The sequence below is a fragment of the Ixodes scapularis genome, unplaced genomic scaffold (genome assembly GCF_016920785.2).
Source record: "Ixodes scapularis isolate PalLabHiFi unplaced genomic scaffold, ASM1692078v2 PGA_scaffold6__148_contigs__length_123643588, whole genome shotgun sequence".
In the NCBI taxonomy this organism is placed as follows: domain Eukaryota; kingdom Metazoa; phylum Arthropoda; class Arachnida; order Ixodida; family Ixodidae; genus Ixodes; species Ixodes scapularis.
The window spans coordinates 38,634,926-38,779,104 of NW_024609881.1; the positions used below are offsets into that span (position 1 = coordinate 38,634,926).

The 144,179-nt window shown below is 46.0% G+C and overlaps 5 protein-coding genes and 1 pseudogene across 5 annotated transcripts in view; 4 read left to right on the plus strand and 2 right to left on the minus strand.

The window, feature by feature from the left end:
* LOC115327454 overlaps positions 1-17,738 on the plus strand; it is a 20,971-nt gene extending 3,233 nt beyond the window's left edge. The window contains exons 2-3 of the mRNA XM_040210458.1: positions 16,526-16,804; positions 17,621-17,738. Of these exons, the coding sequence (XP_040066392.1) occupies positions 16,526-16,804; positions 17,621-17,738 (397 nt within the window). The remainder of the gene's footprint in view (positions 1-16,525; positions 16,805-17,620) is intronic.
* Positions 17,739-52,505: 34,767 nt separating this feature from the next.
* Positions 52,506-53,997, plus strand: LOC120840076. The gene is made up of 3 exons (XM_040210512.1): positions 52,506-52,517; positions 53,142-53,383; positions 53,880-53,997. The coding sequence occupies exons 1-3, from the start codon at positions 52,506-52,508 to the stop codon at positions 53,995-53,997; spliced, it is 372 nt and encodes a 123-aa protein (XP_040066446.1).
* Positions 53,998-59,386: 5,389 nt separating this feature from the next.
* On the plus strand, positions 59,387-60,328 carry LOC120840032. The gene has a single exon (XM_040210459.1). It carries the CDS (start codon positions 59,387-59,389, stop codon positions 60,326-60,328), a length of 942 nt encoding a protein of 313 aa, XP_040066393.1.
* Positions 60,329-80,947: 20,619 nt separating this feature from the next.
* Positions 80,948-83,549, minus strand: LOC115327456. Its single transcript, XM_029988469.3, has 3 exons — positions 83,538-83,549; positions 81,359-81,600; positions 80,948-81,151 (listed from the first exon to the last, which is right to left on the minus strand). The coding sequence occupies exons 1-3, from the start codon at positions 83,547-83,549 to the stop codon at positions 81,034-81,036; spliced, it is 372 nt and encodes a 123-aa protein (XP_029844329.2). The 3' UTR covers positions 80,948-81,033.
* A 10,601-nt stretch (positions 83,550-94,150) lies between these two features.
* LOC115327442 lies at positions 94,151-95,764 on the minus strand (annotated as a pseudogene).
* A 27,322-nt stretch (positions 95,765-123,086) lies between these two features.
* LOC120840033 (myocardin-related transcription factor A-like) lies at positions 123,087-123,521 on the plus strand. Its single transcript, XM_040210460.1, has one exon. The coding sequence runs from the start codon at positions 123,087-123,089 to the stop codon at positions 123,519-123,521; it is 435 nt and encodes a 144-aa protein (XP_040066394.1).
* Positions 123,522-144,179: the final 20,658 nt, after the last annotated feature.

A 144,179-nucleotide genomic window follows, 5' to 3' on the forward strand; every position in this document is an offset into this window, starting at 1 on the left:
CCGTTCAGTGTAACAGCGGAAACATAATGACGTAGCAGAGGTTATTACAAACAAAAATAAAACAATTATAAAACTACGAATCTCAAGTCAGTGGCATATCCCAAGAAGCACGCAATCAACACAAACTTCATCATTTCAATTATATCCAACCGTCAAAGCTCCAAGTGGCACAAAGCAAAAGAAATATCTCCATATACGTCCAACACAAATACATTTAAAAATATTAAACTATAAAACAAAATGAGGCAGACTAAAACAGGGTAAACAGGACTCCTCCTCTCAGGACGAAAAAGCATAAAAATATACGGAAACAGCTTCGATGGTTTGACTGCACCGAGTCCAGCAAAATTGAGAACACGATACAGCTGCACACCAATGTTCACCTGCAGTTTTTAATCTGAAAAACGAGGGGCTAGAATCAACATCAATATCGGGGCAATCTGGCATAGTGTAAATTGATCGTAGTATGTTCGAAAACTTGCTATTCTGCAGATAGGCTTGATGCGTTGGAAAAATATTTTATATAAAATGAGCCATGTCAAGATCCTTGAGATTGATCACTTAGACATGACCCTTCAACTTTTCGTTCCGATAGTAAGTTATCATGATTTTCTGATTTTAGGAAATCTAACATGTGTCCACTTATTAACATTAAAGTTCGCCTGTCCCTTTTCACAATATACAAAAATATTTTTATATAAATATAAAAAATGTTAATATTTTGGATTATGTAATCTATATTTAGAACAGTTATCTGAGAATAGTGTCTTATTTACCAGTAAAGAATTAGTGATAGTGTTTGTTATAAACAAAAGGAGTGAATAACTCAGAGTACAGCTCCAGATACGCGAAAAGTGACACTTAGATAATCAAACTACTTCAGAATTATTTCAACACAACGCCTTTAATTGTTTAAGTAGTTCATCGGATAAGCCAATATTTTGATGTCAAATAAGCGTGAGCTACTTTTATAAAACAAAAAGCCATGGTTCACAACATCATATGCTACCAGAATATCTAAAACCGACAGTCTCCATCGATTTTAATACCAAGAGCGCCGGTATAAAATTTAAAGAAAAGTCGACGGGAACACTCAGAAGACGCTCTAGAACAAAATTCGTGATGATTTCGAATAAGAAATCATTAAAATGTATGTGTGCTCTTGGTTTACTACTATAACATGCTATAACGGTAGAACTGGGACCAGAGGATATATAACAACAACGAGGAAGGTGTTGACGAGACAAGCGCTAGATTCGACTAAATATATTTATTAATTTATTTATTGAGGTTACCCGCATCGCCTTGGAGGCATTATCGCAGGGAGAGGTTTACAAAGAACATTTCAGCTGAAAACACAGATGGAAACACATTTCCATTAAGCATGTTCCATTCTAATGCAGTTCGAACAAAATATGATTTACAACAAGAGCTAAAGGTTGCAACTTTGTATTGGTGGTCCACTCTTTCCGACACGTAGAAAGGACATCGAATGTAATTTTCTTTACTGATGCAAGTTTTATCATTATAAAGACAGTAGAAAAATTTTAGTCTTAGATTTTTTCGTCTGTACGACAGCGATTACCAGTGTAACAGTGGCTTTATGGCCGTGACGCTCGCTTTGAACCTATAAATATTTGAGACAAATCTAGCGCCGCGATTTTGCACTTGTTCTAATTTATCTGATAGACGTTTAGTCTGGGGGTCCCAAACTATGCATGCATATTCCAGAACTGAACGTACAAAAGAGAAATATAAAGTTTCCTTCAATTCCTTCGGGCAATGGCAAAAATTGCGACGTAGAAATCCTAACATGCTGTTCGCCTTATTAGTAATGAAATTAATATGACTATTCCATAGTAAGTCACTTGAGAAAATAACACCAAGATAACGAATATTTTCTTTTCTTTCGAGTCGTTGAGTGTTAACCGTATAGCCCATATTTTCTCTGCCTTGCTTTTTCCTCGAAAATCTAACCATTTTGCTTTTTTTTTTGCATTAAGCTCCATTCGCCAATCGATACACCAGTTTGACACTCGGTCCAAGTCTAATTGAAGTTTGAAATAATCTTCGGCTTCCTCAATTACTTTATATATGACGCAATCGTCAGCAAAACGTTTGAAGCGCGAAGAAATGTTTGTACAGATGTCATTAATATATGTCAGAAAGAGCAGAGGTCCAACACCGAACCTTGGGGAACAGCAGATGTTACAGTAACGTTATTGGATGAACAACCCTTCAATAGTACACATTGTTTTCTATCATCAAAGTAGTTACAAATCCAGGCTAAAACATCGGAATGGATAGTCAAACACTCTAACTTTCTCAATAACAGAGAATGATCTACTTTGTATATTGCCCTGGACATATCCAGGAAAACACAATCAACCTCCTTTCCGGAGGTTGATTGTGTTTACTAATAAACGATCGTTAAAAAAGAAATCAGTTGAAGTCCGGCACTTGTCCTGTCAGCCCCTTCTTGTTTTTGTCATTGTACCAGTTGTATAATGAACCAACTTGCCCGTGTCGCCACCTTGCTCCAATCAGTCTTTTGCCTAGGCTTGTTAAAACGTTCGTTTGATTAAGGATTTGTCGAATGACAGAGAAATAATTTGCCTACTCGTCAAAATCGCTTTCAATAATATATGTGCTTTTTAAGAATGTGTGACGCGAAATGGTTTTATTTCCCAAATGTCAAACTTGAAAAATTTCCCGATCTTAAACTCTCTACTCTGGTCATTCCGTCTCAAAAACTTTTGGAAACAAATTGGTAAGCTACAAATAATTATGCAGGAACGCACTCAGTATTTTAACTCTAACGTGTTTACAATTAATATTCATTGACTTCTTAAGTTACTCGTAAATTAATTCCGGTTTTATTTATTTAATTTTTTTGGGGGGCGATCAATTGGTCGAGTGGAAGTACCCAAGAAACGTTCTGAATATGTCTACTCCTTGAGTTCAGCAGCAACTTTGTCAGTCCGTTTCATACATGAATGTTAGCTTGGAGGGCATTCAAACGGAATATTTAAAAACTCTTAGTGTGTTGATCGAAAACCAAAAAGGCGTATAAAGGGAGACCTGAAGCGCGCTTTCACGTTAACAATAAACGTTGCGTTGCTTCGGCAATTTTCGCGTGTTGCATCAAGCTGTAAGATTTATATTGGTGTGGATTCAGAGCGCGTCGCAGCTGCAATTTAAAGTCCTCCCTTCGATTCGGTTTTAGGCGGCGTCTCCAGATGAATACTTCATAAAGAGCTGCTTGTTGCCTGTCGCGGGTTCGGTTTCCCATGCTTCTTTAAAGAAGACATGCTTGGTAAGGTACGTTGTTGGGCTAGTTGGTTCATCTTAGTAAAACATATAAAATAGCGCAACAGAAACAAGGTCCTGTTTACTTCTTGTCCTTGTTTCTGTTGCGCTATTTTATATGTTTTACTAAGACATGCTTGCTTTTGAAGTATTTCTCTGAACGTGCTGCGTGCTGTATAACATGGCACTTTGGCTACGCGTGTATCTTAGACACAACTTCGTGATTAACAATAGTTTTGTACTTCAACTCCGGCAATGAGAGTTTTATGAGAGCGCCGAAGTGAACAGACCTGTGGTGTGGTTCTGAAGCCAGCGTTCGTCGAAGTCAGAACAGTGTGCTGATGGGAAAGCGCATGCGGTCGGAAGCCATGGCAAAGAGACACTTTTTTCTTTTCATTTTTTTTAAGTTGCGCAGTCTGGTGAGCGGAGGCTCTCTTGGTATTGGTTGCTCGGGAGGGTACCAATATGCCGTTATCTGGTGGATCCCGTCGCAGCGTTCGCCATGCTGTGTGTCATTGCCTACATATTACTTTACACCATGCCTTGCAGTTCGGTTTACCAGAAGAAGCAGACGCAGGTGTCTGTTTATATTGCCACCCTTTAGAATAATAGTACATTGTTTGGCGTCCATGCCATCCACAGCACAAAGAATATTCTTAATTTTGTCCTGTCCTTTCGCTTACTCATTATTTTAGTGCCGGTGACCAATATCTAATGTGTAATGTCTAATTTCAACGGGCTGTCAAATAACATTCGTTTTGATGAATAACATCGTGCGCTGCCAGAGTAGCATAAGTCTTTGAGCCATGTTTTCTTTTTCTTTTTTTTTTTGCCTGGCCGTTTATACGCCTCAAAACCTAAGAAAGCAAACGTATATATCTTAATTTTATAATCTTCGGCATGAGCCTGTGTTGTCTTGGACCTAACTTGCCCCAACATAAAAATAGTAAGGCTTAAGTGAGAGACAAGTAAAACTACTGGCTAGCTGGTAATTTGGAAGTATAAAACCTGAGACACCTGGAGAAGGAAAAAGAAGGAATTGCTGTCTACAAAGCCTGCAATTTGTCTGAAAGTGCAATTTGGCGATCGAAAACTTAAGAAAAACGAGCTATAACCCCACCTGATATTATATGGCCAGAGTCGGAGTATTTTGCGATCTAAGTTGCCCCAAAATACGAAGAGTTAGGCTTAACTCTCTGAATTTCCCGGGTGACGCCGGGATTTTTTGCACTTCATTTACCGAAGAGATCGAGGATTATTTTTCACTTGCGGGTGTACAGCGACTTTATATGTAACTAACAACGTCATGCCTAAATTACAAAAAAAAGGAGCTTCTTTGTTCAGTTATTTTTGCTGAATTCTCACTAGCCAACTTTATTGTGCTGTGCATCTGGGGGCTCTGAAGTGGGGGAGTGCTGAAGAGCACCCAAGCCCGCTCCGTAGCGCAGCATCGTGTCGTCAAGCGTCAAGCGGTACGTGGCCCTTGATGAAGGTCTAAAACCCGAATCAAATGTCCCCCGAATTACACGAGACAATGTGAGACCATCAGTTGGCGTAAGAAGAGACACCACCGTGCGCGTAATTTGTGTGTCGGTGTTGTGTTTCGGTGCGAGCGATAAGGACATCGGTCCCTAGCATCAGACTGCGCATGGCAAGAACGGCTACAGGTTGCATCATCTGCACGGTGCTAAAAGTACGGAGGGTGATTGCGTCAGCCGCACACTCGCCTAGAAGACCAACATTCGGAATCTGGGGAGGTCTCTTCTCTCCCCGCTGGCCTTGTCGCCCTCGAAGGGCTGTATAGCAAGTTTTCAAAGCTCGAAGATGCCGTATTTACTGTAAGGTGGGATAAAATGAGACGCGGGGCAAAATGCGACAGTTTAGGCTTCGAGCCATCCATCTCCTCGACAAGCAGACATACGATCTTCAAGCTTCACATAGAGGTGTCTCGACCTGTACAATTTGCATGTGCGACAATTGATAGCTAAGTGAAAACGTGTTCCGGAGAAAAGCAATGTGGAGTTGAGATAAACGTGTTTAACCCTGGCCAAAGAGGCGCAGAATTCCGCGCGAAGCTTCGCCACGAGACGTGCACCCTGGTTTGCTGTAACTATTCTGCCAAGGTAGTTTTCATTTTATTGATGCGCACCCAATTTGAGCAATTTATGGTTGCGTTTTTAACGAAATATATATATTTAGGTAACGGAATACGCACGTGCAAAACGCGACAACCTGGCAATCTCTAATACGCATGTCAACAGCACACGAGTCTCTTAATCCCTCCGGAGCTATACTCTTTTTCTACGACTGTCTAGGATAAAAAGAACGTATAAAAACACTTGACTTTATGAAGCGAGAGTGACAGAAACAAAGGTTTTGACAATGTCATGCAATAGCGTTACTCCCTTCTCAGAGCTGCCATAGCTTTGGTATACCGAAGCATGCACTTCAAAACAGAGCGCGTCCTTCCCGGCGTCTCAAGTTTCAAGAACATGTCTTCTTCACCTTACGAAGGACAGAAAAAGAGAACAAACAGGCCAGAGAGTAGCACTGTTCTAACATCACCTCCCCACAAGGCAAAGCTGGGGTTGCAAAAGCAGCCAGGAGCCAGTTTTCCACTGCCTGCCTTCCACCCTCCCCCCTCCCAAAAAAGTAAATAAATAAATAAAACATTCTTGATGAAATTTGAGAGAATGAATATGAGTGATTCCTCGAAGAACGGCACAGTGTGCGAGAGTTCTGCAGATAGTGCGAGGCTTATCGCAAGAGGTGCCCGGTATGTTGAGAACTCTGGAACCAAGCGGTCCCCTACTCAGTATGGGTCGAGTGCATGGAATGGAAGAAGTGGGCTTATGAAGAGTGCGTTGGAGGTCACACAGTGCATCCCAAGTGTTTATTGCTAGAACGGAACGCATAGCACATGTTAAAAGTGTGGCTCATGGTACCCCACTAGGTTGTCTCATTTTGCCGGCGTGGCAAGATGACACATCGTGCGACTTTCATATATTGTAGTTTTTTTAATGTCTCGCCTGCTACAGTTAGTTAATATTTACTGAAAATACAGTCAAGACATGTAAGAATATCGCCATGATGTGTTGTTATATATTGAATAAAAATTAAAAAAATGTAATTGAAATAAAAATGTTGTGTCTCATTTTGACCCACCTCACCCAAAACCTCCACCACGTACTTGTACACGTCGTTAAGCAACACGTGGGCAAGAAAGCGCTTACCTACGTAATTGTGCTCCGACGGGCCCAAATTGCCGCTTCGATGCTTACCTACTTATATATTCAATGAATACGCTACTCCCTTTTCCAGGTCTTCTTCGTCGGGGCTATGCGATCAGCTAGCCACAGCCCCGGCATTTTTTTCTGCGACTGAGATCGTTCCCTTCAAGTCGCGACAGGGCCTACATTAAAGAGCCAGTACAAGTCTTAGCCTTCACTGCTGGTTTTCTGCTTCATATCTGGCAATTTGTTTTATATCAGGCAGTTAATCACGTGTTGCCAACTAAAAATGAAACATTCATAAGCCCCCCCAAAAAACATTTGGCACTAACTAAAGCCTTGGAGCAAAACCTTATTGGGGCCAAGTTAGGCACCTAGGATTTCCAGGTTTGTGCCAAGTTTGGTGTTCCTCCGAAATGCTGTTTGGTGGCCTTGACCAGAATAATTATCCCTTCAGATAATAATTTATATCAGGATTTTGAAGAAAAAATAACAATCGCGCCTTAAAGTATAACTCGTTTGTTGTGCAGCCCATAAAAAACAAAACGAAATCGAGCAGGCTCATCCTAATTCCGAGAAAATATTTCAAATGCAGGGAAACAAAAAACCCGTCTAAGAAAATGCACGTAAATGCCTGAATTTATTGTTACTATTATGTTTTGAATTCGCTGAAGAATATAAGAAGAGTTGTTCAGCTAAGAACAAAACGAGCCTGTTGATAAGAATATCCACCATAAGGAAGGTAAGGCATAGAAGGAAAAGAACAACAGGCCAGAAAGCGGAGCCTGTGCAGCTACAATAATTTCAAAAATACAAAATTATTAAGGAGCACTCGCTATGCGCAAATGACTCGCTGGTAAACGCGATTGTTTGTAAAGAAAGTGTTTGGGTACAGAAGTTTAGGCGATTTTTGACGAGATATATACAGGGCCTTTTCTCTTTACTTTTGAAATACTGGCAACAGAAGAGATACAATGAATTGCTAAAATTACAAACAAGCTTCAACGCCTACACGACAAGGATAATGTTCCCTCAGCAAATGAAGTGGTGCACAGGAAAGCCATGGGTAGTATCCTTCGAGGCACACCCACCGCGGCTTGGAGTTGTCTCACGCGAAGCGAGTTCCGTGTTCCGCAACCTAATGAAACGCCGGTAGTCAGGCAGTCTCACTGCTCCCGGTAAACCGGAAAAATGCTGTGAAACTATTAATGGTGAGAACCACTGTACAGGTGTTTTACAATATGAAATGTACACCTCTCAGGCATCATGGTTCAAAACTTAGTCATTTTGTTTTCATTGAGCAGTGATATCTTTTTGGGAAGAATATCTAAGATGTTTTTCCACCTGCAGCACCTTCCACCAGGCCCACGTGCACTACGGTCCAGTGGCGACCGTCTCTCAAAGTCCCGTGCATCAAATCCGAGGTGGACAGTTTGTGCACCGCCCAGCTGGAACCGTCGTCTACTATGCTCTCTTTGGCCCCAAAGTCCCCTTTTGCTCGCCCCAATAACTGAAATAGTAAATGCAAGAGCCTCCTGCTGGGCAGGAGTGACGTACCCCTCTAATTTATTACCAATTGTATATTTTTAAGACTGTGCATGAGTTGAAGACTCGGTTAGTATATTTAACACCGTAATACAGTTTTCCTCAACTAAACATTGCGTAAGATTTGAATTTAAGTAAATCAAAAGATAGAGAGTAATATTACACGGGTCCCTTCTTTATCATGTTACCCCATGCTCAGCGAACATTAGATGACGTCATAAGCGCCACAGCAAGTTGGTTATTTACCCTTTTTTTTATTAAGTTTGATTATGTGTTTTCTTGGTCATGCTGTATTCCTAATATTGGCCGCATTTCTGATGAAAGTTTCATTCGAGTTAAAGTTTTCAAAACGCCAAAGGAACATCGAGATATTGATATATCAGTTTTCGTGTTTTTCTTATTTGATGCACAAACGGGATGCGCAAATGGCAACTCAACATCCGTCCATAAGGGGTGCATTAAGTAAAGGCTCGGAGACACTCCCTCTACTAAACGCGCTATTCACACTTCCGCTGCTCGTGACTCGAGTCAAACTCCAGAGCTCCGTCTTCGGACTTGGGGCTCGTGGGGTCAGAAGGTTACACTTCCTGAAGGGTGACGCAGTTTTTCCTGGTCCCAAGGAGAGCAGACACCGATCGCGGGTGGCTGGCACTTGTTTTGGTAGCCGATTCGCTACTGTTAGTTTGTGCGGCAAAGATATCTGATAAACCGACGAACTTCACGATGGATGAATAATCGCAGAAGCAACAAAATGTGATTGTTATCCTCGTGTGGCGTTGTGATTGAGGGGTAATGTATGGGTATTCTCGTGTAATGAGTTAAATAAATGGTCTGCGTCATTATAACGATCTTTTCGTTGGAGTTGCCACGCGTAAGTACGTACAGCTGAGTAAACGCTGATTATTTCTTGCCCCTGCTGGATGGTGTGAACCAGATGTTTCTTGTGTAGTCTCAAACTCATTTGTGTGATGCACGTTTATGAGAAACATAATTTTGAGAACGCAGCCGCTCTTTTTAGAGCGCAGCTCTTAGGGGCCTATTTCCGGCTTGAGCGGCGTCGCCGTCGGCGTAACCGCGCGGTGCATCATGGCAAATGTCCCATAATGCACCGCGCGAGCCCCCCACCGGGGTCACGTGACCTCGTGGGAAACATGTGACACCCCGAGGTCACGTGACCCCCCGAAGTCACGCGACTCCCCTGAGGTCACGTGACCCCCTCCTCGAGGTCACGTGACCCCCGCCGATGTCGCGTGACCCCCCGATGACGTCATCGTCACTGATGACGTCACCGGCATCCACATTGTCATCGTCATCATCACTGATGACGTCACCGGCATCCACATCGTCATCGTCATCATCACTGATGACGTCACCGGCATCCGCATCGTCATCGTCATCATCACAGATGACGTCACCGGCATCCACATCGTCATCGTCATCACTGATGACGTCACCGGCATTTACATCGTCATCGTCATCATCATTGATGACGTCACCGGCATCCGCATCGTCATCGTCATCATCACTGATGACGTCACCGGCATCCACATCGTCATCGTCATCATCACTGATGACGTCACCGGCATCCACATCGTCATCGTCATCATCACTGATGACGTCACCGGCATCCACATCGTCATCGTCATCATCACTGATGACGTCACCGGCATCCGCATCGTCATCGTCATCATCACTGATGACGTTACCGACATCCGCATTGTCATCGTCATTATCACTGATGACGTCATCAGTGACGTCACTGATGTCGTCACCGGCATCCGCATCGTCATCGTCATCATCACTGATGACGTCATCAGCGACGTCACTGATGACGTCACCAACATTCGCATCGTCATCGTCATCATCACTGGTGAAGTCATCAGTGACGTCACTAATGACGTCATCGGTACCCGTATCGTCATCGTCACTGATGACGTCATCAGTGACGTCAGTGATGACATCATCGGCACTGGGGGTCACGTGACCCTCAAGGTCACGTGACTTCCCCCCCTGGTTAGTTTAACCCCCCCCCCCCCAGTGCCCTTCCCTCCTCCTCCTCAAGAGCTGCGCTCTAATTCGGCGTTACAGGGAGTTGTAAGCGGCTTTCATTTTTTGCACCGTACATTGTCTTCGTTCTTTTTTGCTGAGTCACTTTCACTTTCACTTAACTCTTTCTGGGCCGAATAACTTCAGAAAACAGTGCAGCTTCTGTGTTCCCATACGGTGCGCACTTCATGTACATATCTTCACGATTCAAGTCTACTTACTTTTTTTTTTTTACAAAGTGACGACGAAGCCAAATAAAGCTCAGAACGTTACCTTTATTGACAATGGATATAGTCAAACGAATTTTGACGTCCTTGCAAGAAGTTGCTTTTGCTTCAGTTTCATTTTCAAGCGCTAGAAAGAGCTAAAAAACACAAGCTTACGCTTGAACAGCTGCAGAATCAGATTAGCGCCTTCTATGTTAAGGTGTGTCGGCCTGCCGGCCATCTTGAAATGTTCTTCGAGGGAAAAAAAATAGCACAACTCAAAATTCACATCAATCGAGCGAACTGTATCCGTAGATGCTCTAAAAGTCCATTTAGTGGAGACTCCGATGGAGTGGTTCAAGTCGAATTCGTGGAGTCTCCCCTTAACGCACCAAATGATGAATACAAATGTGACACAGTTGCTTGGTGTATCTTGTCCTTATCTTGACAGCGGGTCATTTTTTGGTGCCCGACGTCACGCCTTCGAGATAATGATGGAGGGCGGGAGACGAGCCTCCTATATCAGTTGTCGTTGTTCTCATATCTAAGTGGACTCTCCCGTTTAGTCAAGCAGCGGTGGTATACATAGTTTACCTTGAGTTTAAGATGCTTCATTTGCGAAACCTTAGTGGCTGAGATAAATTTCATGGATACCAAATACTTTATATTCAAATTAAAGCAGCGTAATCACCTTACACCCTGTCGGGTTTCTATGCTTTATTTAAGGAAATTGTTATTAAATACGGTAACCGATTTCCGTCAATGATGTCCCTGGCTGAAAGCATATTCAAGAGCGACAAATCTTTGGAACGGCGTCAGGATTGACAGGGTTAGTCACAGCGAAGCTTCAACGGAGTGTTGCGAGTTGTCTGAATGTCGCTGCAAGGTGGTCAGCAATTTGCCGATTAGCTACAGTGCAGGTGCAATCTTGGCGTAGCTTTTTTCATGTGGCAATGTAATATTTTACTCCCTTCCCTCTAACTTGGGGGGGGGGGGGGGGCGTAAAATAGTGCGTATGAAGCATAACCGATGTGACAATCTGCCCTGTTTTCGGGGCAAGGGGGGGGGGGGGGCTGTGGTTTTAACGCGTTTTGCGCATTTTTGATTTCTTAGTATCGCGTCCGCACTGCCGAAGTTTCCGAAATTAGTCACGTCATAGCTAGAAGTATTTTTTTTTTCAGAAACCAAACAACTCATGTGACATATGTAAATAACGGGCTGCGAAACTCCAAATAGAATATGCAAATTGAAAGAGTAGTTAAGAAATGTTTTGTTAATTAAGCTACCGATAGATTCGTGATACTCAACCCTGACGTCCGACAATTAGATAACGCTATTCTCAAAAAAAAATATTTTTTTAAATCTTATTTTATTGTTTTTTTTTTTAATATTTTCTGGCCTAGAGAAAACACCACGTATATATATTTATCAGGATTGCGGGGCATTTTTACAAACTTATGAGGTCTCCAAAAATATAATTTAAAATTGCATGTTTTTTAATCCCCCGGATCCTGTAATCTTTTATTTCGCCAGCCTTTAGACGTCTCGTCTTGTAATTAGTGGTCTGCATCGCACTGCAATGTATTTTAGGCGCTTTCTATCTCTGTCATGCCTGCACCGAAGCAAAATGTATTCGAAACTTCAGCCATGTATAGTATCAAGTTATTGCAGTATGTCTCCCCAAATAATAAAAAAATATATCTTAATTTTACCATAAAACATATTGAAAAAGCGAGGAAAGTAATCTGCCAGATGATTTAACTCATAATCTAGCTGCAGTTTAGTGAATATGCCAGCTGGCATCATATATTCAAACACGAGAAGTTCAAAAATACTTACTGTGCCTGAGCAAACGGAAAGACTCGTATACTTCTAGCACAAAGAAAATAAGAGGAAGAACAGGAGACAGAGGCTGGAACAATATTTGTCGAAATGTGCGCGTTTGTGTCTTGTCCTATTTCTGTTTTATTATTTCTACGGAAAGTATACATTGAAGCCAAGACGCTCGTGACGAATATAAGTAAGCGGGTAGACGCTCATTTTTAATTCATACATAATAATCTATCTTAATGAGACAAAAAGTAAAGATGACTCAAAAGACGCAACGTGCTATAAATTAAATATAACTTTTCTTGTCCTCAACATGTTGCTTCATTACTCGCACAATTAAATCCCGGCTGCTTGGTGTGCCCAACAGCTATCTTGACGCCATAGCGACGAAACCTATCCGGGTAGGCGGGGAGCATTAGAAGACATCTAAATGCCAATTAAACAATTGATTTTGGTGGGGTTAGGATGTCTAGTTTTAAAATTATACAAGTAATAAAAAGGGAGGCAGGACTCGCCATGATAAATTGTAGGGAAATCGACAATTCTAAATAAAAGTGCCAGTATTTATTCACCGGATAAATGGTACCTATTCGTCGAGCATGTCAGTTATCTCTCCGGTTGCGGACGTACATGTTAATTTCCTGCAGAATAAAAATCATTTTGAAGGGAAAATTAAAAAAGAAAAAAGAAGAATCTCCAACAAGCAGTTTATGAGTCGATGCGCCGTTATCTGCCGGAGAGCGTACAAAACAAGCTCCGAGAACAAAACACTAGCCACGCCAGTGATCACTAACCGAGGGTTTAAGAGGAATTTCAGATGCAAAATGTGTATGATGTTTTGATCGTACGCTAATATGACACTTTTAAATAAACTTGATTTAAAACACGTGTTTACAGGAGTTATTAAAGAGAATAATTTTATATGCAATTGAGCTCTCATGTATACTCCACTTTAATGCAACTATATTCTCAAAACAGCCATGATTGCACACGAAAGGAAATGATAACACATTTCAAGGCGCACCTTCCGCGGCATTCAGTCGTAGCGCACGAAGCGAATTCCGTGCCCCGCACGCTGATGAGATGCCGGTAGTACGCGAATCTCGACAATATCGGTAAACCTCCCTCATGTCGCTGACCGCTGCCAAGGCGGATAACGCGAGGCGTAGCTTCGGCGGTGTCGCCACAATAATATGGGTGGGGCACACTGCACTCTTCGAGCAGACGTGTTTGTGACACATTTCAGTATTTCCCCATAGCATTCCATAAAAGACGCTTCCGATAACCCTGTCAGCGCAGTCTTCAATCTAGCAAGTAATCTGAGGCACCTCCGTACAGATACAGCATGAACGCCTTTGTGAGTACACTACGTGCGCGTTGTCGTTTCAAGGCTTTAAACCAGTGTCCGTCGAGTACTCAGTTAATGCAAAGCAAAAATGTAAATGTGTTACGCAAAATGGACTTAAAGGGCAACTCCGGCCAAAACTCAAAATGAATTAAATTACTGGTGTCGCTTTAGTGACACAAAATACGATCCCAGCCAAAATTTCACGTCTGTGGGACGCCGCGTTCTCAATTAATGCCGATAATAACAACGCGACCCGCCGCGAGCCGCTGCTCCTTAGCGGGCGGCCAGCGGGTTGCCGATCGCTAAAGCAACAATGGGCCGTGATGTCAACATCGTCCTCTTTTTTTCCTACGTTCCGGACGGGCGCACGGCACAGCCGTCGCGCGCGCTTCTTTGTGCCGTTATCACCGCTACTTCGGCTTGTAATTGCGTGTTTAGCCGTTGCTTTTACCTGTAGCCCGTGTAGCTTCGGTATAGCTTTTTGTTTATTTGCTTGTGAGGAATCCAAGACTCGTTTTAGCGAGCAACTCGGTGCGTCCAAGACTGCCTAGCTGTTCCTCGAAAGATGCCGAGTACAACTTAAAGCGCTGTGGGCTGCTCAAACAAGTCGCTTCGCAACCCGGAGGCGCTTTTTCACAAGTTTCCAACGGATCGGAAATTGGAGAAGGTGTGGGTGAACGCTGTTCGACGAGTAGACTTTGGAAAGCCTTGGACGTCGACCCCCAGATCGAAGCTTTGCTCCGATCATTTTTCGCCGGAGAGTTACGAACGAAACCTACAGGTGTTGGTTGCTTGTGGCTTGTCAGCGAAGGGGTCGAGGCTTAAAGGGAAACTCCGGTCCATACTTTTGATTTTGGGATTATGGCTGTTTTTAGTGCAGTTAGCGCCCCTGAATTGCAAGGTGTAATTTTTTTCTCGTTATTGTGCGTATTGCCCATCGTACATGTACAGAAAAGGTAAACATGATAAAAGCTGATCAATAAATAAAACAGTCATTGTCAAGTGCAGCGTTGAAGATTGAGCATTCACGCTCCATTGAATGTCTGTTGAATGGGGAATGGTGGGCATGTAGAGTACAACTACTAACTAGCTCCAAACAGTGAAGTTTGTAATGAAAATGAAAATAATGTCCTGCTTTGCGTCACTGCTTGTTTACTACTCCATCTCGTGCGTAGTATTCAGGTCCGTAACGACTACTAGCGAACAGGCGGCGCGTGAAGCTCATCCGATATAAACATTCGCCTCCCAATCGTTCGAACCCGTTACGCAGCAGTATTAATTAAACATTGCGCTTGTGAATACCACAAGGGACTTTAAAGAAATCGCGAAAGTTCGGATTTGTAAGTTATAACTCTCTAATTTGCCCGAGTTCGGCTGGAGGTAATTATAATATTTAAAAATGCAAAAAAAAAAAAAAAACACTCGCCTTAGTCAAAAGTTACGAAGGAAAACTTAAAATCCTATGTATTCTAATAAAAAAAATTTGTTGTGGGTGGGGGTGGGAATGCGGAAGGGAAAGAAAGTGTTCTCACCTTGCTAACGTTCTCTGTTTTCCTTTATCACCCACAAAAACTTTTGCTAGCTTTGAGAAGAAAATGACTGCCCAAAGAACTTTTCTTTTTTAGTGCGGCAAGTTTTTTTTTATTTGTACAAAGATTCACTACCTGGACGAACTTATGTGGTGAATTAGTGTCGTAGCTTAAAAATTCGGCATTTACGCGCCTGAGGAAAAAATAACAAAAAAACAGAAGTCTACAGCTTGACACACGTCTGTGTGTCAAGCTTCGTGTCTTGGACTGACCCGCCGCGCGAAAGCACCAGCACTGTACGTCACTGGCAGCGCGGCGTAGAGCAACGCCGCTCCATCCACGGAGCCCCGATGACAACTTAGGCCTAGCTACGAGTGCGGGAGACCGCATGCACGCCGACAGCTGCCGAGTACGGCACCGAACGAGTTCACTCGTTTTCCAGTCGCTAGCTTTTGGGTATACAAGCAACGAGTACGGCATGGCATAGCGCACGCGCGGCGGCGGCGGCCGCCGAGTACGCCACCGAACGAGTTGACGGGTTTTCCAGTCGCTAGCTTTTGGGTATACGCACTAACTCTTGCTACATATGCTGGATAACTACCACGTATACAGTATTAAAACAAAATCAGCTTACCTTCTATCTTTAGACGGCTAGCGCAACAGAGGTAGGTGCCGCTTGGACTGCGTACTCGCTGAACGAGAACGATCTTGGCGTCACGTCCACATAGCGGCTGATTTCCAGTGTTGCCGGAACCTCGAGCGGCTAGTTTCGGTTTTGTCGGCCGCGCCCCAAACAAAACTTTGAGACGTCGATATCTTTAAAACTAAGTACAATAACGAGAAAAAAATTACACCTTGCAATTCAGGGGCGCTAACTGCACTAAAAACAGCCATAATCCCAAAATCGAAAGTATGGACCGGAGTTGCCCTTTAAATTATTTTTTAAACAGGCGCGGATTTGCGCAAACTTAAAGGCGAGTTTACGGCATATATTACAGTACTCTGGTTGCATGTTAAAATAAAATATATTAGTAAATATTATTAGTCCATCGCATCGCAAAGCCATCGATCAAGAAGAATGACACAGCAAATTTTTACCCGTTATTCGGAGTCAGTGGAGGTTTTTAATCCAAGCCATGCTGTTCTTTTAAAGCGTCCTAAAGTCGCCTCTAAAACCTTCGAGAGACTTTCGTAAATCAGTAGTTCTTCAGAATTGATGGAATAGAGGCTTTTTGTGTGAAATAATGACTTGTATTTCTTTCGTTCATTCCCTTAAATAGGTGTTATTTTCTATCGTCCATTGCAGAGTGCGCCTCTGCCGGCGGCATTTTGAACGTAGGCTTGCTTTCGCAGCACTTCTGTAGAGTGCACTCCGCACCAGAAAAGCGTTTTTATTCTCGCAGACGACGAGCAAAAGGCCCGTTTGCACATGCTTGCTGAGCAGTGCGCTGAAGCACGGCGTCCGCACATTTACACTTAAAGTATCAGAACTAAAACCCCGTTCACCTTGTCCTTGAAGGCCAACCTCGTGCCCTGTCTGCTTCTGCTGGCCACCTGTTGCCAGGCCGGCTACGTGGCCCCACACGTCTACCACGCCGCCGCCGTCCACGTCCCCGTGGCCACCACGGTGGTGCGTCAGCCGGTGGTGGAGCACCACAGCGAGGTGGCCTACGTGCCACCCCACGCTCATGGGTACACCATCAGCCAGCAGAAACTCGTTCACCCCAAGACCACGGTTACCAAGCATGATCCCATCTTTGGGTGAGTTCTCGTCGCTACCTCAGAATTCAAGAACTGGCATTTTCGATTGCTTGTTAAATCAATAAGATATAGACCTCACTTTCACGCAACCTTATAACCTGCGAACACACTTCTTTGTTTGCGATATTGTCACGCGGAGAAGCCGCAGAAACCATTTGCATTGATGCGGTTGATGGGTGGTTTTATTTGGGCGAACTTGTGCCCCACGAAAATAACACGAGGAACACGGCAACAGCAAGGCAGGCGAGGGTCGAGAGACGCAGAGGGTCGGCGACAAAAAGGATGACGGATCGTCTCCCGGCCCTTATACTTTCATCAACTCGTCTATCTTTCTAGAGCCGACCTTGAGCGGCGGCTCGATTCGCGGGCGAATGCAGTGTGCGCAGTCATGCTTTAGTCGTAAATGAAGATCGATAATCCTGAGCAGTCAGGAGTAGACGCAACACGACGCTTGACAATATCACTGTATTACTCACGACATTAATGCATAAACTCCGCAATCATGACCTATTACGAAGTTGATGCGCAGCAGCTACCATAGAAACGCGTTGTTGTAAACCTACGTCTTTCCGAAGTGGCATAACCTAAAAGGCTTTGTGCTCACTTTCCGGTTTTTGAGGGAGGCACGAAAAAAAATTATTATAGCCTGGTTAAAAATGTATGTTATAATAAATTTCGAACATAATCGTGGTTTTATAACTTGAACCTCACCAAGCTTCCCATGTCCGACTTACACCTCATGACATCGGACAGTTCTCATCGATGACTTTTTTTTCCGTTGAAACTAAGACTTATAAATGTCTTTTTTATTCACAGCACCTACCACCAGGCCGAGGTGCACCACGTTCCAGTGGTGACCGGCTCTCACAGTTCTGTGCACCAGAGCCGAGGTGGACATTTCGTGCACCGCCCAGTCGGCACCGTCGTGTACTAAGCAGCCTTCACTTTCAAAATCACCCACTCCAATCCCTACTGACCCTCTTTAAAGCACGATAAATTCCACTAATCCTTGTAGTGCAGGGTGACGTATTTTTGAGACACATAGCTGATCATGTTCTTCGTGACAAGCAGAAGCATTAGTCGGTTATTGACCAAAACAGTAAAATTCAGTTGGTGTTTCACCGAAATGTAGGCAATGAAGTGCGGCCGACCTATTTGGAAATGGGGAGGAGGAGCGCACACTGTCGATGAAACGCAATGTATTGCTTTTTATTTGGAAATAAACGAGCGATCTGATGATACAATAAGTTTTTTTGCAAAAAAGATTAATCAAACAAAACTTGAAGTCTCAATATGTGTGAAACGCAACTAGTGTGAAACGAATTTTTTTGTGCTAAATAGCTCGAGTATAATAAACATTATCTATGAAACAATGAAACAACGCGGTTTGCGTCAAACAACTGCAATATTGATGGCAGTAACTACAAAACATATCTTTAGAATAGAAAGCTACGTCTTTCAAACACAAACTACAAAAAACCTATCACTTAAACGCAATTTTTCAGGTCGAATATATCCTTAGAATACCAATTTGTTATTTTTTTTTGTTTGTTTTTGTCGAAGGAAACGAAGACATTAGATTTATATAAACAGCGTCGAACTTTCCTTGTATTGTACGCTCTTCCTCTGACATACCAAACACTTTCTTCTTATAAAACGTAAATAAAACTTTGAGCCTAGACCCTGTTCCTTCATCATTTTGTAACTCTCATTATCGGACCTCTTTTATGCTGAGGACACTCTATCGGAACTCATAGATTAAATTTTCGTCGTCTTCGTCCCAGACAGAAAAAAAAAAGAAAATGCGTATTCAACGTTTTGAACATAAATAAAAAATACCAAGTTTTCATAACGTTTTTTTTTTTTTTTTCCTGCGCCGATGTTTTTTTGCAAGGGAGGAAGAGACAAGGGCATTACGCGTGATAAAACCTCTTTCCCGTTCAGCTCAACAGCCGTAAAATAATGACGTAGAAAACATCATGCAAAAGCATGATAAACAAGAATGGTCCTCTGACGACGAGAAATTATAAAAAATACGCGCGAACAGCTTCGATAATTTGTCAACACCATGTCTTGCATACATGATACTACGACGCAGCCGTACACCAGGGGTGAACTGTACTTGTTTGTACCCTTCAGTGCGGGGTGCTGGAATAAACATCAATAGCTTTTACACTGATATTTTGTAATTTGGTCGTAGTAGGTTAGAGCGCTTGGGATTCTGCAAATAGGCTGGATGCGTTTGCAAAATATTTTTACAAAATTAGATATGTCAAGAACTTTCAGATTTATCACTTGAACATGTCCCTTACACTTTACGTGTCGACAGTAACACATACACACACAAATTGTTTGCACATGAAGCTAACCTTAGTTATTTATCACGCACTTTCGTGGACATTGTTAGCTATAACAGGGCAGTGGCGGCCGTCCCGTACTCCCAGCGCCGCCTAGCTGGCGCCGTCCAAACCTCCACGCGTGCGCCCTGTGGCGGACTCGTTCTCCCCGACTGCGAGCACACCCTCGCTTTGTCGTCTGCTAGGCGCGGAGCAGACGACGCCACAGCGATTGCCAATCTTCGCTGAACACGGTTCAGCGAACCACCGCGTAAGAGGTGCCCACGGTTGATTATCTGACTCATGAATATGTGACCGCTGGCTATGGATAATCATCATCACTAAATGCAATATCAAGGTAGATTACATTTTTTTTATGGGACAAACTTGCAGTTACACTCCATTTTACTTTAGGTCCGAGAGAGCAGCGGACGCTACGAGACGATAGAACCAACCAAGCAGCGACAAAAGCGTACTTTTTGCACCTGATTGAGTTCCCCGGTGATGCACTCCGTGACGCTGCACCTTTGCCGCTATTTGATTGGCTCTGTCGTCTCGTAGCGTACGTTGCGCTCTAACTTAAGGTAAAAGGGATTATAAAAATATATTTCTTTATCACACCAGCGTGTGCTGATACCGGTTAGCAAACGCATGTTATTAAAGATGCATTGTGCATCTTTAATAAAAAGCAAAAAAGCAAAAAAAAAAAATACGTGGACAGGGCTTGTGCTTTAATGATACCGCAATCTTCCCCAGTAAAACTCTCCGGTTGAAAATGAGTTCGAGGACAGTTTGCTATGGCGAGGGTATCAGACGAGCAAAGACGGCTGATAATCGATCTGTGTCTAAACTAGTATTCTCAGCGAGCGATCGCGGAAATGACTGGAAGGCCGCTGCCTAGAGTCAACCGAATTATCCAAGCGTACCTTGACGATAGGCCTATAAGCGACGCCGCACGTAAGCCACATTCTCGATCTACGACGCTTGAAGAGGACCGGCAGCTAGTTGCTGCTCTGGCAGCAAATCCTTTCCAGTCTGCCTCTGACGTTCGCGAAGCAGCAGGCGTAGTCGTAAGCGACCGCACGGTGAGGTGGAAGTTTGCAGAGGCTGGGCTGTCAAGCCGATCTGCGGCCCAAAAGCCTCGTGTCACCGACAACAAGAGGCGTGATCGCCTCCGATTTGCTGCCGACCACGTGATGTGGACCACGGACGACTAGGGACAAGTGCTCTTCACCGCGAGTCTACCTTCACGACGCAGTGGGACCAGCGGCCACGACTATGGCGACCCGGCTACTGCCGGTAAGGGTTTATTAGAGTCGAATGCCATTTATCTTGCCCCTAAGCGGCATACTGTTGCGTTGTTTCTCCAATTAAGTAGTTTAAAATTTGTTTTTTACAGATACTACCCCAACTTTGTACAACAAGTCGCCGCTAGTGGCCGGAGCGCCGTTAATGTCTGGGGGGCCATTTCCCGAAACAGACTCGGGCCACTCTTCAGGATCGAAGAAAGATTGACATGTAAATGTTACTGCGATATACTCAGCCACGTTTTGCATCCCTATGTCCTGGACGGCCCATTGCGTGACGGCGACTTCGTGCTCCAGCAGGTCTTGTCCCCAGTCCACACGGCCCACAAATTCCGCGACCTTCTGCAAGAACGCTGCGTCAACCTGCGTCCATGGCCACCCAATGGTGCGGACTTCAACAGTATTGAACTCGTTTGGGGGGGGCGCGGCGCCCACTCCACAGCCCCACTGCCGACGACCTGTGGCGCTTCGTCCAGAAGAGTGGGAGAGGCTCCGCAACGAAAGGTACTTCGTTCCCCAGCTCTATGATTTCCTACCATCATGGATGAGAGCTGTGGTCGACGGCAACGGAGTGATGACACGACATTATAGATGTCGCCACGAATCACACCGCGCCATTTGACTTACTATTGCTTGCACCGGCTGGAAAAATATAAACGGGTCTTGCAACGTACTTGAAAGTCCTTTTTTTCGATATGTCGTGTCGAATCTAAATATGATATGATACGAATCTAAAAAGTCAGTTATGTTTGTTATGTCGTTTAAACCGTTATTCATTAGTTGTGAAATTATTATTTTTATGTGCGAAATATATTTGTATATTTCATAACACGTCTCGTTTAGTCATATGTAACGATGTTTTAGATAGACTCCTATAAGTACCATCTCTTTGTTGACTGGAAGAAATGGCAGTAAAGGAATAAATTGCTTGATCTAACGCAGCGCGAAAACTTACTTCTATATTCCGCGTTTTTAAACCCGATTAAAAAGCATTAAAAAAAAGCATCAACAGCCGTGAGTATATGAAAGCGTTTAGGCTGCCGTCATGCCTAGCTGACATTTTCCGTAGCCCGGAAGATTACGGTCACGGGTTGTTTGGCACTGGCAGACACGTTTTCGTGAGTCCCGGAATCATCCGCAGCACAAGATGCGCCACAAAACCTGTGTTCAGCGAAGATTGGCAATCGCTGTGCCGTCGTCTGCTCTGCACCTAGCAGACGAAAAAGCGAGGGTGTGCTCGCAGCAGAGTGTCGAACCGGGACCGAACCAAACCGAAATCGGGAACCGAACCGCTATTTTTAGCCGAACCGGAGCTGAACCGAACCAAACTTTTCGACGCGATCTTGGAACTGAACCGGAAAAAATATAACGGTAACCGGTTCAAAATGGTTCACGGTAATTTTTTTATTACAAAATGAGTGTCCGAGAAGTAAAAACGATTGACAGCTGTATTTCTATGTAGTGATCAAATTGTCTTTGCCGAATTTCAATGTATAAAAAATTGTGGGTTTTCGTGGCGCTTTTGTAATGGCACTACGATTCATCATGTGTCATGTGATCACGTGACATCATGGTGCCAAGATATGCTGTCAAATAATGTCACGTCACGTAGCCCTCTGACGTAGTCGTGTGACTCATCGCGTTAAGTCGACTTAAATTGTGTACACCACTATGGTAGTCCGTTGCAACTCAAGAAAGTAGGGCGAGGGGAAAGGAGGTCCGGGGAGAAGAAAGCAGGCGGAACGCTGGAGAGAGGAGGAAGTCTCCCTCTTTCTTCTCTAGGGTTCCGTGCTCTCCCTCCTCCACGGCGTTCCTTTCCCTCACCCTTTTTTCTTGAGTTGCAACAGACTATAGATGCATTAGAGTTGTTGACACCGTGACGACAGATGCCATCACGACTTCTCACCGCGAGTTACGCGACATCGTGACATACTCGATCGTCATGAGCCCGAGTCGACTGCTCGGGTTCTTGACAATGGGCATCGCCACACGTTCGTGTTGGCTCGTGTTCAATCAAAGATGATAGTAGCTGAACTCTAACACCGGTGGTGTACAACTAGCCTCAGATCACATCGCCGCTTGTTCTAATAGAGAGTTGAGGAGGGAAAAGGTATTTTTTTCTTTCTGTTTCTCTGCGTCTGCCATTGAGCGCAGAGAAAACTAATGGGTGTTTTTGCGAGCTATCAACATCAAGGATTAGCTCTTAGTGGTGCTCACTGAAAGTGCAAAAATTGTTACATGAACCATTGTACATGTCCACATCATTGAGGCAGCCAAACATGTGTCCCTTGCTGCTGAACTGCCTCATGAAAGTTGTCCCCGAAAATACAAGCACTGGAAAGACTAAATATGGCTTACTAATCAGACGATAAATAAAACTACAAGTGTGTATGGCCGGGATACCTGAAAAAAAGTATTCAAGTGGCCTTAGACGGAGCCACTCAAATTCTCGCAGTTTTGTTTAGACTTCACAGTTTTGAAGTACAACAATAAAAGAAATTGAGGATTACTGTTAACAAATGACAAAAATATAATTGTCCAATCGGCACCCCCAGAGGAGGGAGTCCCTCAGAAATAAAAAAAAAAAAAACATTCAAAGGACTAGTATCGTCAAATGAAAAGGGGGTGGGAGCGGGAGTTTTAAAAACATACTGTGTTGTAAAGGTTCCTCTGCTCCGCATAATCAGCGCAGACCAGACAGCGTGATCCCGCAAAAATACTTCGCTTGCAAAATCACTCCTGCCAGAAAGTGCGTTTTCGTGGTGCCAGACGCCCGCGCCGTTCGTCACGAAGGTGCACCAAGAAAGAATAATTTGTAGGGCTGGGCAAATGATTGATTAACCTACCAATTAATCGATTAATGCTTTAATCGCGATTAATTGTTTTAACCGGTTAATTGGTAAAACTTTGACGAAACAAAATAAAATAAAAATTGAGTGCTATCGCCACGTAGACTTGGTCGAGCACACCCATATGAATGGAAAACTTTAGGTGAAGTTTTAACCTAATGTAAACTGTAAGGGTGAAATTTGTAACTCCAGACAAGTGCAGAACGCTACACGTGTCCCCACAACTTCAACGCCGTGCGAATGTCCGTTTAGCGCAGCAAATACTACGGCGAGCAATTAAAGGAGGCCGCACCTGCAGGAGAATATCAACGTACTTCTTTTCCTCATACAGCTGAAGTAATTATCTGTGCGTGTGAGTGCTTTTAACTGTTCTCAACGACGTATAGAAGTCGATCCATAACGGCAATTATTGCGACGCTTAACATGCACATTCAGTATAAAAAACACGTAATTTCTAATTTTAAGAAATATTATGCATGGAAATGAACCAGACCGGTTAATCGATAATTAATCGACTAAAGCGTTGTGATTAACCGGGTTAACATTTTTAATCGACTCACAGCCCTAATAATTTTTGTTTCTGAATACATGAGTTTCACCGAGAGCGAACCTTCTGCAGTGTCCATTGTGCACCACGGTATTTGATTTTCTCAGCAAAAATAAATCTCTGACCACTAGCATATGCTGCGATGATGTCACGTGTAAACCATGGTAAGCAGTTCAGTTTTCTGGTTAAATGCGATGTTCTCAACACAATACTCGGTTTCGCTTTAAGTGTGAGCGTAGCAGAAGCTTAAAGAGCAAGCTCCGGGCTTTCAGATTTCTTGCCAGGCACGCGCGCTCGTGCAGTGCAAGCACTGGTCAGGACCACATGCTCGAGCTTCTAGAATCGGCTGCGTCTCGACTTGAAGGGACCCTGCAAAGCGTTTCTGGCCATTTTTTCATTTGCATCACGTTCGCTCTAACAACTGAGTGTGACTCTAGTACCCCCCCCCCCCCCCTTATATAAACATAAAATAAAGAAACAATGGGACGTATATTTTGACCATAAGAGGTGAATTAAGTTCAGAATTTTGACCGCATATTTAGTTGATGACGTACATGCGTGGTCTGAGTCAATAGAGAACCTAAACGACAAGACCGTGCAAAAATCATGCGGGATTTTTTTAAATGGTGGAAATTAACATCCAGTTATGAAGATGTGAGAGCCCCACAAATTTATTCGTATTCCAAGCAAACATTTGAGAGAGAGAGTCACGTGCTTGAAGGAATTAGAAGGCGTCACTTGCGCCTAATCAGCCAGTCCTTCCTTTAGAATTTTAAGTCGTCATTATATGACGGTCTCGACCAATGTCGTCACTGAACGCTCTTGTATGACTCTGATAGGCACGCCTTTCGAAGCATCATTCGGTTTTCTTCGTCTTTTTGCAATGCCCCTTGAAACTGAAACGAACTATAGCAAAGGGGATGTCCAAATTGTAAAGTTGTGCAGTATATATAGCAGTTTCGCGATGATATGCGGCAGACTAATAAAATGTTAGAGCGTTCATGACTCATAAACCACAGAGTTGTAAACTGATTCCCCAAAATAAGTGCACGTTAAACCGAATATAACTTTAGCCTCCCGAGACACTATTTTGCGAAGTTTCGAGCTCGTGCAGTCCGATGTAGAAGTGTGACTAAAATTAAAAATATATTGTCCGTTCTTGAAAGAATAGAGGTAGCAGTTTCAGGTCAACGGTATACAGCTATAAGGGCCTAACTAGGCTTTTTGCTCTGGAACTAGACAAAGTTAAGAGAAAATGAAAGGGGAAGGAAGGACGCAGACCAAAGAGCTGGTGGGACAAAGAAGTCAAGCGAGCGATACAAAAACGTCAGGAAGCCTCTAGAGCAGGCGTCTCCAAACCCCGGCCCGCGGAGGTCTTTCGACCGGCCCGTGGCTGGCTGCAGTCCTCGCAATGGAGACCGGCCCATGGCCCGCTTCCAGCACGCCCGCTGCTACTGGCGAAAAAAATAGACGGATGTAAAACGGCGCCGCGGCGCGCACCAACCGCGTAAGCGAAGTTACCAGAAGAAAAACGAGAGAAAACTGCCTACCGTAAGGCGTTTCCTCTGGTCATATTAGTAATTGCACATGTCATTATCAGAATTCACACTCCTAGTCCACTGTTCCATATCTGGGTAACTAAGTACATTAAAGTTAATTTACGTCCCTATGTATATTGTGCTTGATGTACTGTGCCGTAGCTAATAAATATTATCAGCATAATTTCTATCGTTCTCACTAGTCTTCTGGCCAGTGTGAACGTGCCAAAGTTCCTACGCGCTCTGGTTTATGCTGTTATGTTTTCTGGGCTCCAATTATAATGTGATGTCATAAGCAGCTCAATGATTAAATTTCATAACAAAGTGAATGCATTTATCCACCTTCGAATCTTGTTGTTTCGTGTTTACTCTAACTTTAAATATTATATATTTAAATGCCTAAATATCTACGATTATTTGTTTAGATTTCCCTCATTTACATCTTCCCATTTATATTTCCGGCCCTCGAGATACGGAGAGAGCCTCCATCCGGCCCCTTAGCCAAAATGTTTGGAGACTCCTGCTCTAGAGAACACAGGTATTCTAAGCGTAGTGGGGAGTGAGAAACGGAAGTAAAAAGAAAATTAGACACTTTTACAACATGTCGCCGAGAGGCATCCAGTTTGATAAATGCAAAAAACTCTATTGTAAAGGGCTTCACCCTATGCCTACCGAAGACAACATAGATTTATAAAGTCATTGGGTTTTAGAGACAGCGAAGGAAGAGTGTATTTCAAGACAGTAGAGATTACCAAGCAAAGATTATGTGAATGGTGGCAGAAAGCGAGAGAAAGCTAGGTATTTTCCTATTAACTGATGGCAAGGGGGTTTTATAGCCTTACTTTCTTTGCAGTGCGGAGTGAATATAGTTTTCACATATAAATATTCTAAGCTTAAATGGTAAAACAAAATGGTTAGGTGGGTTAAGCTAACACGCGATCCAAAGGGCGCAGTCGGATTCATACAACCATCAATCCAGCGCACGCAGCGGTTCGTCCGGCGGTAAGAGATGCGGAAGTGCGGGCCTGCCCGCACTGCCCGCTCGGGCAAACTTCAAAGATGTTGCGCGGCCGAGCTCAGCGCGGCGGGGCCACTTCACGAGAAAGTGCGCTCGGCCGTAGGCCAACGAAACGGGGCCGTACACGCCACTACGCCGCAGACGAACTAAGGGAGCACAAGAACGACATTCATGATTTCGCGTTCACAACTCATAAGAAGTGCTTAGGTGTCCTCGGAGTTCTTTGTTCTTCAAGTGCCCTAGTCCGTTGACGTACACCGAGGGTAAAGTGGCTGTCGACCTATTGAGCCCGACCTATTGGAACGCCGGGCTTTTAAATATTTAGGACTCGGTTGGTGAAGGTCTGTATCTTTCAGAATTTTTACCCAGGGAGACGGAGTTCCGTCAAACGCGCTTACGCTTAATACCTGCATATCTATACATTTATTTTTTGCTGTAATGCGTCCTGTATGGGATTATTTAGAAAAATGCATTTATTACCTCTCTTTCTGCACATTTCGTGTATTTCTCTTCAGGCCTATAACGTGAGCACACAGTACTTTTTGACGTACCCCGCGACCCGGTGTTTCACACTGCCGAACAGCGAACAAGAAAGCCCGTTCCGCAGACTCAACTGATGGCGTATTCTCGAGTATCATGCTTCCGTGTCGGTCTCAAGCGGTTATGTAAACTTCATACAGCCAAATTTATTGATGACCATAAAAAATATTTTATTACTGCCTGAAGACTTGAGAACATTAATAAAAGGCCGATCAACCTAAAGATATACATAATAAGTAAATACACCCCAAAATTATTTGAAATATGCTCTGCAAATCTTTCCCGGCGTTTTTATCCCCGATAGGCACGTCTATAGGTGATTTGGGAGAACCTTAACCAAATGTTTTATTTTGATGCTGATTTAAATAACATATGTGTTCCTGACGCATATTCAACTTCTCAAACATATAGAAGTATGTTGCTCCTTTCATGTGATGAACAAGATTTTGATGTGTCTGTGGGCTGGACGAAAACAAAGTACACACTGGCGCGTGGCGGAACTACGACGATTACGCATGCAGGCCGACAGAAAGTGACCAATTAAGTAGCTGTAATGTTGAGCAGAGAATGAAATACTATAGTTATATTTAACAAAAAATATAAAGAAAGCAATGTGATGTTTATTTGCAAATTGAATTGACCCGCATCTTGACAAGAACAAACATCAAACGCCAATCTATATCGAAAATGTTCACTTCGGTACGCGCTATTTTAGGCCAGGTCCGACCTGAGTACGAAGATCACTCTTTTCTCCATGAATTCGCCTGTAATGGTCAGGAAAGCAAGTGTTTTGATTGCCGCTCTGCGTTTCTATAAAAGGTAGTCTGAAAGGGTGTGTCCCAAAACATTCCTGGCACTTTCAAAAATATTATTGCTTTTCGCTCAGTTGCGTCGCCATCATATATAATTATATATTGTAAAACGCGTTTGTAAGCTAGATTTCAAGATATATATGATGAGGATGGTGCTTATTTCATGATTTTATGCAGTGTAATGAATTCCTAAGTTCAAGCTAAGTTCAGAGGCACACCCAGGTAGCACCGAGTTCTGGGCCAAAACTTAGCTTGAGTCTGGGAGTTTAGGGCATTGAAAAGCCCGAAGAAGCCAAAGTACAGCCAAACCTGACCTCCCTTGGCAACAATCTGGGTATTTTGGCCCTAATTCGCCGAACTATTGCCAAACTTAGGCTTCACTACCTGGTAGTTCGGCTGTCATCTGGCAAATTGGGGCCTAAATTGCCTAACAAATGCCAGATTTAGGCTTACTACCCGGTGGTTCGGCAGATCTTTGGCATTTTTGGGCCAAAATCACCAAACTAATGCCAAAGTTAGGCGTCACTTTTTGATCGTTCGGCTGTCATATGGCACATTCGGGCCAAAATCGCCACAGATGTGCCAGAGTTAGGCTTTCTACATTGTAGTTCGATTGACATCTGACATCTTTGGGCCCAAGTCGCCAAACGAGTGCCCAAGTTAGGCTTCGCTTCCCGAGACTTCGGCTGTTATCTGGCAGCTACGGGCCAAAGTCGCCAAACAAGTTCCAAAGTTAGGCTTCGCTTTCCGATAGTTCGGCTGTCATCTGGCAGGTACGGGCGAAAGTCGCCAAACAAGTGCCAAAGTTAGGCTTCGCTTCCCGATAGTTCGTCTGTCATTTGGCAGCTACGGGCTAAAATCGCCAAACAAATGCCAAAGTTAGGCTTCGCTTCCCGATAGTTCGTCTGTCATTTGGCAGCTACGGGCCAAAATCGCCAAAAAAAGTGCCAAAGTTAGGATTCGCTTCCCGATAGTTCGGCTGTCATCTGGCAGGTACGGGCCAAAGTCGCCAAACAAGTTCCAAAGTTAGGCTTCGCTTTCCGATAGTTCGGCTGTCATCTGGCAGGTACGGGACAAAGTCGCCAAACAAGTGCCAAAGTTAGGCTTCGCTTCCCGATAGTTCGTCTATCATTTGGCAGCTACGGGCTAAAATCGCACAACAAGTGCCAAAGTTAGGCTTCGCTTCCCGATAGTTCGTCTGTCATTTGGCAGCTACGGGCCAAAATCGCCAAAAAAAGTGCCAAAGTTAGGATTCGCTTCCCGATAGTTCGGCTGTCATCTGGCAGGTACGGGCCAAAGTCGCCAAACAAGTTCCAAAGTTAGGCTTCGCTTTCCGATAGTTCGGCTGTCATCTGGCAGGTACGGGACAAAGTCGCCAAACAAGTGCCAAAGTTAGGCTTCGCTTCCCGATAGTTCGTCTATCATTTGGCAGCTACGGGCTAAAATCGCCAAACAAGTGCCAAAGTTAGGCTTCGCTTCCCGATAGTTCGTCTGTCATTTGGCAGCTACGGGCCAAAATCGCCAAAAAAAGTGCCAAAGTTAGGATTCGCTTCCCGATAGTTCGGCTGTCATCTGGCAGGTACGGGCCAAAGTCGCCAAACAAGTTCCAAAGTTAGGCTTCGCTTTCCGATAGTTCGGCTGTCATCTGGCAGGTACGGGCCAAAGTCGCCAAACAAGTGCCAAAGTTAGGCTTCGCTTTCCGATAGTTCGGCTGTCATCTGGCAGGTACGGGCCAAAGTCGCCAAACAAGTGCCAAAGTTAGGCTTCGCTTCCCGATAGTTCGTCTGTCATTTGGCAGCTACGGGCTAAAATCGCCAAACAAGTTCCAAAGTTAGGCTTCGCTTCCCGATAGTTCGTCTGTCATTTGGCAGCTACGGGCTAAAATCGCCAAAAAGGTGCCAAAGTTAGGCTTCGCTTCCCGATAGTTCGTCTGTCATTTGGCAGCTACGGGCCAAAGTCGCCAAACAAGTGCCAAAGTTAGGCTTCGCTTTCCGATAGTTCTGCTGTCATCTGGCAGGTACGGACAAAAGTCGCCAAACAAGCTCCAAAGTTAGGCTTCGCTTTCCGATAGTTCGGCTGTCATCTGGCAGGTACGGGCCAAAGTCGCCAAACAAGTTCCAAAGTTAGGCTTCGCTTTCCGATAGTTCGGCTGTCATCTGGCTGGTACGGGCCAAAGTCGCCAAACAAGTGCCAAAGTTAGGCTTCGCTTTCCGATAGTTTGGCTGTCGTCTGGCAGGTACGGGCCAAAGTCGCCAAACAAGTTCCAAAGTTAGGCTTCGCTTTCCAATAGTTCGGATGTCATCTGGCAGGTACGGGCCAAAGTCGCCAAACAAGTTCCAAAGTTAGGCTTCGCTTTCCGATAGTTCGGCTGTCATCTGGCAGGTACGGGCCAAAGTCGCCAAACAAGTGCCAAAGTTAGGCTTCGCTTCCCGATAGTTTGTCTGTCATTTGGCAGCTACGGGCTAAAATTGCCAAACAAGTTCCAAAGTTAGGCTTCGCTTCCCGATAGTTCGTCTGTCATTTGGCAGCTACGGGCTAAAATCGCCAAACAAGTGCCAAAGTTAGGCTTCGCTTCCCGATAGTTCGTCTGTCATTTGGCAGCTACGGGCCAAAGTCGCCAAACAAGTGCCAAAGTTAGGCTTCGCTTTCCGATAGTTCGGCTGTCATCTGGCAGGTACGGGCCAAAGTCGCCAAACAAGTGCCAAAGTTAGGCTTCGCTTCCCGATAGTTCGTCTGTCATTTGGCAGCTACGGGCTAAAATCGCCAAACAAGTGCCAAAGTTAGGCTTCGCTTCCCGATAGTTCGTCTGTCATTTGGCAGCTACGGGCCAAAGTCGCCAAACAAGTGCCAAAGTTAGGCTTCGCTTTCCGATAGTTCGGCTGTCATCTGGCAGGTACGGGCCAAAGTCGCCAAACAAGTTCCAAAGTTAGGCTTCGCTTTCCGATAGTTCGGCTGTCATCTGGCAGGTTCGGGCCAAAGTGGCCAAACAAGTTCCAAAGTTAGGCTTCGCTTCCCGATAGTTCGGCTGTCATCTGGCAGGTACGGGCCAAAGTCGCCAAACAAGTGCCAAAGTTAGGCTTCGCTTCCCGATAGTTCGCCTGTCATTAGGCAGCTACGGGCTAAAATCGCCAAACAAGTTCCAAAGTTAGGCTTCGCTTCCCGATAGTTCGTCTGTCATTTGGCAGCCACGGGCTAAAATCGCCAAACAAGTGCCAAAGTTAGGCTTCGCTTCCCGATAGTTCGTCTGTCATTTGGCAGCTACGGGCCAAAGTCGCCAAACAAGTGCCAAAGTTAGGCTTCGCTTTCCGATAGTTCGGCTGTCATCTGGCAGGTACGGCAAAGTCGCCAAACAAGTTCCAAAGTTAGGCTTCGCTTCCCGATAGTTCGGCTGTCATCTGGCAGGTACGGACCAAAGTCGCCAAACAAGTGCCAAAGTTAGGCTTCGCTTTCCGATAGTTTGGCTGTCGTCTGGCAGGTACGGGCCAAAGTCGCCAAACAAGTTCCAAAGTTAGGCTCCGCTTTCCGATAGCTCGGATGTCATCTGGCCGGTACGGGCCAAAGTTGCCAAACAAGTTCCAAAGTTAGGCTTCGCTTTCCGATAGTTCGGCTGTCATCTGGCAGGTACGGGCCAAAGTCGCCAAACAAGTGCCAAAGTTAGGCTTCGCTTCCCGATAGTTCGTCTGTCATTTGGCAGCTACGGGCTAAAATCGCCAAACAAGTTCCAAAGTTAGCTTCGCTTCCCGATAGTTCGTCTGTCATTTGGCAGCTACGGGCTAAAATCGTCAAACAAGTGCCAAAGTTAGGCTTCGCTTCCCGATAGTTCGTCTGTCATTTGGCAGCTACGGGCTAAAATCGTCAAACAAGTGCCAAAGTTAGGCTTCGCTTCCCGATAGTTCGTCTGTCATTTGGCAGCTACGGGCCAAAGTCGCCAAACAAGTGCCAAAGTTAGGCTTCGCTTTCCGATAGTTCGGCTGTCATCTGGCAGGTACGGGCCAAAGTCGCCAAACAAGTGCCGAAGTTAGGCTTCGCTTCCCGATAGTTCGTCTGTCATTTGGCAGCTACGGGCTAAAATCGCCAAACAAGTGCCAAAGTTAGGCTTCGCTTCCCGATAGTTCGTCTGTCATTTGGCAGCTACGGGCCAAAGTCGCCAAACAAGTACCAAAGTTAGGCTTCGCTTTCCGATAGTTCGGCTGTCATCTGGCAGGTACGGGCCAAAGTCGCCAAACAAGTTCCAAAGTTAGGCTTCGCTTTCCGATAGTTCGGCTGTCATCTGGCAGGTACGGGCCAAAGTCGCCAAACAAGTTCCAAAGTTAGGCTTCGCTTCCCGATAGTTCGGCTGTCATCTGGCAGGTACGGGCCAAAGTCGCCAAACAAGTGCCAAAGTTAGGCTTCGCTTTCCGATAGTTCGGCTGTCACCTGGCAGGTACGGGCCAAAGTCGCCAAACAAGTTCCAAAGTTAGGCTTCGCTTCCCGATAGTTGGGCTGTCATCTGGCAGGTACGGGCCAAAGTCGCCAAACAAGTGCCAAAGTTACGCTTCGCTTTCCGATAGTTCGGCTGTCATCTGGCAGGTACGGGCCAAAGTCGCCAAACAAGTTCCAAAGTTAGGCTTCGCTTTCCGATAGTTCGGCTGTCATCTGGCAGGTACGGGCCAAAGTCGCCAAACAAGTTCCAAAGTTAGGCTTCGCTTCCCGATAGTTCGGCTGTCATCTGGCAGGTACGGGCCAAAGTCGCCAAACAAGTGCCACAGTTAGACTTCGCTTTCCGATAGTTCGGCTGTCATCTGGCAGGTACGGGCCAAAGTCGCCAAACAAGTTCCAAAGTTAGGCTTCGGTTTCCGATAGTTCGGCTGTCATCTGGCAGGTACGGGCCAAAGTCGCCAAACAAGTTCCAAAGTTAGGCTTCGCTTTCCGATAGTTCGGCTGTCATCTGGCAGGTACGGGCCAAAGTCGCCAAACAAGTGCCAAAGTTAGGCTTCGCTTCCCGATAGTTCGTCTGTCATTTGGCAGCTACGGGCTAAAATCGCCAAGCAAGTTCCAAAAATAGGCTTCGGTTCCCGATAGTTCGTCTGTCATTTGGCAGCTACGGGCTGAAATCGCCAAACAAGTGCCAAAGTTAGGCTTCGCTTCCCGATAGTTCGTCAGTCATTTGGCAGCTACGGGCCAAAGTCGCCAAACAAGTGCCACAGTTAGACTTCGCTTTCCGATAGTTCGGCTGTCATCTGGCAGGTACGGGCCAAAGTCGCCAAACAAGTTCCAAAGTTAGGCTTCGCCTTCCGATAGTTCGGCTGTCATCTGGCAGGTACGGGCCAAAGTCGCCAAACAAGTTCCAAAGTTAGGCTTCGCTTTCCGATAGTTCGGCTGTCATCTGGCAGGTACGGGCTAAAATCGCCAAACAAGTGCCAAAGTTAGGCTTCGCTTCCCGATAGTTCGTCTGTCATTTGGCAGCTACGGGCTAAAATCGCCAAACAAGTGCCAAAGTTAGGCTTCGCTTCCCGATAAATCGTCTGTCATTTGTCAGCTACGGGCCAAAGTTGCCAAACAAGTTCCAAAGTTAGGCTTCGCTTTCCGATAGTTCGTCTGTCATTTGGCAGCTACGGGCCAAAGTCGCCAAACAAGTGCCAAAGTTAGGCTTCGCTTCCCGATAGTTCGTCTGTCATTTGGCAGCTACGGGCCAAAGTCGCCAAACAAGTGCCAAAGTTAGGCTTCGCTTCCCGATAGTTCGTCTGTCATTTGGCAGCTACGGGCCAAAGTCGCCAAACAAGTTCCAAAGTTAGGCTTCGCTTCCCGATAGTTCGTCTGTCATTTGGCAGCTACGGGCCAAAGTCGCCAAACAAGTGCCAAAGCTAGGCTTCGCTTCCCGATAGTTCGTCTGTCATTTGGCAGCTACGGGCCAAAGTCGCCAAACAAGTGCCAAAGTTAGGCTTCGCTTTCCGATAGTTCGGCTGTCATCTGGCAGGTACGGGCCAAAGTCGCCAAACAAGTTCCAAAGTTAGGCTTCGCTTTCCGATAGTTCGGCTGTCATCTGGCACGTACGGGCCAAAGTCGCCAAACAAGTTCCAAAGTTTGGCTTCGCTTTCCGATAGTTCGGCTGTCATCTGGCAGGTACGGGCTAAAATCGCCAAACAAGTTCCAAAGTTAGGCTTCGCTTCCCGATAGTTCGTCTGTCATTTGGCAGCTACGGGCTAAAATCGCCAAACAAGTGCCAAAGTTAGGCTTCGCTTCCCGATAGTTCGTCTGTCATTTGGCAGCTACGGGCCAAAGTCGCCAAACAAGTGCCAAATTTAGGCTTCGCTTTCCGATAGTTCGGCTGTCATCTGGCAGGTACGGGCCAAAGTCGCCAAACAAGTTCCAAAGTTAGGCTTCGTTTTCCGATAGTTCGGCTGTCATCTGGCAGGTACGGGCCAAAGTCGCCAAACAAGTTCCAAAGTTAGGCTTCGCTTCCCGATAGTTCGGCTGTCATCTGGCAGGTACGGGCCAAAGTCGCCAAACAAGTGCCAAAGTTAGGCTTCGCTTTCCGATAGTTCGGCTGTCGTCTGGCAGGTACGGGCCAAAGTCGCCAAACAAGTTCCAAAGTTAGGCTTCGCTTCCCGATAGTTCGGCTGTCATCTGGCAGGTACGGGCCAAAGTCGCCAAACAAGTGCCAAAGTTAGGCTTCGCTTTCCGATAGTTCGGCTGTCATCTGGCAGGTACGGGCCAAAGTCGCCAAACAAGTTCCAAAGTTAGGCTTCGCTTTCCGATAGTTCGGCTGTCATCTGGCAGGTACGGGCCAAAGTCGCCAAACAAGTTCCAAAGTTAGGCTTCGCTTCCCGATAGTTCGGCTGTCATCTGGCAGGTACGGGCCAAAGTCGCCAAACAAGTGCCAAAGTTAGGCTTCGCTTTCCGATAGTTCGGCTGTCATCTGGCAGGTACGGGCCAAAGTCGCCAAACAAGTTCCAAAGTTAGGCTTCGCTTTCCGATAGTTCGGCTATCATCTGGCAGGTACGGGCCAAAGTCGCCAAACAAGTTCCAAAGTTAGGCTTCGCTTTCCGATAGTTCGGCTGTCATCTGGCAGGTATGGGCCACAGTCGCCAAACAAGTGCCAAAGTTAGGCTTCGCTTCCCGATAGTTCGTCTGTCATTTGGCAGCTATGGGCTAAAATCGCCAAACAAGTTCCAAAGTTAGGCTTCGCTTCCCGATAGTTCGTCTGTCATTTGGCAGCTACGGGCTGAAATCGCCAAACAAGTGCCAAAGTTAGGCTTCGCTTCCCAATAGTTCGTCTGTCATTTGGCAGCTACGGGCCAAAGTCGCCAAACAAGTGCCAAAGTTAGGCTTCGCTTTCCGATAGTTCGGCTGTCATCTAGCAGGTACGGGCCAAAGTCGCCAAACAAGTTCCAAAGTTAGGCTTCGCTTTCCGACAGTTCGGCTGTCATCTGGCAGGTACGGGCCAAAGTCGCCAAACAAGTTCCAAAGTTAGGCTTCGCTTTCCGATAGTTCGGCTGTCATCTGGCAGGTACGGGCTAAAATCGCCAAACAAGTGCCAAAGTTAGGCTTCGCTTCCCGATAGTTCGTCTGTCATTTGGCAGCTACGGGCTAAAATCGCCAAACAATTGCCAAAGTTAGGCTTCGCTTCCCCATAGTTCGTCTGTCATTTGTCAGCTATGGGCCAAAGTCGCCAAACAAGTTCCAAAGTTAGGCTTCGCTTTCCGATAGTTCGTCTGTCATTTGGCAGCTTCGGGCCAAAGTCGCCAAACAAGTGCCAAAGTTAGGCTTCGCTCCCCGATAGTTCGTCTGTCATTTGGCAGCTACGGGCCAAAGTCGCCAAACAAGTGCCAAAGTTAGGCTTCGCTTCCCGATAGTTCGTCTGTCATTTGGCAGCTACAGGCCAAAGTCGCCAAACAAGTTCCAAAGTTAGGCTTCGCTTCCCGATAGTTGGTCTGTCATTTGGCAGCTACGGGCCAAAGTCGCCAAACAAGTGCCAAAGTTAGGCTTCGCTTCCCGATAGTTCGTCTGTCATTTGGCAGCTACGGGCCAAAGTCGCCAAACAAGTGCCAAAGTTAGGCTTCGCTTTCCGATAGTTCGGCTGTCATCTGGCAGGTACGGGCCAAAGTCGCCAAACAAGTTCCAATGTTAGGCTTCGCTTTCCGATAGTTCGGCTGTCATCTGGCAGGTACTGGCCAAAGTCGCCAAACAAGTTCCAAAGTTAGGCTTCGCTTTCCGATAGTTCGTCTGTCATTTGGCAGCAACGGGCTAAAATCGCCAAACAAGTGCCAAAGTTAGGCTTCGCTTCCCGATAGTTCGTCTGTCATTTGGCAGCTACGGGCCAAAGTCGCCAAACAAGTTCCAAAGTTAGGCTTCGCTTCCCGATAGTTCGGCTGTCATCTGGCAGGTACGGGCCAAAGTCGCCAAACAAGTGCCAAAGTTAGGCTTCGCTTCCCGATAGTTCGGCTGTCATCTGGCAGGTACGGGCCAAAGTCGCCAAACAAGTGCCAAAGTTAGGCTTCGCTTTCCGATAGTTCGGCTGTCATCTGGCAGGTACGGGCCAAAGTCGCCAAACAAGTTCCAAAGTTAGGCTTTGCTTTTCGATAGTTCGGCTGTCATCTGGCAGGTACGGGCCAAAGTCGCCAAACAAGTTCCAAAGTTAGGCTTCCCTTTCCGATAGTTCGGCTGTCATCTGGCAGGTACGGGCCAAAGTCGCCAAACAAGTGCCAAAGTTAGGCTTCGCTTCCCGATAGTTCGTCTGTCATTTGGCAGCTACGGGCTAAAATCGCCAAACAAGTCCCAAAGTTAGGCTTCGCTTCCCGATAGTTCGTCTGTCATTTGGCAGCTACGGGCCAAAGTCGCCAAACAAGTGCCAAAGTTAGGCTTCGCTTCCCGATAGTTCGGCTCTCATCTGGCAGGTACGGGCCAAAGTCGCCAAACAGGTTCCAAAGTTAGGCTTCGCTTTCCGATAGTTCGGCTGTCATCTGGCAGGTACGGGCCAAAGTCGCCAAACAAGTTCCAAAGTTAGGCTTCGCTTTCCGATAGTTCGGCTGTCATCTGGCAGGTACGGGCCAAAGTCGCCAAACAAGTGCCAAAGTTAGGCTTCGCTTCCCGATAGTTCGTCTGTCATTTGGCAGCTACGGGCTATAATCGCCAAACAAGTGCCAAAGTTAGGCTTCGCTTCCCGATAGTTCGTCTGTCATTTGGCAGCTACGGACCAAAATCGACAAAAAAAGTGCCAAAGTTAGGCTTCGCTTCCCGATAGTTCAGCTGTCATCTGGCAGCTAAGGGCTAAAGTTGCCAAACAAGTGCCAGAAGTATGTTTACTGCCTTGGAGTTCGGCTGATGAGGTATTTGCTATACGCGGGTGGTCTTCATCTCAATTAAATACAAGTCAAGTTTTATTCGGCTGGTAGCCTTATCTTATTTTGGATGTCTCTTGATTTCTCCAGTCCAAAGGTTGGCTGAATGTTTTGATGCGGCTGGACCAGGCTTTGCAAACGCAAATCGTGCCGGATGTTGTACTCGCGCGTAGGTAGACACGTCAGTATCGGGACGCGCCGTGAGACTGGTTCGACATTAAGGCGCGTTCAAACCGGTGATGCGATCTAATCGTGCGATAACTTTCATCACAAAAGCGACGAGATTTGAGCAGTCGTTTGCTGATCCGACGTTTTGCGATGCGATCTAGTCGCGGAGAGGCTCAGTCAATCAGCGGCCTTCGGAGCGATAGTTTTTGAGAAGCGACTCGTCAACGAAGGCGTTGGACTCGCTCATCGCGCGCGCCAGATTGACCATCTAATTACTTTTTTTGATTTGCGATGGGATTTTATCGGATCGCGTGACTGCATACATTTCCGGTGTCAATCCGCCTTTACAGAAAGTGCTGCCATTGAGCTAGCACTGCGCGAGACTGATGTGTGCACGTCTCCACAAGAGATATCATTATTAGGCGGCGCGTTGCAAAAGCGAGCGTGGCTCTCTGCGTGTCTTGCATTGTGATTGAGCGCTGTCACATTCTAGCGATAACAAAGAGCGGAAACAACAGGGGAATCACTTGGGAAATGAAAATGAGATCGGGGAACTTGTACTATTTTAGCGTGTTGGTGCTTTTTAAACATTTAGAAAGTGGTGACACAAAAGGAATGGTACAGACAAGACAATCGTTCAACTTTAACAACATTTATATTCGGCTTCAAGCTCAAAGCCCGCCCGCTCCGTCGGAGTACCCAAAAAGGAAAATCTTGGGGGAATTAGAGGAAGCGGAGGAAGCCTACGCGATCCCCTTGTCCTGCGGGGCCAGGTAGATCGGGCGAACGGGGCGATGCGTCAACGACCGACTCCGAGAACATCAAATGGACGCCGAAAGAGCTGCTTCGGATTCTAAGCACCCGATCGTCATACACGGGAGAAAATGTCCCGGCTGCGCTACTAATTTCACCGGCACGACAGCCATGGGAGGCCACTGCGAGCGAGTAAGGAGATCAATAATTGAGACCTATCGGATGACGACAAGCCCGCAAAACATAAGCACCCCTTCCATTTCGCTCTCAAGAAAGGAGATTATCTTTCTGAGGCCCACAATGGAAGCCGAACGCTGACAGACTAGGCAAGCGACAAGGTCACCGGCAGAAGCGGCCTTTCCTTTTATGCGTTGTTGTTTCCCCTTCGACCTCGCCTTTTGCGAATCCTCCCCACCTGCTTTTGTGTCTTCGTGTGGATGTCATCGAGCGCGACAGTCGCTTTAAGCAAACCAAAAGGGTGGAGCGAAACGCGTGACCCGGCGTGACCTCTCTACGCAGGACGCGTAGGACAAAAACGTTTGGACGAAAATTTGTCACGTGACTTTCTCTGTCACCCTGATGGGATCTCTGGATCTGTTGTTCTCGCCGTTTGCCTAGTTATAGAAATAGGCGGGCCACGTAGGTCCAGTTTTCGAACTGCGGTCTTCAGTGTCCTGTTGGTTTCATACGTTGCAGACGCGGCCGTTTTTTTTTTCGTCGTAAATGGTCGGAATACGTCCATGCCAATCTTTCGGTAAGAGACTTTTTTTTTTTCATCGGAGTTCGTGGAATTCTTGTGATGTGTTTGTTCGACACGCTTCGAGAAAAACTGCTCTTCGCCACCGACGAGACGTCAGTTCAATGTGCGCAACCTTCTTTCTCGGGTGTGTTTGTGGGGTGCCTGAGTTGGACTATGCATCTATAAAGGATTATATGATAACGCTCTTTTATTAATAAGTACACTGCAAGCTTGCTTCTGATAGTAGTCCTGCTTTCCTCTCAATCTCCGCGGTTTTTTGTGTGATGAGTTTTGCTTGGCATGAGGACAGGGTTAATTCTATTTTATAGTTTGCTTTTGGTTTTACAAAGAAGTGTGACCTTTGTAAATATGTCGAGAATAGACTGTGTGTAATGATAGTGGTTTAATAAACTTCTGGGAGCGATCGAAAAAAAATTTGTTTGTCTGTATATGTGATTTAATATTCAACAAATGATATGCAACATACACATACTTCCGCGACGTTCGGCCAATACGGAGCAGACGCATCGTGGAGCATTTGCACAATATTGCACGGACGCTAGGCCGGGGCGAAACAGCTGTACGGCAATACCTGCCGGATATCAAACGGTGGTGCAAAACTGGACAGTTGAGCGATATTGGAACCGACTTTCGGCCGGCACTGGCAGGATGCTGCAAAATATTGCCGTGCTGCTTGGGAACGGAGGGGATGACATCTTACCATCGTGTTCCAACGCTTATTTAATTTAATTCCCTTTTCGGACGCGACAAAGAGCACTTCTGTGACACACCAGAGATATTCAAAACTTGGGCAGGCCTCTCGGCTTTCTATGCCACTTTTGGCACTTATTTTGCACTTCAGTGGATAGCCAGGGAAGAGCCAAACTTCGTCATGTCCTGAATCGCCAAATTAAGATTTACTGCGGCAGTTACGGCTTAAGTCTGGCACTTACTTTGGCACAACTGTGGCGGACCAGAAAAAATCCGAACTCGGCGTTGCCGAAATACCGAAATTAGGTGTTGCTTTGGTAGTTATGGCTCAAGTATGGCACTACTTCGGCACTCCTGTGGTATACCAGAGAAACGCCCAACTTTGGCGTGTCCAAAATACCCAAATTAGGCGTTGCTCTGGTAGTTATGGCTCAAGTATGGCACTACTTCGACACTTCTGTGGCGGACCAGAGAAAAGCCAAACTTTTGCACGTCCGAAATACCGAAATTAGGCATTGCTCTGGCTTTTATGTGTGAATTATGGCACCAACTTTGGCACTCCTCTGGCGGACCAGAGAAATGCCAAACCTTGGCATGCCCCGAATTCCCAGATTATGATTTACTACGGCAGTTATGGCTCAAGTATGGCACCAACTTTGGCGCTCCTCTGGCGAACCAGAGCAGCGCCAAACTTTATCATGTCCGAAATACCCAAATTAGACATTGCTCTGGCAGTTGTGGCTCAAGTATGGCACTACTTTGCCACTGCTGTGGCGGACCCGAGAAAAGCCAAACTTTGGCATGTCCCAAATACCCAAATTAGGCGTTGTTTTGGCAGTTATGGCTCTACCATGGCACTACTTCGGCACTCCTGTGGCGCACCAGAGAATAGCCAAACTTTGGCACGTCCCAGATACCAAAATTAGGCGTTGCTGTGGCAGTTATGGCTGAAATATAGCACCAACTTTGGCGCTCCTCTGGCGGACCAGAGAAACGGCAAACCTTGGCATGCCCCGAATTCTCAGAATAGGATTTGCTATGACAGTTATGGCTCAAGTATGGCACCAACTTTGGCGCTCTTGTGGCGGACCAGAGAAACGCCAAACCTTGGTATGCCCCGAATTCCCAGATTAGGATTTACTATGGCAGTTATGGGGCTTAAGTATTTATTTATTTATTTCAAGATATTATTAACCCCTCTTGGGGTCATTACAGAAGAGGGTAAAAAAATGTACGGTAATAAACAACAGCAGCAAAACAAGAACACCGCATACATTACAGGAGAGTGTAGAAATGCGCAGAAATAAACAGCAGCATCAAAACGAAAAGCACCGCATCAACAAGTATAATTTGCGATCATATTACGAAGACAACATTATTAAACTAGCAAACGGCATGCACCACTCAATAGTAGCAATGAACAAAGTAGTTCTGCAAGCGCTTCAAAATATTTAAAAACTCTGTAGGGGAACTTGAGTTTACAATTTCCTGTGGTAGAAGATTCCATTCATTTATTATTTTAGGAAAGAGAGAACAGTGAGATACATTAACCTTGCTTTGAAAAGGCTGGATCATTTTAGAATGGCTATTTCTTAGAATGCAAGTTATACGGGGTTTCAAATACAGGGTGTAGTCAATGTTTAAAAAACCATGATACACCATAAAAATATACTTTAGTCTAGCATTCCTGCGCCGCTCGGAAAGAGGTGCAAGGTCAAGTTGTTTTAACATGCCAGTGACAATGTCGGTTCGTCTATATCTGGAGAGTATATACCGAGGTGAAAGTCTTTGCACGTTCCCAAATTTCTGAATGTTATTCTGTTATGGGGGTCCCATATTACATTTGCGTACTCTAATACTGGTCGTATGACTGTTTTGTAGACCATCAGCTTGGCACTCATAGTCGCATATCTAAAATACTTTAAAGTATCCTAATGTACGCTTAGCTGAATAGCAGATGTTGTTAACGTGGCTCCCCCATTTTAAGTTATTTTCGATAGTTACACCCAAATATTTATAGCTATTCACTTCTCTTAAAGGAGACCCGCTAACTGTATATACATAAGGTAGAATGTATTCGTTTTATTTGATATCCTTAGAAGTACAGTTTTGTCAATATTAATTACCATCCCCATTCTTGACACCACGACCGAATTTTCTGTAGAGCTCTGTCCAGATTAGTTTGATCCTTGCTAGTTTTGATATATGTGTAAACAAGACAGTCATCGGCAAATAATCCTGGCACCAACTTTAGCACTCCTCTGGCGTAACAGAGAAGAGCCAAACTTTGGCATGCCCTAGGATCGCCCAACTAAGGCTATGGTTAGGCACCGTACTTTGGCACTGATGAGTGCCATGGTGCAAAAACCTAACTGCGCCAAAGTTGGGCCCTTATGTTTGCCAGACCTTTGCCCAAGTTGGGCATTCCTCTAGCGTGCTACCTGGGCGGCAAGATTCGACTTTTAATACTCCGAAACAAAGTTGTAGCTTTAACGAGTTTTTTAGGTGACCTACCCAACTGATAACCTTTACGCTCAGGTAAAATGTACGCGACTGTTGGTAAAAAAAATAAACGTTGAGTCATAAATATTCATATACATTTTCTTACACTGTTTTATTGAAATTAAATAACACAATATATTTTTTTACCTGGAAGTTTAAGGGGATTTTACAAATGATAAAAGAGCTATATAGATACTGTTTCACTTTGAAATAGTGCCTATTGCCAAAAAAAAAAACAAAAAAAACGCACAAAAATATATTCACAATTTTGCGGTTAAAACCGATTCGAACCTTTTCGAACCGGTTCGAACCGTTATTTTTTGCTCCCCTGAACTCAATCGGAGCTGAACCGAAAGCCGTGAACCCGAGCGGAACCGAACCTATAAACTCTTCGGTTAGACACCCTGGCTCGCAGGCGGGAGAGCGAGTCCGCCACGCGGCGGAAGCCCGGAGTTTTGGACGGTGCCTGCGTGGCGGCGCTGGGGGTACGGGACGGCCCCCGCCGCCGTGTTACAGCTAACAGTGCCCATGATAGTACAAGTACGAACGTGAACTTTTGATTCTCGAAAATTGTATATGTAAACACCAATTAACATTAAAGTTCATCCCCTTTCAGTTATGCCATTAAACAAAAAACTTGTTAATATCAATACGCGAATTGTTAAAATTCCTGAATATTTCTTCTGTAATTAATACATTTATCTGAAAAGGGCGTCATAAAATGATGTAATTATGATATTGTGTACATAAACAAGCACAGAACAAAACAAACAAAAAAAACGAACCGAGAACGGAGCCCCGGGAACACGAGAAGTGACACTTGCAAAACAAATGCTTTGCCATTTATTACAACACATTGCTGTCGCTTGCTTAAATATAGTCTCTTCGCTAAGCCATTCTTTCACTGTCAAGTAAACGTGACCAAAGTTTATGAAATAAGAAGTCATAGTTCACAGCATCAACTATTCCCGAGAAATCTAAAACAAACTGTCCACCTCATTTTCAATATCGCTAGCGCCAGTTTAAATAAGAAAGAACGTCGACATGTACAGTCATTGGACACACTAGAACACAATTCGTGAGAATTTCATATAAAACAAAAAAGTTGTTAAAATGAAAATCTGTGCTCTGTTTACTATAATAACGTGCTCCAACGATACACATAGGAACAGCGCACTGATAACAAAGATGAGTGTGATGCAGAGCAGAGATGCGCTGGACTTTAACTGAATATGCAATGAACAACGATAATAATAAAATATTCAGTTGACGTGCACTGCATGTTCCGTCTGCACCTTCCCAGTCATTGTAACTTGTACACTGTTCACAGCTGTATCATGAACCGAGTTGGAAGTCATCACAACTTCGATAAAGTTATTCTGGTGCATAAGTACATTAATGAAATGCATCTAAAATTTCTGACATGTTCATTGGTTCCTAATCTGTGTAGATTCTATCTTTTTTTTTTTAATTCGGTGAAATATTTTTTTGGTTTCATAAGGATTTGTTAAACGAAACAGTGAAATTGTTTGCCAAGTAGTCAGAACAGTGTTACATATACTTGGTTTTCGAAGAATGTGTGACACCAAACGGTTTTATTTCTCAAATGTCAAACTAAAAATATACACCACCCTTATTGAAACTTCAACATACCTTCAACCCTCTACTCCTATTACTCCATCTGAAATAATTTTGGGGGCAAACTGTTAGCATATAAACACTTTCACAAGAGCGCGCACGGTATTTCAGCTTAAACGTTCTTGCAGTTAACATTTATTGACTTCTGAAGTTCACCCTAAATTAATTCCACTGTTATTTTTGGGTGTGGGAGCATCAACCGGTCACGTTCAAATGCGCAAGAAACTTTCTTAAAATATCTAATTCTAGTGTTAGAAAGCTACTTTATCCTCCCGTTTCATCCGTCGAAGTCACGATTTAGAGCTCTAAAGGGGAACATTTTACAAACTCAGTATGTTGACCGTAAACAATAACGCGTATAAGGGGGTCATGAAACGCGCTTTCATCTGAACAATAAACGGCGCGCTGCGTGGGCTATTTCCTCACGCTACATTGGTGTAAGATCGATCATAGCCTCCTCTATATTCACAAATCATGGCAGTTCGACGACGAAGCCATAGAGTGCCCGGTTGTAGATTTCGAACGTGAGGATATGGTAGCAGAGAGCATTTCACGGGGAAGCTCGACGTCAGCGCGCAGCTTTTGCAGAGGCCAGGACCCGAAACATGCTTTTTCAATCCGGACGAAAAAAGAAGCTTTAGGGCAAAAAAAAAAAAAAAAAAATTGGGTTGTGTGTGTGTTTATACAGCCTAGAACTTAGTCTGCCTCACAGGGGCGACGAGTCTCCCAGCTGTAGATAAAAAATTTAGCCAGTGCGGTACAGCCGCTAGCCTGGGCTCTTTAACGTGCATCACGCAGTAGTGATACACGACCGCACGCCGGTACGATGCTCATCCAGATTGAAACGGGCAGGGGTGGGGCTCGAACCCAGGATCCCTGAGTTCTGCAGCGCGAGCTTTAGCTCCACGTGCTCCGAGCTGGTGTGCGCTAGACCTTTTTTTTTTTTTTTTTTAGAGCGCAGCTTTTAGGGGCCCGTTTCCGGTTTGAGCGCTGTCGGCGTCGCCGTCGCCGTCGGCGTAACCGCGCGGTGCATTATGGGTAAATTTCCCCGCTAAATCTAGCAGAAAAATTTCCCCGCTAGACTTAGAGGAAAATTTTTTCTGCTAAATCTAGCGTAAAAATTTTCTCCGCTAGATTTAGCGGAAAAAATTCCCCGCTAAATCTAGCGAAAAAATTTCCCGCTAAATCTAGCCGGAAAAATTCCCCGCTAAATGTAGCGAAAAAATTTCCCCGCTAAATCTAGCGGAAAAATTTCTCCGCTAAATCTATCGGAAAAATCTAACGGGAACAATTCCCCGCTAAATCTAGCGGAAAATATTCCCCGCTCAATCTAGCAGAAAAATTTTCCCGCTAAATCTAGCGGAACAATTTCCCCGCTAAATCTAGCGGAAAAATTTCCCCGCTAGATTTAGCGGAAAAATTTCCCCGCTAGATTTAGCAGAAAACATTCCCCGCTATATCTAGCGGAAAAATTTCCCCGCTAAATTTAGCGGGAAAAATTCCCCGCTAAATGTAGCGGAAAAATTTCCCCGCTAAATCTTGCGGAAAAATTTCTCCGCTAAATCTAGCGGAAAAATCTAGCGGGAAAAATTCCCCGCTAAATCTAGCGGTAAATATTCCCCGCTAAATCTAGCGGAAAAATTTCCCCGCTAAATCTAGCGGAAAAATTTCCCCGCTAGATTTAGCGGAAAATGCCCCTCTAAGTAGCGGAAAAATTATCCCGCTAAATCTAGCGGAAAAATTTCCCCGCTTGATTTAGCGTAAAAAATTCCGCGCTAAATCTAGCGGAAAAGTTTCCCCGCTAGATTTAGCGGAAAAAATTCCATCTAGCGGAAAAGTTTTTGTGGGGGTTACGTGACCCCCCAAGGTCCCATGACCCCCCCCCCCCCCCCCCCGCCCCGAGAACAGGTAACCCTCAGTACCCTTCCCTCCTCCTCCTCAAGAGCTGCGCTCCCATTCGGTGTTACAGGGAGTTGTAAACGGCTTTCATTTTTTTTTATTGGACACAATGTGTAGCATACAAATGCGATGTCAATATTCATACAAACCGCCCAAAAACTCATGGGCTAACTAAAAGTCCTTCATATTTTTACACAATTCAAACAAGTGTGCCCAGTCAGGCGCTGTGTCAGGAGTCCTGCAGTACACAGACTGGACCTGAGTTACCACATCAATATAATGAAAACGTGCCTGTTTAACGTGCAGGTCTGCATGACGCAGTTCCATTCGGGTTTTCCATAGACTAAACAGACCCAGGACTATAAACATATCATAGGGGACCTTGTCCCCTTTATCGACTGGAAGGAAACGAATTGTTTCGTGCGTTATAAACAAGTCCTTTTTCAACGTTCTCTGTAGTATGTCCCAAAAGAAGACCGCATGCCAACAATAAATGAAAATGTGCTCTATTGTTTCTGGCGTCTTGTACAGGAGACAATCAATCGACCAAGGAACAAAAATACCCTTTTCCTCCAACCATGGTTTGACAGGCAATGTACCGCTATGAGGTTTAAAGAAAAGTGATTTGACAACGGGCGGGACAGCCATCTTTTTGGCGGGACACAACACATCTTGTCCAGGACAATGGCTATAAACTGAGCAATACAGGGGCGTGGGAAAAATAATTTCAACTAAATCCCTTGACAACTTCTTTTTTTTTTTGACGCTGTTAAGGTATTCCAGAGAAAATCGCGATTGTAAAATTAAGGCAGCATCATTCACTTCTTTCAAAAATCTGACCAGACTCAGAGGTTTACCACAATGACTGGTGACTAACATGGCGGGCTGAGAATTAGCTAGTTTCATCTGGATAACAGTGCGCAGAAACAGGTGGTTCTGATCACGCAGAAAACAGAAACGTGAAACCAGTTTTCTAACGTACAAGTGCGTGAGTCCCAGTCCCCCGGTCTTGACGCGGCGAAAGAGGTTGTCTCTTCGCATCCTCTCCCAGCTGGATTTCCATATAAAAGTGGCAAAAAGTCTGAAACTTTTGGATGCTTATGCGTTTACATGCCAGAACCTGTAAAACGTACCATAGCTTCGCGATGAGGAAGATGTTGCATACCGTGGCAGGGGTGAAAATAGATATATCCCGAGTAACCCACGTGGCGGTCTTTGATTTTAAATTTTCCAAAACTTCGGTCCAATAGGGTGTGCTGTCCTTGTAGTGTTGTAACGGCACCCCGAGATAGGTGGTTGGAGTGCTTGTCCAGTCAATTCTTGCAAGAGACAATGGCTTTGAGGTCCATTTACCGTGCCAGAACCCGCAACACTTCCCCCAGTTGACCGCGGCTCCTGTGGCATCACAATACTCATTTGTGATCTTCACAGTTTCCTCTATGCTTTCTTAATCACTGCAAAAATCGGCAACATCGTCCGCGTATGCTGATTCTTTAACTTCCACCGTGTTTAAGGTGAAGCCTCGAATACTTTTGCAGGCTGCAATTTTCAGGCAAAATGGTTCTAAGTATAGTGAGAAAAGCAGAGGCGACAAAGGACAGCCCTGTCGCACCGATGTCTTGACTTCTATGCGTCTTGATAAAGAATTGTTCATTACCAGTCTTGTACCACAGTTATCATAAGCCATGGTCACGCCTTCCAAAATTACATCCGCGACATTTACGTGTGATAAAATCCGCTTCAGCACGTCGTGCCGAACCCTATCGAAAGCTTTTTCGAAATCCAACTGAATCTTGGCCACGCGGATACCCCCAACTGTTTCTAAAATACTCCTTGCTACGTGTATGTTCGTTTGCATAGACCTCCCTTGTATGCCACAAGTTTGGTGATCTCCAATAAGGTCAACGATGACTTTCTGAAGGCGGCGCGTGAGGACTTTTGTAAATATTTTATAGTCTGTGTTGCACAACGAAATAGGCCTATAGCCTGTTACACTGCGTTTTTTGACTTCGACGTCCGACTTCGGTATAAAAATTGTATGGGTCTCAGAAAATGAACGTGGCAATTTATGCTTCATGTAGGCTTCTTGAAATACCGAAAGAAGTAAGGGGCTGACAGATTTTCTGAAACATTGATAAAATTCCGCGCACAGGCCATCGGGCACCGGCGTTTTCTGTCGCGCTAACGAATCAATGACTAGCTCGATCTCTCCTACGGTTATGTCTCCTTCTAGCCATGTTTTCGCGTCCTCACTTAGTTGGGGCATGACAGCAAGGAAGTCATCTAGATATTGAAAACCTTTAGGAGGCGACCATTCGCCAAAGAGCTCATTATAATAGTCGACAAAGCCTTGCTGAATGACCTCTTTATCCCTGCTTATTGCCCCATTAACCTCAATTTCACGAATTTCCTTAAACAACGCATATTTCTTTTCATCGGACAAAGCTCGCTTGGTGGGCTGCTCCTCCAATAGGTACTTCTCAGACCGTGAACGTATTACTGCCCCATTGTACTTCTCTTGGTATATTTTGTCTAGCTCTGCTTTAATGTTTCGTATATCTTCCATGCTTGTTCCTGGTTTTGGCTCTCTAAGCGGTGAAGTGCTTGCAGGTTCCGTTTTAGTTGTTTTTCGCGCTTCCTGCGTTGAAAAAGAATGTTGCTCGATCTTTCGATCGCTACCAATTTCACTTCCTCTTTTAATACTTCCCACATTTCGCCTAATTCGCCGCCCCTTTTGCTAACGTCACGCAGTAGTCCGTCTACAGTATCAACGAACTTTTCGTCCTCAAGTAGTGTTCTGTTGATCTTTCAGAGGCTCCAATTGAACTTTGAGGCTGCGCTTTCTTTTTTTCCTATCTTAAAGCTTACGAGGCAATGGTCCGAGAAAAAAACTGGTTGGACGCTATGCTCACGCACTTGTTGTAATAGGTCACACGAGAAATAAATACGGTCAAGACGAGCGTGGGAAGAAGCTTGAAAATGGGTGTAGCGCAGACTATCCGTTGGTGCGCACGATCCGCCTACGTCATCCAGGCCACAAGAGATTACCATGTCTCTCAAAACGCTCACGCTGCTATTGCTTATCGCTGTCTGCAAGGACTTATCGTTCTCATCGCAAACACAGTTAAAATCACCCATCAGAACAACTGTTCTGTCACAGTATACGTAACTGTGTAGAAACCGAAAAAACTGTTCTCTGTCTCCCGCATTATTCGGTGCGTATACATATATAACCCGCCATTGAACACTTGCCAAATTAAAATTGCATAAAATAAAACGTCCGCGATCATCTGTAGTCACATGTAAGTTCGAAAGGTTGATGGATTTTTTCAGAAAAAGGAAACATCCCGCCGAAAAACCAACCGCCTGACTCACGCACACTTCATATTTGAAAAGAAAAGGCTTTAGCGCAATCGCAATGTCATTATCACTTTCCATTTTAGTTTCTTGCACTGCAAGAAAATCCGGATTCGCGTCAGATAACAAGCGTTGCAACTGGTACTGCTTCTTCCTCGAATTTAAACTACGTATATTGAGGGTGGCAAATATGAGGGCTATATTAAAATTTGCGGAGATTAAAGCAAAAACCGTGCAACTACACTGTCACTCTGACAAAGAAAAAACCCACTCACAACCCTAGTGTTCTTTTTTCCGGACGCCTCACCGCGGTTCTTCCCGAGGCTTGACCTCCACCGAGGTTCGAGGCCTTCCTCCTTGGTGTTTGCCCCTCTTGGACATGACCGTTCTCCACCTTTCGAGCACCGTGTTCTGGAGCCCCGCTGGGTGCTCGTCGTCCGGTGTAGCTGATGGCGGGAGAGGCCGCTTGGCAGAGCCGTCCACGGCCTCCATTTGGACGCCGTCGTCCTCGCGGTCCGCCTTTTGGGCGGGGGCTACTGACGCCCGGTGTGCCCGGTGTTCGTCTTCTTTGCGTCGGGTTCTCGGGGCGGCAGAGGGTGAGTAGGCCCGCTGCCTGCCGTTTCTTGCGTTGCAGTGACGTTCGCTTGGGTTTTCACCTCAGCTGGGGGTATCTGGGGTTGGGCTGAAGAAGTACTTGCGGATGTTCCACCCTGACCCCGAGGTTCGGGGTTGATGGTGGTCCCTCCGGCTTCTGCCGTCGCCGCTTCCGCCTCGACCTGGTCCATGATGTGTTCCGCGAGGTCTTCTTCCGCCCCCGCGTGAGCCACGTCGGCGTATGTCCTGATACACTCGCTTCTAGTGTGCCCGAAGCGTCGGCAGCCTTCATATCGGGGCACACGACACTCCTTCCGTATGTGGCCGGTCTTGCGGCACCGAAGGCAGAGCGGCGCCCGTCCTGGCGCCAGGACCAGCGCAGTGCAGCCAACGAGCCGGAGCTGATGCGGCAGGTGCTCAATGGTGACGCCCTCTTTTAGGGTTAGTCTCGCCGTCCTCGTGGTCGACTGGACTCCCTCGAATCCGCCGACGCGCCAGGTCTCTCGGGAAACTTCCTTGACTTTGCCGAAAGGTTCCAGGGCTCGCTTTACGCAGTCGTTGGGCAGGTAAAACGGAATCCAATGCAACTTGATTCGCACTTCCGCCCGGTCGGGGTCGAGGATGATGCACTGCCTCCTTTTAACTTCGAAGGCTTTAACGTCAGCCAACTTCTTGTGGGCAGCGGGTGTCTTCAGGGTCGCCAGCCATACGTGGTTCATCTGAAATGAACCAAACGCAGCTATGTCCTTGAGCACTCCTGCGTTCTGCAGCCCGGCCTTGAAATCTTCGATCCGGTACGGCCTTGCTCCGATATCGGCGTGCAAAAAGACAGAATTAGCAGATGCTCGCCCGCCGGGATCGGGGGCATGATAATCCTGTAGTACTCGCTGCTGCGTTCGCCCTTGAAACCACGGCTATTAGCGGCCGTTGATACCGCTCCGACGGAGCTCATTGCGATACGTCTGCTCGCCTCGAAAGCCTAACGACGTATCCCCGGTGTGCGCTAGACCACTCGGCCACCGATCCCCCAAGCTTTAGGGCAAGGAACGCGAGGACCAGCGGACATTCCATCTCTCGGTAGAAGAATGTTTCGGCGTCTCGCCGCAGTGGGGCGCCCGTCACGTGGCTCTCCTCTCATCCTTTGTCTGCCGCTCTCCTTTTTCAATTTCCGCAGCCGCTTTTTGTGGCGATCGCCCAGGCTTTGTCAGTATAGAGGATGCTATAGATAGATATATGTGGACACCATGCGCGTCGTAGCTGCCAGGTAGATTCTCTCTTCTCCTTGGTTGCAAGCGGCGCCTCCAGATATATTTTTCGTAAACAGCTGGTTGTATCCTGTAGCTGGCCCGGTTTTCCATGCTTCTTTGTAAGAGACATGCTTGCTTTTGAAGCCGTTTTTTGTATGCGCTGCATCATGTATAACTTGGCACTTCCGCTATACGTGTTACTTAGAAACAACCTTGTGATTGAATGTAGCTTTGTACCTCAGCGTTGTGAATGCAGTTTGCCCAACAGAAAGAACATGGTGTGGGGAGGGGGGGGGGGGTGAGAAAAAAATGGGCACGTTTTTCTTTCTTGTATAATTACAAGACAATGAAGGAACACTCAATTTGAGCTCCAATGTCTTGTTTCTGAGGTCGCAGCACACTGGGCAACCAGCATATATCTGCAGATCACATTCATTCAATGGGGCACGACTTGCGGGGTAGAACTTTTTAGTCGAAGCAGACTAAAATCACAGGTTAAAAATTTAGTGCCTCGGGTACAAATGTAACGTATATGCTTCCAGTTTCAGTAACCCAAATGCAAGGGCTCGACATTTAGCCTCAAGGGTCTAAATAATCTGGCGCGTCATTTTGTTCCATGAATCTAAATGCAAAGGCGCAATATTTGGTCCCAGGTATCTAAATGTAAGGCCGAAATATTTAGTCCTAGTGGTCTAAATGCAAGGGTGCAAATGTTAGTCCTGGAGTTTAACTCCAGAATTAAATGCTAACGGCAGTGGTATTTAGTCCCGGAGGGACCAAATACTACTGCCCTTTTTATTGCAGTGTACTGGCGCCTTGGAGCAAATTTTCACTAGGCACAAGTTAGGCCAATATGGTTACCATATTTGTACCAAGTTAGGTGTTTCTCTAGAGTGAGGTCTGGAGACCTTGATCAAAATCATGGTCGCTTCAGTAAATATTGTGTATTACGATTAAACAAAAAAAAAATTAAGCAGTATGTTAAAGAGATCAGCATTTTAAAGTGTATACCCCAATGATCAAGAACGAATCCTGCAGGCTCTTGCTAACAGGAAAATATGAAAAATTCAGGGAAACAAAGGCGCATAAGAAAACACGCATAATATGGGGTATTCATTCCTCTGATCAAAAATTATACAAATAGTTCTTCACTTAAATGCTTCAGATTGTGTCTGTAAGGTCATGCAGACAACAGAACGAAGGATGTGCAGCTGAAATAGCTTTTGAACTGCACAACTATTCAAGAGCACGCCCTGTCCGCAACAATAGCGAGCAAGCGCGTTTGCGTGTAAATCAGAATTTGTCTGAAGACTGAGAGCTGGTTTTCTGATGACATACACACAAAATCGTTCCTCCATTTTTTTAACATTGCTTACACAATAGACACAGTAGAATTGCTTTTATTGCAAACAAGCTTTAACCCCTCCAGAACAGAGGAATTTTCCCTAAACAAAGGAAGCGGTGCACAGGAAAGGCATGGGTTTTCCTTCGAGGCGCACCCGTCGCGGCTTGCAGTCGTCTCACGCAAAGCAAGTTCCGTGTTCTACACCCTGATGTGGCGCCTTGGACAAACAGACTCAGTGCTATCAGTAAACGCCGCTTTAGCAGCTGACCGCTTTCAAGGACATCACCGGGAAACACGATGAGTGCTTTCGCGGCACCGTGACAGAAATGTGGGCTGGACAATTTGCGATATAAGACCACACCTGTTTACGACAGGGGTTCCGTTTTTCCGATCTGACACCAATAAAAGGACTCCCGCTCCCAGGACGTAGCAAAATCTTCACTCGAGAGAGTCACTAGAAGCATCTCCGCCCACAGACAGCATGAACACCTTCGTGAGTACGCAGTTTGCACGCTGCGATTTCAGGGATTAAAAAAAAAGTGTATTCAGTCACCAAGCGCTCTGATTAGCGCGGAAAGCATAGTTTTATGTGTAACGCAATACAACTTAAAAAAAATAGTTAAAAAAAAGTACCTTCGCTTAAAAAACAGGAGTGCTCTGGTTTAATTTAAGTCTTCCCCTTTGTGTGAATAATTTTGAGGCACGTCTGCGAGACCACTTACGGAGAGGTACTGTACTGCTCTTCGCTGCCAGTTATTCCACTCGTTTTCGGCTCCAGCCCGGTTACTACCTGCTGGTGAACTAAAGATTGTTAATTATAATTATGATGATACATGTTTCTCAGCATAAATACAGTGCCCTCGATTCCACGCAAGTTTGCGTTGGTTACCTCCGAATTATAGATGATATTAACTAACAGCAATAGCTATGGCCTCTGATGGTGATCGAGGTCTGAACGCATTTGTCTACTCCGCACCACCAAGCCATGGTCGTTCTTGGCAGATAGGACGCGGGAGCTAAGCTTCGGTATGCGCTCCAAACAAGGCTCTCAAATTTGGCGTCCACATATTTCTACGTATTGCCTCAAACTAAAGCTTGTTTCATCCGGTCCTTGCAGGCCGCCCTCGTGCCCTGCCTCGTCCTACTGGCGGCGTGCTGCAAGGCGGGCTACGTGGCACCCTATGCTTACCACGCCGCCGCCGTCCACGTCCCCGTGGCCACCACCGTGGTGCGTCAGCCGGTTCTGGAGCACCACAGTGAGCTGGCCTACGTGCCACCCCACGCCCATGGTTACACCATCAGCCAGCAGAAGCTTGTTCACCCTAAGACCACCGTCACCAAGCACGACCCCTTCTTCGGGTGAGTTCCCCTTGTTCTCTTGGAAAACAGGGACCGCATCCGAATAAGTGCTTTTGGGACAATTACTCCATAGGGTATTAAAATAGACCTAAATTTCAAGTACAATTGTGGCCTGCTATCACAATTTTATTCGTGAAATTACTGTGGTAAAAAAGCAGCGTTTAAATTGCGCAATACTGGTGTCTTGAAAAGTTATTGAGCAGCAGACAGCAGAAAAGTGCTGTTGTGCAAACCTACGTCGGTCCAAGGCTGCATCGAGCGCTCTATTCGCTCATTTTGAAAATTGAAAGGTCGAAACGAAAGACAATTATAGCCGGAAAACAGTAATTGATATGTTCACAATAATGCAGCATTTGCCAGATTAGAGCTTCAAAAATATTAAACTTTCACAATTCCAGACGTCCGACATAATAGCGCATGATATGAGGCTAAGTTTCTAAACGAAGACTGATTAATTTCTAAGACCTATACATTTAAATGTCTTTTTTATCCACAGCACCTACCACCAATCCGAGGTGCACCACGCCCCAGTTGTGACCGGCTCTCACAGTTCCGTGCACCAGAGTCGAGGGGGACACTTCGTGCACCGCCCGGTCGGCACCGTCGTCTACTAGGCACTTTCAACTTCTGAAATCACCCTTGTCATACCACGCCAATTCACATTTGAAGGACAATAAATGCAACTTAATTTTGGAGTGTACGTTTGATATACCAGTCAAACACGTTCTTCTTGAGATGCCACTGCGTTCGGCGGCTATGAAACAAAATTATGGAAGTCGCTATTAACTCAGGAAAATATGAAGAAAGTACATCGCCTTATATTTTCAGAAATGCATTAAAGTAAGAACCACTTTCAACAGACCCGAAGTTCTGGCTATTTATTTAGAAAGAAAGTTACGTCGCCATAGGTTAACATGCAGCCGTAATCTTCACGAAAAGCATATATGAGACACCACTAAAGCAATATTTATTGATCCAAAATAACTAGAATCAAAAGGAATTTTAGTTGTGGAATGTGAAGGGCAGTATCTATAAAGCAAATAAAATTTAAATGACAGCACATATAACAAACCTGTAGTGTAAGATGCGCTATCAAGAAAACAGAAACGGTAATATCAAAGACGCTACCTCTCAAACACAAATCACAAATAATATATAGCGAGAAGAATTTTTAAACTTTGTCAGGCACGTATCCTTTAAGCAACCAATTCCACTCCTTCACCTGTTCCAGATAAAATGCCAAGCAACTTGTGGGAGAAGAAGGGGCACATTTTGCTGGAATAGTACAATTTTCTGATTAAATTAAACGATTTCAGTAGGAACGAATTACCCTCATGGTTTATTAATTATTATAAATAATACCTACAACCATTCACAGAAGAAAACTGTTGGGTTCACTCCGTTATTTCCCTTGCTTTGCGTATTCAATGCACGTGGGAAAAACAGTGAGTTGAATTTAGTCTTGAAACTATAAAAATTGTGGTGATATAAAATTAGGCATGTGTATAGCCTTTTGGTTCATCGATTTGCCATTGCCCTTCCATCTAAAATCGCGAGCGAAAACATCCAACTAATGATGAATTCCGCTCGCAGATCTCGAGCGCTCCAAAAGCTCTTCATTTGGAGCGCGCATATTCCGCTCGCAGATCTGGCTCGAGCTGGTCATCTTCCGTTTGGAGATCTCTGGCAACGCCCGCTCCACGGAGCGCCTCAAACCCCGCCGAACTTGCTTTGCGGGATTTCACAGATCTTTCTGGAAGTTGACAGAGCGGCCCACGTGATTTCCTTCTAAATCGGCAGTGCACATGCGCGGCGAGGTTGGCGAGGTCGGCGGACCGGTCGGGCCACGATCGGGTCGTCGAGTTGGATTTTTTCGGGTGCGTCGGTTGTTTACGCGGAATTCTGGCGGCTCGAACGTTTCTACCTCGCGTAGATCAGGGATACAAAGCTGGATCTGTGGAGCGTGGTAAATCGTAAGCGCTGACATCTGTGATCGTGAGAGGAATAGCAAGAAAGAGAACGACAGAAACACTGGAGGCAGACGCAAGCATTGGCCTGTTCATTCTGCAGCCAATGATTGTTTACCTTTTTACACTGCATTCCCGCGGCGTTTTCCCGTGAAATAAAGCAAGAGATTAGGCGACGACCGTGCAAGGCATGGTTTGGTACCTCTGTGTTTATTAAAGTCGTACCAGAAATCTGAACTCCACCGCTGGCAATTGCTGTCCGTGCCCCGCCGATTCGAGGTGGCCGGAAGGTATGTGACGGTGCCGAACGCGGACGTCTCCGTTATTTGTGAGATGGGCGCCGTCGTCGGTATAATTTCGCCCGGCCTGTGCTCGGGCGTTATTGCTCCAGCTAGCCAGTGACAGTTGTCACTTTTCGTCGGAAAGATCAGTCAGCTGAGGCGTTGGTGGGCTTGTCAAGTTCGAGCAGCGGCCATTTTGAACGGCGGAGGGGGAAGCCGTAGGAAGGGCTGTGGGGGAGGTCGCTCCAAAAATGCAAGCTGATTTTCCCTTAGTCGAATCGGAGTGGGTCCCACGGAGCGAAATCTCGTCATGCGAATCAGGCTTTAGCATACATACTACGGCGTCCACCCTAAAGGAATCGCCACATGTCACATTACTCACGCGAAGTTCTGCGGTGCAACGAGCCTCGGTAATTTTTCTGACGCCACTCAAGATAGTCAGACATTGCCAGGAAGGCGTAGAATCAACAATTCGAACGCGTAAAAGGGCAGGGGGACTCACATCGACGCCAACAATATCGCATTTCAGTGGTTTGTCTACGGGCGACGGCGAGCTTTTTGGTCACACCCCCATCGCGCGTGCGCGGCGCCGGTGGCGTCCGCTAGGGGCGCTCCGGTTTGTTTGTAAACATGAATTGAAGTATACAGTAACACCCGTTACCTTCGCGGCCCATATTTCTTGTTGAATTGGTCGCAAAGGACATAATCGCGGCCACTAAATATGGCAAATTTAAAGGCCGCATTGAAGCTCTTAGGGACCAAAATTTTCTCTCGCCCTTTTATTTCGCGAACTTCACAATTAGACCGGATAGAAACTCTTAGGAACCGACATTTTCCCGCTGCGTTTTATTTCGCGAAGTTCACAATTCGCGATTATAAATTGCTCGCAAACAATAAGGGGTTTACAATACTTTTGTTTGCCGCATGTTGTTAACATTTCAAGGAGGCTGAAGGTATTGGTGCAAGAAACCATTGGCCTACGTAAGACAACGCCCTTCTCTAGGTTATGTACGCGAAGTTCTTTCGCACTACCTATAAGGTGGCAGATTTGTTTTGGCAGAGCTTCTGGGTAAAACAGAGTATCACTCGGCCTATATTCGGCGTCAACTATTTTGTACTGCAATGTAAAGGCTGAAGGTTTTTTCGCAGTGCTTCAGCCCAGCACTGTTACGAGAAGATGTGGTTTAGTCAGGGTGTCTAGCAATTTATTATTTTGACATTCCCTAACTTTTCCAGGTTTTCCCTGACACTTTAAGGTGAAAATTCCTGACCACTGTAAAGGCGGTTAAATATATAGACCATTACAACACAAGGCGTTGAGCACTGTGAGGATCATTTTGCACTTTCTTGCCGCCGACATCGTCAGTGAAAAGGCCAATTTAGAAAACATGATTGAAACACGACGTTCAACCACCCACGTCCATGACAGAATGGCAGCATGGCCGCCAGATGCCCACTTTTGGATACTTTCGGCTTAAGGCTTAGATTGAATTGGGGTTCGCTACTAAATCTAGTAGCTCTAACTAGATCTAGTCTAGTGTCGCGCTCTCAATCCAATCCAATGCAGGGCTTTGACTGGATTTGTCGGCTGTTCCCTTTGCATTTGGATAGCACATTCTACATCGAATCAGCAGAGACCGTGCTCAGCTCGCATAATTTATTGCCTACTTTTCTGCCTTTAAGGGCTGGTTGCACCAATGTCGCTTATCTTAACCCAAAGCGGCTCTTTCTTAAGTCGGCTTAGCGTGCTAAACCGAGCTCGGAAAAGCACGCGTTTAAATTCCGGTTGCACCAACGTAAACCCGGCTTTACAGACGCGCTCCTAGCTAAACGCTAGATTTGCCTAGAGAATGTAGGGACAAACAGAGCGAACTAGGGAACGCCCAGAGGTACGAATACGATTGGCGGAAAGATGTAAACGTGATGTAAAAAAAAAAAAAAAAACAAAAAAAAACTGCGGTAGTAGTTGTTGTCGGTGTCTGCTTTTCGCTGTATTTCATCGGTGAGTAACAAATTAAAGGTCTTCAAATTCAATCATTTTTTCACTTAACTTTCAAAAACAGAAGTCAAAGCTTTAAATAAACACGAATGCTCTTTACATTTGTGATTGTGTGTTTAATATCAATTTATAACAGTATATTTTGACAGTGGCAGTAGTCTTCGTGCTCACATTTTGAGGTGAAGGAGCCATCGGGGGCCCCAAATCTCACCGAACGCGAGAAGGACACTGTTAAGTTTGTAGCAATCTTGCTTATTAGTTAAGGTGATTTTTGTTAGGAAAGTTTGTCTTTCCAGAGTTGCGTCGGCATTGTTTTTTTTTTTTTTTTAGCTTTCTATGTTTGTGTCGGCGGGGCCAGAGCGTCTGCGATGCGGGAGCGGTTCCCCCCGCGGTCATTAAGAGGCGTCTCGGGTTTCGGCAGCCTGCTCGGACCGGGAGCGGGACAGCCCGCGCTTGGAGAGGCTTGTAGCTTTTAGCCGAATGTGCCTGTACATAGAGGTTTTTGCCGCTTAGTATCAAATTGTCGCCTTTTACCCGTTGTAATAATTTAGCTGTTGGCGCCAGTCCGTCTGCGTAAAATGCAGGGGTTGATTCTAGAAAGAATTTGGATTTGGCCGTTGGAAGTGCTAGGCTGACAGCTTGTCGACCATTGGAGAACAGTGTACCACGTGGGAGTGGTGAAATTTGAAGGGATTGGTTGGACCCTGAGGGGAAAGGAGGCCCCTACGAGGCTACAAAAGGATCCCCGAGAGGGATTCTGGAGAATTGGCTTCGATTCGATTTTGGGAGACTGGGAACAAAAGTACGGGGTTTAATTTTTGGATTTTAACTCACTGTTGAGTTGTTTGTTTCATAATAAACGTGGCCACACTGGCCACCGTAAAGTCAACCAACGTCGCAATGTGTTCAGCGGGATCGAACAACTTTTAGTTTTTTTTTTTATTATCAACTTCCTGGGGGGCTGTCATCGGGCGAGCACCATCATCGGTCGTCACCATCCGGACCAGGACGCGCCCATCCCCATACCACCAGGTCCAGGCCATCCCCACGGAAAGTTGACTGGCGCAGTCGACAGGATCCCGCTGACTTCCTGCGACGGGTTGCGAGAAGAACGCCACAACGTCAGCTGACGGTGAGCCCCGCCAACATCTGAGTGAGAAGACGGAGGCAATAGCCTGTTGCGTTGTGTGCGGCGGACGGAGCGGCATCCCAGCGAGAGGCTCCGGGAGTCAAGGGACTCAAGAACGCCACGACGTCAGCTGATGGTGAGCCCCGTCAATATCTGCGCGAGAAGGCGGCTGCAATAGCCTGTTGCGTCGTGTGCGGCGGACGGAGCGGCATCCCAGCGAGAGGCTCCGGGAGTCATAGTACTCAAGAACACCGCGACGTCAGCTGAGGGTGAGCCCCGCCAATATCTGCGTGAGAAGACGGCGGCAATAGCCTGCTGCGTTGTGTGCGGCGGACGGAGCGACATCCAAGTGAGAGGCTCCGGGAGTCAAAGGACTCAAGAACACCACGACGTCAGCTGAAGGTGAGCCCCGCCAATATCTGCGTGAGAAGACGGCGGCAATAGCCTGCTTCGTTGTGTGCGGCGGACGGAGCGACATCCAAGCGAGAGGCTCCGGGAGTCAAGGACTCGAGACAGACGGAAGGAAACATCGCGGCGGAGCCACAGGGACGCCCCGGGAAACTGCGACGCCACGGCGAGACCCTCGTTGCCAGGTAAGACCCAGGGTTGTTTTCTCCGAGGCTCACAATGTCCGTGGTCACTAGGTCTAAAGCGAAGAGCGGCTCTTCGGGTGCAGACAGTAATGAGGACGAAAGTGGCGAAGAGTTAACTTCGGGAACAGCTGACGAGGCAGTGGGCATTGGCCCATCAGATAGGACCCTCGAAATACTGAAACTCCAACTGGAGATTGAAAGGGTAAAGCTGGCGCAGGTTCAGAGCAGGAGTGAAAGGGGTTCGAGGGACTCGACAAAAATGGGGGAGCTCGCGAAAGAACTCCGCGCCGTCCTCGCGCCGATGCCGGAGTCTGGAGCCCTCGCTCCGGCATGGTTTAAGAGCGCTGAGACGATGATGAATAGCTGTGAGACACCCGAGGAAGCGCGAGGAGCGATCATTTTGCCGTTTCTCGGAGAAAATACCAGAGCAATGGTCGCTAGTCGAGCCGGCGGTAGAGTGCTCTCTTTCATGGAGCTGCGTGAGCTGGTCCTTTCGGAGCTAAAAATGACTCCGGAAGAGTACAAGCGGATATTCTACAAAACACGCAAGGAGAGCGCGGAGTCGTGGTCTCAGTTTGCAACCCAGCTCGACATTATGTTCGGCTATTACTTAGAAAGCAGGGAGGTTGAGACAGTTGATGAACTGCGGAAATTGATAATTTCAGACCGAATGAAGCATCTCATGGCGGAGGACGCGCGCATGTATGTCCTGCGAAATGAGACTAAGGACTGGCTAAGGCCAAAGGAGCTCGCGCAGCTGGCTGAAAGGTTCGGGGAAAGTAAACGGGGGACTCGTGGAGGCCTCGAGAAACGTGAGAGCACTGGGAAACAATTTGTTCCAAAACAAGACCAGAGGTCCAGTAAGGGGACAGCTGCAGGAAGAGGAACATGGGATCGATCGAGCGCTGTCAGGTGCCATACATGTGGGAGGCAAGGACACTATCGCAACGAGTGCCCGCAGAGCAGGCCCGTCTGAGATAAAGGGCATGCCGAGGCCGGGCGGTCGGGCGCGCCGAAGCTTGCGGCGAGAGCGGCGGTGGGGCCGGTGGGTCGACCGACAGAAGCACCTGTCGCAGTTGAAGCTGACGAGGAGACAACGGGGCTGACGTGGTTGACTCTTAAAACCGGAAACGTGTCGTTCCAGGCTTTGTTATATTCGGGCGCGGACATAACGGTACTGAGGTCAAGTATTGAAACTAAACATTTGAGAGAAATCTCTCTGGTTGGGGAATACAATAATTAAAATATGGCAACCAACCAATTCCTAAACATGTAGGAGCCCTACGTTTCGAACCGACTCGGTTCTTCGTCAGGGGCGACTGTGGCCGTTGAGGAGCGGCGTTTTTCGATCTTCTTTTTCTTTTCTCAGGGATGTGGCGCATTTCTCGATCTTCTTCTTTCATGAATATGGCGAAGCCCGTTCACATACACTGTTGGTAAAGCACCAAGGCACCTATTTATGTTGCCTGGCGTCGTTTGAATATGCCAGGACTCGACGAAAAGCCTATGTCGGTTGTTAGTCTCTGCGTCGATAATGCCGGTGTTGTCGAAGTCAATCCGGTGGTCTTTGACTTCGCAGTGCTCGGCGACTGCGCTGCGCTCGTGGTCGAGCTTGCGAACGTCGTTTTTGTGTTGGCGTATTCTTTCATTGAAATTCTTTGTCTCGCCGATGTAAGTGGCTGGACAATCTGCACAAGGGATCTTATAAACCACGCCCTGCGTTTTTTCTTTCGGAGGGCGATCTTTTGGACGGGGCATGAGTAATCCAAGCGTGGACATCGGCTTGTGGGCTACGCGGATTCCTTCTTTGGCTAGCACGCGTGCAAGCGCCTCGCTTGTTCCTCTGATGTAGGGTACGCAGATGCGCGAGGTTGGGCGTGGCTGCGTACAGGCTTGTGGTTGCTGTTGTCTTTGACCTCGAGCTTGACGACGGGCAACGCGTTGGATGAAGGTGCTCGTGTATCCATTCTTTTTCAGATCAGCACGGACGGTTTTTTCTTCCTTTCTTCTGTCATCTTCAGAGGAGCATATAGCCTTCGCCCTAGACAGCAGTGTCCTAACCACCGATGCTTTGTGGCAGGCTGGGTGATAGGAATCAAACTGGAGATAACGTCCAGTGTGCGTGGGCTTCCTGTAGACTGAAAACTTCAAATTTTCTTTTTCTCTTCTCACGAGCACGTCCAAAAAAGGCAATGAATTGTCTTTTTCAAGTTCCGCTGTAAATTGGATAGCCGGTTCGATGGAGTTGAGGTGTGAGAGGAATCTGTCCACTTCAGATCTTTGAAGGATGCAGAAGCAGTCGTCCACATACCGCACAAATATCTTGGGCGCAGTGGCGGATGACTGCAGGGCCTCTTCCTCAATGGCTTCCATGCACAGGTTAGCCGTGGTAACGGAGACAGATGCGCCCATGGCGGTTCCGCTGGCTTGTTTAAAATACTCTCCCTTGACGCTAAAGTAGGTGTTGCTGAGGCAGAACTCAAGGAGGCGGCACAGTTCCTCCACACTAAGGGCGGTCCTGTTGTGCAGGTCTTTGTCTTTTTCGAGAGCCTTCCTGGCAGCTGTAACTGCCAGGGGAACCGGCACACTTGTGAAAAGTGAGATGACGTCAAAAGAGACTAGGCTTTCCTCAGTGCTCACCTTCAATTTCGAGATGCGCTCCACGAAGTCGCTGGAGTTGCTGATATAAGTCGTCGTTTTTCCGACGAGAGGAGAGAGGGTGTGGTGAAGATAGTTCGACACGGCTCGAAGTGGTGAGGTTCTAAAGTCCACAATGGGCCGGAGAGCAAGGCTAGGCTTGTGGATCTTGGGAAGGCCGTAAAAACCAGGCGCAGATCCATTCCTACAAAGGAGGTGCAGGTGGAGGCTTCTCGAGTCTGGATGTTTCTTGAAAATTTCAGTTAGGATCTTGCTCAGCGTTGCCTGGATTCGCGGTGTCGGATCCTTTTTTAGTCTTTCATAAGCAGAGGTGTCAAGCAGGTCGTGTATCTTCCGGTCGTAGACATCCCGGTCGAGGACAACGGTCGAATTGCCCTTATCTGCTGGAAGAAGCACAATCTTTTCATCATTGTGAAGCGCCCGGAGCGCACTTCCTTCTTCTCTTGAGAGATTGTGTCGTTGATGCTGCGGGATGTTTGATAAAATACCGATCACCTTCTGTCGCACCCGCTCACGATCGCTAGGATTCAGGTGCGTGATGCCGTCCTCCAGGGCTGCGACCATTTTCGGCAGAGGCGGTCTCGTGGTAGTCATGTTAAATCCGTGGCCTTTGGCTAAAACCTTGGTCTCGCAAGAAGAGAGATTCCTGGACGAGAGGTTTATGACAAACCTGGTGGTATCGGTTTCGTGTTTAGTATTTTCTCTCTCCATCAGCTTCGAGAATTTCTTACTCTGAGAAACTCTTTGCTTTTCTGCAGAGGTGGAGGCAATGCTTTCAGCAAAAGAGTGTAAGTGAGGGAGCATAGCTGGCATGCGGTGTTCTAGTTGCCTGCGGATGAAATACAGATCCAGTTCTTTTTTCTTAATGGTGGTCTGGCACTGGTGAATGCGGGCTTTGACCAAACGGTGCTCCGCTTGCTCGAAGATCTTGTGTCCCTCCGGCGTATGAACGAGCCGTTTAAGACGAAGGCTTTGGGGAACCAGGTGGTGGTCCCGGCAGGCTTTCGTAAAGTCCAGGTGTGCCTTGAACGTGGAGATACTTCGAGTGGCATTCACATACCTTTTTGAGAGTTGTACGGTCTCCTCTCCGAAGTCATCGCGTAAAGACTTGAAACTAAACATTTGAGAGAAATCTCTCTGGTTGGGGAATACAATAATTAAAATATGGCAACCAACCAATTCCTAAACATGTAGGAGCCCTACGTTTCGAACCGACTCGGTTCTTCGTCAGGGGCGACTGTGGCCGTTGAGGAGCGGCGTTTTTCGATCTTCTTTTTCTTTTCTCAGGGATGTGGCGCATTTCTCGATCTTCTTCTTTCATGAATATGGCGAAGCCCGTTCACATACACTGTTGGTAAAGCACCAAGGCACCTATTTATGTTGCCTGGCGTCGTTTGAATATGCCAGGACTCGACGAAAAGCCTATGTCGGTTGTTAGTCTCTGCGTCGATAATGCCGGTGTTGTCGAAGTCAATCCGGTGGTCTTTGACTTCGCAGTGCTCGGCGACTGCGCTGCGCTCGTGGTCGAGCTTGCGAACGTCGTTTTTGTGTTGGCGTATTCTTTCATTGAAATTCTTTGTCTCGCCGATGTAAGTGGCTGGACAATCTGCACAAGGGATCTTATAAACCACGCCCTGCGTTTTTTCTTTCGGAGGGCGATCTTTTGGACGGGGCATGAGTAATCCAAGCGTGGACATCGGCTTGTGGGCTACGCGGATTCCTTCTTTTTTTGGACGTGCTCGTGAGAAGAGAAAAAGAAAATTTGAAGTTTTCAGTCTACAGGAAGCCCACGCACACTGGACGTTATCTCCAGTTTGATTCCTATCACCCAGCCTGCCACAAAGCATCGGTGGTTAGGACACTGCTGTCTAGGGCGAAGGCTATATGCTCCTCTGAAGATGACAGAAGAAAGGAAGAAAAAACCGTCCGTGCTGATCTGAAAAAGAATGGATACACGAGCACCTTCATCCAACGCGTTGCCCGTCGTCAAGCTCGAGGTCAAAGACAACAGCAACCACAAGCCTGTACGCAGCCACGCCCAACCTCGCGCATCTGCGTACCCTACATCAGAGGAACAAGCGAGGCGCTTGCACGCGCGCTAGCCAAAGAAGGAATCCGCGTAGCCCACAAGCCGATGTCCACGCTTGGATTACTCATGCCCCGTCCAAAAGATCGCCCTCCGAAAGAAAAAACGCAGGGCGTGGTTTATAAGATCCCTTGTGCAGATTGTCCAGCCACTTACATCGGCGAGACAAAGAATTTCAATGAAAGAATACGCCAACACAAAAACGACGTTCGCAAGCTCGACCACGAGCGCAGCGCAGTCGCCGAGCACTGCGAAGTCAAAGACCACCGGATTGACTTCGACAACACCGGCATTATCGACGCAGAGACTAACAACCGACATAGGCTTTTCGTCGAGTCCTGGCATATTCAAACGACGCCAGGCAACATAAATAGGTGCCTTGGTGCTTTACCAACAGTGTATGTGAACGGGCTTCGCCATATTCATGAAAGAAGAAGATCGAGAAATGCGCCACATCCCTGAGAAAAGAAAAAGAAGATCGAAAAACGCCGCTCCTCAACGGCCACAGTCGCCCCTGACGAAGAACCGAGTCGGTTCGAAACGTAGGGCTCCTACATGTTTAGGAATTGGTTGGTTGCCATATTTTAATTATTGTATTCCCCAACCAGAGAGATTTCTCTCAAATGTTTAGTTTCAAGTCTTTACGCGATGACTTCGGAGAGGAGACCGTACAACTCTCAAAAAGGTATGTGAATGCCACTCGAAGTATCTCCACGTTCAAGGCACACCTCGACTTTACGAAAGCCTGCCGGGACCACCACCTGGTTCCCCAAAGCCTTCGTCTTAAACGGCTCGTTCATACGCCGGAGGGACACAAGATCTTCGAGCAAGCGGAGCACCGTTTGGTCAAAGCCCGCATTCACCAGTGCCAGACCACCATTAAGAAAAAAGAACTGGATCTGTATTTCATCCGCAGGCAACTAGAACACCGCATGCCAGCTATGCTCCCTCACTTACACTCTTTTGCTGAAAGCATTGCCTCCACCTCTGCAGAAAAGCAAAGAGTTTCTCAGAGTAAGAAATTCTCGAAGCTGATGGAGAGAGAAAATACTAAACACGAAACCGATACCACCAGGTTTGTCATAAACCTCTCGTCCAGGAATCTCTCTTCTTGCGAGACCAAGGTTTTAGCCAAAGGCCACGGATTTAACATGACTACCACGAGACCGCCTCTGCCGAAAATGGTCGCAGCCCTGGAGGACGGCATCGCGCACCTGAATCCTAGCGATCGTGAGCGGGTGCGACAGAAGGTGATCGGTATTTTATCAAACATCCCGCAGCATCACCGACACAATCTCTCAAGAGAAGAAGGAAGTGCGCTCCGGGCGCTTCACAATGATGAAAAGATTGTGCTTCTTCCAGCAGATAAGGGCAATTCGACCGTTGTCCTCGACCGGGATGTCTACGACCGGAAGATACACGACCTGCTTGACACCTCTGCTTATGAAAGACTAAAAAAGGATCCGACACCGCGAATCCAGGCAACGCTGAGCAAGATCCTAACTGAAATTTTCAAGAAACATCCAGATTCGAGAAGCCTCCACCTGCACCTCCTTTGTAGGAATGGATCTGCGCCTGGTTTTTACGGCCTTCCCAAGATCCACAAGCCTAGCCTTGCTCTCCGGCCCATTGTGGACTTTAGAACCTCACCACTTCGAGCCGTGTCGAACTATCTTCACCAAACCCTCTCTCCTCTCGTCGGAAAAACGACGACTTATATCAGCAACTCCAGCGACTTCGTGGAGCGCATCTCGAAATTGAAGGTGAGCACTGAGGAAAGCCTAGTCTCTTTTGACGTCATCTCACTTTTCACAAGTGTGCCGGTTCCCCTGGCAGTTACAGCTGCCAGGAAGGCTCTCGAAAAAGACAAAGACCTGCACAACAGGACCGCCCTTAGTGTGGAGGAACTGTGCCGCCTCCTTGAGTTCTGCCTCAGCAACACCTACTTTAGCGTCAAGGGAGAGTATTTTAAACAAGCCAGCGGAAACGCCATGGGCGCATCTGTCTCCGTTACCACGGCTAACCTGTGCATGGAAGCCATTGAGGAAGAGGCCCTGCAGTCATCCGCCACTGCGCCCAAGATATTTGTGCGGTATGTGGACGACTGCTTCTGCATCCTTCAAAGATCTGAAGTGGACAGATTCCTCTCACACCTCAACTCCATCGAACCGGCTATCCAATTTACAGCGGAACTTGAAAAAGACAATTCATTGCCTTTTTTGGACGTGCTCGTGAGAAGAGAAAAAGAAAATTTGAAGTTTTCAGTCTACAGGAAGCCCACGCACACTGGACGTTATCTCCAGTTTGATTCCTATCACCCAGCCTGCCACAAAGCATCGGTGGTTAGGACACTGCTGTCTAGGGCGAAGGCTATATGCTCCTCTGAAGATGACAGAAGAAAGGAAGAAAAAACCGTCCGTGCTGATCTGAAAAAGAATGGATACACGAGCACCTTCATCCAACGCGTTGCCCGTCGTCAAGCTCGAGGTCAAAGACAACAGCAACCACAAGCCTGTACGCAGCCACGCCCAACCTCGCGCATCTGCGTACCCTACATCAGAGGAACAAGCGAGGCGCTTGCACGCGTGCTAGCCAAAGAAGGAATCCGCGTAGCCCACAAGCCGATGTCCACGCTTGGATTACTCATGCCCCGTCCAAAAGATCGCCCTCCGAAAGAAAAAAACGCAGGGCGTGGTTTATAAGATCCCTTGTGCAGATTGTCCAGCCACTTACATCGGCGAGACAAAGAATTTCAATGAAAGAATACGCCAACACAAAAACGACGTTCGCAAGCTCGACCACGAGCGCAGCGCAGTCGCCGAGCACTGCGAAGTCAAAGACCACCGGATTGACTTCGACAACACCGGCATTATCGACGCAGAGACTAACAACCGACATAGGCTTTTCGTCGAGTCCTGGCATATTCAAACGACGCCAGGCAACATAAATAGGTGCCTTGGTGCTTTACCAACAGTGTATGTGAACGGGCTTCGCCATATTCATGAAAGAAGAAGATCGAGAAATGCGCCACATCCCTGAGAAAAGAAAAAGAAGATCGAAAAACGCCGCTCCTCAACGGCCACAGTCGCCCCTGACGAAGAACCGAGTCGGTTCGAAACGTAGGGCTCCTACATGTTTAGGAATTGGTTGGTTGCCATATTTTAATTATTGTATTCCCCAACCAGAGAGATTTCTCTCAAATGTTTAGTTTCAAGTCTTTACGCGATGACTTCGGAGAGGAGACCGTACAACTCTCAAAAAGGTATGTGAATGCCACTCGAAGTATCTCCACGTTCAAGGCACACCTGGACTTTACGAAAGCCTGCCGGGACCACCACCTGGTTCCCCAAAGCCTTCGTCTTAAACGGCTCGTTCATACGCCGGAGGGACACAAGATCTTCGAGCAAGCGGAGCACCGTTTGGTCAAAGCCCGCATTCACCAGTGCCAGAGCACCATTAAGGAAAAAGAACTGGATCTGTATTTCATCCGCAGGCAACTAGAACACCGCATGCCAGCTATGCTCCCTCACTTACACTCTTTTGCTGAAAGCATTGCCTCCACCTCTGCAGAAAAGCAAAGAGTTTCTCAGAGTAAGAAATTCTCGAAGCTGATGGAGAGAGAAAATACTAAACACGAAACCGATACCACCAGGTTTGTCATAAACCTCTCGTCCAGGAATCTCTCTTCTTGCGAGACCAAGGTTTTAGCCAAAGGCCACGGATTTAACATGACTACCACGAGACCGCCTCTGCCGAAAATGGTCGCAGCCCTGGAGGACGGCATCGCGCACCTGAATCCTAGCGATCGTGAGCGGGTGCGACAGAAGGTGATCGGTATTTTATCAAACATCCCGCAGCATCAACGACACAATCTCTCAAGAGAAGAAGGAAGTGCGCTCCGGGCGCTTCACAATGATGAAAAGATTGTGCTTCTTCCAGCAGATAAGGGCAATTCGACCGTTGTCCTCGACCGGGATGTCTACGACCGGAAGATACACGACCTGCTTGACACCTCTGCTTATGAAAGACTAAAAAAGGATCCGACACCGCGAATCCAGGCAACGCTGAGCAAGATCCTAACTGAAATTTTCAAGAAACATCCAGACTCGAGAAGCCTCCACCTGCACCTCCTTTGTAGGAATGGATCTGCGCCTGGTTTTTACGGCCTTCCCAAGATCCACAAGCCTAGCCTTGCTCTCCGGCCCATTGTGGACTTTAGAACCTCACCACTTCGAGCCGTGTCGAACTATCTTCACCACACCCTCTTTCCTCTCGTCGGAAAAACGACGACTTATATCAGCAACTCCAGCGACTTCGTGGAGCGCATCTCGAAATTGAAGGTGAGCACTGAGGAAAGCCTAGTCTCTTTTGACGTCATCTCACTTTTCACAAGTGTGCCGGTTCCCCTGGCAGTTACAGCTGCCAGGAAGGCTCTCGAAAAAGACAAAGACCTGCACAACAGGACCGCCCTTAGTGTGGAGGAACTGTGCCGCCTCCTTGAGTTCTGCCTCAGCAACACCTACTTTAGCGTCAAGGGAGAGTATTTTAAACAAGCCAGCGGAACCGCCATGGGCGCATCTGTCTCCGTTACCACGGCTAACCTGTGCATGGAAGCCATTGAGGAAGAGGCCCTGCAGTCATCCGCCACTGCGCCCAAGATATTTGTGCGGTATGTGGACGACTGCTTCTGCATCCTTCAAAGATCTGAAGTGGACAGATTCCTCTCACACCTCAACTCCATCGAACCGGCTATCCAATTTACAGCGGAACTTGAAAAAGACAATTCATTGCCTTTTTTGGACGTGCTCGTGAGAAGAGAAAAAGAAAATTTGAAGTTTTCAGTCTACAGGAAGCCCACGCACACTGGACGTTATCTCCAGTTTGATTCCTATCACCCAGCCTGCCACAAAGCATCGGTGGTTAGGACACTGCTGTCTAGGGCGAAGGCTATATGCTCCTCTGAAGATGACAGAAGAAAGGAAGAAAAAACCGTCCGTGCTGATCTGAAAAAGAATGGATACACGAGCACCTTCATCCAACGCGTTGCCCGTCGTCAAGCTCGAGGTCAAAGACAACAGCAACCACAAGCCTGTACGCAGCCACGCCCAACCTCGCGCATCTGCGTACCCTACATCAGAGGAACAAGCGAGGCGCTTGCACGCGTGCTAGCCAAAGAAGGAATCCGCGTAGCCCACAAGCCGATGTCCACGCTTGGATTACTCATGCCCCGTCCAAAAGATCGCCCTCCGAAAGAAAAAACGCAGGGCGTGGTTTATAAGATCCCTTGTGCAGATTGTCCAGCCACTTACATCGGCGAGACAAAGAATTTCAATGAAAGAATACGCCAACACAAAAACGACGTTCGCAAGCTCGACCACGAGCGCAGCGCAGTCGCCGAGCACTGCGAAGTCAAAGACCACCGGATTGACTTCGACAACACCGGCATTATCGACGCAGAGACTAACAACCGACATAGGCTTTTCGTCGAGTCCTGGCATATTCAAACGACGCCAGGCAACATAAATAGGTGCCTTGGTGCTTTACCAACAGTGTATGTGAACGGGCTTCGCCATATTCATGAAAGAAGAAGATCGAGAAATGCGCCACATCCCTGAGAAAAGAAAAAGAAGATCGAAAAACGCCGCTCCTCAACGGCCACAGTCGCCCCTGACGAAGAACCGAGTCGGTTCGAAACGTAGGGCTCCTACATGTTTAGGAATTGGTTGGTTGCCATATTTTAATTATTGAGGTCAAGTATTGTGATTGATCAGGTACGCGGCCAGGGGAAAGACAAGGTCAGTCTGAGGGGGGCGTTCGGACACAAGGTGTCCGCCGACCTAATGTACGTGCCGTTGGGCCTAGAACTAGCTGGTAAAGATATGAGTCCGCAGGTGACAATCTTGTGTGCTGTAACTGATGAACTAGCTGAAGGGGTTGATGCGCTACTCACGCCGGACGCGCTAGAGGAGCTAGAACGGGCGCAGAAACTGCTCAGTGAGGAGGCAAAAGAGATTATCGCGATCGAGGAAGCACGGACAAAATCAGAACAGTCGAGAAAGCAAATCACTCCGCTAAATTTTGAAAGTGAAGCAGACGCGGAAGAAGCCACTGAGGCCAGCGCCGTAAATTTGGTGACCGGCAGTGTCACCCCAGAAGCAGCTGATCCGACTTTTGCCGAGGAGCATAAGATGGATAGTACGCTGGAATCCTTGTGGGAACAGGCGCGTTGCGGAACGCATGGCATGGTAATCCGGAATGGACTTTTGTTTCATGAACAGGAGGTTGAAGTGAAAAAAGAGATGCAACTGGTGCTGCCGAAGTCTCGTCATGCCGAGGTATTACGGCTGGCACACGACACCCCGTGTGGGGGGCATTTCTCGCAAAAGAAAACTAAACAGCGGATTAGAAGTGCTTTCTTTTGGCCAACGATGGCCGCTGACGTGAAACGGCATTGCCAGGCTTGTCACGAGTGTCAGGTATGCTCCCGAGGGAAAGTTACAGACCGGGTCCCGATAACTCCGTTGACGAGGCCCGAGCGACCCTTTGAGACGGTCTACATGGACTGTATCGGTCCGCTCGAGCCGAGCTCGGCCCGTGGCCACAAATATGCATTAACTGTAGTGGATCTGTGTACGCGATGGCCCGAGGTCATACCCCTGCGCTCACTTACGGCAAAAGCCACGTGTCAGGCGCTGGTGGACGTGTTTTCGCGTTATGGGGTGCCTGAGCTGATTTGCTGCGATCAGGGAACCAATTTCACCTCCCAACTCACGAAAGAGCTCCTTGACCGCCTCGGTGTGCAGATCAGGTTCTCAGCACCAGACGACCCCCAGAGTAACGGAATTGTTGAACGCTGGAACGGCACATTTAAAGCTATGCTTCGACACGTGGTGAGCGAGAAAGGAGGGCAGTGGGATCTTTATGTGCCTTGCCTTCTCTGGGCGTATCGGGAAGTCCCCAACGAAATTACGGGGAGCTCCCCGTTCGAACTGATGTATGGCAGGGAGCCACAGGGCCCGTTAACGATACTGAGAAAGACATGGACGGGAGAGTGGACGCCGCCATTGGGCTTAAACAAACCGACAGCTGAGTATCTCAGAAGTTTAAGGGACAGAATGGCAGAAGCGGCGCGAGTGGTGAACGAGCACTCCGAAGCTCTGCAAAGTGCCTATGCGCAGAAGTATAACTTGAGAGCGCGTCCGAAGAGCTTTGAAGTAGGGGAACAAGTGCTTGTGCTCGAAACGGGTATGGCGAACAAGTTGCAACCTAAGTGGTTGGGACCTGCCGTGGTCACAGAGCAAAAACGCTCGGACAGTTACATTGTCCGCTTTGCTGAGGGGAACGAGCGCTGGGTGCATGCGAACAAGTTGAGGAGATACATAGTGCACGCGAACAATGTCGGCGTGATCTTCGAGTCGGATGACGACTTTGGACCCGTGGAAAGCGTGCCAAGCGGACATACACATGACGTTAGTGTCGAGGAAATCCTCGCGGGCTCTGAGAACCTGACCGAGAGTCAGACAATGGGCCTAAAACAGCTGTTGATGGGGTTCCCGTCGGTGTTTTCTGAGCGACCTGGACGATGTGAGGTAGGGGTCCATCGGGTAACTCTCGTACCTGGAGCGAAAGCGACTAAGTCGTATCCGTACAAGGTACCGCTCGCTCTTAGAGCCGAGGTCGAGCGACAGATTGCTCAACTGCTTGATTGGGATTTTATCTACACCATCGAGAGCAGCTTCGTGCACCCAATTGTGTGCGTTGCAAAAAAGGATGGAACGGTGCGCATGTGCATAGATTACCGACAGCTAAACGCCATGTCAGAAACCGACAGCTTCCCGATGGGAAATGTGACAGAGTTGTTGTATGATGTAGCCAAGGCTCGCTATATTTCGCTCCTAGATATGACAAGGGGTTATTGGCAGATCCCAGTTGAGGAGGAGTCGCAGCGTTATACTTCTTTTGCGACACCTAGTGGCCTTTGTGCGTGGAAGGTAATGCCTTATGGTCTAAAGAACTCTGCGGCCACCTTTCAACGGGTGATGAATGAGCTACTGAGAGAGCACAGGAGCTATGCATCCGCATACATTGATGATGTAGCAATATACTCAGAGACGTGGGAGCAACATTTAGAACACCTTCAGAAGGTACTCGCCACCATCGCAGAGGTGGGATTGACGGTCGATCCTAAAAAGTGCAAGTTTGCCCAACCAAAGGTAAGGTACCTGGGGCATGTAGTGGGTTCATTGGGCCACTCCCCCGACCCTGAGAGGACGGGCGCAATATCGGGACTGAAGGCACCTAGGACGAAAAAAGATCTCAGAAGCGTCCTGGGTCTCTTCAATTATTATCGAGACCATGTTCCGGGGTATTCCGACGTAGTGCGCCCGTTGACGGATCTCACGAATCGTCGGGTGCCGAACAACATTCCGTGGAGCATGGAGGCGGAGCGGGCATTCTGCTCGGTAAAGGCGACACTCGCTAAGGTGCCGACGCTGGCAGCCCCGGATCCCAATAGGGAGTTTGTCTTGACCACCGATGCATCGGAGCGGGCGATTGGGGCGTGCCTATCCCAGGACTTTGAGGGGGTGCAGAGGCCGATTGCGTTTCTAAGCAAAAAACTGACGGCCGCTCAGACCAAATGGTCAGCGATTGAGAGGGAGGCGTTCGCTGTTGTTTGGGCTTTGGGGCGCTTGGACACCTGGCTGTATGGCACAAAAATCAGGGTCGTAACCGACCATAATCCACTTACGTACCTGACACGCTCGACGTCCTCCAGTGCTCCCTTAACGAGGTGGTCGTTGGCGTTGCAAAAGTATGACATAGAGATATCGCACATAAAGGGCGCACTTAATTCCTGCGCAGATGCACTGTCGAGGCTCGACAGAGATTAGAGGAAGCGCTGGCGGAGGGAGACGCTGAGAGGTGTCTGTAGTTTCCTTTCTTGGAACATTTTGCATTTGTTTTCAAATCGCATAGTTTTAGTTTTATTTTGAATTTTTGTTTCTCCTAGTGCGAACTCTATTAGCAGTGGAGTGTCTGGTAGTGTTTGCACCCGTACAGTAGAGCTTTCCGATTTCCGGGTTTCTATATATACACGGACATTGTGGAATATGGAATGTACGGCTTTGGGTCTTGCTCTGTGCTGTGTGTCTCCGAAGTGACTTACAGTGGGACTGATGTTGCGCGAACAACAAGTGTACTTGCAACATTCTTGGTGGGGAGGTGTTAAGTTTGTAGCAATCTTGCTTATTAGTTAAGGTGATTTTTGTTAGGAAAGTTTGTCTTTCCAGAGTAGCGTCGGCATTGTTTTTTTTTTTTTTTAGCTTTCTATGTTTGTGTCGGCGGGGCCAGAGCGTCTGCGATGCGGGAGCGGTTCCCCCCGCGGTCGTTAAGAGGCGTCTCGGGTTTCGGCAGCCTGCTCGGACCGGGAGCGGGACAGCCCGCGCTTGGAGAGGCTTGTTGCTTTTAGCCGAATGTGCCTGTACATAGAGGTTTTTGCCGCTTAGTATCAAATTGTCGCCTTTTACCCGTTGTAATAATTTAGCTGTTGGCGCCAGTCCGTCTGCGTAAAATGCAGGGGTTGATTCTAGAAAGAATTTGGATTTGGCCGTTGAAAGTGCTAGGCTGACAGCTTGTCGACCATTGGAGAACAGTGTACCACGTGGGAGTGGTGAAATTTGAAGGGATTGGTTGGACCCTGAGGGGAAAGGAGGCCCCTACGAGGCTACAAAAGGATCCCCGAGAGGGATTCTGGAGAATTGGCTTCGATTCGATTTTGGGAGACTGGGAACAAAAGTACGGGGTTTAATTTTTGGATTTTAACTCACTGTTGAGTTGTTTGTTTCATAATAAACGTGGCCACACTGGCCACCGTAAAGTCAACCAACGTCGCAATGTGTTCAGCGGGATCGAACAACTTTTAGTTTTTTTTTTATTATCAACTTCCTGGGGGGCTGTCATCGGGCGAGCACCATCATCGGTCGTCACCATCCGGACCAGGACGCGCCCATCCCCATACCACCAGGTCCAGGCCATCCCCACGGAAAGTTGACTGACACTCTACTCGCTACATCGCTGAAGACAAAACAACATCGAGAATAAGTATAGGCAGGTAAGATGACTACTAAAATCAAGTCATGCCTGAGACAGATGAAGTTCAAAACAGGGACGAACTCGCCCCGGCAGCTGCGAAAATGCGCGGAAATCGTCGAATAGAAGTCGTCGAGAGGTCAGGTCACAAGATCTTGCATCGACGGTACTCGTTGCTACCAGCAAGGTGACAGAACTGCTTTGTACCGTCGTTGAACATCCGCTGCAGCCTCAAACGGACTTCAGTTTCACACTGTCGAGTACTGAAAAAAAACAAAAAAAGCTCCCACTAGTACATCACATCGTGCCAATAAGAACGGTCGTCTTTTCGCATCACCTGCCCCAGCCTACCCCGATACAGCAATGAACGAATCTAGCATAGTAGTCGTTACGATTTGTCGTCGCCACGAATGAAAGATATAAAGCAAAATATTCCTAAAAAATCGCGATCACCAAAAAAGTTACGGTTATGGAACGATACAGTTGTCTGAAGCCAAGATTCTACTCGCGAGATTAGGAAAATTCACTGAAGATTATCTCTAAACTCAGAAAACAAAAAAAAAATTAAATTTTCGCTGTTTTATTTCTTAACAGCGCCGCAATCTAATGCAAACGGCAGAGGTGTCGACAATCAGCTGATCGCCGAGATCATGTACTGCCACTATTCAACACTCTGATCGGATTGAAGGATACGCGCTGCAAGTGTAAATAAATAAGGTGGTAAATAACAATTCGTTACAGTTATGCAAAAATTAGTAAGTACATACGAATAAGCTCGTTGACAGAAGAACCAACGGGAAGACAGACGTGAGCCCCACAGCTCCGTACGTATCTCGGTTAGGGCTAACAAGCCCTGAGAGTGGAGCGCCAACTTGAAAACAGGGGTCGATAAACACTTCACGCGACAATATTTTGCATTCTTGTCGCAATCGAAGGTCATTCTGTCGAGACTTTCACGCTGATGTAGCCTAAAACACTTTGCACAACCAATTTCGTCAACCGCGACGACCACGACAAAGCAGCCGCCATGTTTTTAATCCAGGATTAAGAAACAACCAAAAGCAAAGCGCCCAATGGTGAACGCTCAAGTCAAGCGTAGTTTAGTGCTAGGTTTAGCGATAAGCGATTTTGGTGCAACCGAACGAAACCGAAACTAAGCTTTGGTTCCCGGGTAAGTTCCGCTTTGCGCTAAGCGGCGTTGGTGCAACCGACCCTTAGTCCTTAAGTCTTTGCTCAGGGCACTCCATGGCGTTTACGCATCATTTTCCCTGACTGCAGTCGATTTTAAGAATATCCCTGACAATTCCCTGATTTTTTCCTGTAGTTATAATTTCCCTGACAATTCCCGGTTTTCTCCGTTTTCGTGGTCACTAGACACCCTTTTTTGTGTTGCATCTCATTTTTATGGTCTGGAGAAACATGCGTTGACAGAGTTAGAGCACTAGGGAATAATATCACGCCGACTATAGAAGCCTCGAGGAGTGCGCACATGCAAACTATGCATTTCTTATAAAAGGTGGATTCGAGCAAAATTGAAAACGATATGTGGACTCATGGCGGCCATACTTGCCTTTCTCAAGCATGATCACTTGTCTCTCGGTAGCACCATTCGGTAAGAAGCACCAGCAACACGCTATCGAGACACAGTCGATTCCTGGACTGAATGACGACCCACCTCAGGTCATATTGAATGGGTTAAAACAGCGCAGAAAGACGAAGGACCAGTAAAAGAAACCACACAGACACAGCGCTGACTTACAACTGAAATATTTACTGCTGAACCATTCAGCAAGTAAACTTGAAGGAATACAAACATAAAAGCAATCGCCCCGAAAACACGTCATCCTCCACTCAAGCCGACACGTGGCTACACGTATTTCCCCGCCCTTCTGATAAAATTCATTTCATCACTAACTAGAGCAAGTGATGGAACACTAATACACTTGCCTGCGTCATGGTTGGCAATAAAAAAAGCTTCGTCAATCTCCCGAGCATACCTATTTTTATGTCGGGCTAAAATCTTAATTTCATTAAACACTGGAGAGCACGCACATCTGTCACAGTGGACCGCTAGGTTGCCAGACGGGGAGGAGCGTAAGGACAGAGAATGTTCTCTCGCCCGGTCGTTAACACATCTCCCCGTCTGCCCAATGTACACTTTTCCACAGGACAATGGAATAAGGTACACCACCCCACACGCGCAGGCGACAAATGGGTTGCGGTGCTTTACTTGACACTGTGTACCCACGCGGCCGCCTCGATTCACGGCTGCACACAGCCGCCCCAACTTAGCTGGAGCCGAAAACACAACTGGCACGTTGTACCTACTGGCAACCTTCTTGACACCATGGGACACCTTGTGCATATACGGCAAGACCACAGGTCTTACCGTTGGTTTTTGTCTTGCCTCAGTACTAGCAGGGCCTCTAAACACCTTAACCAAGGATTCCACGACGCCCATCACAACTCCCAAAGGGAACCCGGCATTTGACAACCTCGTGACTTGCAACAAAAAACTATCACCACACCTATGGTGGCATGACTTAAACAAGGAGGTACGGAGACTGGACAGTGCAATGGCTCTCTTCACTGTCTTAGAGTGCGCGGATTCATAAACTAAAAGCCCCTTTTTAGACCTAGGCTCATAGGCCCAACACAAATGCGAGGGCTCACATCGAAGATTGAAATCTAAAAATTGTAGGGCACCCTCAGAAGTGGTCTCAGCCTTAAAGTTTAGTCCGGGACTAAACTTTAAGGCTGAGACCACTTCTGAGGGTGCCCTACAATTTTTAGATATCAATCTTCGATGTGAGCCCTCGCATTTGTGTTGGGCCTATGAGCCTAGGTCTAAAAAGGGGCTTTTAGTTTATGAATCCGCGCACTCTAAGACAGTGAAGAGAGCCATTGCACTGTCCAGTCTCCGTACCTCCTTGTTTAAGTCATGCCACCATAGGTGTGGTGATAGTTTTTTGTTGCAAGTCACGAGGTTGTCAAATGCCGGGTTCCCTTTGGGAGTTGTGATGGGCGTCGTGGAATCCTTGGTTAAGGTGTTTAGAGGCCCTGCTAGTACTGAGGCAAGACAAAAACCAACGGTAAGACCTGTGGTCTTGCCGTATATGCACAAGGTGTCCCATGGTGTCAAGAAGGTTGCCAGTAGGTACAACGTGCCAGTTGTGTTTTCGGCTCCAGCTAAGTTGGGGCGGCTGTGTGCAGCCGTGAATCGAGGCGGCCGCGTGGGTACACAGTGTCAAGTAAAGCACCGCAACCCATTTGTCGCCTGCGCGTGTGGGGTGGTGTACCTTATTCCATTGTCCTGTGGAAAAGTGTACATTGGGCAGACGGGGAGATGTGTTAACGACCGGGCGAGAGAACATTCTCTGTCCTTACGCTCCTCCCCGTCTGGCAACCTAGCGGTCCACTGTGACAGATGTGCGTGCTCTCCAGTGTTTAATGAAATTAAGATTTTAGCCCGACATAAAAATAAGTATGCTCGGGAGATTGACGAAGCTTTTTTTATTGCCAACCATGACGCAGGCAAGTGTATTAGTGTTCCATCACTTGCTCTAGTTAGTGATGAAATGAATTTTATCAGAAGGGCGGGGAAATACGTGTAGCCACGTGTCGGCTTGAGTGGAGGATGACGTGTTTTCGGGGCGATTGCTTTTATGTTTGTATTCCTTCAAGTTTACTGGCTGAATGGTTCAGCAGTAAATATTTCAGTTGTAAGTCAGCGCTGTGTCTGTGTGGTTTCTTTTACTGGTCCTTCGTCTTTCTGCGCTGTTTTAACCCATTCAATATGACCATCAACCAACTCGCCCAACTTTCCACCTTGTTCCACCTCAGGTCTTGGAAAGAGATCCGAAAGACTGCGTTATGCCACATGTTGTATCTACCGGGGCAGGGGCGAAAAGTAGAAATTAATAAATTTATCAGAAGTATCCAGCCGTCCGCGCCGCGCTGAGCGAGGCTGACCACGCCTGGTTGAACTAGGAGAGTCGCCGTCGAATTGAGGGCTAAAGTCGCGGTAGACCCGGAGCGCCACACATCTGTCTCGTAAAACGTAGAACGAGCGTCTCCGCCGTCCCCGCGACGATGGAAGCCGCGGCAGCGGAAGACGGGACGCCACGGGACACCGGCGGCGGTTGCGGGGTTGCAGCGGCGAGAGGCGCTCCTCCGGTCTTGGTAGCACGGTGATGTTGGAAAGAAAGGTACGATCGGTCCTTCAAAGCTGGCGGTGTTCGCAGCGTCACCCGTGTAGCCATGAGGCGAGCACAGCCGACGATTTACGAGAGCATGGATGGCACGGCGAAATCCGATATCGCCATGCCGAAGACGGAGCCAACGTTGGCCGAGTGCGAGCCACGGACAACGGTGCGAGTTCGCCGCTGTCGACCGGTGATGTGGTATCCTCGGCTTGGTGTCACGATCGGTTTGTTGCCGTGCACGTTGGCTTTGCTATGCGGTACGGATGTCGAATACTTGTGATGCACATTATTCGAGACAGTCACCCAAAAACGTTGCCGTGAAAAGTTGACCGAGGAATTCATGTCAGCTCAACGTCAGTCCAGGTTCCTTCTCGACATGTATGGTATATGTAACGATACCGGAGGTAGATGATAGGCCTTTTTTTGAAAGATGACGGTCACCTTTCTACATGTATGATTTGCTGAAACCGGTGGTCCTGTTGTATAAGCGTTTTGATGGAAAGACGGCGGTCGCTGTGTCATCGGACGCAAAATCATATCAGCCACATCGTATCATGCGGCAAGCAAACTGGATGCCAGTAAAGTCAGACGCGGAGCCATGGCGGTACCGGTATCTCCAGTTATGCAGAACGCCCAACCAAACTAGCTGCACGCATAATGACAAGAAATTATGGTGGTATCATACCAGAACTACACAAGCCGCAGGTATGTTTCTTCTACGTTTTTGCAACACTAAGTTTCTACATTCAGCCTTACGCGATCGTATGAGATGAAAAAAGGAGACATACTCCACGGTCGCCCAGCAAACGCGCGAAGATTTGGCTCCACGCTTTTCTTTCCTTTTCTTTCTTCCTGATGTCCCAATAAGAAACCAGTTGTTAGTCAGCGCTTGTCTTCGTTTCGATTCATCTGTTTGTCCTTGTTCCAGTCGCCCTCTTTTTCAACATGAACTCTTACCAACTTGCCCAGTTATCTGTTCTAATGCGGTGCCTCCAATAAAAAAAAGTACCGAAACAACGATATAAAATACCAACTCTTACGTCTGCGAAGAAATGCAGTGCTTGTTTTTGCCGCTATGGGCCTTACATGGCAGGGGAGCTCATGGAACGCTGACTGATTTATGCGAACAGCGCAGTTCTATTGGTCCGGTTATTGTATCTGTCTTATTATCTCTGTCTTATATCTACCTTTGTGTCTTATATTTCATAAAAGTAAAACGTTCATTTTAAGCAAAAAGAAAGCGACGCATTTCAAATTAAAACAGAGAATGGTTAAAAAAAATAACCGAGCTTGGAAGGAGGTGTACAGTAGTCCGAAGTTATACTGCTGCCTTCAGTTTGCAGGGCGCAACAGCCTGTGCTTTCCCAGAGCATAGACAGAAACCTACTGAAAATATAATAATTTTTGAGGCGTGAGTAACTTAAAGGTAATTCGATGACTCCTTGTTTTACGTCGACAAGTGTTTGCGCTCTATTTAAATTCATAGCTTGCACGTGTCGCCCTTCTTGGGTACTGCCGGTTATCTCTACTTACTGGTTTCTTCGAAATACAACCAGTGCGCTGTGAAACTAACAGGGCAAAGGAAACGCTCGCCGCGCGTAAAATACTGGCATGGCCGAGAATGACTTCCCATGCAAGTTATGTAGTCTTGGAAGCCATGGACTCTTGCGTGAAACAAGGCTGCAGATGTGTGGCATAGTTATAGCTTTTCGCAGCACCGCTGGCTTTGAACTCGGCCATAACGACTCTATGCATAACTCGGCATTTGTTCGCTCGTGTATGCCACGTTTTACTGAAATGCGAAGTAGGCGCAGAGTGAAACTGCCAACGCTAGAAATCGCCGACTACGTCTCGCTCCCGATTCAGTCTCCATCAAGCCGATTAATTGGGAATGAGCATGTACAATTATAAAAGTTTCCTTGGGAATATAAAAGCATAAGACGAGTCGGAAACGCGTTTAGAAGCTGGTTTGTGGGTATAAATGACGGGAAGGGATTGATGGTGGTTAATTAGCACGGCAATAATACATTCGTTTATTTTTACTTTACAGCTATCCTGCAAAACAAAGTTATATTTTACTGTGGCTGATAAGACAGCATTCTGCATTGACACGCCTTACACACATCGTGCGCGGCAACACGCCTCAATGTAGAACCATCAGGCTCGCCTGGGGACGGGCCAGAGAGAAGAACAAATGAGCTCATTGAGAAAAATATAGGTTTTGTATCAAAACAGCTGTTTCGCTTATTTTAGTAAACACAGCAATATCAGGTGATCGGAAATACATAAAGGCGGTACTTACTTCCATTGCAAACTACGACAACGCCTAACGTTCAGCTTCTTATCAGCTAATGTGTAATATAATTGTAAAGAAAATTCAAGTTCTACGAAAATTCTACCATTCCGGCTTTTTGAAAAGAAACAAATGTGGTCCGTTTAGATTCTTTTAACTAATATAAAATGAACTTCATTTCCATAATTAAATATCCAGTCCTACAGAAAGGTTTTTGGTATCTCAAGAACAAGGATCTGACCATAGACACAATTGGCACCACCATCCTGCACAGCAAGAGAGAGTTGCATTTATTGTTGGCCAAATTAACTGGGGCAGTTGAAAGGGGATGATTTCGTGAAGAAGGCTGTCTAGTACACGACGGTGCCGACCGGGCGGTGCACGAAGTGTCCACCTCTGCTCTGGTGTACGGAACTGTGGGAGCCGGTCACCACTGGAGCGTGATGAACTTCGGCCTGGTGGTAGGTTCTGCAGTTGGCGAGAAAAACATTGGCGAGACTAAGCACATAACGACATAGTGCGTCATTATACAAGAAAGTCAAAATGCATAAGAAGCTGTGCAATATCACTAGGATACAAACCGCGCTTTTTTAAATGATAATGTCACATAATCTGCCTCCAGGACAAAACTTATATCTCTTTCTCCTCCTGAATTCTGATGACAGCGATTCTCACCCGAAGAAAGGGTCGTGCTTCGTGACGGTGGTCTTGGGTTGGACGACCTTCTGCTGGCTGATGGTGTATCCGTGTGCGTGGGGTGGCACGTAGGCCACCTCGCTGTGGTGTTCTACCACTGGGTGACGCACCACCGTGGTGGCCACGGGGACGTGGACGGCGGCAGCGTGGTAGACATGTGGCGCCACGTAGCCGGCCTGGCAGCAGGTGGCAAGCAAGACGAGGCAGGGCACGAGGGCGGTCTGGAAGGAGAGGAAAAAGGAAGTGGTAAATAAAAAAAAAAAGACGAATAGCAAATCGCTGGCCAATTGAGTTGCGTGCGTGAAACGTTCTAGCATCACGTGATATGCTGCAACGTGAAATCAATTTCCATGCTAAATTTGGCGGGGAAAATGAATTGATGTGTAGGTAACAAAGCAATAATTTTATCGTTAAATACAGCGAGGATATTGACGTCATGTGATCTTGTGTCACTTGACCTATAAACCTATTCAACTTTCCCGCTAAATTTAGCGGAGAAATTGAATCACTGTTTAGGCCCGCGACGTCTCATAACGCAACACTGCGCCCACAGCATTATGGGAGGCCACAGGCTACGGCTTCATGAAATGCGGCTTCACAAAATCCGGAGCAACTAGCGGTACAATGCTTAACTATAAAAGCTGGGAGCTGGCAACGACTTTGCATGTATGTACATACATAGGGGTGTCACTGTACGCCGTTGAATTGTCGTTTCGGGCTTTTACCACGGAACATCGAAACCGTGTCTTCGACGGTAGAATAAAGTACAGTGTTTGAGAAAATAAGATATTATTCATATGTCGGAGGAAACAGGAAATCCTGAAATACGTTCCAAGACCGTGAACTATTGAGCTTAATAATGACAGTAACGTATTTCTGTTAACATTTTTTTTATGAGTAAGCGTATCAATCAGCGACATTTTTTGCTATCCTGTATATTTGGATTGTTCTCTGTGTACCTGTAGCCTTCGATTATATTCTTATATTCAGCTTTTTTGTCATTTACGGAAAATGTAAAGACAGAGTGCGGGATTGCCAGCCTTTTGCACTAAGACCGTCCTTGGGTAATGTTTAAATGAGAGTGAATAGGAAAAAAAAGTGACGTCTCTGTCTACCTTAAAAAATGTTTTCTTATGTGGACGGCAGAACTCAGCTCCTTAGGCAATAACAATTTATTAAAAAATACACTGTAATGTGACAATTCATAAAAAAAAATACGTTTGACCGTTCATAAAAAATATTAATGACTATGCGAGACATGCACTTTTATTTGAAACACAATGTAAACGTTTTGTTTTCTTCCACATGCAACTTGTTTGTGCATCTTGCGTTTCGGGGGTTGCCTACTTGTGAGCATATGTAATTTAGTATGCCCGAATACGTGTTTTTTCAGCTAAATTGTGCCAGTAGCTCTAAAAAGAAGGCTGGCTCATGCTACGCCTGTCGAACAAATGGAGTAATGTTCACCGCCCTATTAAGAAAGCCAATATAGTTTTTGCGATGTCTCAAGCTGGCTAGTGAACGCAAATTATTTAATCAAGGTTTTTTATATCAGTTTGCACCGAAACCCTCACATACACCAAATGTAGAGGGTGTTGAGAAATATTCCACTTTGTCGTCTAATTATTATGACTCCTCTATATGCCTATGTCTATTACATCTGTTCATTACGCGATAATAGTTATAAATATATCTATGAAGTTATATAATATTTGACTGGCACAATAGACATAATTATGTGCATTACGTATATCTGATTTTATTTATTTTATAAAGTAAGCGACAGAGGTTTAGCAATACCTCAAGTGACTAAGGGTTCAACAGCCAAATATGGCTAGAGCGTACTCAGGCGCTTATTTTTTATGTTAAATGTCACGCTCTAAGCTAAAAAAAGAAAACAATAAACACAGAAAGTCTTCCCTTAAAAAAAAAAACCGTTACGATGGGATGTTTGCCAACACTTTCTATATATTATGTGTTTGAGGGTTTGTTCACCAAAGTATTTATGAGGTTAACTACTAGTCGCTGTGAATTGGCCAGTTTGTGGCATATCGTACAAAAATATATTGACTTGCTCACTAGGACTGTAAACAGTACTGAGCTATCATTTTTATGTCTTTACGCCAGTTAGCGGGAAAAACATGCAGTGTGTACTCACGAAGGTGTTCATGATGTCTCTGGACGGAGTTGCTTTCAGTAACTCGTTGGAGTGTAGACTGTGCTTCGATCCGGACTAGCAAGGCTCTTTTATGGGCCACTTCGGGGAAACACTCGCACGTGCCGCCAGCAGAAGTGCTTCCAGACTGCAAGGGGCCACGCCCATGTACTGGGTGCAATACTGCAGTCACTGCGCTGGATGTTTATTCTGGTGTGGCCTTCGCATCGGTCAACAGCCGACTCGAAGCCTACCGGTAGCACTTTAATCCTTAATCCTTTGTCCTGCAGAATTTATCAAGATAATTCACAAATTTTATCAAAACTCGCGAGCGCTTAGATTATATTGTTATCACAAGCGGTTTCGTGTCTCCGTAAATTGTTTTCCTTTGAATTCGGGGTTTAATATTTCCCACTGATTCGGTTTTTTATGGTGATAAATTACGCTGTCAGACAAAGAAAGAGCGGTTCATCGAAGCTTATGTTCACAAAAACATGAAACGAAAATGGGTTTGCCCAACATCCCAGAAAACATCCACGTGACCTAAATATATTTTTTTGAAAAAATCGGGGTACACATTTGAAAAGGAATCGAGACCAAGAATGTCCTTCACAAGGTAAAAAACAACCTAGCGAACAGTTCAGTGAAGGGACATGTTCTGGGTCAATAAATTCAAATGTAAACAATTATTCTTCCCGTGAAGCATGTGCTTACTTTTCTTGTTCATTTTTGGAGGTTTACTAATTCAGAGTTTTTCGATTTTCTGAATTTTCATGTAACCGACCCGGGGTCAGTTTTTGGGGTTATTGGTACGTACTGAAAACACGAAACCGAGGTTATACTACAGTTTCGAGTTTTCAAATAAATCCGTAAAAAAAAAACCCGCTGGGACAATATTTGTTAATTCGCGTTTATCTGATAAACCACAATTTTCAACGCCAGAATTTAAGGACAAAAACAACAACAACCGGATCTCTACAACTAAGCTTGGTCAAAGTCTCGGAACCCCAGGTCACGGCCGTCATTTTCCACGATCAATATTTTCGAGGAAATTTATGGAGGGACAGAAAGCGGCACAGATTTGCCGGAATTTTGTGGTTTCCTGAAATATTAATTTATGCTTTAGTACACGACCAGTTTCATTATTTCGCACGTCTCAAGACGTTAACATCCCAAGACAGGAGAAGGGGAACCTCGGTCAATTTCGAAACTATCAAGATAGTGATAACCGAATTCGAAAAGCACCCATGAGCGGCATTAGTTTCAGAAATTGTAAAATATTTTCCGTGCAATTGCGATATAACCTTGATTGCAAGGGCGAAACCGAAACCTCGGCGAAGGCGGGCAATACTCTCCACCGAACGTCAGAAGGCGGGAAGGGGGGGGGGGGGGGGGGGGGGACCCCCACGTGGGCAACAAGCAAATACTTACACAACATGGAGGGATCATCACGTCCAGAGTCGTTTATAGAAAGATTTCGGTCAATGGGAGGAGCCGGCGGCAGCCGGGATGAAGCGGCAAAAGCTGCGCCGCTGCCAGCACCGCATATTTTTCCCGCGACGACGCTGTGAAGTAAAAATGTCTGAGTTAACCTTGAAGGTGTCACGTACCGCGGCACACTTGGTTTTTGTTTCTGGATGAGGCTGGAAGACTATGAATGGTTAATTGTAAAAGATTGACGGAAATTGAGAGCTTCGAGGTGTTGAGCGCCTTTATTGAGCCAGAAAAGGTGACATTGAAGAAATGTTTCCTGACACGTGAGGCGAAGCTGCGAACGTCGGGTGCGCGTTAGGTGCTGGTGTCAAAATTCCCCATGGAGCCGTGTCCATGGTTTCCACCGTCCACCCGGTCGTTGCCGCGGCCGCAGCAGCGGCTGCGACTGCATCAAAAGGAAGATGGAGTTCATTCTGAATGTCGCCGAGACGACAACGTGACGTGGGTTGCCCTTTCAGTTGCGAAGTGTTGCAAACTTTAACTATAGAGTCCTGAAATGAAATACTTGAATACATCATTACCTAGAAAGTAATTTTAAGATGTAAGTTAAAATCATTGCTTCGTTAGGGGAATATTCGTGGTTAGTGGTTGGTCAGAAGGGCTGTCAATCAACGCACATAAGATAATTGAAAAAATTTCGGCCGAAGACAAGCCCATATTTTTGCCCTGTCCTTACCTATTATTGACCGAACGCTACATATACGGCTCTGATGACGTCAGCCCCGCTGCTTCAGCTACCCCTGCCAGCCAAGCCTCTGAGTTTCAGATCACATTACTCTGCACAGAGTGCGCTGCTCGCGCCACCTGTAGGCTTTTGCCCGAAAAATAAAATACGAAGAAAAAAACCGCTCTTCAGCTCAAGACGTCACCAAAACGGTAGTACAGCATTGGCTCGCCGCAAGTCACCCGCTGAATCAGCTTTTATTTTTTTTATTTTTGCTCGGAGAACCGAAAATTTTGTGGGACAATTTATTTCAACCAGTAGGTGGTATAAGGGTATAACATTAGACGTACGGTCGTACCAGATGATCCAAGAAAAAAACTGCATTGTTTTCTCACTACCGAGAATAAAGCGGAGTTTCCCTTGAAGTTTCGCACATTTGACGACCGATAACCTTAAAATGAAAATAACACAACAAAAATTCAATAGACGGAATAATACAACCCACATACACCAACACGAACAGGGCCAGATCTCATTCAAGCGTATAGTATAGACCGTGTTACTGAAAGAGGGCAAGAGAGAAGAGGGAAAGGGCTTCTGGCGCTTTCCTCTTTTCCTGAGTGGTTAGGAAAGAACAAATGACCCGGATAGACTCCTTGGACGCCTATGTTTCTGCAAGTTCGGCTCTTAGCTTCGCGGTTCCCTGTGTTTTATTTTATTTCCTGATATAATTAGAATTAGCGAAATCGATGACGATAGTCCCCTGGTAATCGGTACATCATTTTTCGGTACTAAGCCTCACGAATAGCAATCTAAATCGCATTATATTATTAGATGACATCTGTATCGTACACGGGATCCGACAAGGCAAGTGCGGCTGCAGCGTCTTTAAACTCCATTGCTTTCCAAAAGATAAAAAAAAAACCTCCGGAGGCAGTGGCTTCCGTCAGTAATCAAAACAATACTTTTTCCCAACGCTACCCTCTCGAGTGTGCTCAAAATCTTTCGTGAATAGAGCGCGCACCGAACTTACCGCTGTACCCTAGATGAACATCGGCTACGCATGCAAGGTGGACGCAAGGTTTCTCGTGAGAATCGATGTTTGAAGTTGTAAATTTTCGTTACTTTAATTTACCTAAAACTTATATCTTTATATCTTGACGTGGTAAAACTGACTTGATTTTAAGATGTACACGCTTAGTTGAAGGCTCATTTCCGCCGGCGGGTGTTGCTGGTAATTCTCGAAAAGTTAGATTTATCGGTTTTTCTTAATTGCGATCTCTATCGCAATAACCGAGAGCCGTGAACGTACGTTGGCCGTTACAACGCCGACTGGGTTTTCTTATTTTCCAAATTGGTACATAACGTAGCTGAAAAGAAAACTTCAATTTTTATCGCTGAAACATGTTCATGCATCGATATCAATCGTTTAATCCTCGATCGACTCGCTCCTACAAAGGGCGCATCTCGACTTCGAAGTTTTCAGTTCTAGACAAAGGATACGCTCGTCGTGTCCTTTGTGATAAGCATCTGGAACTAGGAGGGAGGTGTCTTTATCATTCCCTGCAATACTCTTATTTCGCACGTCTTTGTTTACATTAAATACAAGAAAGAATAAAACCTGAAGGGCGAGTCAAACAACTCATGTCTCCGTTAGTCAGGTTTTATTTCCTTGTATTCACCTTTATTACCAACCTGTTCAAATAAAGTGCATTGTTCACATTATATTTCTTATTGTGGACGTCTCAAGAAGCAAAATATATTCTCGGTATACTGCATCTAAAGCGACAAAAAACCAGAAGGAAAATTTAATCGTTGTTAACAGACACCATTTGAGTGCGCTTCTCCCATTTTTATCGGTGGCGCGTTTAGTGTCGCGTTCAATGCCGCTCTTCTCGGGATCGTCGTACTGACGCATGTCATAATGCGGGGCAAAAAATGTTTCAACTGAGTTGACAAACTTAATCCATGGCACACAAGAACACACGACACGCCCAAAGCCAGATACCCAGCACCTTGAAGCAGTAAACTAGCACACTCAACGCCGGAGCGGCGCCCGAAGGGCACTTTCGACGTTTCTAGCCACTCAGCATGGCCGCGGATCCTGAAGCTCGCTAGATGGCGCTACAGTATTCAAAATGGCACTGCCCAAGATAAAACAATCTATAAGAGCCTAAAGAACACCTCCTGATCACAAGGCCGTAGAGTGCTGGACTTTCTACGCTGTCTTTCGGAGGCCATGGCGCTGAAAACATAATACACGCGAATGCTGTGTCGCGGTAGGCCGGAACTCGTGTCTCAAAGACAGTCAAACGATGACCCTTTGTGCCTTCCGCTGGCCCACGTTGAGTGACGTCACAAACCCTGTACAACGATTTCGCTCTCTAGCAGGTGTTTATTGAATTCCTAATGAGGGAAGAATCTGAAAAAGAGAAAAATAACGATCTAGCGGCAACCGGCAAAACAAGGAAACCACTATTATCCACTACTGCAATTCCAGATCTCAAGGGATTTCCTCTATTTTTTTTTATTTATCCAGCTTAAACAAATAAATGCAAATTGAAACCTAAAAATTATTACGCAGCGCAGAAAGATTAAACTCCGTGAGAACATGGCGCTGTTGTGAAAACAAAATGTGAATGTTTTAGAAAACGACTTTAGCTGGATCAAAAGATACAATACCAAAACACAAGTTTGATATCAGCTGACGTTCTCCTAAGCCTTATATTTATCGAGCCAGGAATTACATTGTGGTTGCCTGTAGGATTTACTGTAGTGAAAAAAATGGTCAGCGAGAAAGACTGCATGGTTTTCTATATTTCTAACAAGTGTCTTTCACGAAGATATCTGCTATCGGCGCCAATATTTTCATCTCCTGGTTATTGAATATTAGGCTTAGGCGAACCGCAATTCATAATGAACATGTGTTTTCCTCTCTTATTTTTATATTCAGGTAGTATAGTGTCCTGAAACTTTCGCATTTTTACACCACCTCTAACGTCGGCTTTTCACGGAGTTCCCGATTTCTAGGATGCCTAGTTTAGTTTGGCGGGCCGAAAAACCCCGTTTCATGTGATCAATGGACACCTGAATATATCTCTTCTGAAAGTTGCATCACGCAAGCAAAAATAAAGATGTCCAGTTATAATATACTTATCAACGACATTTGAAGTAGTGACTTAAATGAAATCACTCCCGAAAACGAAAAGTATGAAGACAGGTCTTTGCCACCTACGTCGTCGGCCGAGGTACGCGTGTTATTTTAGACGATAAATTTAGCAAGGAAAAGAATAAAAAGACAAGAAGAGGGCCAGACTTGCTGAGATTAGATGGTTCTCTGAAATATAATTTAATGATTTATTACCGGACCGGTTTCATTATTTCGGACGTCCCAAGACGTTACCCTTCATAATTAGCAGGCCTTCATATTCCCCACTGTTCATTTTAACTGACTGAAGAACGCGCATGAGAGCAATAGTTGTTCAAGGCGACACGATCACATATTTGGCACTGCCTGGAGACCCGATTTTTTTTAGTATGCCCAATTACAGCGAAGAGCACTTTATTTAGTACCTTGAGAAGGAAAATGAACCTGCACTGATATTTTATTTGACGAAAGGATATACAGAAGCGCGAGTGTTTTTTTTCTTTCTAATGTGCATACAAAATGCCACAAAGCGTAGAGAGAGAGAGAGAGAAAGAGGGGGATGAACATAAACACTGTATATATATATATTTTTTTTGTATATGCTTAATATTTTTTGTAGCAACAAAATTATTCATTATTTTATGCTAACAACGCAATAAATGTCAAATCAGCGAGTTGAGAATATAAAATCTATCAAATTCTTTAAAAAAGCTCCGCTTACTTCGTTAAACTTGATCGGCAAATAAGCAAAAAAAAAAACAGTATATATATAAATGAAGACTACAAAGTAATGAAGTTGCACCTCGAAACGTTGTTGGAGTTTTAAAGCCTTTAGTGAGTCCACGTTTCAGCCTGAGACAGGCCTTCTTCAAGACTGGTTGCCAAAATCGGTTACAGAGTTGTTTTCGGTTTCCACACCTTGGTGGCGCCACTTGTCAGATCACGTGCAAAATCCCCCCCTACCCCCCCCCCCCCCCCAAAAAAAAAAAAAATAAATAAACGCTTCTATAATTTGTCCCACTCCACGCCCGACCGCATCAGACGCCGCCAGCCATCCGAGCCAACCAAAGGCCGCGTCAGATTTCGCGGGGACTACCGGACCACAAATCGGTAAGTCCAGTTGCCCCGCTCAGAATTACAGTGCCTTAGTTCTAAAAGTACGAAAGTGATCCGATAAGCTAATCAGGCACGAGCTTCATCAATCAACGCTGCAGGTGTACCTAAAGGCAGGAATCTCACCAACAGGATTAACGCTCTCCCTCCCTCCGGCTACGACAAACCTTGATCAACACGACCGTGCGGCTTAACAAAACATTCTCCTGTAGCCCTCTCTTAATCTAGTACAAATTTCGATCAATCATAGCGAAAAAGAGATAAATCAATTAACTACTGCTACCACCGCCCGTCCGCTCAAATGACCCCCTGTCAACACAGGAAATAAGAACCCTAAACGCGTTTGAGGAAATGAAGTACCGAAGTGTCAGAACCACCAAACTACGTAAGCTCGAACGAGACGGGGTTCCCAACCCCACTATACCTGCGCTGACGCCATATAAAAATAGTAGCAATATTCAACCGCCCAGACAGCAAACAGCTGATGAACACATCACCGAACCTTGTGACACCGTGATTGTTAACTTATCTGATATCACCTTATCATCTGACGAAGAAAGATTGCTCATAAAAGGGCTAAACTTCTGCCCATCAACAGGCTTCTTTGACGAATTCCAGTTACTCCGAGACCTTGATAATTTTGAAATAAATTTAAGACTACGGGAGTGCTTCTTTGGCAGGCCTTCACACTCTCAGAACACGCAACAACATCCAAAGAGCAATTGGACGCCGAAACTTCATCGCAATGGCTGCCTCAATCTTTACATAGCCGCTGTACAAAGAGACATAATGCGAGAATACCGTAAGGGTAAAGGAAAACGGTACAACTTAACAAAATTGGAAAGGGAATGCCTGAAAACTCTGGGAACCAGGGCCGATATAACGATAAAGCCAACTGATAAAGGGGAAGCAGTTGTGATCCTCAACACAGTCGACTACACTCTAGAAGGACACCACCAACTTAATAATCCAAACTTTTATAAGCATCTTGAGGGGGATCCAACGATTCGCTACTCACGCATTGTAACGTCGAAACTGAAAGATCTCTTGAACACAGGAAACATAGCCCTTAACGAATATAATGTGATGAAACCACTAAATCCAAGACGAGGTCGCTTCTTCATGCTTCCAAAAATTCATAAAACTGGTAACCCTGGGCGCCCAATTTTATCAGGCATAGGTACAATAACCGAACCTATCTCCGGATTTATAGACAAATTAATAAGCAATATTCCTCCAACTCTCGATTCATATATCATGCAAAGACACCACTCAGGTTCTAGGAAAAATCTCGGATTTGTGCGTACCTAAGGGCGCAAATCTGGTCACTCTCGATGTTTTATCTCTATACACAAACATTCCCCACGACGACAGAATAGCTGCTATGATTGAGATGTACGAATTTCATCAGAAACCAGATACCCCGGATTGTCACGTCATTTCCTGTTTAACGAGGCTGGTCCGAGCACTTAATGCATTTGAATTTAATAATAAATATTTTAGGCAAGTCAGCGGAAGCGCTATGGGCACTAAAATGGCCGCCAATTATGCAAACTTATTTATGGGAAAGGTAGAGTGGCATTTTTTTTTTGTGAATTCCCCCTAACGCCAACTTTCTACAAGAGATGCATAGACGTTATCTTTCTTATTTCGACACACAGCGAGGAAGAACTGCTGGATTTCGTAGACTGTTACCATTCCGTACTCCCGAAAGTTAACTTCACTTACGCCTACTTTCAAAGGGATATCAACTTCTTAGATGTAACTGTAAAAATTGAAAGTGGTAAACTCTCCACAAATCTCTACCGTACACCGACAGATCGATAACATTATCTTCATTAGCAGAGAGACCACCCTTGCCATTCTAAACACAGCGTCCCCTACAGCCAATCCCACTGTTTCAAACGGATTTGCACGAAAGAGGAAGATTTTGATGCGAGTGCCCAGAACCTAAAGACCACGCTGGGAAAACAAAAATGTGCATTACGTGTAATTTATGACGCAATTCAAAAAGCTGAAAAATTGAACCGCGAGGACTTAATTGCAAACCGCCCCCCCAACCCCCCCCCCCCAAAAAAAAAAAAAAAAAAAAAGAAAAACCCGATTTACAATGCACGAATCTATGTCTAACTTACAGCATGAACTTTCCTAATGTAAACGGTAAACTGAGACGGCACTCTAATATTCTAGAACAAGGTAAACGTATTAAACGTGCGTTTCCGTCCGCCCCCGGTGTGGTCTACAGACGGTCACGTAACCTAAGAAACTCACTTTAAAACTCTCGACTGAATTCGTCATTATCAAATGACGAATGCAAGCCGTGCACGAAACCGGGACGTCTGGTCTGCAAACAAATGCAGCATACTAGCAGCGCTTGCAGCACACAATCGCCATTCTCCTTAAAACTACGAGAGAACCTGACGTGTAACTCTTCAAATGTGGTTTATTTGCTTGAGTGCAGTGTCTGCAAAGTGAAATATATAGGGCAAACGTAGAGAGCATTCAGGGAACGCTTTAATAATCACAAATCTCATTCAAGATTGCTCCCAAGCCTATCTTTTTCAAAACACCTTAGCCTCCTACATCATTCGTTTGGGAAATGTTCAGTAACGATCCTTGAAACCGAATTTAAGTCAGACTGCGAACGGGAGCAGCGCGAATCGTATCTCATATACCGGTTCAACACAATCGATAAAGGAACAAAATGAAAGTCCAGTACCACCTGCAGCGATTAAAACGTTTTCTAAGAATTAACAAGAAACACCAATACTTACCCTAACCAAGTGGCACTGCATTTGCTGTTGGAACTGAAACATTAATGTGTGTGTGTGTGTGCGCGTGTGTGCGTGCGTGTGTGCGTGCGTCTGTGTGTGTGTGTGTGCAAAACAGTGAGCCTCCTACACGCGCTTCTTTACACGCTGCGTCCTTTTTCGTCAGTTTACCCACTCATATGCGCGATCCGTTAATATTCAATTTTCTTTTCATTGAAAGGCGAAGCAACTCTGCGCCTTTCGCGCAATGCAGTCCTGCTGCGCACAATGTTACTCGGTCTTGACCCTAGGAATGCATATTTATTTGTATTTATTTTAATTTTGGTTTCAATGTTTTATCTTTTCAATTTGTATTTTTAATTCACTGTACGGTACGACGACGTCTTTGCAACTATCCGGGGGCATCCCCCCTCTCCCCTGCGCCCGCCTCCCCCGCGATCTGCTCCTTGCTCCCCTTAATTCACAATTTTAAGTTTCAAGCCCGCCCTCAACGAATTGATGTAACCAAGTAGAACCAGTAAGTTAACTACGCGTAGAGTATAGGTCCTCCGTTCCCCGATCTGCGAGTGGGGGTCGCCATCTTGGTACTTAGTGCAGAGTAAACCAACTGTCCAGTGTAAAAGTAAAAAACGTGACTTAGTCAGCTTTAGGTACGGCGTTCGGAAGTTCAGTGATATTGTTTTTGCTGACTCACGAACTGTTTTAACAATTCTGGAGGATGAAAGAGTTTTTCTTGCGATTGTAGACAAAGCTTTAGATAACTGGCAACCATGAATTTCAGCACCAGGATGGCAGAAGTGTCGTTATTCTTAAGCGTAGCTTATATCTAGTGGCTCTAGAGCCAGACACGCAGTCTTAAAACTGCGTCGTCTCTGCGCAAAACGCCCTTGCGCGTTAGCCATCACCGACTGTAGTCGGCGACAACTCAAGAAGGCAGGACGAGGGAAAGACAGGTGCGAAAGGAGGAAGCGGATGCAACGCTAGCGAAAGAGGGAGAAAACCCCTCCCCTCACCAGCGTTGCGTCTCCTTCCTCTTTTCCTCTCTTCCTTTCCCTCGCACTGCTTTCTTAACCTGCAGCACACTATAAACATAACGCGCTCAGCGATCATGCACCGATCCTGCGCGCTTTTATTTATGTGTGCGATTAGCTCAGCCGGAAACCCGAAATATATGAAGACAAATAGCCATGACAATGCTCTTTTGGGGCTGCTTGATTGGCTACATTGATTTGTGGCTCCGGCTGCGGTCTAACTTAAAGTGAAAAACGGAGTTATGAAGTCTAACCACGGCCAAATATTCTAACAGTGTCCAAGGACGGAGGCAGCAGTCTCTCGAGAACAATCGCATCAACCATAGATGAGAACAATAAGAAGAACCGTAGATGGTAGACGACCATCACTCCTGCATCGCAAGAATGAGTGGCATTTATTGTGTTTCGAATCTCACTGGGTAGAAAATTTTGACTTCGGGAAGGGGGAGGAGGGTGGGGAGAGGGGGTGGGGGTGCCTAGTAGACGACGGTGCCGACTGGGCGGTGCACGAAGTGTCCACCTCGGCTCTGGTGTACGTAGCTGTGAGAGCCGGTCACCAGTGGAGTGTGGTGCACCTCGGACTGATGGGTACTGCGAACAAGAAGCACATGAGGATATTGAATAAAATATCGATTATACGACAAACGCTCGAAATGAAAAGATATTCATTCGCGTTAATAGTTCCTATCCGTGCCCGTATTCAGAGAATTTCCTACAGAAAGAAGACGGTGACGCAGAAGTGGGTTCTTAAATATGCAAGTTTCTGACTATAGAAACGTCAAAATATGGCTTATATTTGTCGGAATAAAATCCGGTCACACGACAGGTAGGACGACAACTACACGCTAATAGCGTTCAATGCACAATAACTCTCTGTACATAGTGCTGTAACAGATAGCTAATTTCAGATTTTTATCTGCAAATAAAACGTGTCTCCGTAAGTATTTGTCACGAACAAAACCATCGAAACGTTTTACGTAAAATGTAAGAACTTTACATATGTCTAAGCTTAATTTTCAATGACGCGGTACATTGTAAACCAGTGTTTATTAGGACAACAATATCGCACTCGCTTTGGTTGTTCATTTCTCCGCTGTTATTTGTATATACTTTTAAGAGTAGATTTGTTTTAGTGGAAAACCAGCGCTAATTCACGGGGCCCAACTTACCCAAAGAATGGGTCGTGCTTGGTGATGGTGGTCTTTGGGTGGACGACCTTCTTCTCGCTGATGGCGTATCCATGGGCGTGTGGTGGCACGTAGGCCACCTCGCTGTGGTGCTCCACGACTGGCCGACGAACCACTGTGGTGGCGACGGGGACGTGGACGGCGGCAGCGTGGTAGGCATAGGGTGCCACGTAACCGGCCTGGCAGCACGCGGCCAGCAGAACAAGGCAGGGAACAAGGGCGACCTAGAAAACAAAAAGTGTGAGTGCTTCTTTACGTACAAGCTCTGCAACAGATCGCAGTTTTCGAAAATTCGAAGATACGGCACTAAATCATATTTACTCCCAATGTAACTCACATGGCTATTATCCCTGACAGCCTCAGAAACGTAGCGCGTGGCGACACGCGGATGTGTTAATATTATTACCAGGCAAAGGAGATTGCCACTTTAACTGACAAGAGCGTCAAAAATTATCAATAAGCAAGAGCCGTATTTTTTTAGACGTCCCTGACCATGCGAGACAATATAAATGTGCCCAATCAAATATTTTATCTGATATTGAAATGCAATATTTATGATAGAGTTTCAATATACTTGTAGAGTTTGTTTCTGCAGTAAGACAAGTCTATCTTCGCGTAACAAATGAAGCCGCAGGACGCTGCATAAATGTTACAAATTCTGCAAACGAAGTGTTTTCTGCGTCGCTTTTTTTTCTACCAAACGCTTGTCGTAAACGATAAATGTGGTCTTAGAAGGAGATGATGTTTGCGGGATCAAGGCTTCGCCGATTTCACAAGCTCCATACACCACGTAGGCAAGAAAAGACTCACGAAGCTGTTCATGGTGTTCCTATAGGATGGCTAGCGACCAAAGATGAAATGTGACTCGAGTGGTTTGCTCGAATGCGACTGTGCTTCTGCATTGAGCCGGATGCCCTTTTTATAGGCGACCAGTGGAAAGCTGCAGGCCGCAGTCGCTACACTGTGAGCCTACGTGTCAAAGCGACCTTCAAAGCCAGCTGGATGTACCACTCAGCGCTTCTTCCAGGGCGTTGTCGGTTGTCCTTGGGCGCGGTCGGCGGTCGGGAGTAGCGGACCTCAGGAACGATGTCCGCTAGAGGCAGCGTCCGTGCGTTACCGAGTAACTTTCGAGGGGATGCGCTATCTCCGTCGAAGATCGATTGCCCGCTGTTTGTCGTGTAGTATTCGTCAAACTCAGGAATGCCCGTCCACTCGAGCGCGCTTCTGGTATCGAGTTGCATAGTTTCCTTTTTTATGTTGATCTGTTGGCACTCAGAGGGTTTATGGTGCATGCGGCGCCTGAGTCCACTTTCACAGCATTGAACCGACGATCGTGGCATGAATGTATGATTTGGTGATGCGGCCTCTGGGAGAGTGCTCCCCGATGTGCTCTTGAACGTTGCCGCCGCGCCTCAGAAAGCATACGACTGCTGGCAGAGCCGAGAACGATAAACAATATTCCATCACGCGTAGATGAAGTTAATATTTTTGAACGCGCGTACTGCTGACAACTTACTAGAGATAAAACAGGGGCATGATCGATGGTGGTAACATAGGGTGTTGTTGTTTGTGTGATATTGGTGGTCGTTCTCAGAACCGTTAGAACCGGTCTGTCCGCTCGATCCGTTGAACCTTCCGAGGGACCCGAAGATCGGAGCAACCAGTCTAGTGAATAGAAGAAAAAATACCTGGAAAGCGAATGCGGTACAAGAATAATGTTTTTCTCTAATATTAAATGATGCACAACTAAAAAAAAAACAAAAACATATACACATATATGACCCAAACCCCATAGTACTGCACGGAAAACGAATTTAAAAAAAAAAGATAAAGTCGCTTTTGTAGCCAAGAGCATATTTTAAGTAATTCAAGACAGCCTCCCCTTAGGGTTTGCGCATATTACACACATAAAACTCAACTTATTTTTGTGCTGTGCGCCACATTTATTTAACTGAAATATCGCTAAATATAATAATATTGTACACAGGTGAAAGAAACCAGTGAACGTTCTGTGCCATCCGATTGGAACATTAATGTAGACAACCACTAGCAAAACATTACATTATCTTCTCAGTTTTAGATTAAAGAAAGACTGCATGTAACATTTCATATTAAGGTGGCGATGCAGGTGAGTTTGTTTATGGCTAAACCAACCCAAGAGCGCAACAAACACAAACACGAGTAGTTTTGCTGTTTCCTTGACTTAACATTTCATATGTTTTTATATATATTGTGGACACAAATGTTGTTGTTTTTTTCAGCTGGGTACCTATTCACCTAATTAATCTTAGTGATTTGCTTTTCATCAAGATTTTTAAAGATGTGAATAAACCTATTCGACAAGCCAATTAATATGTTATAGTACATTTTGTCGCTTGACTTCTTGTTAGCATTTTTGAATTGTAATATATTCGTTTAAAAAGGTATTTATCACATTTAGCCGATTTCTGTTTTCGGATCAGCTACTTTATATTTTTTATTAGATATGCGTGTTTGTTGAATTACTTCATAATGAATCTAAACTTACATAATTTACATATATAGGGCCGTATCTTAGTTGGGTAGTCACAGATTCCCGAGACAAAATGTTAGAACTTTACATCATACGCGATCAAGGAAACCGAAAATCGGGGAGCGCAAATAGAAACGCTTTTGGTAAAGATATTCAGCTCCTATTATTTCAAATATTATAATATCGTACACTTATAATTTTATTTATTGATAAAAATATTTTAATTAGCTGGGGTCAATATCAATGCTTCGTCGGCTTAATATTTGCACTTGACTCCAATACGTAGGTATATGAAAGAGCATAAAAATTAACATATTGCTCTCTTTAGATTAGAGCATACACGCCAACCTGGACTTTCTATATATATATTACTCCTCAACATGTGTAGGGAACGTAATATAAGCTATTTGTAAAGAAAATAAATATTTTAAGTGAAGAACAAGTTTAAGTGCGCAAGATCAGCAACTTTATTTTTGAAGTTCTTGTTTTTATCATGTTTGGTGACACCCGTTGCGCAACAACAGATATCAGAAGCAAACCATTTCTGTTTTGTATTTCCGAAAGATCACGGGAACTATGTTAGTAGATATGTACAACTTTGCGGAGGTTAAGTACCTAACGTCAAAGATGCGCCAACTTGGCTAATTTGAAGTTTTGTCACTAGATTTTTCAGCCGTTATCTAAAGAAATGTAATAGCTACAATATTATTGTTTTGCGTGAAATATCCTTATTGAGACATCATTTCGAAGAAAATGTAAATCCTTGTTTAATTAAAAAAAGTGCATATTTTTATTGAGTTCAAAACTTGTCCGAAAGTACGAGGGTAAGGGTGTTGCAGTATAGAAGTTTTTGCGCTACACAAGGGACATTGACAAGGGAGTAGAGATGAACAAACATGTCCGTGTCTTCTCCATTGTAAGATTGTTCAAGTGGCAATAGGAATGTTCAAGAAGAAATCAAAGAAAACACAATCTTCATTTTTTTTTAATTTTATAAAAATCGTTTTTACAATACTACTATGTTTATTCCTAAAAAAAACACGTTGCGTCATTTTGTTTGCTTTAAATTTACGAAGGTGCAAAGCGTACCTTCTACGCCGGCAGTTTCGCCCAAGGCCAGAGGCGAGATGATGTTTGCAATCCGTGAATTTTATGACCAGATAAAGTTTTGTGTTATATTTCAATATTGGGCTTAAGTTCAAATATTCTATTAACTAAAATAGAGCAATTAAACTTTGTAAATTGTTCTTTGTATTTATCTAACAAATCAGCTTCTTTTGCCCTCTAACGTAACAAGTTCTAGGAGCTTGAGCTGAACTTTTTCCAGATAAGCGGGACGAAAACTTGCAATGGTTGTTACAACATTCTTTTTTTTTTTACAGAATGTAGTACAAAAGTAAGAACAGCGGTGCAAATTATGTGCGAGTATTTTTATTCATACTTGTCATGAGGCGGGAATATTTGAGCCACCAAACTTGTTATAGAGCTATTCATGTTGATTGTACGCCAGTATGATCCAGGTAAACCTGCGACATCACTGGCAGACTTTCAGTAAGACATCCGTTAATATGAAAATGCTTGGCATCATTTTTTTATTGTAAAACGAAATACCTGAAATCGAAAAAGTAAGAAAAAACCATAATGATTAAAGAAAATTATCGCACTTGTATCTCGCTTTGGCATATGAGGGAGTCTTGAGAAGTCCATCATTTGTCCCTCTTCAAAGCAGACTGGTCATTTTCGCGAAGCACTCACCTGTGCTGCAGTATTTCCAACGAGTGCAAGAAAATCGGCCCACTCTGAATGGGGCAACAAATAGGAAATGCACGCACTAGGCGATTTTTCTCAATCTTTTTCAGAGTATTACGTCAATATCTTGCACACTGCGACAATGTATCTGCTTTGTTATCTTCTTTTCGTGATTACTAACATAGTCATCGCAAAATAATTTATGGACGCTGTAAGTTGCTGCCGTGGCCAAAGACTTACTCTGTCAAAACGTAACCGCATGTGACAGGCGACAACTTTGTTTATGACCGCAGGGCGTGTGTTGTCTTGTCCCACGATCACAAGATTCCGCGATGTCCCGTCTCTGGTTCCCGTAAAGTCCCTATCTAGTTTCACGAGCATCGTCGCTGGGCTTGTGGGGTTTGCTTTCTGTCGTAGCTGCCACCTTTTTAATTTAGCGCTGATGAGATAGGTGCTGCTAGTTTTGCGCGCGCTGCTTTTAGGTCTTTCGGTATTTCGTTTTTTACGCCGTTGTTGGCTCCTGCGAACGGAACTTTAAAATTGGACTTATGGCTTGTGCTGAGGCTTTAGGTTTTTTTGCTTTACGAGCTGTCACGTCCAAAGATGCAAGGCTAGAAAAAGGCTTCGCATCGGTAGAGCACAATACTTCAAAGGGATGGTTAACCGAAATTTAGATTTCAAAAAAAACAATGCTGGAGATGTATGCGGGACGCTACAATCCCTACAACACTACTAGTACGGCGATATCTCAAATGGACGGCCGTATTTTCGGAAAAAGTCAAGATTGAACCAGGCCGACGAGGCACGTGACGTCAAGTTACCTAGTTTCCTCCTCTCGTCACTTCCCTCCCTCAAGGACGCGAGGCGGAGAAGACGCGAGGCCGTTCCCTCTCCTCCTCGGAGAAACATGACGTGAACCTTTCTGTCAAATGCGCCTCCTTTTCTTGAAAAATACGGTCATCCGTTCGAGATTTCGCTGTATGAGTGATGTTTTGGTGTTTATAGAATCCCGTTGCACGCTTTTGCCGCGCGTTTTGGGGAATCCAGATTTCGGTTCAGCATCCCTTTAACTACTGCGACCACGTGATCAGCAACTGTTGTGCGGGGATAAATTCAGGCCTATACAGGTGTGGAATTACGGGCTCCGAGCGCCGCCATATTGCTGCTGGTGTGGGTAGGTCGTCTGATAGTGAAGCATTGCTGAGGCGTGGCCACGGCCTCAGCAAGGCTTTACTGTCAGACGATCTACCCACACCAGCAGCAAGATGGCGGCGCCCAGAGGCCGTACTCTCAAAAGTTTGCGGTCAGATATAAACTACTAAAGACATATTTGATAAGGTGAGGCTTGTAAAAAGATTGAAAAATAAAAATTGCCTCGATCTTTACCTCTTCAATGGGCACAACCAATTTAAAGCCTATTCGATATAAATGAATTGAATCCTTGGATCCAGTGGGAGTTTCACCAAAAGGCCAATTGGGAACTGTACTAAGAAAAAAACTGGGCCTCACTAGGAAACTGCCCAGGAAAGGCCGACAGGGAGAAGGGGCCCCGCAGAGCCCGACACCAGCCCAACCCCGCAAAGGGACACTAAAGGGAAACACCAGTGGGTCGACGACGGTCGAGGGCATTTCTGCGTCGACAAGCACCGCCGTAGTTATATTTACTTTGAGCCCCTCCCCCCCCCCTCCCAAGGGCAGACCCCTGTGTGGGGTCCACCCCTCATTAGAGGGAGAATCGCCAGAACCTCGGTGGCAGCGTACCAGCTGGCAGGGCGCACCACGAGCAAGTGGAGGTTGACTTTCCACGCGGCGACAACTGCGGGGGTTTGCGCCCCCCCCCCCCCCCCCCCCCATAATAAAAACAGTGCGAGGGGGAAGAGGGCGCGCAGGAGAAAAGCCGTTGAAGAAAGGAGTCGCCCTCCTCCCCTTCGGCTTTCCTAGTTTCCGCCCTTTTCGCCCTCGCCTTATCTTGTTTAGGTTTTATCTTACTAGAGTTTTCTTTACTGTTTCGAGAGGAGCTCGCTGCCACGTACCTTAGCTATTACAATCAAAGAGAAGTAGTTGGACTTATTCAACAAGGGCTTTCAAATTCTCCTTTCGGAACGATGATATCATAAGAGAGGGTCAAACAGTGCGTGCATCCCTATTTTTCACATTCAAAGGCGACCGATTTTCTCGCACTTGGAATCATTGCAGTACATGGGATTGCTTCGAGGATTTCGTCAGCCTCGTTTGATGAGGGATAAAAGACGGACTTCTGATGACACCCTCCTGCCAATGCGCGCAACTAGTGTGCCCGATAACTTTATTTATTTCTTTTGCCTTTTAAATTTTATTTTTAGAGCGCAGCTCTTAGGGGCCCGTTTCCGGCTTGAGTGGCGTCGCCGTCGGCGTCGGCGAAACTGCGAGGTCACGTGACCCCCCCGAGGTCACGTGATCCCCCCGAGGTCACGTGACCCCCCGAGGTCACGTGACCCACCCAGGTCACGTGACACCCCTAGGTCACGTGACCCCCCTAGGTCTCGTGACCTCAAGGAGTCACCTATCCCTCAGGACGCTTCCATCTTCCTCCTCAAGCGCTGCGCTCTAACCGGTGTTACAGGGAATTGTAAACGGCTTTCATTTTTAGTTGAACAAATAATTGTGAATATATTTTTGAACTTAATAGACATCTTAGTTAATATCTGCCGCACCTACAAACATCATGAATAGTGCGTAACAAACTTGGTGACTCATACATTTCCACTTCATCGAGAATAGAGATAGAAATATTTGCATTTAATTTGCACCACTGTTCTTACTTTTCGACTACTTTCAGTAAAAAACGAAAAGAAACGGAAGTAGTAGTGATCACAAGTGGAAAACATTCAGCTATATTTGCAAGAACTTGCATATTCAAAGGGCACAACAGGTTTGTTGGTTAAATAAAATGAACGGACCACTAACGCAGGTAATATTTTAATTAATGGAAGACTCGAACTTGAGGCCAATACCCGAATACAGTACAGAAATATATATATATAGTCATAAATACACTGAATCAAGATATCATTTCGTTTGTGGTCTTGGGCGAAATGCCAACGTGGCAAGTACGAATTGGAGGGCAGTATCTTTGAAGAAAACAAAACCATGCAACTCTTTTTTATGTGATAAACACAAGAGTATCGTAAAGAACTATCGCAATACAATTTTTAAAAAATCGAAAATGGCTTCATTTTTGTTTAGTTCACCCTTGAAATTGCTTAAACAAAATGATGCAACCTGTTTTTGTTTATGTGATAAACACAAGAATATCACAAAGAGCTATCGCAATAACATTTTGAAGAAATTGAAAAAGGCTGCATTTTTAATTGACCCCTGAAATTTCTTAACCTCTAATTTTAGAACAACTTTGGAGTGCCATTAAACTTCAAACTTTAAGATAAAGCCCAATTTTTTATATTTCATCCAAACAACGTTTTAAAACGAGTATTTTGCATGCCGTTTAATATTGTAGCTATTAAATTCCTTAGAAAACGGCTCCGAAATGAACTGACGAAACGCCGAATGAGTGAAGTTTTCGCATTTTTGACGTGAGATACATATGTAATATTAATTTATATATTGACTCTCAGTGCCGTTAGGGGTTACAGAGAGGAGTGGTGGAAAACATTTGAAAAACATGTAGAGCACAAAGCAGTTATGATGACAAGTGTTGAAACACAACAGACTTGAAGGTAATGTGGTCGCTGATGAAAGCTATGGAACCAGGAAGGTGGTTCCAGTCCCCGCTAGTCTTGGATACAAAGGAGTCGAAGCATAGGTTAGTCGTACCACTGTGTACGCCAACTTTCAGTCGGGGATCGGAGCGGGATGACACATAGAGTGGGGCTGTAAAATTGACCGATAAAGGCTGTCGTTCCTGTAATAAACTTTATGGAAGAGACCCATTGTAGAGATGGGATGTCGAATAGAGAGATCGGAGAGATTTAAAGTTTATTTCATTTTGGAGACGCTTGCTAGACGTGAATAATTGGACAAAATAAAACGGGCAGAGCGATTCTGGATAGATTCAAGAATTAGAATAAGCGAGTTAATATATTGATAATAAAGCCTAAGCATATTCAATTTTGGGGTGCACAAGAGTAATATATAAAATAGTTTTAATTAAGTCGAGCGCGAAATAAATTACGACGTAGATAATTGTGCATGCGGTTAGCATTATTAGCAATGTATTCAACATCTGCCAGGAAAGGTTAGAGGTTTACTAAGAACACCAAGATATTTATACGCAGAAACGGAAGACAAAGATGGGCATTGTGTAGATAAGAAGCGGGATTGGATTAATTACTTGATCTTGTGATTCTCATTATCTTGAATTTGTTAACATTGCGTTTTATTAACAAAGTGTCATACCACATGGAAATGCTGTCGACATCGGCTTGAAGGATAGATTCATCATGGAAGTTAAAAATTAATTTATATAAAAGAAATTCATCAGCAAAACTTTTAATCTATGAGATAAGAAATGCACAGAGGTTAATAATATACATGAGGAACTAGAGGGATCTTATGACGGATCCTTGAAGGACGCCTGAGGGAAGTTGAAAGTCATGATCGTTAGTTGATGTATAATGGGCCGCGACCATGCACAAAACACTCAATTATTCCTAAAAATTTGCTGTCGAGGTTAAGTTTGCTTAGTTTGTAAAGTTGTAGTCGATGTGGAACTGAATAGAAGGTTTAGCGAAGTAAAAAAATACAATCAACGGCAGAGGAATGGTCTAACACAGAAAACTAATCATTAGTAAAAACGAGTAGTTGAGTTTCACAAAAGTCATGTTTACGAAAACCGTGCTCACAGGTTTTAAATGAGGAACTGGAATAAAAAAAAACGAACGAGACTGGATTATATCACATGTTCAAGTATTTTGTATAGAATGGGTATCAAGGAAAAATGGTTTGTGATTACTAGGGTTACAAATATTACCAGATGTATACACGCGAAGCACCTTGCCTACGTTCCACTCGTCGAGTAGAGTGGTACCCTGCAATGACCGCGGAAAACTCTGAGACAAGATGAGAGATGAATAACCCACAGTACTTTTCAAAAACTTGTAACTAATGCCATGAACACCTACTGAAGATGACACTTTCGCGGTCTCAATCAGCTTGAAAATACCGACCCAATCGACAAAAGTAGGCTCAATACGTGTACAATCTTAATTTCGAACATGTAATGCGGTCGTTACACAATTCGTGAAAAGTATTGCGAATCTATTATTAAAAAGAACACAGATGTGATGACGTTGGCTCAACAGTCCACTTACAGATTTCAGACAGATGTCTTCACGTTCAAAGCATATATCAACGACATTCCTGAACTTGGATGGGTTAGTAAATAACAAAGATAGAGCGTGCCATTAAAAAAAGTATGCAAGGCGCTGATAATATCTTGTTTTTTTTTTTATATTCCGACGCCACGGTGACCGATGTTCGCGTATCTTGGATTTCTTATGGAGATCAAAACGACATTTTGTTTTGTTTTGAAGACTTTTCAATGCTAGGTTCAAGCACGGGGATTTTCTGGAACAAGATATTTCACGTAGAAGAATATATTGAGCAACTGGAGTAGTGATTTTGATTTTAAATGAATCCCGATTTTCATGAATCGCCTGTTCCATGAATTGCAAAAACGAAAGCATTAACAAAAACTGCCGACTCAGCTTTGATTCTGGAAAGTCGGCTTTGCCATAGTCATGAATTAATTTAAACCATTTATGGGGCGAGGGAACTGGATTGTAAAATTAAATGAATTGCATAGTTGTCACTTAAACCAGGCAGAGGAGATAGAGATTAGACTGCTTCAGGAGCGGTGTTCAATTTGATGTCAAGAACATTGGCTGATGAGCTAGTAACGCGACTAGGTACATTTACAAGTTGGCAGTGGTTAAACATAAAACAAGTAGTAATGAAAGCTCAACACTCCGGCGAACTAGAAGTTACAATAGGGCAGCAATCTTTCTACGATAACCCAGGAAATTGAAATCACGTAACATGAATATGGTTGCCTAATCTAATAACCGCAATATTGACGCAATCAAACAAATCATCACAAAATTGTAGGACTCGTAAGAGGTGGCCGGTAGCAAACACAAAATATCATGTACATTTGGTTTAAACGAATGCACGCACAACAAAAAATAGAGTCGAAGGCACAAGAACAACATAAGACACTATGGAATCAGCAACAACAATCAAATTTCTATCATCCAAGTGCCCCCACCGATATTGTCTATGGACAGTATAATCGACAAGCAAGCGTCTAGTTCACGGCTGCCAACTTTTCTGGCTAGCCAGGTCTCCGTCACGATATTCACATTGGCAAGGCATGTGTCGACCAGGGATGATAAGGCATCTCGTTTGTTTATAATGCTTCCGGTATTGAATAAAAAAAAAAAAAGTAGGTCACGAATAGGTCTCGCCTGAATGGCTGCTGATTGCTAGGAAGGAGCAGACGGGATCATAGTGAGTGAGCGTTCAGCGTCACTAGCGCTACCCTGACCCGAATTTTCTCCGGCGATACCAGAACGTGCGTTAGGTAGCTCAAACTCGTACATACTGTCAGTTTGGGCGTAGTATGCATAACACTTATTGCTGAAAAAAAGCTTGTTGTAACGAAAGTTAAATTTGTTTCCACTTGTCTTGCCGAAATTTAACAGCTTCTTAAGCGAAAGTCGGGTAGCTTTACAACGATACTCTTGCGACGTAATCCGCGTGCCTTCCAGTTTAGATATTTTTGAGAGAATGCTGTTTTGAAGCTTAAGTGAAATAAATTTAGCAACTGTCCGGGGACACCCGTTGGTAACAAAAGTACCTAAGCGACGTGCTCTGTAAATAGCTTCCTCAGGACCTGAAGGGAGAACGATCCAATCAGAGGCGAGTGCACTTTCTGCTCGGACTGTGTCCACGTTTCATTCGGGCTACCCGGATGCCATACAAAATCAAATTATCCCGGCGATACCGGTTCTCATAACCATCCATATGACATCGAGTGCGGAATGTTCGTCTCTAACAGCTTCAGCAACAACGCGGTGAACATCGGGAACTTCATGAAGGCTCTCAGGTGTGTCAATTTTCGATTCCACACCAGCCAATATCACGTTCGTATCGTACAATCGGCCCTCGGGAACTTTTTAACAGGCTTAATTGTGGGAAGACATTACTTCGGCGCAGGGCTGGCACATATGCTCCGAAAGGTATTCGTGATTACAAATACTGAGACACATATATTTTAAGGCCTAAAATAGAGATACTAAGATACTTTTGTATTTTATGCAACGGGATATTCCTAAGATTAGTTTGTTTTTTTGTTGGAAAAATAAAGGTACTATTGTTATACTTCTGAAAAACAAAATGTCGAAACAATATTCCGGAATACAGATACATATATTGGGGAGTTTTCGTAGATCGTTTTCGCCGCCCCGCAAAGCTCTCCGCAACCCGCTATGATACTTGGAACTGTACAGCCAAGACGCAGTACAGGCTTCTTCGTTGCGGAGGCCTTAGCGGAGGGGCAAACGCAGTGTACGAAAACTCCCCACTTAAAGAAACACATTTGTGTCCGAACGGTGCTACGTGGGGAGGGCGTAGGTCGGGGCGAATACAAATAACAATTTAGACGTGTGCTCCTCTTTCTGTGTAATTTTATGCACTTTCCTTAATTCGAACTAATGCCGCTAAAACCAAACATCTCACGCCCGGGAAAGAACATAGTTGTTGAACGGTAAAGACTACGTTCTCTGCTTAACGAAAGGCGTTTTTACGAAGTGAAGACTCTTTTGCCGTAAGGGCGCATCTCGAACTGTCATCTTACTTGTTTCAGTGTCACCCATAGTGTGAGGAGGTTCGACAACACATCCGTATAATTTTTCGCCACTCAACTACTTTACAGCGTTCGCTATGTTAAATTGGAAAGAGTGGAGAGCTTTGCTAGCTGAGCTTATTCTGTTATTTTTGCAAGTAACCTTTTTTTAAAGCACGTGTTTTTCTCCTTTTTATTTATGTTGGTGATTGTAATGAATTTCGATAGAGGGTGGGATCGTATTATGATTTCTGAAGAAACTTGGGCCAAACACATGTTTTTTTTCTTTTTTTTTAATTTATCGTAAAAACGGCAACGAATGTAACGAGACACATAAGTTTTTCACAGTATCGCGATCCAAGCAATACATTGAACATATATTTTACTGGTGAGATACAAAGCTATTTTTCAAATCTATCTCGACACAGAGGCACAGATACTTGAAAACATCTTTAAGATACTATCATGGACACATTTCTATTGCGGTACTGCCGAGCCCTGCTTCTGCGTGAGTTGTATCCAGTGTGCTGGAAAGAGATGTAATGGCGATAAATATTTGGCTAATACTCTTGTTCTAATCATCTTTAGGGCCGGGGTTCAGTTTAATGTCACCCGGCAACAAAGGCAACTGCGTGACATATGTGCTAGTCATGCATAAATCAAGCAGCACATGTGGGTATCGAACGAGCAGCAAGCACCGATTACTAGTGCGTTTGGAATTATATGAATAAGGTTAACCAACCTGTACGATAAAGCAGAGATGCTTTAAAAGCGTCTGCGTCATTGCTGCTCTTCCCTGCCCACTGACAATAAGATGCGCTTTCAGGCTATTTCTAAACCGAGCGCCACTCGCTGTTCATGACGATGCGGTTGACGTGAAATGAAGGTAAATAGGCGCGGTTTCCAGGTGTGGGGGTTGAAAAACCAGGAATGGAAGGTTGTTGCCAGATGACCAAGTATCAAGATGTAGGATTGCGGCTGGTTGCAACGCAGATCCCATGGGCGGACCAAAGAAGACAGCTGTTCATGTTCAGGCGGCAACCAGCAACTGTCCCAGAAAGCACAATGTCTTTAGCAGCGTGTGCGCCATTGCCGCTCTTCCATGCCCACTCTTTGTCATTTTTTACTTAACCTTCACAATAGTGCAAATATTTATATAAATAGCTTCCATGATCTATCCTTAGTACAAAATATTGAAAATTTCTGGCATTTGTATTTTCCGCACTAGTTGTCACCCAACATGACAAAATGAAAACTTTATAAATCATAGATGCCACCCTGGTGCAATCATTTTTCTTCTCCTCTTGAAAGATTACTTTTTGTGATATATTTTATATAACGTTTTCTAATCATGTTGAGCAGTCTCGCGTAAAGGAAATTATTAAAAAAACAAAACAAAAATACGTCTGTACTCGCCTGCACGATCTTGTCATATGCTTGTACCCAAGTAAATGTTAAAACAAATATTCATTATCAGGATATCACAGATCCTCATGCCCTATCTATATACAACGTACACATTTTTGATCCGACCCTTCAGCAACGACAGCATATATTGACCTCGGGATGGTTTAAATAAAAGGAGAATAACAAAGCAATTTGTAGCGCCGCCGAAAATTTCCCGGTTCTGCGGCTAGAGGTTCTCTACGGGCTCCAAAAGCAAACGAAAACCGTTTACTTTTGCAATATGTACCAACGAGCTCAACTTCAGGCTGTTAATCTCTACGGGCGCTTGCATTCCTTCAAACTGCCCGGTTTTCAACCTGCCAATAATTAGCTGTTTTGAAGAAAACAGAGGCACTAAAAGATTTTTGGTCAAGGATTTGCGGAAGGTAATTTCTTTCTTAAAGGGTCCATGAAACGAATTTCGGGCTGAAATAGATCAATTTAGATTGGGATTTTACTAATAGCACATCGTTCAGTGGACCAAAAAATAAGGTAGAAAGTCAAAAGCCTGACTTTTGGTACACAAATTTGAAAACACAGCGGTCTATTTCGTACCTCCTTCCCTTTGTAAGCTCTCTGCCTTTTCACTGCGATCGCTCCGCGGTCCCCGAAGCGCGTCACCGCGGGTCCAGACGCACGTCACACGGCACCGGACCTCCGCACCTCACTTATTTCATTCATTCCTGAGCTGACATTGTGGTGAAAGCTAAGCGCTTGCCGGACCAATCAGCCGCCTCCCATTCGTCACCTGACCTTATTCTCTGCACGTGGGAATGCGCGAGAGAGCGTGATCACGTGGCAAAAGTGTGGCTGGCTCAACGAGCACGTAGCTTCCACAGCACTATCAGCTTCTGGGTGAACGGGGTGGGGAAAGCAAATTTTGCTTAATTTTGAGCGACATCTTCTTCTAGGGAGAGAGTGGCTGTGTCCGGGTATACAGACGACAGTCCGAGCAAAAGGAGACTCCCCCCTTCCTGTCTTCTGGAACTGTCTGCTACAACGCGCGATTTATGAGTTGAGGGGGAAAGCTAAACAGGAAAACGTGAAAAATTGTTTCACGACCCCTTTAACATGTCCCGAAGAAGATGTTCGTTCCGTGTGTTTTAATGGGGAAATACGAGGATCAAGATTGTAGTCCGGCTCAAGCCTGAAAATGGCATTTCCCAATAAATTTTCATAGTTTCATGCACCACACCTTTTATATTGTTTCCACAAACGCGTTCATCTTGTGTTAATGTGCACCGACGGACTACTTGCATGGCCCCGTTTCTTTCAGCCGTTCTGCTAAATAAAAATTCCATGACAGAATCATCTGCAATTCCTCCAATTCGTGCTCGTCTCCCGCTTCATTGTAGACGCCACGAAAAGGAGAATGTCTTGTGTCCCACTCTGTGGATTCCAGGCGCATGGAGAGTTTCCAAGTAAAGATCTTTCAAACGCGTATTGAGAATATTTATTGAATATTCACATACAAGTTAATGAAAACTTCGTAGTGCAATAAAATGCAATTTTTATATTTGTAGAGTAATTTTGGGCTATATCGGTTTGAGAACATACGTTTTTGCGCACATCTGTACGAATACGCCTGCTTTCGAACGCATGTGTACGAATGCGCATGTTTTCGTAGATGTGTGTACGAAGATCAAGGTGTAGAAGCGCTCTGCCTGGTGAAGAGATCATAAATATATGAAACAGGATCCCGACGTTTCTTCCACACAAAAGACTTCGACAACAGCACCCTGCTGGTCTCGGAGAAGGACGGGAAATCATGTCTTCGGGCGTCATGGTTCATCCAACACGCAAAAGAAGGATGAACCACTTTTCGAGCACTTTTTCCAGCAACTATGCGTCACGGCTGCGTGACATCGTCATAGCTCCAAACAGCAGTTTGTGTATACAAACGAGGCGGGTCCTTACCGGGACTCAAGCGTAAACTGATCTGGTCCCAACTCGTCATTGTGTAGGTTTTCAGTTCTTAATTTCCATGAATGTCTGCACGAAAACCTGCAGCGAGTTTGAAAATGGCCCGCCATGTTGCATTAGGACTGTCTCGTAAAGCCGTAAAAATCTAAGTTACATGAGGCGCAGCAGCAATGATCATCACATGCAGGCACACCGCTTTGCGCGAAAACAGGCAAACGATGAAATAGAGCTTGCACGAAGCGCTTCAGCGTTAGGAGCTGGAAGAAATAATTACGGAAATTCAGCATTCAAAACATCCCGCGATATTGCTGAACTGAATGAAGAATGAGACCGCAGATAAACCGCCAACACTACTAAACCTCAAAACCAAGAAAACGTTGTACACTCATAAAAAGAGGTACTTACATTTATAAACACCGGCTGTCAGTGATTTGCTTCTTATCCCGGCCGAGGTGCCCGCAATCTGACGGAACCTTATTGCGGAGATGGCGCCGTGTAACCGATCTTTCGGTTGCACGTCAAAAGATCCCCAGGTGGACAAAATTAATCCTCAGTTCTCCGCTGGGGCGTGCCAGATGCCCGTCGTTGGTTTGGCACGTAAAACTCCCAAATTCGACTTTTGATTTGTTTCTGAATGTTTTATTTTCTCATTTGTAGTTGGTTCTGGTTATGGTTTGGCGCGACTTAATTTAATATTGGTTTACACACCCTGGTGCTATAAAACAAAATATGAGCTCAACCGGTGATCGAAGCCATATTTACTGAGGCGACAGCAATTAGTTGAGGACTCCGTTGCGGCATCATCTGCTCTCTGGTCGAACGCTGAATTAAAATAAACTGTCTGTGCTTTATAAAATAATTTTGATCACGCAAATGCAACTTTTTTATATAAATTATATATTCTAACAGACAAGCGATATTGTTTGGCCTTTTGTCTTTTTGTATGTCATGTAATTGGTGTATTGTATATATATATATAAAAACATTTGTTTTATTTGACTTTGAAGTATGATCTTTGTGAGAAAGAACACATTCTGTGGAGCTTTGGCGCGAAGGGCACTCTAAACCTGTGCTCGTATTACGACATTAATGTTTCCCTGCATCCAGCCTAAACTCACAAAATACGGAAGGAACAGAATCGGAACAGGCCTGTAACAGACCTGGAACAGACGAAGTCCCACAATGCCTCCCCCTCCAGCAGTATTCGCATTTTTGCTGCCTAATCCGAAAATAATGGGAAAAAATTCTCTCCCCCTTTCCACCAAACCCAGTCCCTTCGTTTCTATGTCAAGCGTCCAAAAATAAGCTGAGAAAAAGGCGAGGTTGTTTTCTTTAGTTTTTTATCGAAAGAAGGAGCTCTTTTGCGACTGGCGCAGTTCGAACGGGTAAGAAAGCAGCACCCGCTCTTTCTTTATTGCAGTTAAACATCCTTATTGCAGTTAAACATTCAGTTGCAATATCCTCTGAACGAAAAAAAAAATATCGCTTTGGGCATATATGCGTGTTTGAAAGTATACTATAGCAAATCTATTTAACGCGTATATTTACCTTGGCTCAATTTCGGACGAACATGCTCTTTTACATATAAATACCGAACTACTCGAAACTTGTAGATCTATAACTTTGAAAGCATGAACTTCTCTTCGAGTTCTGTTTTGTCATGAAATATGATAAAATAAAAAAATAAAAAAATACGCGCCGTTATCTCTATGCGCGAACAGACAAGCATTAAAACGATTTGTAAATACTTTTGGACTAACCGAGAAAAAACGTAAATCAAAAACATATCAGTCTATCGATTTGCCCAAGAGCTAATGAGCTGTAAGTTAACTCGGAGCACAACGCACGACACTGTTCTTTCTCTGGCAGAACGCGGATTGTTCCTTGGTTTTTGTGTTTTTCCGATACCCTTGCGTTTTTTGTTTTTTTTAGGTAATGTCGTGCGCTTGTTTTCTTGAAGTTGAACAACCCCAGTTACGTGTCCTGATATTCACGACATAAGCCCAGCAAAATCCGTTATCTGGTAAAAGAAAAAATAGCATTTTGAGCTTTGAGCAAAAAACATGAACCAAAAAGACGGAATCCTATTTTTACCACAGCTAATCAAACACAGATCCCTTTTACAAACTCTATGCAGTTTTATTTTTTAGTAAATCTTGCAATCTTAGTTGACTACCGTACAAACGCCGAGGCCACCTTTCGTGCAAGATCTTTCGCACTACTTGTAACGCGGGCCTGACGAACTTGGAATCTGTTTTAGACTGCTCTCGAAGTTTATTTGCAGCGCTTAATCGCGTTAGGTACGAAAACAAAAATAAGCGTATCGTAGACAATCCGCAGCGCGACAAATTAACCCAGAATCACAGTTCAATCTAGAGACGAGGTGGCATTCCTGTCAACGAATTGATGAGAAAACTGCATTCTTGCTTCACGCTCCTAGCAGATCCGTTCTAGTACCTGGTTGCTTTCAGCGCGATTTAATGCGCTAATGGTTCTTTTTTTTTTTTCTAAGCGTTCACGTTGGTCTGGATCACATCCGTAATCTATCGAGTACTTTTTTTTTTACTTGTTATTGGAAGGTTACAGTAAGATTGACACCTTACGCAACTTAGGTCGGTAGTTTGCTCCCATACACTTCAATCATGCAAAAGAATTTTCACAAAAAAAAGCTACACATTTTAGAATACTTTCTTTCAGTTTAAAAGACAATCGACTGCGGATAGCTTGTAGTGTTTGGTGTTGTTTTTTGCCTGGACACAACATTGTTTTTGTAACACCTATTTTCCCTGAAAAAATAAAATAAAATGTCAGCGCAGTACGTCACAAAAGGCTAATTTCGAGTTAAAAGTGATATTGAAAGATGCTTTTATTTCAAGACGTTGCCGCCGTGATAGAAACCAGTTTTCGAATAGCGGAAATTTGTCTTGCGAACTAAATACTGAAGTATTTTTTTATTATTATTCATTTTGCGACAAATGCATCTCTTGGAGACACTTAAAAAGTCGCCCGTTTGCCGTTCAAGGATGGCAAAGGCACTCGTAACACTGCATCTGATGTTATAGTGTGGAGAAACTGTGCATATATGGCGATAACGGAATGGGTCAAAAGGTCCCTTTGTGGTACAAGGTAAGCCCGTGGGCGCTCCGTAGATGTCTTTCTTGCAGGTTCCATCAACTGCGGCTGCTGTGCGAATCCGACTTTTTCGGAGTCTGTTAGAGTGCGAGGCGCGGAAACCGGAGCATGCGGAAGCCAGAACAGTTGGAGCGCAGCAGCGCGGAGCGGAGTCCTGGCACCAGCTGGCGGCTAAAGAGAACCAAATACTCGGGATTATTGGCTACTGCAACGCCCTACAAGTGGTGAGTGGGGATTCCAATATGGCGGAAGAGACGGATATAGATTCATTGGGATTTCGTGTGCGCCTGCTTGCTGACGCTGTTCAGTGCTCTAAAATGATTTATTTTTCTAGAAGCGCGAAGTGGTCAGGGCATTATCATATTACAGGTGACGGAGATGTCGATTCGCGTTAGCGAAAACAAGAATCCTGATATTTAAAAGTTGCGGAACCCTCAACTTGAGAAGCTTCGCGGTGGGCGAGCGCGTTTTAGACACCGGGAACGTCACGGCTTGTGACAGAATATTTTTGAGGATGATGAAGATATCGGTGTTTGCACTTTTTAGTCGCTATTAGTGCTCTAAAAAGAGCCACGCACGGTGACCGTCAAACTTTGGAAGAGCAGCGTTCATAGCATTTATGTCTTCGTGTCACATGCTCGCAACTCACTGCTCAGCGTCTCGGCCTTAGCGTATTGCAACACGTGGTCAAACTGCTCTATGGTTATTGAGAAGAAGTTTGTTGCCGCAGGGTACCATGCGGCGTAGCATTAAAACCGGAAGTTCGCGCAGCGCTTTTGAAGCACAATTTTCAGCGCGCGCAAGGAGCGTTGCCACGCTCACGGTAGCCTGAAGGGACGCTGTGCTTAATCTGCCTATTACCATAATTGGCCTGCTAAGAGTCTTATCTATTGCTCTATCAAAAAAAAGTATTTTAATGTACCCTACATTTGTGTGTACTGTGTTATTTGCAATGTTGCGGCACCTCTCGCCAAAACTGCCCGGATTGAACTCTCGTGAGGAACGACTGGCTACCAGAGACGCGTTTTTAATGCTTCGGGAATTTCCTTATTTACTTTGTAATTACCTGAAAACATTACGCGTATTCTATATTTTAAAAGTGCCTTAAAATGCGAACCCATTCTCGATGTATGTTGATCGACATAGCGCGACCAGTTTTCTCTTACTTAGGGCAAAGAATAGACGTCTCGTAGACCATACAATAGAGCTCTAGATTACTAGCGGGAGCGTTTGCCGGCATCTTAAGCACAGATCGAGCTATCGGTCATGCACAAGACCAGACATTCGCAGCGTGGGCGAAATACAAAGAGTCATTAATGAAATTAGACATCCCGGTCCTTGGTGCAACGATGTTGCAAGGCGGAGTACAAGAATAACTACATTAACGCGCTCACTTTTTTTGTTAAAACGGCTTCACGCATCAAGGCCGACAGCCCCTGCCACCGTTTCCGCGCCGCCGCCGCCACTGCTGTCCCCTCTCCTTTGGTTCTCCGTTCGTCCGCGGGAGGGCGAGCGGCGGGCTAAAGTTGCGACTACCTCATGAGGCAATATATTGAGCTGTTCTCTTTCTCTCTCCTTCTCTCTCTCTTAGTTTTTTGTCGCGTTCTCGCGCTCGCTTTCTCTCGAGAAGCGCGTAGCCAACACCACCTAGAGGTGGTGTTGGCGTAGCGCGCTCGATTGTGAAGAAGAGCGCCGCTATATCATCTTAACGTGTGATTTCTAGCCCGCCGGGAGTAACACGGAGGCACTCGAGGAAGAGGTGTTGCTGGCATTGGTGTCCGGTCAGTGAGGGGGCGAGTGCGGCTTCAGCCTTTGCCTAGCACAGGGCCTGGCGATTTCGGTTGCTGACACATCATCGGATATGGTTACGTGCCAGCCATATATCCCATTCCGTGTTGAAAAGCTTTATTCCGGTAGACTTCAGTGTCCCTTCAGGTCAAGGAGCCGCGGATCCTATGGACCGATATTCAGGTGAAGCCAAAGGAACAACGTCAATTTTGTTTTGTGTTTTGGGGGCGTTTGTCTAAACCAGGCGTCGGCACTATAATCTGTTTTTTTTTTTTTTTTTTTATTAAGTCCAACAGCGGCAACGGTAAGATACTGACTTGGGGGGAAACAAGCTTCTGCGAGTTATAATATTCGAAACGGTAAGTGCCCGTCATGGTTAAGTTCTTCTGTGGCGATTGAGAATTAATCAGGAAACGTCTTAGAAATTGATAGGTCCTTCTTCACTTTGGTGGATGCCTTGACAATCTTTGCTTCCTTTCATCTGTATAAAATCGTCAGGCGAAGAAAAATGAGTCTGGACAAAAATAGAACGACGTGAAAAAATTATACTAAATAAATATTTGACATAATGGTTTGTTACAATGGAACTAAAAAGGCAATACCACCTTTTATTATGAAAAATGTTATTTTAGGTAAACCAGTGTCCTAATCATATTTAGCATAATTAAGTTGTCTATCTGCTTCCCTTAAGGAATCAACTGTATTAAATATACATATGCCACCTCACTTATCGGCTTGAGCAGTTATAATCCCGGTTAACTTTAATTTACTGTAGGCCTTCTCTGTCTTTGTGTGTTTGATTTTGTTTTTCTACCGGTTTTTTTTTATACACGGACAAAACATCTCTCTAGACCGCATGTATATATCTGTCTACATTATCGTATTCTTTACATATAGGACCTAGGTGTTCAAAATATTTCGGTTTTTATTAAATTTTTTTTTATAGGGGGCGGGGCTCCTTTTTGAAGGAAAAGGTACAGTCTAACAGTGTTGCAAATTAATTTCAAGCTTTGTGTAATTCTAAATACTTATTATTAAGAGGAGTAGGGAAATCCTTGAAACATCTAGTAAGAACTAATGCCTCATTTCGAGAAAGAGTGTAAAAGTAAGAATTAAAGACGCGGATGCTTTCTCCAGTCACTTCTTGTGAATGTTCTGGGTTGTTAATATATACTTTCCTGTTGTTCGAACGTGTGAAAAGAGTTTCCCATTCCTCTCAAAGATTTAAAAAAAAATCTAAGTGTATTTTATCCTTATCTGACTTACGTCGTTTAGTGGTACTCATTTAATTTCCTTGTTTTACTAACGTTATGTAACAGTTTAAAAATAATGAGGTGTAACTGAGAAGCGTTTCAGAAATAGGTTTGGGCTTCTAGTGAAATAACACCATCGATTGATTGCTAAAAGGTAATGCTAACTAGCGGCATTTTTAAATTTCGAATTATATGATTTCTTTGTATATAATTGAATTTGATAAACGTATTGTTGCATCTGTACATCATTTAAAGAAAGCTTTTAGAATCTTTTTGGTTTGCCTTGGACAGTTCTGTAAAAATATTTTCTTGCACTCGGCAGAAAATTTCTGATCAAAATAATTTCGAAGATTAAAAAAGGTTAGAGGAAAACCTCATAGGTTCAACAATTTTCGAAGAAACACATTTGCTTACTTTTTGAAACGCGGCGAAAACGACCTGATAAGGGTCTTCAATCTCGTGCCGGGCCACCTCCGACAGATTCCTGTGACCGTAGAAGAAACGAATCCGGCAACGGAAATAAAGTAGAATCTAAAAGCCCGACTTTTAAACGTAAAGCATCCTCTGAACCATTCCCGGTTTTACAAACAGGTATTTTCGTTCTAGGCTCTATCGTTCGTCGGGACATTCCTTGAGATTCAGGAGATCTAAGTTTAGAGTGATACTTGTCAAGCCAGTGGTTAGCCAAAAATCCCTTAAAGTTCTTTGCCAATGTAGCTACACCTTTTCTGCTTTAAACCTAACCCATCAAAAGGCACAGAAACACTCAGGTTCTTTTTTAAAAGAACAGCAATTTCATAATACTACGTTTTCGTAAATAAAAGCAAACTCCTCCATAAAATGCAAAAAAAAAAAAAAAAAATCAAGGACTTCCTTCTTATTCCGTCGGACGTAGCAAGGTCACCGAGGTCTGAACTTACCTGCTAAACGGGGAGGACCGCTCAAAATAACTTGAATCACGTCTGGACGTTTTTGCTGAATATGTAAGATAAGGTTATTACATAAAATAAACAGTGGAACGGCGGTGAGCAGCAAATAAAAATTGACCTAAAAATGTTGACCTGACGTGATGCGACAAGGTGTCTACGATAGCTTAGAAGTCGCGGATAACTTCTCCGCACTTCGAAACAACTGTCTGGCCACTGCCACTAAAAATGATAAAAGTTTGTAGATTCTAAAAATCGTGAAAGCTACAGTAATATAGGTTCTGTAAGAAAGTTAGACGGCCGTGGGGACATAATATCATCGGCTAACCCTCACAACAAGCTACATATATGCAACTAAAGATTTTTTATAACTTGTAATTCGGAAAGATAACCCTATGTTTCCAAAAAGAAACTTTGTGGGCGTTACTTAAATGTACTATATCAATACAATCTAGAGACTTTGAGCGCGTGGTGTTCGCGGTGGCACGCTAAGGTTACCACTCGTGCAACAGGCGCTAGGCTGTTTTTTAGAGTCCAGCTCTTACGCGCCCGTTTCCGGCTTGAGCGGTGTCGCCGTCGCCATCGCCGTTGCCGTCGGCGTAACGGCGCGGTGTATTATGAAAAATGTCTCATAATGCAACGCGTGGGAGGAGGAGGGGGAGAAGCCTCCTCCTCCTCCTATGACCAGTGGCCGTATAACTTACCGGCACCAACCACATAATGAATGAAGCTTTGGCGGCTATTTTAGAAAAAAACTGTAAATCCTATCAAACAACGCAAAGACGAGGACAAAGATAATGTAACCGACAGGACACGGCGCTGTGTCGTATCGGTTGCCTTTTACTTTGTCCTCGTCTTTGCGCGGTTTTTTTTTTGTTTTTTTAGTTCTGGAGGGATATTATTTCGGATTGATGTAAACCGAATGAGGAAAAACGATTTTGTCACAGCAGTTTACAATAAAGCCCCAGTTGAGCAACTCCTGACAAGACATCTTTCCGCAAGACTAAGTATTTATGCTCATTATTGAACAAAGGTTCGTTACATATTTTTACCATATCGCGTATATCTCCAGCTTCCATTAAGAACCACTCACCTTGTTTGTTTGTTTTCTTTACAAGAACAAGTATTAATGACCACCAGCATGCTGCGATGTGAGACTGGCATTTCATCGAACGCCGTTTCATCGAAACCGTTTCATTGAACCCCGTTTCATCGAATAATTTATTCGAAGTAAAACAGCTTACACATGTTCAACTACGCAACAATCAACTCTCGTGACATCTTTCATATCCTCATCATTGTGAAGTGTAGTGATCATTTGGTTTACTCTGTGACTAACGTCCTTTTTTTGGGTTTTGAAGCTTTTTTTTAAATTATTATTTGGTGTGCAAAGATGACTATATTTGTTTAGTTTCTAGGCTAATAAATGTTTCAATGAAGATTCCAAAGCTTACAGGGTCGGCGTACATGCTCTGCGATTCGTTCCTTTGGTGGGGGATAGCACAGGCATAGATTAATGACATATGCCGTGACGTTGCGTTTATTGCGCGTCTACTTTGGATATTATCGGTCGTCCTAGCGTCAGCTGCGCTCTTTCCTGCGGTGAAACGAGGTATAGGTTGTTTTTTTCTTCTTACACTAAAATCAGTAGAAAATACATAAAAAAATAATTCATAATCTTGACAAACTGATTGCGCTTTCTCTAGTTTACCTCAGACTGTCCTACAGTCCAAATATGATAAGTTTGGTCATCGCTGAGGTTGTATGGGAAGGTTGACCTTGAAGACCCAAACTCGGTTTAGAGCCTCTGCGGGACGCTAGTTACGCGCAGTCATTTCCCAGTCTGGGGCTTTTGTTCAAGAGTTCGTCTTTACAAGATGGCAAAGAATTCAGAATAAGAGAGGCGCGGGTTCGGTTCCCTCGCCGTTTCCTCCGCCACCGTTGCCTCCGCTGTTTCTGATCATCATAGCCTCCGAACATATGCTCAGACAAGACAAGCTGGAGGCGTTCGTGCGGAGTCAGCAGCTTCCTCGACAGAAGACCACAGAGGGAAGGAATCGGAAGATGCACCTTCTACACTAAAATCGGCGAGGCAAGGCCGTTGAGGACTTTTTGAGTGTCATTGCTTACCAATGGAAGCACTAAATGACCATGATGTGTGCGAGAGCACTGTCTAGCTTTTGTTTAAACTAAACAAATTTGTCTAATATAAAATGATGCTTTCTGTTTTGATTTCGTGTATTCATAAGTCATTCAATATCTTTTTTTTTACGTTTCCAGACAAAAAAAAAAAGAAAAAACTGGTCGCACAACATACCCCAGATTCAGCCACGTAACAATGTAGCTCGCTGGGGCGACCATGCCAGAAGTTCGCACAAACCCTCACATTTTAGTGTAGAAAACTTCAGATCTGCATGAGAGAGAGTATAGAACGATAGGGCATGGTGATGGCATGCGGGGGTAAAACATGCGAAATAAGAAGCCATTGGTCCACGAGTGCAGCGGCAAGGCTATACTTTTTTTTCTTTTGGAAAAATTAAAGATAATTTAAACAAAGTATGGACTACCAAGAAAGTGTTGCCCTTTAGTTAAGCAAGCGTTATGTGCGTTCAAAAGCACAGCTAAAAAATGGGCGATAATACTTGAGAGTTGCCATCAACCGGCAAAAGACCCTTGAAGGAAGGCACCCTTTATGATTTCATAAAATACCACCACCTGGAAAAAACATCGATAAAAATGAGCCACCCTTTATATTTTCATAACATACCACACCTGGAAAAAACATCAATAAAAATATTCCATGAAACGGCCTTCGGCCGTTTAATAAAACAAAATTCGATAAAAAAAACAAAAAAAAACAGCGTTCGCTTGAAATGGTTGGTGAGACGTCATTTTTTTTTTTTTTTTTTTCGATACAACAGCGTTCGATGAGACGGCGTTTGATGAAATGCTCGGGGACCGCTGCAGAGATGTCTTGTGCTAGCTGTGTAGAGTGCTAATCCCACTAGTCTTCTATACTTCGTTTAACTTTAAGGTCAATTGAATCCGACGCTACGATGCAATGAACGTAATCAAGCAGCACCAAAACTGCATTTTGACGGCGCTCATGGTCTCTCTCGGCTTGATATAACCGGCTAAGCCAATGACACGCAGAAGAAAGCGACGCATAAAGAAAATGGGCTTCATAACGATGGACTTATGTTGCTTCCAGGCAGCCATGAGTGGGACATCCCCTCATGGCTGCCCAGTTGGTGGTTTCCCCCCTGCGCTTGACAATGCTGCGTTTCCGCCGATCTCTTCGTGTCGGGTTGCATCATCACGCACAAAGCAATCCATTTGTTGATTGGGTGTGGCGTTACCACTGTGGTGTGTTTCGGTGAGTGGGTTCCTACCTCTTGACTCTCCTACTGGGCCGCGATGAAGATCTTTGGGCTCGTACACCATGCCAGTATATTTGTCTTGCTGGTTCCTCGCCTGTCTCTCGTCCTGTTGGCACTGCTCTGCACGGATCTCCATGAATGCAAATGGGCTGACCCCTTGAATAGGGGTGTCCGAAGCTTTATTGTCGAGCTATCGCACGCGGAGTTCTAGCTCTGCTACTCGGCGCTGAGGCACGTGTTTTGCGTTACTTCCCTCCAATCAGTTGTCTTTGTCGTGTACCCTGATTGTTCCGTCTCCTCGTGCACACAAACCTCCAGTTCTTCAATTTTCTTCTTGTGGGATTTGTCCCTTTTCCCAATGATGTTGCATATTCTGCAGATGAAGGCGGTGTCCTTAGCTCGTTGAGAGTTTCCGAAGTCGCTCTCCGAGATAGAGCCTCACCTCCCGCGTCGACACACCAAATGAGGTAACCATCTTTTGTAACCTTTTGCTGTCCAGGTCTTTCTGGGCATCCTGACGACGGCCAGTAAAGCAGCGGCACACAGAGAGGAAAAACCAGACAGAAGAATACGACCCGTATCTGACTCCGTTCTGAGGGAGGAATATCTCAATGGTTCTCCAAGGTTGCGCTAAGCCTATTTCTTTCCACGCCCTCCAAACCTTATGTTCAGAGCCTCCGCGGCGTTTCAGGTTCCACAATTCTTAACACCACACATTCACTGACACCCACGTAGCAAGATAACGTTCTGAGAATATTCCGAGGATGTTCGAAAGAACATAGGCAACATTCTTGGAATGTTGAAAATTGACGTAAGAATACTCTATCAACGTTGTAAGAATGTGGCACATGCACTTATCGCTACATTCGGGGAATGTTCTCTTAGGGACCTTTTCAGAACGTTCTGAGAATGTCGTTGAAAATTACCAGGGCATTCAATCAACATGCAAATATCCTAACGAGGTGCTAAGAACGTTCTCGCAATACCCGAAGAACTTCTGTAACTTACTGCGCATGTTGCAAATATATGCAGGGACATCCTTTCAATCTCCCCAGAACGTGGCGTCGGTACGTCACAACATTCAGGAAATATTCTCTGAGAACTATTAACAAAGATCCCACAACTATGGCTTGCCTAGGCTGCAGCCTTAATGAGCCACACTACATATATGGATATGATGAAGCTCCTCACATGGCGATATTTATTAACCGAAACAGATTTTTAAAAGGCGCAAGCACAAGCCAACCGTTTTTCCAGCGCACCAGCCTGAGCACGTACTAATAAACGTTTACTCCTCACTGTCACTTGTCAACTTCTTTCATTAAAAAAGTGCTGTATGCATAACCGATAACTCCCTCCGAGATTAAGAACAGATACACATAGAATCCCAGATTCAAATGGGAGATACCTTTTTTTTTTCAAAGTTTTACACTCCACATACTAAAAATGTGGTCCATTCAAGACTGCACCTCTACATACGCAGTGAGTGCCAAGTTCATTATCAAGTTTTAAAAACCATTGCTTTTCTCCTACACCTTATATCGCACTCCTCGGTAGACTCATATAAGGTAAAACTGATCCCTTATGCTAAGTTTCCAGAAACTCCCCTTAATTTGTATATTTTTCGCACAAAGTGCAATATAATGGATGGTGTTTCCAACCACAGGTTGCGTGAGAGCTCGGTAAAGTTGGCTCCACCTGCGAAAATTCTAGAAATGTTCGCAAGCGAACGTCCAGAGAATGTTGCGCATATGAATGTTCGAAGGGGAACGTTCCGAGAACATTGTGCATACGAATGTTCGCCAATGAACGTTGCTAGAATGTTGAGCAGCTTACCTTGCAGGAAATTTTCGCATACGAACGTTCCTAGAACGGCCGCAATGGTGTTTTAACGTTCCTTCAACATTCAGAACATCCAGGGAATGTTCGCAGTCGCACATCATTGGGTGATTCTTGGGCAGTTGCCTGGCAAGTTTTTCCGCCCTATCGCCGTTTGAAGTTCCCTCAACTTCAAAACTTTCGGGACCACAGCAGCTGTCCACGAGATAGGTCACGCCGACTGGTGGCGGCTCGGGGAACTGGTGCGCGAAAACAGTCGCTATTCATTGACCTTTTTATCTCAGTAGTTACCTGACCGGTGGAGAGAGGGCGCTTACATATGCGGTGCCATTGCGTCGCAACATGGTCGCAACATGGCGAGCATGAAGGTTCAGGATCTCAAAAAGGAGCTCAAGGCACGTGGACTTTCTACTGCCGGGAACAAAACCGAACTCATAGAACGTTTACAAGCCATCGGGGACGCTCCCAAGAATATCCTGTTGGATCTACAGTCTGGTGTTTCCTCCGAGGAACTCCTGGCAAGCACCGCAGCGGCCCAGGAGGATGAAGTGTTCTCTGGGCGACAGCTGATTCCTCCAACAGCGAGCCAGGACGATGCCGAAGAGTATGTTGACTGTGCTGATGAGTCTCCCGCAACGGGGACCACATTTGATCCCAAAGGGCTCCAGGATGGGCTGGAATCCCAGACAACTGAACAGTTTTCGCCTAGTGGAACGCTCCTGGACACAGTACAGATCGCCGGGTTCCCGGAAATCAGGCGTCAGGACTGTGACGCCGGGAGCACATAAGGCCCGTCTGAGGTGGGTGAAGGTTTTGTCCTATCCCAGAACTGTGGGAGGTTGGCCCTTGAAGACTATGCGACGACAAATATGGCGTCAAATGAGAGCTCCATTGAGAGGTGCAAGATCTGCAACTACAGGGTGTCACAAAAGAAAATTTACACGGTCTTTTTTACCGCAAAAATAAACTAGGCATCGCCGAACGCTCATTCTCCGCCCAAAGGTAGAGCTAGAGGTCACAACCAGATGCCAAAGTTTCAGCCCGATCCGATAACTTAATCGAAAGTTATAAGTGATTTTCTGAAAATTTCAATGGGAAAATGGTGGCCGACGGAGTTTTCGAACACATGGGGCTCTATGGCACCAGAAACCGAAAACGAGCAAAAATGGGCTCCATTTTCCCATTGAAATTTTCAGAAAATCAGTTATAACTTTTGATTAAGTAATCGGATCGGGCTGAAACTTTGGCATCTGGTTGTGACCTCGAGCTCTACCTTTGGGCGGAGAATGAGCGTTCGGCGATGCCTAGTTTATTTTTGCGGTAAAAAAGACCGTGTAAATTTTCATTTGTGACACCCTGTATATGGAAGCGTCATTGTCAGCTCATCGGAAGAAGATCGAAGAACTTGAGATCCAGGTGACTAGCCTAACAGAGCGCTTACAGCAAGCAGGGCTTGATAAAAACAAGGTCGACCAACTGCTCCAGATGATGGGAAGTGCTGAGCGGGAACGGAGAGAAAATGCGGCAGAAAGGGAAGCGTTGAAGGAACTGCTCGCTCGATGCGAAGTGCTAGAGAAAGAATGGTCGGGGATGCTTGTGAAGGTACCAGGCCAAAGAAACGCACCAGAGCACGAAGGACCACCGTCTAGAGGACGAGAAAATGCACCGCCTACGGAAGAAAAAAATCGGCCGAGTGTCCCACATGAAGCTGTTGATAACAACCATGACAAACAGGAATGCTTGGCCGACACACTGGAAGGCTGCTCAAGGGGAAGTGGCTGGGTGGGAGAGAGCAGGAAGTCGGAGGGCTGCAACAGAGCACAAGACCAGCGGCGGGGCGCACCGACGATCGAAAAAAAAGAGAGTGGAAGTCCCTTGAGCACGGTAGACGATGATAAGCTAGCTGGTCGATTCCGTCAAGCTACTAGCAGGTTCAGATGACAACAGGGTTGAGGGTCCAGAGGAGAAGGACACCAGTACTCCCGCAAAAAGCAAGGTTAGTGCTAAGTCATTGGTGCGACCGCCATGGGGAGTGAAGAAAGAGGTCCTGATCGTAGGAGACAGTAACGTTGGGAGGATTGCCCCGGCTTTCTCCGAACAGATGGGTGGCGATCAAAACTTCGACGTCCTACTCAACCGAAAGGCGACGGTCGAAATAGCGCACAGGATGATTGCAGACTACGAAGCGACGGCGCGGAGAATCCCCAGGATGTATATATTGCACGTTGGAATGCAGGACCTGTTACAAGGGCAGCAGCCAGACAACATAGTAGAATCCTTGTAGAAGAAGTGGTGCTTCAGAGAAGTTGCCCTGACAGTCTGTTCTGTCCCCGAAGTCACGAGCAGAGGAAAGGAGACCCAAGCAGCGGCTATGATGCTGAACTCTAGGCTTAGAAAAATGTGCAAGAAGATCCATGCCAAGTACGTGGACCTGAGCAGGAATTTGGTAAATGACGGTTTTATGGAAAAGGACGGGCTCCGGTACAGCAACCAAGGCATCAACATGGTGACTGGCCGCTTAGTAGGACTCGCCAACCGTTTTTTAGGCAGGCAAGGAGAGGACAGACGAATGAAGGCACAACAGGTCCGCGAGCAGGGTGGACTTGTAAATCCTGCCCAACAACGGCCAATACACGAACCCATGAACCAGACAGCTGGCACAGAGTGTGGGCAGACCAGGACTGCCCCACTGCTAGTGGGTCACGTGCCGTGCGGAGAGCTGTGGCAACAACGACTGTCGCAGGGAGCATACGTCCGACGCCAACAGGGTGGAGAAGAGAAAGACCAATCCACGCCACAGGGGACCACCATGCAGGAGCGGCATGCCCACAGTGGTTGGCAACCGTCGATGAGGGGAGGAGCATCGGCGTACCCAGCGCGGGGTTGGGTCCACCCGGGGCTGATGCGGCATCCGACCGGAATCGGCCTTTCAATGGGAGACGCTTCCAGGAGGATCCAAGAAGACCCAACTCTTCAATATCACCGCGAGGACATCACTGCAGAACTGACGCCAGTCCAGTATGGACGAACCCCCGTGTACCCGCCGCCGCTTGTCCGACACCCTATGCACATGAGCCATCCAGCAATGCCTCCTTTGTGCCTCAGCGGCCTGGTAGCGGAGATGGTGCGCCAGCAGCTGGGCATCGGGGTTCATGTACCCATGAAGTAGTAAAGCGGCAACGCGGCTCCAACAAAGGCGCATTGAAACGTGGAGCTGCGAGGAGGAAACGGAAGAAGCATTACAGGAGCATGACAGTGACAGTAGGGTTTCTCAACCTGCAAGGAGCACGACGGGAGCAAAAGTGGGAGGAACTCTTTAACCAGTTGGAGTCTGAAGGAATGGCCATCTTTGGGGTGGCCGAAACGCACCTTAGAGACCTAGAGGAGCCCCCGGTGCGCCCGGGTTGGCACTGGGCTGGGTGCAACCGCCAAGAGGGTCAACGAAGAGGTGTTGGTGTTGGGGTTCTATGGCGGGACACGACATTGTGGCTCAGGACGCTCGACGAGTGCAGAGATCACATCTGGGTGGAGGGAGAGTTGCTTCAAACCCAAGTGTCTCTGTGTATTGTCTACCTCTCGGTGGGGAGTGCGCGCGACGAAGAGAACGAAGCTACTATTGCGTGTGTCACCAAAGATATTAAGGCACTGGAGAAAGGCAGAAAGGTCTTGATCATGGGGGACTTTAACGGCCATCTCCATGAACTTGACGGATGGGAAGATGCTAACTGGCGTCGGCTACTGAATCTAGCAGACGAGTTTCAACTTGAACTTGTTAACTTACGGGCATCATGCAAGGGTCAATACACGTGGTGTGCCAGAGGAAGCAGAACCTGCATAGATTACGCGTTGGTGTCTTCGCGCCTTGGTAAGAGCCTAGTTGGTGTTTCCATCGACGAGGAAGGCGAGCACAGCGTCGGCAGCGACCACAATTGCCTGCGACTGGACTTCAGTAAAAACATATGGACAAAGGCGAAAACCCGTCCTCAGTACAAGAGACGAACACATCTGGCTCAGAAGGAGGTGGAAAGGGACACGAAGAAATTTGAAAGAAGCAACATAAGGATACAAGCGTCTGGTTACAGACAGTACATCACAAAGCTCAAGCGTCTCATCAAGCAACATGCATCCAGGCAGCCTTGTGGACGGAGAGTGAGGAAGAGGTGGTGGGACAGAGAGGTTAAAGAAGCTATACTGGCTAGACAGAAAGCCAACAGGGAACATCGACAATCGCTCCGAACTGAATCTGGGAGTGAGGTTGCTAGAAGATGGACCATGTACCACGACTACAAGTGCTATGCTAAACGACTAACCCAAGAGAAGATGAGAACAGCGGATCTGGAGACCGTCCGAGATATTAGATCTAGCGGAAGGGACGCAGCGAGGAAGTTCTGGAAGTACCTTGGATCGCTGGAGGGAAAGGACGAAGATGTTACCATAATTGACGGGAGCACGGGGAATCCGCCAGAAGACCTTGGAACCCACCTCACCAAGTACCTGACGGAGACGTTTGCTTTTGAGGAGGTGTCCACACCACAAGGCCGACTTGCCCCGGATCAATCGGACTCCAACCAAGAGGGGGACATCGGCCGAGTGATGGTTGTGCGTGCACTGGCTCGCTTGAAAGGGGCTACTTCCAAGGGATTGGACGGGGTCCCGGCGAGCGTTCTCAAGTCCTTGGGAAAAGATGGAGTGGAGCAGCTGGCGGATATTTTTGGAGCAATCTTAAGGGGAGAGGAACCTGTGCCCCAAGACTGGAGGGTCGGCCGCGTGGTTCTGATCCCGAAGAGAGGGGGCGACAAACAGTTCCTCAAGGATTATCGGCCCCTGACCGTGACCTATACGGTATACCGCACCTTCGCCCACATTATCAAGGAACATATGGCAGCATGGGCTGAAGAGAACGAACTGCTCACCGAACTTCAGGGCGGATTTCGGAGGGGTCGAAGGTTGGAAGACAACCTGTTCACCCTCACGCAGTGTATTGAAATTGCCCGAAAACAGGAAAGAAGACTGCTGTGCTGCTTTCTAGATGTGGCGAAAGCATATGACAGTGTGCCGCACGCTCAACTCGTGCGACGTTTGGAGGAGCTCCACCTTCCTCATCGGTGGCTATCTGTCATACTGCGCCTACTCACGCAATACAGTAATGACGCAACTGAAGGGAGTCGACTCAGAGCAAGTCACAGTGACGAGGGGTCTCCGACAGGGGTGCCCACTCTCCCCGCTTCTTTATATCCTGTATGTGTCAGGGTTGGAGGAACGCCTGATCCAGTCGGAGGTGGGTTTTTCCCTGACACACGTGGAAGGAGGCGCAGAGGTGAGGTGGATGCTGCCGGGCCTCACCTATGCGGACGATATTTTATTGACGGTGGAGACGGTGGAGGACCTGCAGCGTTTAATATGTATATGTGAGACGGAGGCGGCTACGTTGGGCCTTCGTTTCAACGCCTAAAAGTCGGCAGTCCTTCAATTAGCCGGGTCCGATGAGGCTAAATTAAAACAGTCTGGTGCTGAACGGCGAGCAAGCACAGGTACAGGAGTCGTACAAATACCTGGGAGTTGTACTGGCCAACAAGCCGGAGTACTTGTCCGATCATTACACCCACTTCCGACAGGCAGCCGTGCGAGGTACGAATGTACTCCGAAAACGTAATCTTTGGAGTTGCAATCGTTTTCTGGTGACTCGCGAACTCTGGAAGGCGTTTGTGGTGCCTGGACTAACCTTCGCCAACGCGGTTCTTTGTGTCCCTGGCACAGTGCGGGAAGTAGTGGAACGTCGTCAACGAGAGGTCGGGAGGCAGGCTCTGGGCTGTCACGGAATGGTGGCCACCGAAGCGGTCCAGGGAGATCTTGGGTGGTCGTCGTTTGAGGCCAGGGAGGCGACCAGCAAGATAACCTACGACAGTCGTCTCCGTCTCATGGACCGCGGCCGGCGGGCCAAGAGACTCTTCGTCTACACATATCTCACGGGAATGCAGACTGGCTGGAGGAAGCGGCTGTATCAGTTAGAGAAGAAATACGGCTTCTTTTCAACCACTGTAACTATTACATCAGACAGGAAGTGGGAAATGGAGATTCGAAACAGGGTGAGAGAGGAGGAGGCAGCTCGGTGGGCAGAAACGGCGAAGTCCAAGTCGACGCTATATATGTACAATCGATATAAGCACAACATTTCGGCAGAGACTAGGCTATACGACAACAGCCTGGGCAGCCGGCTCCTCTTTGAGTCACGCGCAGGAGGGCTGCGAACGCAGATGTATCGCCGTCGCTTCGACCAGACGGTGGAATCTGCAGCATGCCATGTGTGTGGTCAGGCGGATGAGACAATTGAACACATTGTGCTGTCGTGCACCGGTCTGCAACCAGTTCAACCGGCGGAGTGTGGACAGGCAACCCGGGAGCTCGCACTGGCAGAGGCACTCGGCTTTGGGTCTGCTTCCAGCTCAGTGGCAGACTCTGCGGGTGGGGCTAACGGCAACAACAACACCGACGCTACACCGAGAACCAACGGAGGGTGGCGTGAGCAGGTGGAAGCCACGAATCGAAGATTAGAGAACTGGTGGATGCTAGTTCACCAACGGGGATAACCGAATTCCCACTGGCTAGGTTCCGAATTCTACGGGACCGCCCGATTCAAAAGGGAACAGCCGCAAACCATCATCATCATCATCATCATCACCATATTTAAGCGCCGCATATGTAATATGAAGGTCGCAGATCTGAAACAGAAGCTTAAAGCAAAAGGACTTTCAACGGTTGGTTCTCAGAACTTGCTATTAGAGCGACTACAAGCCGCCACAGAAGTCTCCAACGATCTGCTAACAGCTGTGCAGTGGGAGGAGACATCACGGGACAGCGACGGCGAGCTGCTCGCAGATGCGGTGCTGCCGGTGGGCCTTCTACCTACCTCAACCGACGGCAAAGCTGGTGCTAGCATGCTGAATGACTTTGAGGGAGCGTTTGTAACACCCCTAGAGACAATTTCTACCTCTGCTGGGATTCAGGACAGACCGCTTCCATCTACTTTAGAACGGGTGATGGTCGAGGTGACGCAGCGTTGACTGAATGACGTGATTCCCAAGCAGGCTTCACAACTAAATGGGCCGAAAGGTGCGACGAAAGAGGATCCCCTCATAAGCTGTGGCAGGTGGGCCTACATTTCAGAGACAGAGTTTGAAACTCATGAAGAGAGTGAAGATGCTCATTTCGTTTGCAGAACATGCAAGGCCATAGATGAGATACACAAGTCACACAGGACAAGGAGGGATAGGCTGGCAGACAGTGTGAACGTGATTATCCAGAGGTTAGAGGATGCAACTCCTCCTGGTGAACCATATGAAACGACCACAATCTGAAAACTTCAGGACCGAGCGGCCGAATTAGAACAACGGGTGGAAGAGCTTCAAAAAGCCTTGGACAGCCTTCTTGATGGGGTTAGTTTGACTACAACTGTAGTGAATGGTGAAAAGAACAGTGAACGTGACGCCGTTGACAATAGAAGAAAGGAGGATCCGGAGGACCTTGCGATTTTGTCACAGTACAAAGACTTGCTGTTGCTCAGGAAGGATGGAAAACAGCAGGACATAGTGAACAGGACACGTGCAGAAACAGTGGATGACTGCAGTCAGACTGTTTGCAAACTAAGCGCAGAAAACGTCACAACTTCGGAACAAGGAGAATCAGAGGAAGTGCAGGATAACTCATCCTCGCGCAATAAAAGCAGCCCGGCGATAAAGGGAACGACAAATGCTGGAAAAGTGAAGGACAGACCTCCTCGCGGTGTTCAACGAGAAGTCCTGCTTGTGGAGGACAGCAATGTGGCGAGAATTGTCCAAGCTTTTATTGAAAAGATGGACAACAGAAGCGAAGCTACTTTTATTGAAAAGTAGCTTCGGTTCTGCGTGCGGTCGATCATGGTTCGACTGCGTTGACTTCGCCGGACGCTTTTCGAAACGTTGTTTTAGAACGTAGCTCTTCGGCACACGTTTCCGCATTTCACGGTGTCGCCGTCGCGACCTGGATCAACGACGGTGACGTCGACGTACATTGGACGTTGGCGTCGCCGCCGGCGTAACCACCCCGTTAAATTTAGAAGGAAAGGAAATTGGTGTTGTGATCACGTGACGTTCATTTTCCCGCTAAATCTAGCACAGAAACGAATTTGTTCATGGATGACGCGACACGAAGTCATAGGGGGTCATTTTTCCCGCTAAATTTAGAGGGGAACATGATGTCACGTGGATTATTGCACCCATGAACAAATTTAGCGGGAGTAGGGTGGAGGAGGGAAAAAAGAGGAGGATGAGGAGGAGTGGAAAGGAGGAGGAAAGGGGAGGAGGAAAATGAGAGGAGAAGGGGAGAAGGAGGGGAGGGTACGAAAAAGGAGGGGTATATCCAGATCCTCCGTGCCCTCCCCTCCTCGTCCTCAAGGGCTGTGCTCTAGTTTCGCGTTACAAAGATTTGTAAACGCCTTTCATTTTTTTCCCCTTTGTCGACGTTCTGAGTCAATTTCGTTGACTGTCAACTTGCCAGGGCTGAGTTCCGCTTGTTGCTGGCGCACGCATTTAACCTGTTTAACCGACTCATGCGATTTTCTGAACAGTGAGATCAGCGTTAAAGGTGCACTGAAGACGTCTTTGAGATCGTCTATTCTTGGTGGTGGCTTATTTTACGGGCCATCAAGCATCCCAGAAATCCACAAATTATGCTTGTGAGACGTCTATTTCATTACTAAAGAAGTTATAGAAAGGACCACGCCCCTTTCTGAGCGGAAAAATCTGGATCTAAGAATCCAATAGGAGGCACTGGTGGCGCCTCCTCTTCCGATTGGCTGACACGCCCGCATTCGCTGAATAAACCGATCTCACCAGGCGTTCCACGCATGCGTGATGCCGCCATAACAGTATTTCGTAGGAGGCAGACGCCAATTCACTTGAGAGCTCATGCCGCCCCGTGCTCTGCTCGCGCAGACCTCCAGCAGGGTTCTCGCGCATGCAGAAAGACTACAGCTCCCGCGATGCATGTCCGCAGCGGTGGCGTACTCAAACTAACTCTGTTTCACCTTGAGTCGTACAGCAGGGAAGGCTACAAGCGCGAGCTCCTTGCTCTAGTGCCACCGTGTTTAGGGCACATCTGGTTGGCACAAGCTCCCACGCATTAAGGGCAGGTACCAACGCTATGAGCTCGCGCTTCTAGCCTTCGCTGCGGTACAAAATAAGGTGAAATGGAGAATAGCTGGTGAGATCCGTGTATTGGGTGCTCCAGATTTTTCCGCTCAGACAGGAACGCAGAACGTATTTATATCACATTTTTAGTAGGGTAATACATGTCGCCCAAGCATAATGTTTATATTTCTAGAATGCTAAGATCCCATAGAATGAGTTATCACCAAGAGACGATCTCAGAAATGTCTTTATTGCACCTCTAAGTTCCAGTCGTGCGGAGAGTTCCATATCTTTGATTTCGACTAGTAGCCGATTTCTCACCAAATCCTTTCGGAGCCTAACGTACTCACAAGACTTTAAAGTCCGTGAAGCGCAGTGCCAATGCCTTCAGCGCATTTGCCATCCTCCTGGACTATTGTGGTGAAACAAGGCTGTTCGAAGCTGACGTTCGGTTGCGGTATGAAGCACTTGTCGAAGCGCGCCATGGAGACTTCGAACTTCTTATCTTCCTCCACCGAAAACTGAAACAAGCTAAAGACGTCCTCGGCTTGGTCTCACATGAAGTGCAGTAAGGCATCTATTTGGTGTGGCTCAAGCTTGGTATGGAGTCCGGAGGCGGTCTAGAGACTTTCGAAGCTTTTTTTTTCCACTTTGGTCACTCCTTTGGCGAAGAAAAGCAGAAGGCTTCTGGTGGTTGTATGAAAAAAAGGTGTTATAGATGGTGTTCTGTTTCCGAACCGAAACACCTCCGAATGCTAAGTCGCTTACCGACGTCTGGTTCATCGCTGCGCGTGGCCGTGCTTCGTGAAGAGGTCTTATGATAGGTTCATCGTGTACGACATCCCACATCTGTCGCAATGCTGCATAATGGGACTGCGAGACGGTATCTTGAGACGAAGACGAGTTTTATTACTGGCCTTCAGCCATGGGGCGGAGTGTTCTTACGCAAGAACTGCGGGTCACGCGCACATACAAAGCAGCCCGATTGCTGAGAAAAAAAAAATCTTTGTTGTATGTATGTTTATACAGCCTAGAACTTGGTCGGCCTCAACGTGCGACGAGTCTCCAAGCTGTAGATGAGAATTTTAGCCAGTGCCGTACAACTGCTAGCCTGGGGCCCGGTCTTTAACGTGCACCACGGAGTAGTGATGCATGGCTGCACGCCGGTACGATGCTCATCCAAATCAAGACGGGCAGGAGTGGGGATTGAGCCCAGGATCCTGGGTTCTGCAGCGCGAGCTTCCGCTCGACGTGTTCCTAGCTGGCGTGCGCTAGACCACTCGGCCGCTAATCCCCCCAACCCCCCCCCCCCCCCTCCACCCCGCCCGACTGCTGATGTTGCTCTCTACTGCAAAATTGCGGCTTCGCAACGCCCACCAAAGGGCAAAACAAAGATACGACAAAAAGAAAAATAAATTACAAGCGAAATTTGCCCATTGGCGACGAGATGTTTCGGTGGCGCCCTCTTATGGTTCCTATTCCTAACATCAAGACTAACACACGGCCGGACTGGAAGTGCGCGCTTTCTTTCTCTTCTTACGGCCTTTGAAATTGCCCGGGAGTCAATGGCGTTTTTTCTCCGTATGTAGTTCACTTGCTTGCCACCAGGGGCGCAACCACCTCACCCCACTTCACCCCACTCGGGGAGTCTCTTCCAGCTATTTGCGCTGGTGTTCGAGCTTCGTAAGTTGTTTTGGCAACGGTTCCTCAGAATACTTCCGATTAACAATGCAAAGACGGTCACGGACAGAAACGAAAAATCAGCGGGATATGTGCACAAGCCCTCGAGGAAGCACTTTAACCTGTAATATGCACTGAGCGAAAATTGTATAGACTATTACACCCTCATCTAGAGCAGCTGACTGACTTCATGTGCGGCCTATGAAACGATGATGCAAACCACGACAATAGATAGATTGGGCCTGCTTACATTTCACGAGAGTGTATGAATTATTTATCATTTAAAGTTCTTCCACGTAGAAGGGGCCCATCTCCTCCTGTTCTTGAGTTGCATCTAAAGTCCTGGAGGTAAAGACGAGTATAGTGTTTCCGCAATCGCATTTGCTGTCTCAACTTACTACTTTTTACTTTCGAATCTCTCGGAGATGTTTGTCAAATATTCCCCGTTTTGGGCTCATCAGAAGCGCATTAGGCAGTGGCCGAGGGTCTAAACGTAAGGATGAGGTGTCAAAGGCTCCGAAAATCTCTTCCGCAATTTGCGACAACGCTGAGATACTTTTAGTGGACCATACGCTATAGCTCTGCGTACGCAAGGAGATTGCGGGCCGTGAGTGCGCATGAGCAGAACGCAATAGAAGGGCTAGCGTATTGCGTACGCACACGCAACGCTCGGGATTTTGCGTTGCTGGCTAGCGGGCCTTGCGGGACACTCTAGAGAGATCTCGGACCCAACGAGAGCGCCAGTTTCAGGATGGTGGTTGCCTCGACTGGCGCAGCAGGGCGACGTGGTGTTTTCGAAGTTCTGTGTTACGTTAAATTGCGTGGTGTTCAGCTCGGCGATTTTTTCCTGGGACCTACCGCCCCTATAAAAATATGTATGGACACTTCTAGGACGTTCTATAGAGCAGCGTGCATAGGCAGAACAAAAGACGTCTATAGGGAGACCACGACCTCTGTTGCCTCCGTGAAGTCGTCCTATGGCTGCCCTATAGAATATTGGCCAACGGACGTTCTATGGACGTCCTATTCTATGGATGATGTGTGGTCATCCTATACCCTCTCTATGGTAAGACGCCATATAGAGTCCATAGGGACATTTTAGGGTCTCTACACAGGGTCTCTACGGTGTCTATAGGATGTCTGCAGAAAACCCAGACGAAGTCTACAAGGAGTCCCTAGGGAGTCCCCAGGGAAGCCGTACAAAGTCTACACAGGGTCCTAATGGGCTCTGCAGAGAAGCCATACAAGGTCTACAGGGAGTCCATACAGGGTCCGCAGAGAAGCCACTCAGTCTGCAGGGGGTCTGCTACGGGGTCAGCACCGACCAACGTTTCTAGAGCAAGTCAGTTGGGAAACGCTAAAGAGCTCGCTCTGAAAAAGCGGCACCGATCTGTACTCGAAAGCCGAACTAATTGCGATCGCAACGCCACCATTCCACCTGCAGCGGTCACTCGGATAACTGCACGAACGCGTGTGCTGGTTTGGAACTATCGATATTCGACAGCATGCGACTCTTCTGCTTTGGCTTTAATCGGCCAGTTTGGCGCCGAAACATATACGGTAGAAGAGGGGATGCCAACCCCCGTCTCCCAGGCGGACGCGCCGCGAATTGCAACCAAAGTTAGGACGCACCCAAGTCGGGACGCGCTACCTGAAGTCGCCGGTGAGGCATGGCTGTAAAAAAAATATATTAATTGTGCCGCAAAACACTGTAAGCTAAAAGTGTATGCAAACATCACGCCCTTGTCATTTTGTACTATCTCCAATAAAGGTTTCTACAAAAAGAGCTTTTTCCCATTTGTTTTTACGCAAAAACGTGCTCTGTAAAAGTCATTTTAAAGAGTGCAGGGTCCTTAGGGGTCTGCAAAGAAGCCATGCAAGGTCTATAGGGAGTACGTACGGGGTTCACAGGGAAGCCATACAGGGTCCACAGGGAAGCCACACAGGGTCTACACGGGCTCCTTATAGAGTCTGCAGAGAAGCCATACAGGGTCTGCACGGAGTCCCTACGGGGTCCGTAGAGAAGCCACTTTAAGCGATGGTGATACCGCGGTGTGAGAATCGCACTCCCTAGCTCTTGGATGATTGGCCTCATAATAAAATGTCTTGCCTACACTTTCCTAACGTGAAAAAAACAAAAAAAAACATGAAGTAAGGTTTTGATACTGCGCGTATACAGCATAACTAGGATTACTTACGCGTCGCGCGCAGACCCAGCCTAGTATACCGCTGTTTTACGACGATCATCCAGATGACCGCAATTTTAATAGGCACCAGTGCGCCCCCTATGGGTTGTGAAAGTTGCGAATATCTACGGGTCCGCAGCGACCCACATATATCTACCTCCCACTGAGAGAGTAAAAACATTATTCCGGCACCTACTAAACACTTCCATCTCCACAATGAATATGCCCTAAGGTTGGATATGCCTCCAGACATCAATGTAACATATTGATACCCGGAACTTAATTAAGAACACTTTAACTCGGACACCTCGCTACACCTAAAGAAAACGTCTACCCGGCATCACTTTATTAATGTACCAATATATAGCCCACACCATAGAGAGGCAATAGGATGTCCATAGACTCACCAGGACCATAGAACGGAAATAGGAAGGAATGAAAAACTTTTTCTTTCGCGAAGATCTCTATAGCGTTCTTGTGTCCATTCTGTGGTAAACCAGCGGTACATAGACGGTCTAAGAACTGTCTACGGGAATCCATAGGATGGACAAAGGGGTAATAGAACGGCAAAAGTATGGACATAGGACGTCCATACATATTTTTGTAGGGGGCGGTCGAATCAGATCGCCCTGCAGCTGACGGAGTGCACAGTGGAAATGTTCGCCGCTCGCAGTGTGCGTCGACGCTGCGATCTGCTCAACGCTAAGCCTATTCCCACAGTTCATCGCCGACGGACGAACGACTCTAAAAGAAATCGTCGAAGTTCTCGCTATGCCCTAGACATCAGGGTCATGAATTTCATTCCGCGATAGCATTGATGAAAGGTGCCGTTTCCACGGGACGCCTGACGGAGGCTCCGTGATCGAATTTGGCGACGCCTCGTACTCCTCGCCTCTGTACCCCGCAGAAAAGCGCGCTTGACGAGGCAGCTGTGGCTTGGTATAATCTGAAATAAAATGAGTGGACACTTTTTCTTTTTCAATATTTCTTTCCAGGAGCATGGTTGCGCTATAAGCAAACGGAATTCTACAGCTCTAGCAAATTTAACCAAAATCGCTCGGTGTTCACTCGAAAACATATCGTACAACTAAATTCGGTCCGAGCAGGTCATTTTTAGCGTACGCTATACTATTGCGTATTGCGTACGCAAGAGCCAGCAACGTTATATTAAAACTGTCTACTGTCAGACGCGCTCTGAGCAAACGGCAAAGGGTAGCCCAGGGGTAAGGTGACACCGTCCCCCGCGAATCGTAGCGGGAGGTGGCAATTGCCCAATAGCACACGGCCGGACTGGAAGAGCGCGCTCTCTTTCTTTTCTTACGGCTTTGGCAATTGGGACAATCGCCACCTCCCGCCGCAATTCGCGGGGGGCGCTGTCACCTCACTTCTGGGCTACCCTTTGCCGTGTGCACGGAGCGCGTCTGACAGTGTATCTCAGCGCTGTCGCAACTTGCGGCCGAGATTTTTATAGCCTTTGACGCCTGATCCTTACGTTTAAACCCTCAGCCACTATCAAATGCGCTTCTGATGAGCCCAAAACCGTGAATATTTGACGCACATCTCCGAGAGATTCGGGAGTAAAAAGTAGTAAGTAGAGACAGCGATTGCAATTGCGGAAAAACTCTACTCGTCTTTACCTTCAGGACTTCTGTTGCAACTCAAGAACAAGAGGATGGACCCCTTTTAAGTGGAGGAACTTTAATTGATATTAATTTGTACACTCTCGTGAACTAGAAGCACGCCCAATCTATTTATTGCCGTGGTCTGCATCTTCATTTCATAGGCCGCACATGAAGTCGGTCAGCTGCTCTATACGAGGGTGCAGTAGTTTGTACACTTTTCGCACAGTGCTTACTACAGCTTAAAGTGCCTCCTCGAAGGCTTGTGCACATATCCAGCTGATTTTTTTTATTTCTCTTCGTGACCGCCTTTGCATGGTTAGTCAGAAATATTCTGAGGAACTTGCTGCAAATTAATCCAGCCAAGCGCTTTAAGTGACTGTTGTTAATGCCCTCTGGGCAACTTAGGACTGGCGCGTCTTCAAGATAGGGTGCAATGAGTAGTTGCAGAACTTCGTGCACTTTTGTACGTAGAAGGTGCTCAACAGCCTTTAAAAAAAAGCAACAATGCTGTCCAGAAGTGCGAGGAACCTAGGATTTGGATAATGAAGTCTGCTTTTATCCTGGTCTTGCAATAAGACGAAGAGAGGATCACCTCTGTTACTCGTAGTCAATAGCATAACACGGGCGTCGCACCCAAACTCACTAATGAGTTTCACCAGATAGCCACCGACGTACACCAGACGAGAGTATGTCACGGATGGAGATGGAGCGCAAGGCTCTTTTAGTTTTTTCAGGTCAGTGGTAACCGAGTTAGGCACAGCCGCTGCCAACTGCTCAGAATCAGTGTCTGACATCTGTATTTGCTTAGAAGGGGCCTTTTCTTTAACAATGTGATCAAGGGCTGCTGTGACAGCCATTGCATCAAGCGTGTCATTCCCTCTACATATGGACTGTAGTTGTCCAAGGGCAAAGAAAGCTCCAACACCAGCGCAAAGCAGCTCGAAGGGACTCTCCGAGAGAGGTGAAGGGGGGTGAGGTGGTTGCGCCTCTGGTGGAAAGCAAGTGAACTAAATACGGAGAAAAAATGCCATTGACTCCCGGGCGATTGCAAAGACCGTAAGAAGAGAAAAAGAACGCGCGCTTCCAGTCCGGCCGTGACTAACATTGTCAGGAGCGAGTGACAAGTTCGATGGTGCGTAAAAAGGGCGGTGGAAGCCTAGCAGTCACGCTCCTCAATCAGCACCGTAAGGGTTAATATTCTGACACTGCTCTTATTTATATCGATGAGAGCAGAAGTTATCTCACTAAAGACGTCCCTGTGAGCGGTTGGCCGATCGTGGATGGCCGATGGCAAGGACGCTATAGCAAAATACTTTGTTGGCCTAGTTGGTTCAACATCACCAAAATAAAAAAAAGAACGCAAAAAAACAAGGACAAGTGGAAGACTAGTCTTTCAATTGTGCTTGTTTTTCAAGCGTTTTATTTTCGTGACAATGATGCTTTTGGTCGTAAACGTCGCCAATAGGAGGTATTCACTGGACGCCATATTTGAGGGAGATGTTTAGAGCGCATGTATATATACGAAACGTATTTATTATATGTACAAAGGGGATTCGTCCCATCCTCTTGATTAGCATCATCTGGAGTGACGTGGAGGGGAAAGGAAAGGGTAAAGGGGGTCATACATGCCTCGTCACCCCTGAAAGACGGAGAAAGTCTAACACGGAGTCGAGGATCTTCTTCCTGAGCTGGTTTGCGAGGTCCGGAAGGGTCCACTTTTCATATGTTGTGGGTCTTCTTGCCTGTGGGGGAAGCTTCTTCCACGCTGCTTCGCGATATCGCGAACTTTCAGCGCAGTCCCACACAAGGTGGAAGCATGTTGCCGGGACACCGCAGTATTCGCAGTTGGGGTCAATGCCTGGGTCGTTCGAGTCTGTAGGCTTATAAAATCTAGCCTGCCAGATGGGCGTGATGGCCGTATTTGTTTGGAGCCGCCTGATGCTCACCTCCTCCCCCCGGTTGTATTCCGGCGGGATCGGATTTAGAGCGCATGCTCAGAACGAGCTCACATTAATAGCCTGCTAAGACCGGCAACCTTGATGGTGCTAAATGCACGCTCCAAAAGCACTGCGGAAGCTCGTTGTCAACACGCGCTCAGCAGTAGGGCACACGGATATGACCGCCAGTGAATACTCCCTACAGGGAATATCACGGCCGGATTAGAAGCGCGCTCTCTTTCTCTTCTTACGGCCTTTGCAATTGGGGCAATCGCCACCTCCCGCCGCAATTCGCGGAGAGCGCTGTCACCTCACCCCTGGTAGAGTGCCTTCATACACACGCGCTTTTGCTTGAGTGGTGACATCTCAGCCATTTTTCCGCGCAATCCTTTTTTTTAAGCATTGTGAAGTGCGCGCAATCCGGTGTCACTCAGCTCGAGCGTGTAGCTTTGGCTAATGCAGAGACGCCATTTTACCGCCTAAGTCACGCACCGAGTGCGCGAGAGCGTCACGCGCTGGCACACTCAGGGCAACAATGGATGTCTTCACCCTGAGACAGACAGACATGTAGGCACCCTAACCCCTGGAGGGGCTGTAACCCCTGGGCTACCCTTTGCCGTTTGCACAGAGTGCGTCTGACAGTGTATCTCAGCGCTGTCGCAACTTGCGGCCGAGATTTATATAGCCTTTGACACCTGATCCTTACGTTTAGACCCTCAGCGACTAACTAATGCGCTTCTGATGAGCCCAAAATGGTGAATATTTTGAAGCACATCTCGGACGGATTCAGGAGTAAAAAGCAGTAAGTAGAGACAGCGAATACAGTTGCGGAACGACTATACTCGTCTTTACCTCCAGGACTTCTGTTGCAACTCAAGAACAGGAGAAGACGGACCCCTTCTACTTGGAGGATCTTTAGATGCTAAATAATTCGTACACTCTCCTGAATTGTAAGCGGGCCCAATATATCTATTGCCGTGGTTTGCATCATCATTTCATAGGCCGCACATGAAGTCGGTCAGCTGCTCTAGACGAGGGTGTAGTAGTCTGTACAATTTTCGCACAGTGCATAATACAGCCTAAAGTGCTTCCTCAGGGGCTTGTGCACACATCCAGCTGATTTTTCGCTTCTGTCCGTGACCGTCTTTGCATGGTTAATCAGAGTATTCTGAGGAACTTGTTGCAAATTAAAGCAGCCAAGCGCTTTGAGCGACTGTTGTAAATGCCTTCTGGGCAACTTAGGATTGGCGCGTCTTCAAGATAGGGTGCAATGAGTTGCACCCTATCTAGTTGCAGAACTTCGTGCACATTTGTTCGCGGAAGGTGCTTAACAGCCTTGAAAAAAAAAAAAAAGCAACAATGTTTTCCAGAAGTTTGAGGAACCTAGGATTTGGATAATAAAGTCCGCTTTTATCCTGGCCTTGCGATAAGACGAACAGAGGACCAACTCGTAGTCAACGGCATAACACAGGCGTCGCACCCAAAGTCACTGATGAGTTTCACCGGCTAGCCACCGACGTACACCAGAAAAAAGTTGCCAAAACATCGAGCTACAAAGCTCGAACACCGGCGCAAAGTAGCTCAAAGGGACTCTCCGAGCGGGGGGAAGTGGGATGAGGTGGTTGCGCCCCTGGCGGTAAGCAAGGGAACCACATACGGAGAAAAAATGCCATTGACTCCCGGGCGATTGCAAAGGCCGTAAAAAGAGAAAGGGAGCGCGCGCTTCCAGTCCGGCCGTGAGCAAGCTAACAATGTGAGCTCGTTCTCTGCATGTGCTCTAAACGTCGACCTCAAATATGTCGTCCTGTGAATCCTCCCTATAGCTACGACTTGTCCTATCTTCATAATATTCATTGCACATTGTCATCACCCGCTTCACTATTCTTAGTCGCATTTCATATTTGTGTAACTACGTATGTTAAAATTGTTTTACGTTATTATACATATTGCGCATTCCGTCCTGTGCAGTATATTGTACCGGGGGTCCTAATTAGTGTCTAGGCTCTTTAAATTGACTGCAAAATTAGGTTTCTTAACCTATCGCGCTTCAATTTTGTGCAGCGTTGCCACAGATGGTGCATTTGTTTGTCGTAAAATTTGCAAAGACCGAACTTACCTGAGGAAAAAGTATAGAAAGAAAAAGATTAGCTCCTATGGATATGCAGCGAAGCCACCGATCTTCAAACAATACGGCGCCGTTTCGCACGGGATACAAGAGATGGCGCAAGCGGTCGGGACGCCAACTGCTGCCAACGAACTAGCATACGGCGCCGAGAGCCGGCGTCTTTAGCAGACAATTTTCGACTCAAAGGCGGCGCGCGTTCCGCAGGTGGCAGCAGTCTGAGAAAGATAAACAGGCGCGGTAACTTCAAGAAAATGCGAAGCAGAAAAACAACATAAGTACTTAAAAAAAAAAACAGATAAAATAACGTGGCAAAACCTTCTTTTAATCGGTATGTGTTCATTCAAAGTGTTTTATTAGTAAGGATGATAAAATGATGTATTGGCAACTGATATGAAAAAAGCTCGTGCCGCTTTTGAGTCGGAAAGATCGTCTGCTAAAGACGCCGGCTTTCGGCGCCGTATGCTCGTTCGTTGGTGGCAGCTGGTGTTTCGACCGCTTGCGCCATCTCTTGTCTGCCATGCGAAACGGCGCCGTTTTGTTTGAAGACTTGTGGCTTCGCTGCATTTACATAGGATCTAAGCTTTTCTCTTTCTTTACTTTTTCCTCAGGTAAGCTTGCTCTTCGCAAATTTTACAAAACAAACGCAACATCTGTAGGCAACCCTGCACGAAGTCGTAGCGCGATAGGTCAAGAAATCGAATTTTTCGGTCGCTTTAAAGAGCCTGGCCGCCACTTTTGACACCTTGTATATTGTCAGCGTCAGTTACATCATTCGCATTCGTCTTCCGTCTTCTGACCAGCGTGAACAATCGAAAGTTCCTGTGGGCTTGAATTTATGCCTTGTGCGCTTTCTGGGCCCCAATTATTGTGCAATTTCCTAATTAGCTAACTTTAAATTGTCAAAATAAACTATATTTTTATCCACCTTATTTTGTGTTTACTCTAGCTTTCAAGTTGTATTTAGATGCTGATCTGGGCTTATTTATTAAGTTTTTAGTTTGTTTATATTAAGATATTTATTTTCCGTCCCTCGAGGCAGCAACAGATCCCCTATCTGGCCAATATTTATGAAGTTGGGAAATCTCGGGTCTACAGGCACAGGTAGTTCATCCGGGGTTACTGCGTAGCTTTAGTCGTCTCTGTTGCTCTTACAAGCGCCGACACCGGGTTCGCGCTAACATTGTTCGAGAGTGAACATACATTTAAGTATTACGCCTTTTAGCACCGTGTTTAATGACATGGATTTAAAGAAAAAACACCGCAACTGACCACTACTTTCATTTACGTGATTCAGATATGTTCCATCTACTCACTGCTTTAAAATTATTTAGTAATAATTTCTCTGATAATCAAGCGCGGAGAAAAAATTCAGCGGCGTTTTCCGTAGGAATGCATTACGGGATGTGAATTTTCGTTTGGTTGCTGTTAGAGCCATTAAATGAGCTAGGGTTAGAGTATCGGCACTTTGTTTTCCGATATTGTTGTGGTCGTCGCCATCTTGGTGATTGTGAGGAGCAGATGCAACTGCCGATTGCCATGATTGAAAAGTGCGAATTCCTCAGCATTATATTCGCTGTTAGAAAGCTCATGTAATATTGCTTTGCTCTATGGCGAACTCTCTGAACATTTGGGAAGAACAGAAAAGCGTTTCCTGCAATTTCAGATAAAGCTTCAAGTAGCTGACAACAATGATTGGGTAAGCGTCGTTACTCTATAGTTAATTTGAAGCGTAGCTTATTTATAGGGCCATGAAACGAATTTTGGGATGGGTTGGATTACTTTCAATTGGGACTGTACAAATCGCATATCGTTTTGTTGGCCGAAAGAAAGAGGGGAAAAAGTGAAAAGCCAGCATTTCGGTACGAACATTTGAAAATATAGCGGACAATTTTGTACCTTCTTTCCTTCGAAAGCTCTCCGCCTTTTCACAATGATACATCCGCGGTTTCCAAACCACGTCAGCGGTGCCAACCTGACGTTAGCCGAGCCCAGCTCACGCATTGGACACGAGAATCGCGTCACTCGGACGTATGCGCTCGTCAACAATCAATCCGTCGACGAATATTTGTATTCGCGTTCCTGTCCAACGAGTGCCCTGATGGAACTTATCGTCACTGGGGGATGACAAGTTCTATGGTGTGCATAAAAAGCACGGTGGAAGCTAGGAGTCATTGCACCGGTGCCGAAGAATGCCACGATGACGGGATTTTACAATTCGCCTTTGGTTTGCGGATTCAAGCTAAGGAGGAAGAAGTAGGAAAATCGTTTCGTGACACCTTTAATGGACTAGTGGTTGTCTTCTTCGATTTGAGCAGTATATATATATATAGTAGAGCCACTTGGACCCCCTCTCTTCTGTGACATAAAATATTGATTGATTGAACATAATACTGTATGGTAGGGCCAGGGATGTTCAGTAGACGGAAATATTGATCGATAGATAAGATATTATAATATAAATATATTGATACCGAAAATCACAACGCTATCAGCCACCCCCGATGGAGAAGCATCGTTTCCCGACCAAGAACTCTTCACCATACTACAGAGGCCTAGAATAGGAGTAGTGGAAATATCGGAGGTCTTCGGTTGAGGCGCTTCTTGTAGGACCTACCAGGTAGCGCTAGCGCTCGATTACGGCGCACTTCTGCCAGCGGCGTCTAGTGGAGAACTTGGTACCCAGTCTTTAATCTTGGCACGTTGCGGTGCGCATCCATCTTTTTTTGCGTATT

Bases quoted from the DNA above. Each gene is read 5' to 3' on its own strand.
- LOC120840033 (XM_040210460.1), top strand. From the start codon at position 123,087: ATGGCGAGCATGAAGGTTCAGGATCTCAAAAAGGAGCTCAAGGCACGT.
- LOC115327456 (XM_029988469.3), bottom strand. The intron at 81,152-81,358 runs GTGAGAATCGCT...CGCCAACTGCAG, and splicing joins AAGCACGACCCTTTCTTCGG to AACCTACCACCAGGCCGAAG.
- LOC120840032 (XM_040210459.1), top strand. From the start codon at position 59,387: ATGTCCGTGGTCACTAGGTCTAAAGCGAAGAGCGGCTCTTCGGGTGCA.
- LOC120840076 (XM_040210512.1), top strand. The intron at 53,384-53,879 runs GTGAGTTCCCCT...TTTTATCCACAG, and splicing joins AAGCACGACCCCTTCTTCGG to CACCTACCACCAATCCGAGG.